Source organism: Telopea speciosissima, unplaced genomic scaffold (genome assembly GCF_018873765.1).
Source record: "Telopea speciosissima isolate NSW1024214 ecotype Mountain lineage unplaced genomic scaffold, Tspe_v1 Tspe_v1.0017, whole genome shotgun sequence".
NCBI lineage: Eukaryota > Viridiplantae > Streptophyta > Magnoliopsida > Proteales > Proteaceae > Telopea > Telopea speciosissima.
Window position 1 is genome coordinate 340,681 of NW_025317353.1, and position 144,179 is coordinate 484,859.

Here is a 144,179-nt window from a genome sequence, read left to right on the forward strand (position 1 = left end):
TTGAATTTCTTTTTTCTTCCTCTTTTATCTTCCTTATTTTTTAGTTATTCTAATTTGTGCTATTTTTAAGTGAAGATCATAATCTATTCTGTTCGCGTTTCCTTCTTCTTTTCTCTCCTTTATCTTCATTGAGCTCCAGAAGCAAGTATATTAAGGACAGGTTCCATATTCATCAGAATCCGTTTTCTCTCCCTTAATCGAAATCATCTATGCTTAGCAGTTGCAGAAGCCAACTCCAGAGCCGCCAAGAATAATCCACCTCTGTGGAGCCTTTTGTTCTCACAACGCCTCTTTATTACGTAAATGCCCCTCCCCACATGGGAAGCACCTATACTACCATTGCCGCTGCCAAGAACAATCCGCCTCTGGTTTTCATGATCTTCATCCTCATTTACTGCACCGCCGGTATCTCCGGTGGTAATCCATTTTTTTGCTTCTTTTTCTATTTTCTGTTGTTTACAATTTGATTATAAAAAATTGTGTGTGTGTACAGTGCCACTAATCCATGCTCTGATGTACATGGTGGCACAATGCTTGTGTGCAATGTGTGAAGTAGGGCTCTAGTAAAGGCCTTCCAGAAGTCTTACTATGTGCAGTATGGTGGTGGGGCAAACGAGATCGCTGATAGCTACAGCAAAGGTGTGGGCTTTGCAGCTGAAATTATTGGTACCTTCGTCTTTGTCTACAGTGTTTTCTCTGCTACTGATCCCAAGAGAAGTGCAAGAGACTCCCATGTCGCCGTAAGTTCACCTGTTTTACTTGGAAAACAGAGTATTATTAGAAGTGATATAGAAATCATTCTCAATTGTCTTGAATTTCTTCCTTCTTCCTCTTTTCTCTTCTTTATTTTTTAGTCATTCCCTCACAATGCTCATTCTAATTTGCGCTATTTTGAAGTGAAGATCGTAATCTACTGCCACTAGTATTTCTATGCTTTGCTTACTGGTCTAGAATGTTTTCTAATGTTTTGCTTGATACAGGTTGTTCCACCTCCTACAAACTCGGTTTCAGTCCTGAGGGTTTTTTTAAAAATTTTAACAGGCAAGCCCAATCCTAATTTTTAACAGGCAAGCCCAACCCTAAAGGTCCGGCTCCACCTGGTACACTTCACCTTATTCAAGCAGTCAAAGCTCAAACCTGCAGCCTTGCACTGCAAAAAAATTTCAGATGGAGATGGTGTTTTCAATTGGAATTTGGACTGGGCAGATGTAGAGGAGGAACTTTGGGAGTATTATTTGATGGCTGTATTCCGTTCAAGCCGAAGGTGAACTTTCATGGATTTAAGACCAGCATTGCTTTTCGGAGCTCAATGTTAGGAGATGAAAAAAAAACATGTGCATAATTGAGGGTTGCATGGATAATGATCTTGAGATGGTTTATTGGGCAAGATTGGGAACGATAGTGGTTCTTTATTTAGCTTAATCCAAGCTTAAACTTACCTGGCGGGCTCAAATTTGGCTGGTTCAATGTTTTACATTGGCGTTTCCTTTCTTTCTTATGTTTGGCAATGTGAATTAGATAATTCTCAACTCAGGTTAGGTGGAAACTGTTGTTACTGTGTTAGATACTATTATTATGATTGGCAATGTGAATTAGATAATTTTCAACATGCCTCAACATGCTTTACCATGGATACTATTAATTGATTAAAGTACTTGGGAGGTACCTCAAATTTCTTATTTTCTGATTTTTTTTTATTGAATTTTTAACAGGCCCAAGCCTAACCCTAAAGGTCTGGCTCCAGCTGGTGCACTGCACCTTATTCAACCAATCGAAGCTCAAACCTGCAACCCTACACTTCCAAAAAATTTTGAGACTGAGAAGCCATCATCATTGTCGTCAAAACGCTGAGGTTTTCTTGTTGAGGTTCTCTACTTCACTCGGACCTGCATCACTAGCAACTGCCATTTTCATTTCATTCAAGACTGCTTCACTGTAATTCGAACTCATCACTATTTTCTTATTTGTTTTTTTTTTTTTGGTATTCTTTAAATTTCCCTCTTGACGCTTGGCACCTCATTACCAGTGCTCAAATTTGCTCTTATCATACAAGACATAACTATGGTATCTGGTTTTGTTTCATGATGATCATCCTCGTTTACAGGAGGGCATATTAACCCAGTAGTGACATTTGGGCTTTTCTTAGTCCGTAAGTTGTCACTAATCCATGCTGTGATGTATATCGTGGCAGAATGCTTGGGTGTGTGGTGTAGGGCTAGTAAGGGCCTTCCAATAGTCTTACTGTGTGCAGTATGATGGTGGGGCGAATGAGATCGCCCATGGCTACAGGAAAGGTGTGGGTTTGGCAGCTGAAATTATTGGTACCTTCGTCCTTGTCTACACTGTTTTCTTTGCTACTGATTCCATGAGAAGTGCCAGAGACTCTCATGTCCAAGTAAGTTCACCTGTTTTACTTGGAAAATAGAGTATTAGAAGTGATATAGAAATCATTCTCAATTCTCTTGTTAACCCACATGGAAAACGTTCTAATTGAGAATTTTTGCTTGGGATTTACAGGTATTTGCACTACTTCCAATTGGGTTTGCAGTTTTGTTCCCCCCCTTGGTGGTTGGGACAACCAGGTTTTTTGATCGCCGCCACTATTGAATTTCTTCCTTCTTCTTTTCTCTTCTTTATTTTTTAGTCATTCCCTCACAAAGCTCATTCTAATGTGTGCTATTTTAAAGTAAAGATCGTAATCTACTGCCACTAGTATTTCTATGTTTTGCATACTGGTTTAGATTGTTTTCTGATGTTTTGCTTGATACAGGTTGTTCAACCTCCTACAAATTCGGTTTCGGTCCCGAGGGTTTTTTTAAAGTTTTTAACAGGCAAGCCCAACCCTAAAGGTCCGGCTCCACCTGGTACACTTCACCTTATTCAGGCAGTCAATGCTCAAACCTGCAGCCATGCACAGCAAAAAAATTTCAGATGGAGATGGTGTTTCCAATTGGAATTTGAACTGGGCAGGTGCAGAGGAGGAACTTTAGGAATATTATTTGATGGCAGTATTCCGTTCAAGCTGAAGGTGAACTTTCATGGATTTAAGACCAGCATTGCGTTTCGAAGCTCAATGTTAGGAGATGAAAAAACAACATGTGCATAATTGAGTGTAGCAGAGATAATGATCTTTAGATGGATGATTGAGCAAGAATGGGAATGATAGTGCTTAAATCCAAGCTTAAGCTTACCTGTTGTTCCCGTGTTAGATACTATTATTATGATTGGCAATGTGAATTAGATAATTTTCGACATGCTTCAACATGGTTTACCATGGATGAAATCGATTAAGTCACGGTTTGGAGAAAACGAAGGACACAATCCATTGAGCTGAAGCATCCTCAGTTCCTTTATGGGAGAAGTCCCCGGATTCAGGTGGGGAATTGATGTCTCCCGGAGCTGACTCACATCGGAATCGGTGTTATCCCAAGACCACTTTGAGGGAGAAAAACAGATTGTAATGGTGGGAACAAGTGAGTGATTCTCCATTTCTTTTATATGTGAGCTGTTTTTTTTTTTTGTTTCTCATTTCTGGAATCAAACTCTTTTTTTCTTCCTCGATCTTTCTTCCTATCTGACATGAATTTTTTTTCCCTATAGATTTTCCTGTTTGAAATTTTACAGCTAGAAGCATCGACGAACCAGGAATTAAATCAGCAAATTCTTATGTTTAATCTTCCTTCGAAGATCCTTTATCGTGTTATACACATTGACTTGCTGGCATTTCTCTTTGTAAATTCCCCTCTCTTTCTCTCTTTGGGTGTTTTGTATTTTTGTTGATTTCTACTATTTGCAGGCTGAACAAGAAACAAATGAAGTTTATGCACAAATTATCTTACAACCTGAAGCAGATGTAAGACTTACTTTTCAAATTTCAACCCTTTCAATTGTGAAGTTGCAAGTGGAGAAAATTTAATTTAAAGTTTTCTGACATAATTTGTACAGCAAAGTGAGCCCAGGAGTCCTGATCCAAGCATTCCTGAACCTCTGCGACCTACCGTTCACTCTTTCTGCAAGATTTTAACTGCATTTGATACAAGTACTCATGGCGGCTTCTCTGTTCTTCGGAAACTTGCTAACGAATGCCTTCCTCCATTGGTATTTCTCATTCTATTTTGTTGTTTCTTTGTACTTCACTTTCTTTAGTGGTTTTTTTTCTTGGAGGATATGAACCAGTCAACTCCAACCCAGGAATTGACTGCAAAGGATCTTCATGGTTATGAGTGGCGATTTAAGCACATCTTCAGAGGTACCTGCAGTTTTGTTTTTCTGTTTTCTTTTATGCAAAAATTTCATTTTGGTTGGTTGTAGTTATTGATTTCCAAGTTATTTCTGATACATTGTCAAACAAATCAAAGCTAAACTTTCCATTCCACATAGTATTAGACATGTTGGTATGCGGACATGTAAATGACTGAGGAGTCCTACCTCTTTCAAATTGAATATACCAGGTCAACCCCGCAGGCATTTGCTTACAACGGGATGGACTACGTTTGTCACTTCTAAGAGATTGGTTGGAGGGTATGCTTTTGTTTTCCTGAGGTATTTGAGCAGAGGGCTTTAATATGATCACATCTTCTCTCCGCTTTCTGATTTTCAGGATTTTGAGTAGTTATACTTCGTATTTTACTGACTGATTATGTAGGGGGAGAAGGCAGAATTAAGTACATGTTGGAGTTAGGCGTCTTGGTCGTCAACCAAGTACCATGCCATCGTCTGTGATGTCAAGCCAAAGCATGCACCTCTGGTTTTTCTGTCAAATAAACGTTAGAGGGATGTTCTGCTTACTGTTTTGTTGTTACTATATCCCTATTTGAAGATCTCTATGGCCTTCCTTTACTCTCAACATGTCATGGAGAAGAGAGGGGTTAGTTTGTTGGTTGCAGTCCTGATATGCACCACCATTCCAAGTTGCAGAGTGAGGGAGGGAAAGAAAGAATGCCAGTGAGATCTATTCGTAATAGAGGGGTGGAAGCACAGAGGGTAGAGATGGGAGTGGGTGAAATGTTAAAAAGGAAAATTTGGGAAAATATTCACTTTGGGCAAAGAACCCCAAACATCCCTTTTAAAACTTGAGGTATCTCATAGGTACTTTAATCAAATATTGGGCACCTTACATGTAATTTACCCTTACTTTTATGGATGATTTGTATACATCACTTCTAGTTGCAACAGCAGCTAAATGTTGCATATGGCCGGGAAGAAGAAAGGAGCACAGTGGGGGAAAGGGGCAGGTTAAAAAAAGGAAAAATCAGAATTGTAAAAAAAGAGAGAAAGTTTGATGTTCTCAGGTGACATAGTACATTCCTGTCAAACTTTTTCTTACAGAAACATTTCTTTTTATTAGCAGCACTTGAGGAGAGCAGCAGAGGCGGACACGGTAGTTTCAAAATCATGCTTCTCAACAGTAAAAATAAGGTCCTCCAGTATTTGTGCACTGCTGTTGAGAAGTAGGTAAAATAGTTTAAAAAAAGGGGGGTTTTTTGGGGGACTATTTTACCCCTTTTTCCGTACTGATACGTTAGTTTCAAAATCATGCTTCTCAACAATTATCACTTCGTTTTATATTTGACTAGTATAATCTGAGGTTTTCATTTGAACAACAATGTCTAATTTTGCATTTGCAGAGGATCTCTCCATTTTTGTCTAACTTTTTCCCTTTCTTGAATCTTGAGTATTAATCTTGAAGCTTATTGAATGCCACCAGTATTTTGATGCTTTGCTTACTCGTTTTGGTTGTTTTCTGATGTTTTGCTTGATACAGGTTGTTCAAGCTCCGACAAATTCGGTTACGAGCCTTAGCTGACGGAAATTACCTCGTCACTACTTGTTTGGACAAGCAGGTTGTTTGAACGCCGCCACAACTGAATTTCTTCCTCCTTTCTGTTCTTTATTTTTAGTCATTCCCTTGCAGTGCTCATTCTAATTTGTGCTAATTTGAAGTGAAGATCGTAATTTATTCTTTTCACATTTCCTTTTTATGTGTGAAAATTTACTATTTCTTAGGAATTCAGGAGTTCAGGAGTTGAGGCAGTCACTCCAGTCAGTCATACATGCCCATTTGATTCCTTTCTAAGTCAGAAATGCTCTCTCCCCCTCTCCCTCTCCTCACAAATACCTCATCTAGGTGCTTTCCATGTTGAGTTACGCTACCAGCAGAGGCCACTGTCCTAATTCTTTGAACAGGTTATGTGAAATTTTTGGTTGGGTGAAGAAGTGCACCAATAAGTAATGTTCGCCATCCAAGAACACTGGATAACTTGATTCTTCTTCATCAAGGTGCACCTCTCTCTCTCTCTCTCTAGAGAACCCATATGGGATAAATTTTCCTTGCTTTGCTTACTTGTTTAGGTTGTTTTCTGATGTTTTACTTGATGCAGGTTGTTCAACCTCATACAAGTTCAATTACAAGCCTTAGTTTCAGTCTCGAGGGAAATTTCCTCATTGCTACTTCTTGGGACAACCGGGTTTTTTGTTCGCCGCCTCAATTGAATTTCTTCTCTTCTTTTAGCTTCCTTATTATTGAAGCTATTCTAATTTATGCTATTTTTAAGTGAAGATCGTAATCTAATCTGTTCGCATTTCCTTCCTCCTCTTTTATCTCCTTTATCTTCATTGAGCTGCAGAGGCAAGCATATTAAGGACCGGTTCCATATTCGTTAGAATCAGTTTTCTTTGCCGTTGTTGAACTCATCTATGCTTTACAGTTGCAGAAGCCAACTCCAGAGCCGCCAAGAACAATCCACCTCTGCGGAGCCTTTTGTTCTCACAACGCCTCTTTATTACTTAAATGCCCCTCCCCACGTGGGAAGCGCCTATACTACCATTGCCGCCGCCATGCACAATCCGGCTCTAGTTTTGTTTCAGGATTTTCATCCTTGTTTACTGCACCGCCGGTGTCTCTGGTGGGTAATCCATTTTCTTGCTTCTTTTTCTGTTGTTTACAATTTGATTATGAACAATTGTGTGTGTGTGTACAGGATGTAATATTAACCCAGCAATGACGTTCGGGCTTTTCATAAACCGTAAAGTGTCTCTAATCCATGTTGTGATGTGCATGATGGCACAATGCTTGGGTGCCGTGTTTTAAGTAGGGCTAGTAAAGGCCTTCCAAAAGTCTTACTATGTGCAGTATGGTGGTTGGGCGAATGAGATCACCAATGGCTACAGCAAAGGTGTGGGTTTGGCAGCTGAAATTATTGGTACCTTCGTCCTTGTCTACATTGTTTTCTCTGCTACTGATCCCGAAAGAAGTGCCAGAGACTCCCTTGTCCCCGTAAGTTCACCTGTTTTACTTGTAATACAGAGTATTGTTAGAAGTGATATAGGAATCATTTTCAATTCTCTTGTTAACCCACATGGAAAACGTTCTAATTGAGAACTTTTGCTTGGGATTTGCAGGTATTGGCACCACTTCCAATTGGGTTTGCAGTTTTGTTCCCCCCTGGTGGGTAGGACAATCAGGTTTTTTTCGCCGCCACAATTGAATTTCCCCCTTCTTCCTCTTTTCTCCTCTTTATTTTTTAGTCATTCCCTCACAATGCTCATTCTAATTTGAGCTATTTTTTAGCTGATATAATCAAGAGGCTTAATTCTATTCATGTGGTAAGCTAGGTTGATTCTAACAATGTTTTAGGCTGGAGGTCATGGGTAAGAGATTCCTTGACAATATTTGACATTTTAGAGAAACTTGGGGGATAGACAGCTGCATCAATTGCATCATTCTTGGGTTTCCCAACTTGCACTAATGATTCGGTGGACTCCCTAGGCAAGGATGGGTTTTATTATTATTTTTATTTTTGTTATGATCCGAGTTTTCATCGTTATTCCTATCAGAAAAGTTGCTGTTGTCAGCCTGTTTCTCTTCTTTAATAAACTCACCAGTACTTTAAAGAAACAGCCGATCACTGGTTTACTCAGTATTTTTTTTCTTATTAAAAGAATTGTATGCCATATGTTTGCCTATTCTGCTAGGTCTCATTAGCATCTCTATGTGAAATGTTATTTTCTAATGCTCTCTATAAGCTCTGAAGCATGATGTTACTGTTTAATTCTTTCTTCTGATATTAATTCTTTGTTATAGTTCTCTTTATGTATGTCTCATTTTTTTTTTGGGTGAATAAAAGAATTCATTGAAAAAAGGGGCCCCCAATGGTGGAAGTACAAAAGCCCACGGCTAAGAACAGTTCAGCTAGAAGCTGAAGCGGAAAAAGAGACATTTGAGAGACCCCAAGAGACAACAATAAGTCTGTTCCTTGGGGTGTCCGAACAAAAGGAGGGGGGGCAGACAGTAATTTGAAAGAGATTTCAAAGGAAATGGAGTCCCAAATCTGTTGAAAGGAACGAGAGTTGGAAGTCCATTTCCTAATATTCCGCTCCATCCAAACATGGTTTAGGGCAGCACAGAAAGCCATCTTCCCCACAGTGTCACAGATAGAGGATCCACCAAAAGCCATATAACCCCAAATCCATTCTCGAAGTTGAGAATCCTTCTAGGGGAAGGCCAGCACTTGGACAGGATGCCTTTCCAGATGGCCTTGGAGGTAGGGTGATGATCCTTGTCTTCAATATTGCTCCAACAAAGACAGCAGGTATTGGAAACCTGGATCTGGCGAAGCTTGCGTAGGAAGACAATCTGTAAACAGATTTGAATTAGGTTAATACTTGGATAATCAATGTGATCACCAAGCACTTCTATTTATAATCATAATGAGTGAATAAAAAAGATTACAAAATCAATGTGGGACGAACTAAAACGAAATAATAAACACAACTAAGAAAGAAGAAAGGTCCAGAATACCCCTACAGTATTCTAGATATATAACTAATACTCCCCCTCAAGTTGGAGCATATATATCATGCGTGCCCAACTTGACTAAGATAGGATGAAACAGCTTGCTACTCAATCCCTTAGTGAACACATCAGCTAGCTGATCAGTAGACTTCACAAAGGGAACACAAACGAGGCCAGCTTCAAGCTTCTCCTTGATGAAATGTCGGTCAACCTCCACATGTTTAGTACGATCATGCTGGACAGAGTTATGAGCAATGCTAATGGCTGCTTTATTGTGACAATAAAGCATCATTGGAAGATGGACAGCAACACCAATATCCTGCAATAATCCTCTAAGCCACAGAAGTTCACAAATTCCTTGTGCCATTGCGCGGAACTCGGCTTTAGCACTAGACCTCGCCACAACATTCTGCTTTTTACTCCGCCATGTGACAAGGTTTCCACCCACAAAGGAACAGTAGCCAGAGATAGATTTCCTGTCAGGAGAACCAGCCCAATCGGCATCAGTATAGGCTTCAACCTTCAAGTGACCATTAGCAGATAGAAGAATTCCCTTTCCTGGAGCAGACTTCAAATACCTCAAAATACGACGGACCGCATCCATATGAGAGGAATATGGATCATGCATGAACTGACTCACCAAACTCACAGCAATTGCAATGTCAGGGCGTATGTGGGAAAGGTAGATTAGTTTGCCTACTAACCGCTGATAGGCACCTTTGTCAACTGGCCCACCCTCTTTCTCCCTAAGTTTTGTAGTAGCTTCCATAGGAGTATCTGAAGGATGACAGCCAAGTAGCCCTGTCTCAGTCAATAGATCAAGGACATATTTTCTTTGAGAAAGAAAGATGCCCTTTGAAGATCGAGCAACTTCTATCCCTAGAAAATATTTTAAGGGACCAAGATCTTTGACCTCAAACTCACTGCCAAGAAGAATTTTCAAATCCCTGATTGCAGCATCATCATTACCAGTGATCACAATATCATCCACATAGACTATGAGAAGAGTAACCTTGTCACCAAGTCGTTTGATAAACAAAGTGTGATCAGCATTGCTCTGCTTGTAACCTGCTGAAATCATAGCCTTATGAAATCTGCCAAACCAGGCCTTGGGTGACTGCTTCAAGCCATAAAGGGCACACTTCAATTTACAAACCTTGCCCTTAGTCCTATCATTAGAGAAACCAGGTGGAATGTCCATATATACCTCCTCCTCAAGCTCCCCATAGAGAAAGGCATTTTTGACATCTAACTGCTAAAGATCCCACCCAAGATTTGCAGCACAAGATAATAACACCCTGACAGTGTTGAGCTTTGCCACTAGTGCAAAGGTCTCCTGATAGTCAACTCCATAAGTCTGAGTGAACCCCTTTGCAACCAAACGTGCCTTATACCTGTCCACCGAACCATCAGCCTTCTGTTTAACTACGAAGACCCATCTACAGCCCACTGGTTTTTTCCCTGGAGGAAGAGCCACAAGATCCCACGTATTATTTTTTGTGTAGTGCTCTCATTTCTTCCAACATTGTTGTCTTCCACTTTCCATCTGTAGATGCTTCCTGCCAATTTCTAGGAACCGAAACAGAGGAAAGAGAAGATACAAATGCACGAAAAGAGGGAAAAAGAGAGTTATACGAAACAAAATGAGATATGGGATGTAAAGTGCAAATCCTAGTACCTTTGCGAAGTGCAATAGGTAGGTCGGAAGGAGATGGATTACCAGGAGATGTAGGATCTGTGTCTGGAGCTGGCAATTGGATGGGTACTAGTGCTATAGTGGGATGCAACTGCCCTCTTGTGGATCTTCCCCTTGTATAAGTAATCATGTTGGAGTTGTCAATTCTCTTCTGAAATTCACCAATAGTTCTCTGGACCGGAGTCTGCTCCCCCTGAGTAGGAATATTAACAACACTATTTTCTATGGTCTCCCTCTGTAAAGGATTCCCATTAGGTGAGGGAGGAACAGCCAGAGGTTGTTGGGAAGTCTCCAAAGTAGGATGGGCAGCATCCAAGGGTGGATGGGAAGCATCCAAAAGGGGCTGGACAGCAGACGTGAATGGTAAAGAGGGCTGGGCAGCCAGAGGCTCCTCAGGTAGAGGAATCTCGAAAGCCACATCTTCACCAGCACTCACCCTCTGAAGAGGTGGCGAAGAATAATAAGAAAGGGACTCATGGAAAAAACCATCCATGCTAACCATGGTACGGCGGGAAGGGGGATGGTAACATTTATAGCCTCTCTGGGTTGGAGAATAACCCAAGAAAATACAACGGAGTCCCCGAGGTTCAAGTTTGCTGGGAGATTTAGTATCTCGAGCATAACACACACAACCAAACACCTTAAGAGGCACAATAAAGGAGGAATTACCAATTAAAACATCAGAGGGGCTACGGGAGTGAAGTACCCGAGACGGCAGCCTATTGATGAGATAGGCTGCCGTGATAACCGCATCCCCTCAATATTGAGACGGGACATTCCTCGCAAACATTAATGCTCTGGCCATTTCTAACAAGTGGCGGTTTTTCCTTTCTGCCACATCATTCTAGGCAGGGGTATCAACACAACTAGTCTGATGAATAATTCCATAGTCAGCCAAATATTTTTGAAATTGTGATTCTTTATACTCTGTTCCATTATCACTTCTCAATATTTTGAGAGTAGCCTGGAACTGAGTTTGGACCATTTTATGAAAGTGTTGAAAGCATGAAAAAACTTGATTTTTTGTGTGCAAGAGATAAACCCATGTGTTCCTAGAATGACAATCAATGAAAGATACAAACCACCGATGGCCAGAAATAGAGGGTTTACGATTAGGGCCCCAAACATCAGAATGCACTAACTGAAAACAAGAAGAACTTCTTTTATTTGAAATAGGATAATTTGAACATGTCTGTTTGGCCAGAACACACGCCTCACAAAAAAAGTCATCCTTAGTATGTAGGGTGACCAAACTAGGAAATAAATGTGCTAAAATTCCTAAAGGGGGGTGACCTAACCTAGAGTGCTACTGGTAGAGTTCAGAAGAGACCATGGAGTTCTGGTGTAGTGGAGAAGGTAATGGTGGTGGAGAGAAGCGACCATCATCAAGCAGGTACAGCCCACCGTGCACTTTACCCAATCCAATCGTCTTCCCAGAGGCCAGATCCTGAAACACACAATGAGAAGGAAAGAAAGTAACTTTGCAGTTAAGATCACGAGTAATACTACTCATGGAAAGAAGGTTAGTAGTAAAATTAGGAATGTGCAAAACAGAAATTAATGGAAGAGAGGAAGTGCAGTTGATGATTCCCTTTCCAAAAATAGATGAAAGGGAACCATCAGCTACCTTGACCTTGTCCTTCCCAGAAGTAGGAGAATATCTATGAAACAAACTAGAGGAACCGGTCATATGATCTGTAGCCCCAGAATCTATGATCCAAGGATGGGAGGCTACAGAAGCACAATGACCTCCAAAAGGAATACCTGACCGGGTAAAGTGTGAACCTGAATGAGCGGAAGAATTGGCAGTAGCTGATGTAGTAGAGGCAGCAGCAACGGAAGACCTCAGCATACGTAGGAGTGCCTGTAGACCATCCTGGGATAGACCAGTGTCAGTAGTAGGGGTTGTAGTAACAGTCTCAGTCTGATGGGCCTTGGTCTTTGTCTTGGTTTTGGTCTTGGCAGCTCTTTTTGCTTCAAAGTCAGCTGGTTTCTCATGAAGTTTCCAGCACTTCTCCTTGGTGTGATATGGTTTGTGACAGTGCTCACAAACGACAGTCCCCGTAGTAGAATCACCCAAAGAAGCAGTGCCACTAGGTATAGGAATGATGGGGGTAGCAGCCTTGAGAGCAGATCTGTCTGTAATGGGAGGATGTAACATGGCAGCCCTGCGGTTCTCCTCAGAAGAAACCAATGCATAGGAGTGTTCAAGTGTGGGAAAAGGTTGATGGCCCAACACTTGAACACCAATGGGGTCATACTCCATATTTAAACCAGCCAGAAAATCATAGACCCTGATCTTGTCCATATGTTTCTTATAAGAAGCAATGTCATCAACTGTAGAAGGGTGAAAATTAGAGAATGGTCCAACTGTTGCCATAGGCTGCGGAGAGTAGCATAGTAGTCCGAAACAGAAAGGTCTCCCTGAGTAGTGTGAAGGACCTTCTTTCGAATTTCATAAACCTGGGCATCATTGCCAAGCTGCCAGTAGGTCTCCTTGCAAGCAGCCAAAATCTGGTCGGCATTATCCAGAAGAAGAAAATTATGCTGTAAAGCTGAAGTCAGAGAACCTATGAGGTAGGACATGAGAACACCATTATTAGCAAGCCACTTAGTCTGAGCAGGGCCTTTATCACTGGGCTTAACACTAGTGCCATCAAAATGGTCGGTGAGGCCACGATCAGCAATGGCAAAGGAGGCTGATCTGGACCATAGAAGGTAATTTGAGCCATCCAGTTTGATAGGGTTAGGTGGAAAGCTGTGATAATCTGTCTTGTTATTGCCATCATGAACAGAAGTAGCCGTAGAGTTGATAGAGTCACCCATACTGGCAGCAAAGAAGGTTAAACAACTTCAACTAAAGCCCCAAAAAAAAATCAGTATCGAAGTGGCTGAAAGACTGAAGTAGAGAAGTCCTTAATAATATAAACACATCTGTAGAAAAAAATCAGATCCAGAAAACAGGTGCAGCAGCCCCAATATCGATAGAATTAGGGTTTGAGAAAACCCTGTAATTATGAAATCGATCTCAAGGCTTCACACACCAAAACAGATCTGTAGGAGCTCAAATAGCCGTCGAAGGAGCCCTCATAAGTGGGGAAAACACCTGCAAAAAATCAGGTCCAGTGGGCTGCAATAACCCTAAGATCGATAGGTGTCAGGGTTTTGAAAAAAAAAACCCTAATAATGAAGGAATTGATCTCAAGGAGGTCTTCAATCTTGGGAGATAAGTTCTGAACCAGTAAAACAACAATTCTGCAGCAGCTTGTGGTCTTCAAAGAGAGGAGAGGAGCCCTTGTATCTGATGTAGAAGCAATTTCCAAGAAAAAAAAAAAAACTGAAGAGCCAATATCGCAGCAGTGTTGATATAGGGCTATCGAACAGAATTATGAGACATTAATGAGGTAATGGGGGCAGCAACTGGATCGCATGATCACCTCATCAGTGCTGCCCTATATGGGAATGAAGAACAAAGGAGAAGAAGAAGAGAACTAGAAGAGAAGAAGATCGAGAGAGAAGGAGAATCAAAAAACGAGAAAAGTGGTGTCCCTAGTTCAAAACAAGCTCTGATACCATGTAAACAGATTTGAATTAAGTTAATACTTGAATAATCAATGTGATCACCAAGCACTTCTATTTATAATCATAATGAATGAATAAAAAAGATTACAAAATCAATGTGGGACTAACTAAAACGAAATAATAAACACAACTAAGAAAGAAGAAAGGTCTAGAATACCCTTACGGTATTCTGGACATATAACTAACACAATCAGAGAAGACTCTCCAAGCAGTGAAGCAGTGCCGAGGGATGTGATGCTTGAACCAAATCAGCTTCCTCCAGATAGCAGTCGGACCTTTGTACCGGATAAGATTCCAAGCTCCCTTAGAAGAGAAACTGTGAGAGCTGTTTGCATTCCAAGAGACATAATCTCCCCTAGAAGGCAGCCTTCTGCGAATGGACTGAAGATCATTCCAAATAAGGGCTAGCGGCATGGAAAAGGTTGTGGGGGGAGCCCAGTCATCCTGGTGGATGATGTCAGCAACAAGAGCCTGCCTACAGAGGCCAAATGCATAGATCATCCTTGGAGTAACAAGGTGAAGTAAAATTCCCTTGGGGTGCCAATTATCCAACCAAAGAGAAGTGCAGAGACCATCTCCAATGTGGTTCAGAATGTTACTTTGAACAAGGTGACGAGTCTCGAGAATCTTACACCAAACCCAAGAAGCATCAGAGGAGACAGAAGCAGTCCAGATAGAATCTTTGCGAAGAAGACCCAAGTAAACCCAGTCGAGCAATCCTCCAGATGAGCTTGATAATACCAGCCAAGTTGACTTCCTTGATTCTTCTGATGCCCAGGCTACCCTCCTTTTTTGGGAGGCAAACTGAAGCCCATCTGAGGGGTGGAGAAATCTTGGAGTACCTGAGGTAAGCAACTAGCAAAGATTCCAAGGACTTGATGGTAGCTTGTGGCAGCCCATAAATACCAGACCAGTAGATGTAAGAAGCTTCTAGGAAAGATCTGATGAGGACCAGCCTGCCTGCATAGGAGAGAAGCTTGGCTTTCCATAACTGAAGTCCTTTCCTTATAAGGTCCAACATGGGAGTGCAATTAAGAGCAGAGAGCCTAGCTGGAATCAAAGGAAGCCCCAAGTACTTGACTGGCAGATGGCCCTCAAGAAAGCCTGATCGCTCTAAAAACTCAGTTTTGTCTGGATCTGGAATGCTAGCAAAGAAGATGAGGGACTTGGAAGGGTTGATGCGGAGGCCCGAAATCTGATGGAATTGCTGCAAGCAGAGTAAGATACACTCAAGGGAGGCAATGGAAGCCTTGGAGAAAATCATCAAGTCATCTGCAAAAGCAAGGTGGATAAGCTTTCAGTCCTGTACTGACCAGCAGCTTATTGCTCCAATGCCCAAGTATGTCTCATTTGACGGCAAGTTAATTGTAAATTGTTCTTTATTTTCTCAATTGACAGGTCGACACAACTGCTTCTGAAAGGGAGCAGTTATTGCTTATGAAAATCTCCAAGCTGGAAGCTAGGTAGATCATATTGTGAATCAAGTAACTAGCTTGAACCTTCATATGTGCACATTATCTCTTTCTGTTGGACTTCGTGTTTGCTTGGCCAAATGGAACAAGAATCTGAATTACAAACAAGACATAAAAGTGATTTTGACATCCTTTCACAAAAGAAAAAAGAATCTCTCTTTCATCTTATATATTTACTTTCCTTTTCCATTGATGTAGGATGATTAATCTAATTGATGAGGTAGCTAAGGCAAGGTTGAAACATCTGCAGGTAAGTGGCTGAGGAAGGTTCCTTCTGAGCTCTTCTGAATTGAAAGGTACCGCATGATTTTGTGATAGAAACATGACTTTCCCAGACAGAGTGCATTTTAAGTTGAAAAAATTTGATTGAATACCCATTTTGCTATATTGATTCAGATATAAACAAACACATGAGAAGGAGGGAGGGAGAAACATTGACTTCCCCAGATAAAGTGTATTGCTGGACTTAATACCCATTTTTCTGTAATGGTTCCATCAGTCATAAACAACATGAGTGAGAGAAGGAGAGAGAGAGATGGGTGATGGTGTTTTCAAATGGAATTTGAATTGGGCAGGAGCAGAGGAGGAACTTGGAACTTTGGGAGTATTATTTGATGGTTGTATTCTGCTCAAGCTGAAAGTGAACTTTTATGGATTTAAGATCAGCACTGTTTTTTGGATCTCAATGTTAGGAGATGAAAAAAAAACATAAGGGAGGTAGTGGACGTGGAAGAAGAACAAGCCGTTGAGGATGAGTGGGAGGAAGAAGCCTCGTCTTTAAATTCTGAACTGCTAAAACCCTGACCGGAAAAAATCAATAGAGTCATGAGATGAAATCAGTTAAGATTCGCTCCCCTCTATACTCGCTGCAATCTGCTCTCCCCTCCGAATTGCAGAAGACCAAACCCTTTTTCTTCTTCCATCATCAATGTCACTTCAACTCCTTCAAAGCTGAGGGGGTGGTTCTTCTCATCCATCAACGAAATCCCTTCTCCTGTTCCCAAGACCAGGTTAACCCAACCACAGAAGAAGAAAGAAGTTCCGCACAATTTCGAAAACATCAGAACCGAAGGTAGAAGAAATTGATTCAGGAAAATAGGCCTCTCCTATGCACCTTCTTGTACCCCCAACCCTCCTTTACTATAGCAGCCATCACAGTGGCTTCTTCTATGTGTAATTGCTTACAATTTTATAAACTCTGTTCTTTTCTATGGCGCAGAGTTCAAAATTCTTGTTTCATTCCCGAGGGAAATTACCTCGTCGCTACTTCTTAGGACAACTGGGTTTTTTGATCGCTGCCTCAATTGAATTTCTTCCTTCGTCCTCTTTTTCTCTTCCATATTTTTTAGTCATTCTAATTTGTGCTATTTCGAATTGAAGATCATAATCGACTCTGTTTGCGTTTCCTTATTCCTCGTTTCTCTCCTTTATCTTCATTGAGCTCCGAAAGCAAGCATATTAAGGACCGGTTCCATATTCATCAGAATCCATTTTCTATGCTGTTGTTGAAATCATCTATGCTTTGTAGTTGCAGAAGCCAATTCCAGAGCCGTCAAGAACAATCCACCTCTGCAAAGCCTTTTCTTCTCACAATGCCTTTTTATTACGTAAATACCCCTCCCCACATGGAAGGTGCCTATACTACCATTGTCGCCGCCACGAACAATTCACCTTTGATTTTGTTTCATGATCTTCATCCTCGTTTACTGCACCGCGGGTATCTCTGGTGGGTATTCCATTTTTTTTGCTTCTTTCTCTGTTTTCTGGTGTTTATAATTTGATTATAAACAATTGTGTGTGTGTGTGTGTGTACAGGAGGGCATATTGACCCAGCAGTGACGTTTGGGCTTTTCTTAGCCCTTAAAGTGTCACTAATCCATGCTGTGATGTACATGTGGCACAATGCTTGGGAGCAAGGTGTGGTGTAGGGCTTGTAAAGGCCTTCCAAAAGTCTTACTATGTGCAGTATGGTGGTGGGGCGAACGACATCTCCGATTGCTACAGCAAAGGTGTGGGTTTGGCAGCTGAAATTATTGGTACCTTTGTCCTTGTCTACAATGTTTTCTCTGCTACTGATCCCAAGAAAACTGCTAGAGACTCCCATGTCCCCGTAAGTTCACCTGTTTTACTTGGAAAACAGAGTATCATTAGAAGCGATGTAGAAAGCATTCTCAATTCTCTTGTTAATCCCAATGGAAAAATGTTCCTTTAGGAAAGAGAAGAAAATTATGATACAACAACAATAGAGGGGCAAGATGCTCCATCAGGCAAAACCTCGATAAAAGTCCCAGTCCAATACAGCATGGCCCACTATTATCTCCTGTTTGTGTAGAGGGCATAATAACCCAGCAGTGACGTTTGGGCTTTTCTTAGCTCATAAACTGTCACTAATCCATACTGTGATGTACATGATGGCACAATTCTTGGGTGCAATGTGTGGTGTAGGGCTAGTAATGGCCTTCCAAAAGTCTTACTATGTGCAATATGGTGGTGGGCCGAACGAGATCACCGATGGCTACAGCGAAGGTGTGGGTTTGGCAGCTGAATGTATTGATACTTTCATCCTTGTCTACACTGTTTACTTTGCTACTGATCCCAAGAGAAGTGCTAGAGACTCCCATCTCCCTGTAAGTTCATCTTGGTGGGTGGGACAACCAGGTTTTTTTATGACCGCCACAATTGAATTTCTTCCTTCATCTTTTCTCTTCTTTATTTTTTAGTCATTCCCTCACAGTGCACATTCTAAATTTGTGCTATTTTAAAGTGAAGCATTTAATCTAATCTTTATGCATTTCTTTTTATATGTGAAACTTGATAGGGTTTTTAGAGCCGATTTGAGTTTAAAATCCTTAGTTGGCCTGGAAGATGTATGTAAAATTACGCGTGGTGATTATTCAGCTTAAGCACATGAGTCGTACGAAGCTACAGCTGGCACGTATCTCTGATGCCACCTCCTCTATATAAATATTTTCCATTGACCGTTTTTGGTTTGCACATTTGACCAATATAAGTCTGGAGCTGTGTCCGTATAACAATGATTAACATCTATTTAGCTAATATAATGAAGAAGCTCAATTCTATTCATGTGGTAGGCTAGGTTGATTCTAACAATGTTTTAGGCTGGAGGTCATGGGTAAGAGATTCCTTAACAAGGATTGGTTTTTTTATTAGGGTAAATTACACGGCGACCCCCTGAGGTTTGCCCTAAATACAATACAATCCTGTGTTTCTAAAATATACACTGTCACCCCCTAAGATTAGGTTACTTGTTACACTCAACCCCAGTCCGTTAGATCATTCCCGTTAGTTGCTGACGTGTTGGTGATTGATGCCTTAAAATGACAAATATACCCCTAATGGGGTGTGAGCTTACCGGATGAAGAGCAGGCGCAGGAGGAGGAAGAAAAACTGGTGGACAAAAAGAAGGTACAGCGACGAAGCAGGGCTTTGGCACTTTCAACTTTAAGAGCTTTGGCTCTTTTTTCCCCTATAAATAATTTATTCTTCTTCTTTTTTTTTTTATCTTGATAAGTTTTAGAGATCTTTAACCCTAAATTTCATTCTAACATACGCAGGCCTTCACGGCGGCATGGAAAGCAGCATGTGGATCTTCAGGTTCTGTGAAGCTTTTCATACCAAAAGGGACTTTCTTACTCGGTCCCATTAAATTTGGTTGTCCCTGCAAGACCATTGATTCCATTACTGTTCAGATGCAGGTTATCATCTCGTTTCTTCATTTCTTTACTTTCCTTTCTTCTCATACAAATTGAATTTGTCCACTAATGTGTCTATTAATTCTTTCTGCAGGGTTTCTTAAAGGCAACCACAGATCTGAAAAGGTATGGTTCTTTGGATGATTGGATCGAGTTTGGATGGGTGGAAGGATTGACATTGACCGGATATGTGGAAAAACCTGGTTGCAAGCTTAAAGGGCCAATCAAAATTATATAATTGTTCTAATGGGATTGAAGAATCTCCATTCATCTATGAATCATTGGGGAAATTGATTCAGGAACTATAAGGAAGAAACCTTATATCTTTCAGCTCTAAGTGAGAATTAAGGGAGAAATCAGAGAAGACCCATTACCTGGTGGCTGGTTGTATCCAAGAACATCATATTGACACCGCCACCAATCGCCTTTATCGCATTTGATATCGACAGAAACATCTTTAAGGACTCCAAATCCGGGAATAGTGAGGTCTTTCTTCTCTTCTTCATTGATCAAAACTAACCTTTCGTATCCTTTACAGAACTTTGTTTGATTCTGTTGGTTGAACCGTGGGTCAGAGAGAGGGAATAAAATAATGGAATGGCTTGTATTAATGATAGAAAGGCCCCTCTATTATAAATAGAGGGGAAGTTACAAATAATAGAAGCTAGGCGATGAGGGACTAAAACCCACATAGCCGACATAAACTAATAACACTTAATAACATAAAAATACGCCCAAAAGGACCAAAATACCCCCACGGTATTCTGGGGTACATTATTCTAACACTCCCCCTCAAGCTGGATTATACAAATACTAAAGAAAGAAGATCCAACTTGGACTAAAGAAAAAAACTCTCTCCATAACAATGCTAACACTCCCCCTCAAGTTGGCGCATACAAGGTACTAATGCCCAACTTGAATAAAATGGGAAAAATAAGTTGTAGCAGAATCCAGCTCCAAAATGAATGCAGCTCCCAAATAGACCTTCAAGAACTTGAAAAAAATAGACCTTCAAACTTGGACAGACTTGATCAGCAAAAAGGCATCTCTCACCAATCTTTGTCCAATAATGAATCTCTGCATTATAATCTTGAAGATAAGTAACTAGGGTAGCCGGCAAATGAGTCAAGCAACAGTAAAGATCAAGTAGCGGAAAAAAAACAACCAAACTGTAGGATCTCATATGGGCAGGCAGTAACCAAGCATCTTCAAAACTTTAAAGCCAACCTCCCCCTTATGACAAACTTTAACCCAATAACAAAGTAGATACCCATTGGCAATGGTGAAACCTCTGACCTTCTATGTTTTGCACCAAGTGTCCCTGTATGTTCTGCTCTCTGCAATGGCTGCAGGTATACTATATATAATCCCCCCCCCACGTGTAGTGCGCATGGACATAAGAGAGATGATGTAAGAGAAAGGGCAAAACACAACATTCCAGAATTTTTCAATGGTTGGCAAGTGTAATGGAAAAAAGAAGAAATGGTAAAGAAGAGAGTACCATTAACTTCCAAGGTGGTTATGGGGAATGCCAAAGGTATGGTTTGGGAGGTGGTGAAGGAAAAAGCAGTGGGATAATGAAGTACGGAGTAAGTAATACAACATATAAATCTCCAACCATCGTCAAACGATCAAACAAACATCTTTGATGGAAATTCCTGCAGGGGAGAAACTCCTAACTTCAATATTCAAATCTGACAAGTATACAGATCTGATTTGAAGTAAGGAAAGGCTCCATTCTTTAAGGTTTGATCAATCTTCAAACAAGGAGGAACAAGTGTGCAAAAACCCCAATGTATAAACTCCCACATGCTTAAACGAACAAACGAAGATATCTGGACAGCAATGGATTGTAGAAGCTTCAACAAAAATTTGATCAGATCTGAATTAGTAACAATGCTATGATTCAAGCTCCAAGGTGAGCCAAAAATGAACTAGAAAAGCTTCACATAACTGAATAGGTTCGTAGGTGCAGTCAATAACCGTGGAACATACTGTTGTAGTCCTAAATAAGTTGATCTCCAGGATAGCAGATTCGAGTCTTTCATAACGAAAGAAATTCGATCTCCAATAATAGGAAACTCAATCACAATCATAGGGCAGCAGTATTCCACATGAAGGCAGCAGTAACTGTGAAACCCGGTCAAATTTTCGAATAAATTTAAACTTTTGGAATCTGTGTGATTTCAAGTTCTGGTTCAACTTTGGCCATACTAGCCTCTAAGTTGTGGGCCGTCTTGATTAAGAAATTCAGACCTATCTCACGACTCTCGTGCGCAAAGGCATTCCGATCACCCAACTACCGTGGCCTTAAATGAGTCCGAGGTGTCTAGCGGAAGACAACACATAAGCGTGGCATGCTGGATTGATGGCCTGCGAAGCCTCTCTCTGTCTTAGGCCGAATCCCAGGTAAGAATCCCATTTTATATGTATGTATGTTGTATTTTTAATTAATTAGTGTATTAGGGGCAGAATAGTAATTTTTACCTTGTGGGACCCCGCACTGAGCTACTCGTGTCGGGTCTGGCTGGACGGCCGCAGGACCTCCCCTATGTAAGTATAATTTAAAATATATTTATATAACGTTTTGTACAACCAAATAGAGTTAGAAGGGTATTTTAGTAAAATTGCCTCTGTGGGACCCAGTTCCCCAGTGGGGAATGTAATTCCGGACAATTACCCGTATCCGGATCATCCCTGATGTCGCATGACATCATTCTGTAGCTGGAATAAGGTAACAAATACAAAAGAATCAATTTTAGAAATAATTTATAACCAAATGACCATTCTGCCCCTTAGTGCTTAAGTTTCTATAAATATAACCCTCTTTACACTATTCATTATTCACCAACAAAGAGAAGAGGAACCAGAATCCTTCCACTTGGAGAAGGAAGAAAGAAAAGGGAAAAGAGAAAAGAGAAGAGAAGAAGAGGGATTAGAGGTGTTTTGAAGGCTTATCTCTTGCACCTAATTTCGGGCTTAAAGTTTCCATTAGAAGGCTGCAATTACAGTTTCAGGTAAGCCTTGGTGAATCCCTTGCTGTAATACCTTCTTTTCCTCTAAATTTCTTCTAAAACTGCTCTAAATCTACCTTAAGTGCATCCTAGTATAGCCTAGGTGCTGTCCAAGTAAATACCTGCCATTAAAGCTCTAATTTGAGCTTGACTTTTATAGGTTTTACTATTTATAATGCTGTCCTCGCTGCCTAGGTTCGATTATGCTGAATCTCCATGGCAAGATACCTCTAATAAACCCAATTTCTACTCCCAAGAACTCAGTCCATGAACCCTAGCTAAGAAATTTAGGTTTAATTGAAGAAATTTCTAAATTAACTAACTAATTATGAAATTGGAACCCAAAATAGACTAACCCACCTTGAAATGGTATTAAAACACCAAATTTGACCCATACATGTCAAGATCTGGCCATTTCAAGCAAAATCCCCAAATTCGGACAGACGCTGGCCAGGATCTTGTTGCGAGCTAGGGGCGGTTGACCGGCTCCCTGGAAGTCGCATCCGGGTCCCCCATTTTTGTGCCCTTATGACCTAGACCCCTTAGGACTTGACCTTGGCCCATCCCAGAACCTATTGCATAGTGTTTGGTAGGTTATTTAGGGTTGTTTCTACTGTTTTCTAGTCGGTTTGTTGGATTGTTGGTGGGTAACTGACCTAGGATTCCTTTTATAACTAATCTATAATATTCTTGTCTCATATTTAGGACTGTCTTGGTCTGTTCTTGCCTGCCTATTGGAGTTTATTCACCTAGGCTAGCTACAATTACAGGTAAGGGGATTCGACCTTAATTTCCTGCGTGTTTATCACATTAATTTCAATTTTATGCTGAATGCCATGCTCATGCATCATTACCTCTATACCTGAAGCATGTAGTTTTCGAGCTTTTATTTAATGCATTAGGTTGCACAAAGACATACTGCATTGCATTTGCATTGATTATTTATATGATGTGAATTTATGATGATGGAATTTGGTAATTTATAACTCGGATCATACTTGCCTCATCGTTAAACTGCTTGGCTAGGTTGATATTCATTACCCAAGATCTGCGCCCCTTACCAACAGGGGAAAGGTGTTGGACAACCCGTGGAAGAGACCGATGTGTTAGTTCCAGGGATGCCATCTTCGTCCCCGTTTAGCGGGTCCCTAATTCATGCGGGAATAAACAGCAGGGTTGGTCATTTGGGGGTCTGTCGGGGTCCGATGTGTTAGTTCGAATCGGCGGGTCTTCACCGTGGTAGAATGGTTTCGCTCGGGTGACCGAAGGGTTAGTTCAGGGACCGAGGTTAGCATCTACCACCTAGTAGTAGTACTTATACCCCATGAGACTTAGTATCGTGCTAGAACTGCTAGTTTAGCACATGCATCATGGATTTATTGTGTTTGTATGCTTGTACCCCCTTACCTGGGCTCGGTTGAGAGCTCACTGTGGATATCCTTATTTTTCAGTGATTTAGTTACTTCTAATGTTGGATTTGCGCGTGAGTTTGAAGTGCACGATGCGCCGTGTGCGTGATGATTGGGCAACCTCGATCTTCGCCTGATAGTCCAGGCTACCTCCCCACTCTTTTATGCTTTATAAATGCTTCATATAGTTATAGAATAGTTTCTTGTATACTTTTACTCTGTAGTACCTTTGAGAACTGTATAGTTATATCACAAGCCTTATCATTTATATAAATGAAATATCATTTAGACTTCTCTTACTAATGATGTTATCTCTATTAATTAAATTATTTCCGCTGCCTCTGATTACTGTATCTGTGAGCAATGATTGTGAATAGGGTACTGCACTTGTGATCCTTTGGGATTGGTTGGATGTCAGAGACATCCCGCCACACTTGGCCCTTAATAACCGGGCCGGGGTGTGACAGTAACACATCAACCAGTCATGCTTACAGAAGCCAATCAATAACACCAGCCAGGTAGGTATGAAAGCTCAAAATAACCAGCAAATATAAGATAAATAACCAGACAGATCCATAGGTAGTTGAAGCAGCCAGCCATATAGGAATAAGTAAGAAACATAGGTTGATTATTTGAGAAACCGAGCCATAAGAATGAACCTGAATTTTTCCAAAAATAACTAATGAATGATGCTGAAATAGGGGCTGAATACTCCTCTGATGTTTATAAAACTCTCCCAAAAAAATCAGCAATAGTGGACTGCCCTAACCCTTAGATCGATTATAGTCAGGGTTTTGTAACAAACCCTGAAAGGGAAGATTGATTGTAGGGAAGGGGGCTTCAACAAAGTGATGATGACTTGTCAAAGGTGATGTCTTCTGGTAATAGATGCTGACCACCACTGCTGGAATGGATCTCCAGTTCGAATAACCAATCTCCTTGGTAATTGAAACTTGATCTTCACGTGGGAGAATCACCAAAAAATTACAGAAAAATAGGACAGCAGCTATCATGTGCAATAGACCTTCTTCAAGCCAGGAATAGTTGAAGTAGAATGTCCTTCTTGATGGTAGAAACACCTCCAAAAAACTCCAATAGCAGCAATCAACCCTAACCCTAAAATCGATATTTGTCAAGGTTTTGAAAAAACCTTGAAAAGAAGGATCAATTTGGGTTAGGGGTCTTCAAACACTTGGAAAGAGGCTGAAACTGAGGTCGAGTGATCCTTGTAGGTGGAGTAAGCATCCCTCCAAAAGGCAGCAAAAACTGAAACCTGTAACCCTAATGTCAATTTGAGTCAGGGTTTTAACAGGTAACCAAAAATAGCAGGTTGAGAAGGTTTTGCTGTAGGTACATATCCAGCCATCAAATAGTGTCCAAATTGAGGTCGATTAGGGCTTGGATTAGTTGGGAATTATCCTTGAAATATTGGCTGCATCTGACAAGGGAAACCCCAAAATCGATTGGTCAGGGTTTTGAAAAACCCTGACAAGGTGAAATCGATTTGGGGATTTAGGTTGGAAAACAAATAATAAAAGATGGAGATAAAGAAAAAAGGAAGTTAGGTTTAGGAATAAGGTAGAATATGGCTGGAAAAAGGCTGCATAGGGTGTTCCTAAATTAGAGGATCAAGTTTATAGAGATCTGATCTCAAAGAAGGGAAACTCCAAATCGCAGATGAGGCTCCAACAGGTTTTTTTTTAATAAAAACGATAGAAGAGAAGGGGGGGCAGCAACTAAATCATCGATATTATGTTTACCTCATTAGTGCTGCCCCTTTTATTGGGCTGAAAAGAAGAACAGGAGCAGGAGAAAACCGAGAAAAGGGAGAAGAAGGGAGAAATAGGGTTTTTTTTCTCTCTAACCTAGATCAGACCAGCTTTGATACCATGTTGGTTGAACCGTGGGTCAGAGAGAGGGAATAAAATAATGGAATGGCTTGTATTAATGATAGAAAGGCCCCTCTATTTATAATAGAGGGGAAGTTACAAATAATAGAAGCTAGGCGATATGGGACTAAAACCCACATAGCCGACATAAGCTAATAACACTTAATAACATAAAAATACCCCCAAAAGGACCAGAATACCCCCACGGTATTCTGGGGTACATTATTCTAACAGATTCCTTATGTGACCTTGGATGGTTTATTTTTAATTTTTTGAGCCTAGATATAATAACTGCGATTACTTTAAGATGTTAACTTCTACTGCTTCATAAGTTCATAGTCACAATTTCACCAATTTGTGTAGAGTGAGAGATCAACAGATATGTTCTGTGATGATATTTTCAGAGAGAGACCTGCTGGAGTGTGTAAAACTGTAGATGTCGTTCTATTTCCTCCCCCCCTCTAATTGCATTAAGCTCTAGCATTCTCTCAAGTGTTGGTTTTCTTCTTTGTTTGCTGAACATTTAATGTAGATAATAGAAATCTGAACAAGGTTTCTTGAAAATCGTGTATAATCGAAAACTGATTTGAATACCCAAATGAAGTAAATGGTTTGTCCTGCCTGAGATAGCATGTTCAATTGAAGCCACTTTGGACCTGCTGATAATCCAATGTTCTCTCCTTTTTCTTGTAATTTGTACATGCACCACATGAGCAGTATGTTATGGGTTTTTAGTGATGGTCTGCTATTGCGATTAGAGAAATGTGTTTTGGCATTCATGGATGCTTTCCATGGCGATGTATTGTAATCCAGCGATTGACAAAATATTTCTTTTATATGTTATCCTCTATTTTTCTTATAAATTTGTTATTTATTTTGACTTTGTGAGATTGAAAAAGGTTTCACTGGTGAACCATATTTAGAGAGTTCTAGTACTTTATCTATAGTTGGTTCAATGTGATCACATCTTCATGAAGATATTGATAAAACACAGAATCCATCAATAAAGCAATAGTATTTTTTAGTAACTAGCGAAAGAAAATAGGTAAAGACCTCTTAGGAAGTTGCCTAGTTTGGGAGTTTTATCGTGTTAAAAAATTGAGTGGAACTCTGGATTTAGGAGTCAAAAACAACAGTTAACACTTACACAACCCAGCACTTTAACATGAATAACAAATTAAAGTAAATGAAACTAAAATCTGATTCCAAATTAACATCTGAACCATTAAACAACCCGACACTATCGCATCGAGCAAATTAAACTTGATTAAACTTAAATTTGATTGCAAATGAACATACTATGCTAATTTTAAAGGGAATTGCATACTTATGCTAAACTTCTAAAAAGTTGCTTGGTATTGCAACTTATGTAAATGAAAAAAAGCTGGGTATTATAGTACGGTGATTTTGTAGGTCAAAAGTAAACTCAATCAGGTATCTACTTCAGTTGCCCTATAAGAAAACCTCTTTGACCTGACGTAGTCTGTTGAACCTATGGAAAAGCCATGTGTACTGCCTTAAAGAAAAAATTATTTGGAATGTCCGGAAATTGACCATTCTGCCCCTTTTTTTCCCTCTTGACTCTTGCAAAATTTCATCTTCTGATCCTTAGAAGGGTGTGGGTTGGTGAAGCTGCAATGATTTACTGAACAGAAAATGGAATTAGGACTGAGATGTCTGTGGAATTGCTATTCCTTTGTGGTTTATCTTTTTTCTTTTAATTTTTTAGGGTTATTCTGCTTTGTTCTTGTTGGGTCTTTATAAAATTTCTTGTTATTTATCCCTAGGTGTGTTGTCATTTTTTTGGTTTTTGCTATAAAATGCATAATAATGTGGTAGTGGAGTTGTTTTACTCCCACTTGTATTATACTTCATCTATCAGATATAGTGGAGTTATTTTACTCCCACTTGTATTATACTTCATTTATCTGTTTTCTTCAGATTCCCTGCAACCCTCACGAGGGTGTTTAAACCCTTTATTTTTTGCATCTTTGTTTCCATGGTCATCAATATCTTTAGCTTATTATTTAAGGTTATTAAATGGAAATACTATGTTATGATTCTTATTTTTATTGCTTTTGCTGATTTCAACATCTCTTGCTTTTTCTACAGGGTGGATTTACCAATCAGCATTTTGACCAGGATTTGAATTTTCTTGCTACTGAAGAAGATCCTGTTACAAAGAAGGTTAGAAGTTACTTGTCAATGAAATCTGTAGTGATTATGTTTCAGTGACTGTTTCTATTGTTTTTCCTACTACTGCAACCACCCTCTTCCCCCCCCCCCCCCCCCGGCAAAAAAAAGAAAAAAAGGGGAAGCATCATTGCCCTCATTTTAAGTCTGCAAACTATGAAGAGGCTGCTTCTCAATATTAAGCAAAAAAGACATTGGTTCCTTAATTTTTTTGGGTGAATTAATTAGTGGAGATTTGTTTTATGGACATTGGTTCCTTAATTACAAGCTCCCCTGGTGAGGATCCGAAGGTGTTGGCAAATTTCTAAGATCTTCTAGAAAAAATATTTGTGTTTGATCCAGAGAAGAGAATGACAGTATCTCAAGCATTGAGGCATTCATTCATCACAGGCAAGTGACCAAAGATGCTGATTTTATGACCCCGGAAATGCTGTTGAGCTAGATACATGTACATTATGATCTCAATTTGTAATGGTTTTCTTTTCCCCTCTTATCTTTCTTTATTTTTTACTTTAATTTTAGTTGTGGAATACAGTTTTTTTTTTCATTAAAAAAAAAAAGAAAAAGAAAATAAGTTTATTTAGGACTTAATGTTCTTACGAAACTAGTTTCATTTCCTATTTTCTTAGAACTTCCAACTACTGTTAATTCCGTTTCTGGCTCAAGGCAACTCAAGAAGTGAATTTTATCTCATTTGCTTGACCCGGATTTGGTGTCATTTAAATATTCCCCTCATTTGGACTTATGGAGTAGTTTTCAAGATTTTTTTTTCTTTCCTTTTTGTTCTTACTACTTTATTTAGGGAAGATTTTGTCCATCAATTCTTGATACCGTATCTATTTTAGTAGCCGGAAGGTGGGTCTGTTTGCATTCTTTTGCTGCTAGGCTATAGGTGGTTGTTCTGTGACATTATCTCAAATATATTTCTCATTTATGCATTTTGTTCTATAGGGCATACTTCGCTTGCAGTCTACTGATTGTTGTAATTGAACTCTTGGACTCCACAAAGCTAGACAGTGTTCCTATTCCAGGATGCAAAACCTTGACCAGATTCATTCATAGTCGTCAGGTGATTTTGGGATGTAATTAGCATTGTTTTCTAATAAATTGCTTATATATCTTGCTACTTTTTCTTTGCATTATACAAACTGGTTAATCCCTTCAAGACTTCAATGCAAGTGTGTTGTGTTTGCTCTTAATAATCTGTTGTTGAGAAATCAGGAGATTTTTCTGCTTGATGAAACATCCATTCAGTGGAGAAACTGATCTTAAATTACATTTTTCCCCCATTGTTGGTTGACTGTGTTTACTTTTTTTTTGTTCTTATTGGTTGTGGTGGAAAACAGAGAGTTTCCTCATATTGAAGGGAAGTGCAAAAATCAAGCAATTGGAAGAAAAAGATTACACTTTGAACATTTAACAGCTTGATAAGCATTCTGCACTTATAGATGCACATATTATTTTTTTTTTTCCCCTTCCATTCTTTGAATTTTTGTAACTGGAAACTTAATCAGAAATTTAAGGCAAAAGTGTAAAGGTTGAAAGGTTATTGAGCTTATCCTCCAAAATATTGGAACTAGTGATAGGTTTTTCCTTGTCATGGACAACGTAACCTGAATGGAAAAGGAGGCTCTTGATCTGAAGGTTTACAATTATTATAGAAGGATCCTCTTCAATCACTTGATCTGAAAGTGGATCATTCATTTGAGCATCTGATTAGATTTGGGATGAAGCTTGGATTGTGGATTTGTGCCAATAGTTTGTGAAGTGCTTGCTTATTTGGACCAGATGCCATCAAGTTATGGATTTGGTTTTCGTCCTAAACATAGTTTCTGAATTTCGTTTTACATTTCTCATTTGATGTGTATTTGGCATTGCTTTCCTCTCTTTTTTCCCCAACAATGAACTTTATTTTAGTATTTTATGTCTCATTTTTTGATTGTTGATTCCACCTTTCATGCTTACTTTTTACTATTAAATAAACAATGAACAGGATTCTTTTATGATTTTACTCTCATCTTTACTTTTACAGTTACCTCTCCATATGTTTTATGCTGGTTCTGTTCTTACTGTGCATGGACAGGCAGATGGAAGTTGTGCTCACAATATTGAGAAATTGGTTCCTAGAGTATGCATGCTTGCACGTGAGCCTGGGGAAGAATATAGCAAGTGCTGTTTGAGGGCATCAAGTTTGCAATGCCTTTCAGCTATGGTAGTTGGTGGTTTTTTTTGTGGTTTGTAATTTTTTCTTGTTAGTGCAACATGGGCACAATCATTTTTGAAATTTACCTCCATCTAATTCCTCATTGAGTCAAATTGATTTTTCACATTTCAGGTGTGGTTTGTGGCAGTTTATTCACATGTTCTTCATGGTTTTGATGAGGTGAGTGGTTTTCATTGCTTTAGTATGTGTTGGCAATTGGACCCAGTGTTTTATGACTTGTTTCCTGGCACAATATGAAGAAATTGAGCTTTGGAGCTAGTAGCTGCACAAGGAAAACAGGTTAAAGTTAGAAGCAACAATGCGGAAATGTTGTAATAGAGGAATGATTAGGGGCTGTGGTAGGTACTTTCCACGACGAGAGTAGTTTCTGAAATAACTTTAGGTGTAGCTCATATCTTGTGTCTAGGGTTGGCATTCCAAGACTTCACACTCTTGTTAAATTTTTGACATGTTTACTCATATTGATGCACGTTTGACATAGTCTAGGTGTGTCTGCAGACTGCATTTAGTTCTAGAAGATCATTGAGTTTGATATGTATCCATCTAACATTATCTGCGTCTGACGCTAACACATGTAATGGTAGTTACATAGGATCAACAGTTTGTAAACCCGTAACAAGTTATGATTAAAGCATGCACATTCTTGTATATATGTGAGTCTGATAATCAAGTCTCTCTACTTGTGAATATACTTCCAATTTAAGCTTCTGTTTGTATATCTCATAAGTTTGGCTATATTAAGTTTAATTGGGTTCCTGAATCATGAATTTCTTTTGGTTTAAGGATTTATACTATACGCAGATTGTACATGCCCCACTGGATAACTATGAACCAGATCACAATTGGGTTGATGAAGTAGTTAGATGTGAAGCAAGGGGTAGTGTGGGTGTTGGTATTGATCTTAACCTGACCTACCTTAGGCCAAGACGAGAAAAAAAGGATTGCTCTCTATTGACTCAGTACTAATGAGCAACCCCACATGTTTAACTCCAAAAATGAGGTCCTTTATTATCATATTCTTGATTCATTATGCATTTTTCTAGAGGAACTTTTTTCGTTGCATTCCTCCAAAGATTAAAAAAAAATAATGTAGTGGACTGTGGTTAATGCATTGGTTTACTTGCATAACAGAGAAGAGATTGAAAATCCAAAAATATGGGGTCAAATTTGTGTCCAGAAAATAGTAGAATTGGCCAAGGAGACTACGGCAATGCACCAGGTTTTAGATCCAATGTTCGCTTTCTTTGATAATGAAAAGCACTGGGTTCCTCGGCTGGGGTTAGCTGTGGTTGTTCTGTCTGATATGTGCTACTTTGTGGACACTGCAGGTATTTTGGTGCTTTATGTATTCTCTCCCTCACTAAAACAACTGTTTATTATACTTGATGTGTGATATTGATGTTTATTTGCGAGTTGGTTGATGTAGGAGTTTTACAGATGATTTGTAATTATTTGTTTTTAATTTTTTGGTATTCTTTTTATTTCCTTCTCGACGTTTGGCACCTCATGACCGCTGCTCAAATTTTCTCTTATAATCCAGTACATAACTATGATATCTGGTTTTGTTTCATGATCTTCATCCTTGTTTACTGCACTGCCATCTCTGGTGGGTAATCCATTTTTTTGTTGCTTTCTCTGTTTTTTGTTGTTTACAATTTGATTATAAACAGTTGTGTGTGTTTGTGTTTACAGAAGGGCATATTAACCCAATAGTGACGTTTGGGCTTTTCTTAACCCCGTAAAGTGTCACTAATCCTTGGGTGCAATGTGTGGTGTAGGGCAGGTAAAGGCCTTCCAAAAGTCTTACTATGTGCAGTATGGTGATGGGGCGAACGAGATCACCAATGGTTACAGAAAAGGTATGGGTTTGGCAGCTCAAATTATTGGCATCTTTGTCCTTGTCTATTTCTCTTCTACTGATCCCAAGAGAAGTGCCAAAGACTCCCATGTCCCTGTAAGTTCACCTGTTTTACTTGGAAAACAGAGTATTATTAGAAGCGATTTAGAAATCATTCTCAATTCTCTTGTTAACCCACATGGAAAACATACTAATTGAGAACTTTTGCTTTGGATTTACAGGTATTTGCACCACTTCCAATTGGGTTTGCAGTTTTGTTCCCCCCCCCCCTTTGGTGGGTGGGACAACCAGGTTTTTTGATCGCCTCCACAATTGAATTTCTTCCTTCTTCCTCTTTTCTCTTCTTTAGTCATTCCCTCGCAGTGCACATTCTAATTTGAGCTATTTCGAAGTGAAGATCGTAATCTAATCATTACACATTTCGTTATATATGTGAAACTTGATAGGGTTTTTACCTTTTAGAACCAATTCGAGATTAAAATCCTTAGTTGGCCTGGCAAGATGTATGTAAAATTGTGCATGGTGATTATGCAGCTTACGTACACGAGTCATACGAAACTACAGTTGGCATGTATCTCTGATGTCTCCTCCTCTATATAAATATTTTCCATTGACCGTTTTTTGGTTGCTCCCTTCCAAATCAACTCTATTGTCTCTTCTCCCTCTCTTTCTTTGTTCATCAAAGCAATATAGAAAGGATCAGATTTTTGAAATATAGTTTTTAAAGGTGCCGAAAGGGCTGAAAAAAGATGAGAGTTCTTTATAGCCATTACTCTTTTCCAAAGCCAATGTGACCAAATTAAGGCTGGAGCTGTGTCCGTATAACAATGATTAACATCTATTTAGCTAAAATAATGAAGAAGCTTACTTCTGTTCATGTGGTAAGCTACGGTGAATTTAACAATGTTTTAGGCTGGAGGTCATGGGTAAGAGATTCCTTGACAAAATGTGACATTTTAGAGAAACCAAGGGTGTAGACGGCTGCATCAAGTGCATCATTCTTTGGTTTCCCAACTTCCACTAATGATTCGGTGGACACCCTATCCCTAGGCAAGGATGGATTTTTTTTGGTAAATAATTATATTACCGAACCCCAAGAGGGGGCAGGGAAGAGCGAACCAAAGAATCAATGTACAAGAAAGAGAAGAGGAAAAGAAAGAGAGGGGAGAGGAAGAAGAAAAGAGAAAAGAGAAGGGGGGGCGGTCTACCAGCCTACGCAGAGGAGGAGGACCGCAAAAGGGCAGAATCAAGGCCCCAGAAAGTCAAACACCCTATCCCTAGGCAAGGATGGATTTTTTTTGGTAAATAATTATATTACCGAACCCCAAGAGGGGGCAGGGAAGAGCGAACCAAAGAATCAATGTACAAGAAAGAGAAGAGGAAAAGAAAGAGAGGGGAGAGGAAGAAGAAAAGAGAAAAGAGAAGGGGGGGCGGTCTACCAGCCTACGCAGAGGAGGAGGACCGCAAAAGGGCAGAATCAAGGCCCCAGAAAGTCAAAATGTGCCTATTTCTATGGCTGTCCTGGCAGTGCCTCTGGCAGATACTATTGAGCTTGATGAACACATCAAAGGGGATGGCTTTCCAAATCACATCAAACGATCTAGAGTTGGAAGTCCATCTCTTGAGGTTCCTTTGCATCCAAATATGATAAATAGGGGCGTTAAAGACTAGCTTCCCAGTTGTGTCACATATGGAGTTCCCAGAAAAGGAGTTAATCGACCATTGCCATTCGCGATCAAAGCTTCTGATCCTTCTGCTACGTGGCCAGATGGAGGATGAGGCCTTATGCCAAATGGTGGAGGTAAAGGTGCAGTCAAAGAAGAGATGGGGGATATCTTCACGGCCTATCCAGCAAAGGTTGCAAGAGGGGGGAGCTGGGATATTGTGGTGAATCAAGAAGGCTTGGGTGGGCAAGCAAAGTCTTACTGTCTTAGGGCTCTCTAAACAGTTAGGCTGTGACTGGGGATGTGGCCTTTAAATCAGATTAACTTATGCCAGGGGACAGAGGGGCACGGGTCCCTAGAAAGGTTCCAGGCAGAGGAGGAAGAGAAGGTGCCGTTAGGGGAGGGGAGCTAGGTGACCTTATCCGCTAGATTGGGGGGATATTGAGGCAGCGGGGGAGGGTAGCCCATATAAGAGTGGAGATGGCAGGGTTGAGGGAAGGATTAGGGGACCAAGAGCCAGAGGAAATGAGGGAGGAGACAGTGGCAGCCTTGGGGAGGCCAGAGGGCCCAGCAAATTATAGAGGATTCCTAAAGAGTGCTAAGGATCCAACCAGAGAGAGGTGGAGGAGCCATCAGAAATGGAAGAGGAGATACTGCGGAGGGCCAGAGGACGGAGGGAGAGGATCTTGCGCCAAATCCAAGAGGAATTGGCATGGATAGGAACAGTCTAGATGGAGTCCGATTTAAGAAGGTGAGAGTGGACCCAAGAAACCTAAATAGAATCCTGGCGAGAAGAGATTCTCCAGATGAGTTTAAGAATGCCTACTCTGTTGGAGTCGTGGATATGTCGGATGCTTAGGCCACCCTCAGATTTAGAGAGGCAGATGGATTTCCAACTAACAGGGCGGAGACATCTCGAAGTGTCGTAACACTTCCAAAGGAAGGCGCAAAAGAGGAGCTCCTTGGACTGGATGGTGGAATTAGGGATATAGAAGATACCAGTCCAGTAGATGTAGGCTGCTTGGAGAACCGAACGGATACGTTCAAGTCTACCAGCATAAGACAGGAGCTTGCCTTGCTAGAGCTGGAGACACTTCCAGATGTTGTTAAGCATGGGAGTGTAGTGATGGGTAGAGAACCTGGTCGGGATCCGGGGGAGACCAAGGTAGGTGACAGGAAGAGTCCCTGAGGAGAATCCTGTCAAGAGGCGGAGGGCTTCTTTTGAGGAGTCCAAGATACCAGAGAGAAAAAATTTGGATTTAAGGAGGTTAACCCTAAGGCCAGAGAGAGACTCAAATAGATGAAGGGAGTCCATGATGGCAGAGATGGAGGAGTGGGAAGCTTTAGAGAAGGTCATCATGTCATCAGCAAAGGCCAGATGGGAGCGGTTGATCTGCTTGCATTTAGGAAGGAGGGAGATGAGATGGAGGTTGGTTTTGGTTTGGAGGCTCCTGGATAGGACTTCCAGGGCAAAGGAGAAGAGGAAAGGGGAAAGGGGGCAATCCTGGCGAATTTCAGCTTTGGAGCGGAAAAAGCCAGCAGTGGAGCCATTAACCAAGACTGAGAAGGAAGGTGTCACACCCCGGCCCGGTTATTAAGGGCCAAGTGTGGCGGGATGTCTCTGACATCCAACTAATCCCAAGGATCACAAGTGCAGCACTTATTCACAATCATTGCTCACGATCGAATCGTCAGGCGCTGAAACAATTTAATTAATAGAGATAACATCATTAGTAAGAGAAGTCTAAATGATATTTCATTTATATAAATGATAAGGCTTGTGATACAACTATACGGTTCTCAAAGGTAGCACAGAGCAAAAGTATACAAAAACTATTCTATAAATATATAAAGCATTTATAAAGCATAAAAGAGTGGGGAGGTAGCCGAGGACTATCGTGCCAAGATCGTGGAGGTCGCCCAATCATCACGTGCGCACGAAGTATCGTGCACTTCAAACTCAGCCGCAAATCCAACATTAGAAGTAACTAAATCACCGAAAAATAAGGATATCCACAGGGTGAGCTCTCAACCGAGCCCGAAGGGGGTACAAGCATACAAACACAATAAATCCATGATACGTGTGCTAAACTAACATGTTCCTAGCACGGATACTAAGTCTCATGGGGTATAAGGACTACTACTAGTGGTAGATACTAACCTCGGTCCCTGAACTAACCCTTCGGTCACCCGAGCGAAACCATTCTACAACGGTGAGGACCCGCCGGTTCGGAACTAACACATCGGACCCCGACTGCAGACCCCAAATGACCAACCCCGCCTGTTTATTCCCACAATGCGGAAATAGGGACCCGCTAACACGGGACGGAAGATGGCATCCTGGAACTAACACATCGGTCTCGCCACGGGTTGTCAACACCTTTCCCCCTATTGGTAAGGGGCGCAAGATTGGGTAATGAATATCATCCTAGCCCAGTGCAGTCTAAACATGATGAGGCAAGCATGATCCGAGTTATAAATTACCGAATTCCATCATCATAAATTCACATCATATAAATAATCAATGCAAATGCAATGCAAGATGTCTACAAGCAACCTATTTCACATGCGATCTAATGCATTAAATAAAAGCTAGAAAACTACATACTCCAGGTATAGAGGTAATGATGCACGAGTATGGCATTCAAAGATAAAGTTGAAATTAATGTGATAAACACGCAAGAAATTAAGGTCGAATCCCCCTTACCCGTATTGGAGTCTAGTTCAACTAGGGAGTTCTCCAATAGATCAGAAAGCACATAAAGACAGCAGAGAAATAGACCTAAATATCATGACAAAACAGTGTTTATGAGGTCCATGAAGTGTCAGTGGCAAACCCCAACATAACAGAGCATCAAAGGCATCAAAAATGACCAGCCGGATGCAAACTCCAAAGGAGCCGGTCGACCTCCTCCTGGGCCTCGCAACTTCATCCGGGAGTATGTCCGATTTGGGGTTTTTCCTATTTTTGGGCAGATCCTTACATGCAAGGGTAAATCTTGGTGTTTTAACACCATATTAAGGTGGGTCTACCTACATAGGGGTTCAATTTCATAAACAACTTCCTAATTTTGATAATTTCAAGAATTAAACCTAATTAACTAGATTAGGGTTTATGAAATACTATTAAAAACAGTAATACAGCCTGCAGACTTGATGAATTACTGAATTTCAGGTCTCATAGGGACAGAAATTATTCCCAATTAGTCCAAACATGCTCAATCTCTAAATCCCATGCTTGGTCTTCAAGCTTTAATGGTAGAATTTCCTAATAGATGAACTAGAGATGGAGAAGAAGTGAAATAAAGAGGGAGACAGCAAGTATTCAAGGCTTACCTTAATATAGGAGCAGGAAACAAGGTACAGCAGCCTTCTAATGGAGTCTCTAAGTTCAATTTCAGAAGTAGAAGGTAGGTTGTAGGGTTCTTCTTCTTCTTTTCCTTTCTTCTCTATTTTTCCTTCTTGCTTTCTGGTTCTTCCAAGAGAGAATTCGTTTCTCTCAGCCCCTTTAGTTTGTTGTGATTGTAATAGTAAAGAGAAGGTTATATATATATATATATATATATATATATATATATATATATGGTAATGGCATTTAAGCACTAAAGGGCATTTCAGTCTTTTTGACTGAAATTAGATTTAAATCAATTTCTATAACAGTTTATATATCTGAAATTTGTATTTAATACACTATTCTATCCATAATTCGATGCCGGGCGACATTAAAGGTCATCCAGTACGGGTAACTATCGGGGACAGCATTGCCCTCTTGGGAAGTGGGTCCCACATAGTCAATTTTACTAAGATACCTTTCTAACTCTATTTGGTCGACAAAACGTTATATAAATATATTTTAACTTATACTTATATTGAGTTTAATTAAGGGGAGGTCTGCAGCTGTCGTACCAGGAGACCCGACAGGTAGCTTTGGTGCGGGGTCCCACAAGGTAAAAATTACTATTCTGCCCCTAATACACTAATTAATTAAAAATACAACATACATACATATAAAATGGGATTCTTACCGGATTCGGCCCAAGACGAGAGAGGCTTCGCAGGCAAAGAACCCAAGATGCAAAGCTTATGTGTTGTCTTCCGCTGTAGACACCTCGGACTCATTTAAGGCCACGGTAGTTGGTCGATCGGAATGCCTTTACGATAGGTCTGAATTTCTTAATCAAGACGACCCACAAATTAGAGGCTAGTATGGGCAAAGTTGAACCGGAACTTGAAATCACACAGATTCCAAAAGTTCAAATTTATTATGAAATTTGACCGGGTTTCACATTCTCCCAACCTTATAAGAATTTCGTCCTCGAAATTGATGCACCTAGCAATCCGAACATTGAGGTTACTTCAACAAAGATCATGACTTATATCCTTAAGTCGCTTTCTGCTTTGGGTATCGCACAATCTATAAGTCGATGGCTTTTGTTGACTTGTTTCGGGTCAGACAGTATTCTAAACCGACCAAAGACATTATCTTCTTTTCCAAAACTCTCATATTCTTTCCCTAAAATCACAAGAATATACAAGAGGAGGGGTCCTAAAGTATCTAAGGTTACTTGGGAATAATTCATTACAAGGCTCAGTCACCATATCGACAAAGTACCTAAACCTAAAAATACAAGGAAAATATTATTATTATTATTATTATTGTCGTCATTATTTTTGTTCTTCTTATTCTTTAGTGTTCATTTCTGTTCTTCTTTTATCTAAATTCTATTATGTTCATTATATTTTCATATAATTCGATTATTAGATTTTATCAATATTTTTAAGGTTTAAGTCAGAGTGTATAGGTATGTATAATTCTTGCTTATAGGGTTTTCCATTACGAAGATTTTCCCTTCCTCAGTTATGCAATACCTAACTCAATTATAGGATGAATTAGAATATCGATGGAATCCCTATCGCTCACTCCCAATAACGGAGGGGACATTCGGGACCCATTACCCCACTCATACTTATTGTTGAGCAAAGTTTTGCCACATCCTTCAATTCCAACTTCTTTTTTTTTTTTGTTCAATTGTTCTTCGCTTTTATGCATTATGTTAAAAAGTGAAGGAATTAAAAATTTTAGGAAGAGCTTATTATTCTAATGCCTACAAAGTGTTTGATCGGCTGCCTAAACTAAAGCATTCCTAGGTCTTTTATTTTTGCTTACTTACCCTAGATACTCAATATATAACTCGTTATTGAGATGCAAAGGCGTAATGACAAGCTATCACGGCGAGTTCTAAAAAGAAACATTAGCATCATATAGTACTTTTATATATATTACAATTACATAACAACCAAATCATACACTAGATTCATTATTAATAATTATGATAACATAAGAATGCACATCTTGGTGTCATAATGTATTTAGTTTCTTTCTCTATTCACACTTACTACATTAATATATATACTTTTAATACATATATATATATATATACACATTTATATACAATATGCATGTTTAATCTTATTTTATTTTTTATATATTTCATTATTTTGATGTAATACAGTTCTATTTATTTATTTTATTTTTAAAACCATTCGGGTAGACGGATGCAAAGTCTAATCGGGGCGGATGCGCAGAAAATGAGCCGGATGCATCCGGAGTGGAGTCAGAGCTTAATAAGGAATTTGGGTGTCCCGGATTCGACCTAAACTGTCCGGATTCGCACACCAATCCAGCCAGATCGTCCGCTGTGCAAAACAGTTTTGTAAAACTCACTCAAAACACATCAAACTTCATTTCTTTCTCTTCACTAACACTTTCTAACTTCTCCTAAGGTTATTCTAGGGTTCTTATAACACTAATAAGAGCTTAAATCATAAGATCTACTCCTCCACATCTAAAGTAAGTGTACATTTTTTTGTTCTTCTTCTCAAAACCTAACTATGGCTCAGCATATTTCCTAAATTTTAGGTAAGTATTTACTCATTTACTCCATTAACACGTATTTCTTTTATTCTTTATTAAACTTTATGCATTTCTTATATTTTCTTCCTTTCATCTTAGGTTTTGGCTAAGGTACATTGTTGATTCTTATCGATCATTGTGAATGTGTTAGGTCTTAATATTAGGTATTATTTTTGTTCATTTTAAACATAGTACAGTGTTATCATAAGATTACCTAGTTCTTAATATTTTCTTATTAAGTTCGTGCAAATGCTATATTAATGTACTATGTAATTACCTTATCTCCTTATACTACCTTATTTTTTTTTTTGTGGTTGCATCTATTTATACTTATATTGGAATCTAAACAGATTTTATATATTCCAAATGTATTCCTACAAAATTAGTTTACCTAGACATATTGATAAGCTTCCTACCTTAGTACCTAATAGATTTAACAATCTTACCTCAAATTTTGTTGTTGTCTCTAGACTTACCTAAATACTTTTCTTAAATTTGCAGCATTTACCAAAAATGACCGCAACTCAAGCGCCGCGGAGGGAGAGGTAGAGGCGCAACTACGGCCCAGCTGAATTCAACCCAAGGATCTTCCCGAAAGTGGAAGAAGAAATGAATATAGTCTTGTCGACCATATCCCATTCAAGGTTCGGGAAAGATTTGAGAAACTAGGGTAGTTATCCATGCTACAACAGGAGAGACATTCTACCCTCGATTAGTGCGATTCTTTTTGAGCAATCAATCTTTTACGGTATGAAGGAAAAGAGTTCATCATCAACTCTTATGTGAAAGACATGCCCATCTCTTTTCAAAGACAACCCGATTAGCTAATATTCAAGATATCTTATGAAGGGGAGTGGAGGTCACGCCCCAAGTCACGATGCATCCGAGTTCCGGGTCGATGAAGAACAGGAATGGGTATATTCACTAATGGCAAGTTCTATGAGAGGATGAAATCGAGTTGGACTTACTTCCATCGGCCAAAATGTCTAACATCTAGAATTTGTAGACACAATGTAGTCCAGAAGAGTGCTCACCGGACTGAGTATAGAAATCTGTTACTGGGGAGGCTACTCACCAAGGTATTTCCCGATTTGGTGTCCACCTATGAACGAGGAGGCTTTGGGGTGAAGTCTTCAAGATCAATCTGATTACCCGGTGAAGATGGGTATAGAACTTCAACCTTTTTCTCCGTGAGCTTGGTCATCCCGATCGCACCGACACGGCATGTGACTCACTAAGGCCGAGGATGCCACGAGAGAGGAGGACACATATAGAGCACGCAAAGATCCACTTCCTCCTCCTCGACACCCTTCACGGTCACGCTGGGTGTTTCTTCCCTCTGCCTGCGGCCTTCCTGCCAGATGGTACTCCCTGGGACGCTCTTTAGCCTGCCTGAGGGCTTAAAGAGATCCACGGCATAGGATTTGATGGCATACGGAAAGACTTCACCCACGTTAGTAGCGTGCTTCAGTAGTGAGACCGGCCAAGAGAGATCCTAGACCGTCAAGGCCATGTATGGGCTCACCACCACCACAAGAGTGATGACTTATGCATCCTGCCTAGCTTTTACTTTACTTTCCTCGATTGTTCTTTTGTTGAACTCAGACTTAAAGTCTATAAAAACTTGAACTATCAGATCAAGACTCAAACTTATTTATAAAGTTTTTAATTTTCTATTTAATATCTCTTGTGTTGTACCATCAATTTTTTTTTACTTTAGTGTAGCTTTTAGTTGAAGCTTTTATTTATCCTAAGTAGACTCACCTTCGATGAATGAAGTCTAAGAGCAGCTGTACTTGGAACTTGATTGTAAATAGGAGTAGAGCACAAAGGCTCGATACCACTTAAATGTCACACCCCGGCCCGGTTATTAAGGGCGAAGAGGCGGGATGTCTCGACATCCAACCAATTCCTAAGGATCACAAGCGCACCACTTATTCACAATCATCTCATGAGATACGAATCGAGGCGCTGAAACAATTTAATTAATAGAGATAACATCATTAGTAAGAGAAGTCTAAATGATATTTCATTTATATAAATGATAAGGCTTGTGATACAACTATACGGTTCTCAAAGGTAGCACAGAGCAAAAGTATACAAAAACTATTCTATAAATATATAAAGCATTTATAAAGCATAAAAGAGTGCGGGAGGTAGCACGACTATCGTGCCAAGATCGAGGAGGTCGCCTAATCATCACGTCGCACGAAGTATCGTGCACTTCAAACTCCAGCGCCGCAAATCCAACATTTAAGTAACTAAATCACTCGAAAAATAAGGATATCCACAGGGTGAGCTCAACCGAGCCCAGTAGGGGGGGTACAAGCATACAAACACAATAAATCCATGATGCACGCTTTAAACTAACATGTTCCTAAAGACAGATACTTAAGTCTCACGGGTATAAGTACTACTATTAGTGGTAGATGCTAACCTCGGTCCCGGAACTAACCCTCTGGTCACCCGAGCGAAACCATTCTACCACGGCGAGGACCCGCCTGGCCTGCAACTAACACATCGGACCCCGATGTGCACCCCAAACGACCAACCCCGCTCGCTTATTCCCACAAATGGGAAATAGGACCCGCTAACACGGGACAGTAAGATGGCATCCCGGAACTAACACATCGGTCCTCGCCACGGGTCATTCCAACACCTTTCCCTATCGTAAGGGGCGCAGATCGGGTAATGAATATCATCCTAAATTCAAATAAAGCCTAAACACGATGAGGCAAGCATGATCCGAGTTATAAATTACCGAATTTCATCATCATAAATTCACATCATATAAATAATCAATGCAAATGCAACGCAAGATGCCTTTCAGGCAACCTATTTCACACGCAATCTAATGCATTAAATAAAAGCTAGAAAACTACACGCCCGTATAGAGGTAATGATGCACGAGTATGGCATTCAGAGCATAAAGTTGAAATTAATGTGATAAACACGCAGAAATTAAGGTCGAATCCTTACCGTATTGAGTCTAGTTCAACTAGGAGTTCTCCAATAGATCAAGAAAGCACACAAAGATAGCAGAGAAATAGACCTAAATATCACGACAAAACAGTGTTTATGAGGTCCACGGTGTCAGTGGCAAACCCCAACATAACAGAGCATCAAAGGCATCAAAATGACCAGCCGGATGCAACTCCAAAGGAGCCGGTCGACCTCCTCCGGCTCGCAACTCCATCCGGGAGTATGTCCGAATTGGGGTTTTTTCCTATTTTTGGGCAGATCCTTACATGCAAGGTAAATCTTGGTGTTTTAACACCATATTAAGGTGGGTCTACCTACATGGGGTTCAATCATAAACAACTTCCTAATTTTGATAATTTCAAGAATTAAACCTAATTAACTAGATTAGGGTTTATGAAATACTATTAAAAGCAGAATACAGCCGCAGACTTGATGAATTACTAAATTTCAGGTCTCATAGGGACAGAAATTATTCCCAATTAGTCCAAACATGCTCAATCTCTAAATCCCATGCTGGTCTTCAAGCTTTAATGGTAGAATTTCCTAATAGATGAACTAGAGATGGAGAAGAAGTGAAATAAAGAGGGAGACAGCAAGTATTCAAGGCTTACCTTAATATAGGAGCAGGAAACAAGGTACAGCAGCCTTCTAATGGAGTCTCTAAGTTCAATTTCAGAAGTGAAGGTAGGTTGTAGGTTCTTCTTCTTCTTTTCCTTTCTTCTCTATTTTTCCTTCGTTTCTCGGTTCTTCCAAGAGAGAATTCGTTCTCTCAGCCCCTTTAGTTTGTTGTGATTGTAATAGTAAAGAGAAGGTTATATATATATATATATATATATATATATATATATATATATATATATGGTAATGGCATTTAAGCACTAAAGGGCATTTCAGTCTTTTTGACTGAAATTAGATTTAAATCAATTTCTATAACAGTTTATATATCTGAAATTTGTATTTAATACACTATTCTATCCATAATTCGATGCCGGGCGACATTAAAGGTCATCCGAGTACGGGTAACTATCGGAGACAGCATTGCCTATCGGGAAAGTGGGTCCCATATGGTCAATTTTACTAAGATACCTTTCTAACTCTATTCGTCGTACAAAACGTTATATAAATATATTTTAACTTATACTTATATTGAGTTTAATTAAGGGGGAGGTCCTGACACTGGCCCAAGCCGCAGACCGACACAGTAGCTCTCAAAGGGGTCCCAAAAGGTAAAAATTACTATTCTGCCCCTAATACACTAATTAATTAAAAATACAACATACATACATATAAAATGGGATTCTTACCGGGATTCGCCCAAGACAGAGAGAGGCTTCGCAGCCAAGAACCCAAAGATGCAAAGCTTATGTGTTGTCTTCCGCTGTACACCTCTGACTCATTTAAGGCCACGGTAGTTGGTCGATCGGAATGCCTTTACGATACAGTCTGAATTTCTTAATCAAGACGACCCACAAATTAGAGGCTAGTATGGGCAAAGTTGAACGTAACTTGAAATCACACAGTATTCCAAAAGTTCAAATTTATTATGAAATTTGACCGGGTTTCACAGAAGGGGTGGAGATACAGGCATAAATCCAGCGAATGAAGACTGGAGGGCAGCCCATGAGGGACAGCACATCACAGATGGAATCAAAAGCTTTGTGGAGATCGATTTTTAAGAGAGCAGCCAGGGAATGCGATTTGCGGTCGAAGCCTTTGACGATCTCAAAGTAAAGGATGATATTGTCTACAATGCTCCAGCCGGCTATAAAGGCCGACTGATTAGGACTTACGAGGGAGGGGATGACCGCCTTGATCCGGTTGGCAAGAATTTTGGCAATGAACTTGTAAATGAGATTGCAGAGGGAGATTGGCAGAAAGTCAGTCAGGGAAGTGGCCCCGTCCTTTTTAGGGATGAGGCAGATGAAGGTTTGATTGATCTGGGCTAGCTGACCAGGCTTAAAGAAGAAATTGCGGATGGCTTTGATGATCTCTCCTCTAGTAGAGTCCCAGCATCTGAGGAAGAAGCCCATACTGAAGCCATCAGGGCCTGGAGCCTTATTGGACTTATAGGAGAGGATAGCCTGGGAGATTTCGTCATCAGTGGGGATGGCGATGAGAGAATAGGAGAGGGAGGGGGGACTGAACTTATCAATGAGAGCTGGGGGAATAGGGGAAGGGGCGGAGAGAGGGATTGAAAAGGGTGGAGAAGTAAGAGGAGGCAGCCTCTTTGATTTCAGAGGGAGAGGAGAGGGAGGACCCATCAGAAGCCAGAAGGAGGGTGATGGAATTGGAGTTGTGTCTAGCTTTAATGGAGCGGTGGAAATAGGTAGAGTTCGAGTCACCAAGTTCCAACCATTTGGAATGGGATTTCTCGCGAAGAAAGCTTTCCTCGGAGAGGGAGAGGGAGGAAAGCTTATCGGCAAGGCGCTTCTCGTCAGCGGCTAACGTCAGATCAAGAGGGTCCGACTGAAGCTTGAATTGGACTTGAGAGAGATCGGAACGGCAGGAAGACAGCCTGGAGGGGATGTTGCCAAAGGTGGAGAGGTTCCACCTTCGGAGAACAATTTTGGTATTCCGAAGTTTGCGAGCCAGGGCTACCAGGGGGAGAGAGGGAGAAGAGACCGGGATATGCCAAGCTTTCTTGATGGTGGGCGGGTAAAGGGGATGGGAGGTCCACATATCAAAGAACTTGAAAGGTTTGTGGCCAAAAGAGGAGCAAGGCTGGAGGGAAATAAGACAAGGGCAATGGTCAGAAAGGCCTTGGACTAAGAAGGAGGCATGGGAGTGGGAAAGAGGAAAGCCATATTTCGTTGACGAGAAATCGGTCAAGCTTGCAGGCGATACGATCAGGGCCCACTCAACGGTTGTGCCAGATTAAAGGGGAACCTGACCACCGGAGATCATCAAGATCGAGATCCTCAATGCAGTCATTGAAAGAGTTGACCCTCATGAGGTCGATGGGCCTGCCACCCAACTTCTCAAGGTGAGAGTGGACAACATTAAAATCTTCTCCTATTCCCCAAGGGAGAGAATCCATGCCGGGCTTGAGGAGGGAGAGTCAGCCCAAAGGGGAATACGATCAATGGCTTGGTTGTTAGCATAAACCACAGTAAGAAGAAAGGGAGAGGGGGAGCTATGAAAAGAGAGGCGAAGATGGATAAACTGAGACAAAGATTGGGTAGAAGAGATATGGAGTTTGGAGGGATCCCAAAGAACCCAGATTCGACCAGAAGGTGAGTGGATGTAATTGGAAAGGAAGGACCAGGAGGGAGCGATAGAAGCAGTGATGCGGGTGGCGTTTTCCTGGAGAACACGATTCTCAAAGAGAGCACAGAAGGAGGAAGAGGAGGATTTGATGAAAGAATGAAGCTCGAGATGCTTGGCCAAGGAATTGAGGCCACGGACATTCCAGATAAAGCCAGACAACATGGGAACTAAGTGAAGGGGAGCAACTCAAACCTAGGAGGAGAGCACTTGTGTCGCCTGCGAGCATAGGCGACCGCTGGGCTACTAACTAAAGGCCTGCGAGAGGGGAGGGGCAGCGCTACCCCAGGAAGGAAAGGGTGGAATCTAGCAGATAAGGCCAGCTGGCTAGAGGGAGGGGGACGAAGGAGAGACAGGGGGAAGCTAAGGGGACTCAAAAGGAGAAATGAGGGGTTCCAAGGTAGATCGAGAGAGGGTTGGGTGGGAGGAGAAGGGGTAGGGAAGGGGGTTGGGGTAGGATTTTTGGTAAAGGTGGGCTGGGGGTTGAAAGATGGGTAGGTTGTAGGTAAAAAAGGATTTGGGCTGGGTAGATGCAATTGGGCTGGGCTGGGAGTTGAGCCAAGGTGATGGGTTCAAAAGTGAGTGGGCCAAGGTATTGGGCTGAGGGTTGGAAATGGGCCGTGAAGAGGGATTTGGAAGAGGGTTGGCTGAGGAGGGTCCAAAAAGGGAGGGTAAGAGGGCAGCAGAGTCACGTGTGACGAGCCACGTGGGGGGGGGGGGTTTGGAAGGAGGGGGTAAAATTGTAAAAGCAGGTTATAAAAGGGGTGGGGGCTTAAATAACGACAAAGAGGGGGGGTTATACCTTATCACCGGACCCAAAACCTTTTCACGGGAATGGCAAAGATCCTGGCTCAAGGAACTCGCAGAGACAAAATCAGGTTCGCAGTCATCCAAAACGGTAAAGGGAGTTGCTTCGATGGGGATACCAAGCTCAGACAAATCCTCCGATCGCGATGGGAGTGGCGACAGCAGCAGGCTATCAGTGGCAACGTCATTTTCATGTTGACCGGAGCATCTGTCGAGAGAGGTTGCAGAGCCAATCTCAGAGGCCAGGCCATCAGGCGAATCAGAGAAGCCAGCAGCAGGACCTGAGGTTTCCAACAAGGAGGCTAAAATCGCCTCAGTCCTCGGAGAATCAGCGAGGTAAGTGGTGTAGAAGGCAAGCTCTCGATGTGCAAAAAGTCTCTGAGATCTGCAGAGTTGCAGGAAGTCATAGCTTCAACGTCGCAAGTGTTCAGTCCAGGGAAAGGGCCAGAAGTCAGAGGGACTTCTCTTCTCGGCCGAGAGACAGGAGGAGGAAAATCACGGGACGTCATCTAGGGCGGTTGCGCCCCCTCGTCCTACCTCTGCTAGGTGTTCTTGACAAGCCAACCGACAGAGAAGCAGTGGCGTGATTTTCCACGCCAGGGGGGCGACCAGAGGAGGAGGGGCCAACAGTTGAAGGTCTAGCAGGCTCCATCGGAAGAGATGCTGGGGTCGACGATGGAGCAGAGAGAGAACCTAGAGAAGCTAAATTGTTGGGTGTTCCATCGGAAGATTTGCTGAAGTCGACGATGGAACAGAGGGAGGACCCAGAGAAACTGGAGTCGTTGAGGGAGCTAGAGCCTCTTCAGGAGCGACGATAGGAGCTTTACCTGAGCAATTGATTGAGCCATGGCCAAAGACCTTGCAATGGATGTAGTGTGGGGGGAGCCAATCATACTTCACTGGCTGTTCAAAAGAGAACCTATCTTCTTCCACGATTGTAATGGAGGAAGGAGGAGGTTGATCAACAGAGGTGTCAATGCACAGCCTCGCATACGAGAGCCTGTCCAAGCGTCTGGTGCGAGCATCAGAGTAAAGGGGATAGCCCAAGACAGAACCGATTCTGCTAAGGCTATCATGGCTCCAGTACTGAAGAGGAAGACCAGGCAGGGCAATCCACAAGGGAATGGAGCTGAGGTCAACCTTGTGGAGCTGAATGTAGGGAGTCCATTGGCGGAGGAAGATGGGCTTGGTACCAACTAGCCAGGGTGCACCATCGAGAGCTCGAGCTTTCGCCTCCTCAGAGAAGAACTTGAAGATGAAGACACCATTGTCGAGGAGGTAGGAGTCCAAAGAGCCTTGGGCTTTCCACTATTTGGTTAGGGAAGCCTTGACAATGTTGAAGGAAGGCCGAGTGCCCAGGAAGTGTCCAACAAGGCAAGACTGCCATTTGGAAATTTCAGGTGACAATATGTTGTTTGGACAGAGGGCACAGGGGGAGCCATTTTCAGATGAAGAAGGCTTAACGTAGTGAAGTGCAATGCCAGAACTCGAGGAAGGTGCAGGGGGGGTTTGCGAGATGATCGAGGCCCAGATTTTGCGGCCAGCAGGATGGAAGGGGGGAGAGGTGATGGTGGAGGGGGGAATAGTGGGGGGGGAGTGGTGGTGGTGGAGGTGGTGCAGGTGGTGAGTGGGGGAATGGTGGTGGTGGAGGGGCAGGGAGTGGAGATGGGGGAGGAGCAGGGGGTGGTGATGGCAGGGGCAGATGAGGAGGAGGTGGTGGTGGGGGAGGGGTTTGGAGTTGGAGAAGGGAGAAGGGAGGGGGAGGAGCTCATGTCATTCCTTCGGTGTCCTAACAAGATTTACTTTAGCTAAAAGAGTTATTTTCCTGAAAGCAAAAGTGCTTAGATGTTTTATTTGGGGAAGTTGTATAAGAATTGTTAAGTTGACCTGGAAATCTCTTTTAGGTGATAGTGAAGCAGGCAAGGATTACAAGCCTACGATTAATGGGCCCTAAAGAAGATTGGATTTCCAGATCTGACGTGGAATTTCAGATCAATTCTCAATCAGATTGAAAAACAGATCTGTTTTGCTGATTTAGATCCAAAATGACAGAGAAAGATGAAAAATCAATAGCAAGAAATGAAAGAGAGATATGAATCTGTTCACCACCAACAGAATTGTGGTTTGGCCATCAAACCATATGGAAGAGGCCTATTCTCTACCGTAAGCATATCACCTCCCATTCTATCAAAATAAGCAGTTTACATCAATATGTAGATGATTTTGGACCCTTCCCTGACCTAATCTCAGATAGTTTGGACTAAAGGAAATATTTACACTTTTGAGGTGTCTGATTTGATTTTTTTTTATTTATTATTATTGTTATGATCCGATTTTTCATCGTTATTCCTATCAGAAAACTGCTGTTATCAGCCTGTTTCCTCTACTTTAATAAACTCACTAGTATTTTAAAGGAAACAGTCAATCACTAGTTTACTCAGTATTCTTTTTTTTATTAAAAGAATTATATGCCATATGTTTGCCTATTATATTAGGTCTCAATAGCAGCTCTATATGAAATTTTATTTTCCAATGCTCTCTATAAGCTCTGAAGCATGATGGAACTGTGCAAATCTTTCTTTCAAATATTAATTCTGTGTTATAGTTCTCTTTTTGTATGTCTTATTTTAAGACAAGTTAAGTGCAAATTGTTCTATATTTTCTCAATTGACAGGTTGAAACAGCTGCGTCTGAAAGGGAGCAGTTATTGCTTGTGAAAATTTCAGAGCTTGAAGCCAGGTAGTTCATATTGTAAATCAAGTGACTGGGTTGAACCTTCTGTAGGACTTTGTGTTTGTTTGGCCAAGTGGACCAAGAATCTGAATTAATACAAGACATAAAAGTGATTCTGACATCCTTTTACAATAGAAAAAGGAATCTTTGTTTCCTCTTATATTTTTACTTTCATTTTCCTTTGAAGTAGGATGATTAATCCAACTGATGAGGTAGCGGAGGCAAGGTTGAAATATCTGCAGGTACGTGGTTGAGGAAGGTTCCTTCTGAGCTCTTCTAAATTGAAAGGTACCACATGATTTTGTGATAGAAACTGACTTTCCCAGATAAGAGAGAGAGTACACATACAGATGTGTTTTCCTATCTAATTTGTAGGGTTGTCATGTTGGATGTCTTGTATCATTTTTTGAGATAGATGCTACCTTCTTCTTAGTTGTTACATGGTGTTATAAAAACAGAGTAGTCCTACTTGTCTTTTTAACATCTAGGATAATGATGTCCTGTTGTGTAATTTTGTAGATGGGTGCTCCAAATGAACGGAAAATTGTTAAATTGTGTGAATATGCTGCCAAGAACCCCCTCCGAATTCCAAAGGTACTCCCTTCTTTCAACATAGTTTAACCTCCTTTCGTTATTTGCTATCAATAGCTTCTACTTGGAGGTTATTTTGGTCTCATTTTCTTTGCTGTAGATTGCGAAGCATCTTGAACAAAGGTGCTCAAAAGAGTTGGGGGGGGGGGGGATGCTTGCATCATCCCTTATCCCTTTCTCAATCATTGTTGAGAAGGGCATATAAAGTATCTTTTTTAGTATGTTAATTTCACATGCTTTTTTTCATTGCATCGGCCTAACCTTCCTTTTCTTTGATGGGTGACCCAAAATAGTTGAGAAAATGGATATTCCATGGACGAAATTTATGGTATGAAATATTTTGTAGCCATTACTTATAAAAAATACTCCATTATTGGTTTTCTTTCCACCATGATTATTAGTTCATATAAGGAGGTCCTATAATGGAAGGTTCTATCAAAACTGCAGCAGCATTTTACATGGTAATATTGATGCTGTCTTGCAAACTGTGTGGTTCTGTGTCAAGTTTTTTCTTTAGCAACTATAATAAATATCTTAATGGGAATGATTATGACAGTAAAAGTCTTATGACTGGTCCTCTGACTGTTCCTAACAGTTTGCGTGATCTGATCTTTTGGGCTTGATAATCAGTTGAGTAGGCAACTGTTTTTCAAGTACTATTTCCCTTGGACTAGTACCGACCCGTCTTGGTTTGGCATCAACAGTCCAGCTCCGTAGTCTGTGAAAACATTGCATGATTCAGTAAATTAATATTCAGGTTAATGTACTTATCTACTCTTCCTAAGTTTTCTTTTTGTTTTTTGTAGATCTTCCCAGAACTACTTTTCCTCCAACTTTTGAAAACAATGATGCATCCAGATGTTGAAGCTTGTATTGGACCACACCAGATATTTGCTATGATCCTTGTTCCATCATCTAACGATCCCCGACATGACTTGGCATCTTCACGATCTGGGAGTCTGTATGAACCAAGGAAGTTGAAGTCCAAAACTGCATCGGAGTTTGCCTCCAGTGCTGCTCTACTTGAAAAGCTTCGCAAGGAAAAGGGCAATGCAATAGTAGAAAAGCATGGGAATAATACTGAAGATGATTCTAAGGATAGAGAATCTGGTGATGAGAAACAGGGCTGGGCTCGTAAAAACTCGCCTAACTTTTACTAAATAAGTTGTTCTATAATTGACAGGACAACTGGACCAGCCTGCTTAACAGAGGCAGTAAGTGCTGGAATTCATGCATTTTCTAATTATAATTTCAAGGAGTGCATAGTGATTGTTGTAATGTGGCGCACTTGTTTTCTTGCATATCAAGCAATAACCATTATATCTTTCCACTTTTCAAATATGCAGGTGCCAAAAATTGCTAAACTGAGGACCAAATATCCCAGTTGCTTTCTGCTTTATGGATAGAAGCCAACATTCCTGATAACTTGCCAATTTTGAAGCTATAGCTCGTTCTTTCAACTTAACTCTTATTGCTTCACGCTTTAAGGTGAGAGCTCAATAGAATGTAGAAGTGCGACATGTATGCTGAAATCTGTCTTGAAGTATTTAACAAGATTAATTCATTTTCTCAGTACTCATTACTGTAATGAAAACCATTGCGTTGCATTCTAATGTTTTCTAAGTATCTACAACTGAGCACTTTCCTCTATACCAGGTTTTCTTACTTAAACTTGTGGTGTTGCAGAACAACAATCAAAACATTGTTGGATTCTTTCAGCTTCAAATTTCTCTCATAAATATATCTCTGGATCCTTTTAATGGTGTTGTAATTGAAAAATCCGTAAAACACGAAAGAATGACCTCTTGAACTTGAAAGAGTTGGATTTACATGTTCTTTGACTTCTTTCTGTGATCTAATTGACTGGAACATTGCTGCCTTCATGCCAGAGGTCACTTTTTGTGTTAGCAACGGCAATGTTGATGTTTGCAACAAAGATGTATAATGTTCCGGATCCTAATGATTTGCTTATGCCAGTGGTTTCTAATCATGTAAGTTTTCTTGTCCTGGATGGCTTTACTATAATTATAACTTAACAGGGAGCATTATGTAACACATTCCTTACACACCTAAAGTAAAATTTTCTCATTGGGAATAGAAGGATTTTATTAATTAAAGCCAAAAAAGTACTAGTATAGAAAAATTTAAAAGATGTGATGGGGTGCATGTTGGCCACAGTAAAACCATGCAAGTATACCCACCACTAAATCAAGGGGTGACGACCACTATACAGGGCTGTCTATGGATAACTTTGTTTGGCTAAATCATCCACATGAGATTTTGCCTACCCACCGCCATTTTCATTTCATTCAAGACTGTTTCACTGTAACTCGAACTCATCTCTATTTTCTTATTTGTTTTTAGTTTTTTGGTATTCTTTTTATTTCCTTCTCAATGCTTGGCACCTCATAACCGCTGCTCAAATTTTCCCTTATCATCCAGGACATAACTATGATATCTGGTTTTGTTTCATGATCTTCATCCTCGTTTACTGCACCACCATCTCGGTGGGTAATCCATTTTCTTGCTTCTTTCTCCGTTTTCTGTTGTTTACAATTTGATTATAAATAGTTGTTTGTGTTTGTGTTTACAGGAAGGCATATTAACCCAGCAGTGACGTTTGGGCTTTTCTTAGTCCATAAAGTGTCACTAATCCGAGATGTGATGTACATCGTGGCAGAGTGCTTGGGTGCAATGTATGGTGTAGGGCTATTAGAGGCCCTCCAAAAGTCTTACTATGTGCAGTATGGTGGTGGGGCGAAGTCTTAATTGGGTTTGTAGTTTTGTTCCCCCCTTTGGTAGGTGGCACAACCAGGTTTTTTGATCGCCTCAACAATTGAATTTCTTCCTTCTTCCACTTTTCTCTTCTTTAATTTTTAGTCAGTTCTTCGCAGTGCGCATTATAATTTGCGCTATTTTGAAGTGAAGATCGTAATCTAATCTTTAAGCATTTCATTATATGTGTGAAACTTGATAGGTTTCTTAGAACCAATTCGAGATTAAAATCCTTAGTTGACTTGGCAAGATGTATGTAAAATTGTGCGTGGTGAGTTTATGTACACGAGTCGTACAAAACTACAGTTGGCATGTATCTCTGATGTCACCTCCTCTATAAAAATATTTTCAATTGACCATTTTTGGTTTGCTCCCTTCGAAATCAACTCTATTTCCTCTTCTCTGTCTCTTTCTTTGTTCATCAGAAGCAATATAGGAAGGATCAGATTTTTGAAATATCGTTTTTGAAGTTGTAGAAAGGGCTGAAAAAAGATGAGATTTCTTTATATCCATTACTCTTTTCCAAGGCAAATGTGACCAAAATTAGGCTGGAGCTGTGTCCTTATAACAATGATTAACATCTATTTAGTTAGAATAATGAAGAAGCTTATTTCTATTCATGTGGTAAGCTAGGGGATTCTAACATGTTTTAGGCTGGAGGTCATGGGTAAGAGTTTCCTTGACAATATGTGACATTTTAGAGAAACCAAGGGGTTAGACGACTGCATCAGGTGCATCATTTTTGGGTTTCCCAACTTCCACTAATGATTTGGTGGACTCCCTCGGCATCAATGGGTTTTTTTAGGGAAATTTACGAAACACCCCCTGAAAATGGGTCAATACTCAGATCACCCCTCATATTTGAAAATACTCAGATCAACCCCTGCATTAGAGCCCTATACTCAAATTAGACCCAACCGTTAGTTAACTGATGAAGTCAGCTAGTTAAATTTTTTGAAATCCCTAAACTACCCTTGAGAAGAGAATAATTACTATTTTACCCTTAGATCTAAAAACCCAACATGTACTCTTATTTTTTTCTTAATTAAAATAAGGAATCGGAGAGGGAATATGGACTCCTTCTTCCCCAAATTGCTAAACCGAATGGAGTTAAGGTTTTAACAACCGCCACCGTAACGACATAAGCTTCTTCCACATGGACGGCATCATCTCCGATCAATAGTTGACCAGCAAAGTCAATGTGAAAAAGAGATTTATGAAAGTTTCAAAGAACTTGAAAATAGATTTTATGTGGCAAACACTTTGTTTTATAAGAGAAAAGAAAATGATGGCCGGCGGCTGCAAACCAAACTAAACCTGGATTTCATATCAGAAGGCACCTCTCAAAAAGATCAATTCCTTATTGTTTTCATTTCATATTAAGAAACCGAGAACGAGAAATGCTTGTATTATTTAAGCTCTGCAGTATCAACACTACAAAACCAGATTTCTTCCGGTTCTTGCATTAGCCAGATCATCTGCCTGCGCCAAAGGTTATCTTTGATTGACACGGCTTCCCCTTCCCCGTCACCACTGAAACCAGCAGACCTGTTGCTTCCTTGATTAAAATCATCAAAATAAAACGTTCAAAGAGTCAGACAGTCCAATTCCCCTTCCAGTTTTTCTCTTTCACCTACCTCCATTTGAGCTGTTCCACTGGTAATAACACAGGAAATCGAAGCAGGTTTAATGGCGGAATAACCAGACTGGAATTTCTCAGTTGAAGGGAATCTGAGTATGAATGGAGGAAGAAAAGCAATACTTGTAAATGGACATTGGAGTTCGGAAACTGGGACTTGTGGAGATCAGCATTTGAGAACTGAGACGGTTGACACCACGGCCATGTTCACTCTGTTTTTGGTCCTCCTGGTCATTGTTTTTGGACCTCCTCAGGGAAGCTGAGGCAGCAGCGGCGATGCTGCCTGGGCGAAGCAGAGGCAGTGGGGTATTTTAGGTTGAAGATGAAGGAAAGGGAAGTATTGTAAATTTAATTCTAATGATTTAATACAAGGGTAAAATAGTCCTTCTACACCAATAACTAACAGCAGACTAACACCGTTAGTGAAGAGGGGGTGACCTGAGTATCCACCCATTTTCATGGGGTGTTTCATAAATTTCCCATTTTTTATTATTATTGTTATGAGCCAAGTTCTCATCGTTATTCCTATCAGAAAACTGCTGTTATCAGCCTGTTTCTTCTTCTTTAATAAACTCACGAGTACTTTAAAGCAACAGCCGATAAGGCGATAACTGGTTTACTCAGCATTCTTTTCCATATTAAAAAAATTATATGCCTTATGTTTGCCTATTATATTAGGTCTCAATAGCAGCTCTATGTGAAATTTTATTTTCCGATGCTCTCTATAAGCTCTGAAGCATGATGGAACTGTTCAATTTTTTCTTTCTAATATTAATTCTGTGTTATAGTTCTTTTTATGTATGTCTCATTTGAGGGCAAGTTAAGTGCAAATTGTTCTATATTTTCTCAATTGACAGGTTGAAACAGCTGCATCTGAACTCTGAAAGAGAGCAGTTATTGGTTGTGAAAATTTCAGAGCTTGAAGCCGGGTAGATCATATTGTGAATCAAATAACTGGGTTGAACCTTCTGTAGGACTTCGTGTTTGCTTGGCCAAATGGACCAAGAATCTTAACTAATACAAGACATACAAGTGATTCTGACATCCTTTTACAAAAGAAAAAGGAATCTCTGTTTCTTGTTATATTTTTACTTTGCTTTTCCTTTGATGTAGGATGATTAATCCTATAGAGGAGGTAGCTGAGGCGAGGTTGAAATATCTGCAGGTAAGTGGCTGAGGAAGGTTCCTTCTGAGCTCTTGTATCCTTGTTTGAGATAGACTCATCTATCTTCTTCATACATGGTGTTTATAAAAACAGCATAGTCCTACTTATCTTTTTAACATCCAGGATAATGATGTCTTGCTGTGTAATTTTTTAGAAGGGTGCTTCAAATGAACGGAAAATTGTTAAATTAGAAAATTACTTGGACACCCACTAGACTATTGCCTGTTTTCTTACTATCCCCAACTTTTCAAACAATTACGTGACGGTTAGTTTGCTATTAGTGGTTGAATGAAAAAGTCCATTATACCCTTATCACATATTCAATAGAAAACAGTGAAATTGACAGATTTACCCCACCGCCCTTACCCCCTACTGCATTGCATCTGCAAGTCTGCAACATGACTGTTCAAACAATTACTTGACACCCTAATCAATTTCAGAAAAAAATCCTCTTTTCCTAAACAAATTTCAAATCAAAATAACCCAAAACCCTTAATCGATTTTTTTATCCTTCTTTGTTAAATCCTTATACTGTGGTTAGGTATTCATCACTAGTTTTGTGTTCCTTGAATTTCAAAGTCATAGATAAACCATTATTTGGTGTCTTATTCCTCAAATTTCTGCTGCACATGATTGGCATAACTGATGAAAGATATTAACCAGAGCATTGGCTTTAAGCCTTGGTTTCTTCGTTCCTTGAATTTGAGGAGTGAACATGTGTCATGTGCAGTTCAGAAATGTTGATATAAGACGGGTAGAACATTTTGCGTGGGAGGAGCCCTTTGGGTTCAATTTTTAGGGGGGGAACGCTTCATCCATCCTAGGCCTCTCTGCTCCAACAACTCCATTGTCTTCGAAAGAAACAACAACGAAAACAATAAAAAAATGCTGCAATAAGGAATGATGATGTGTATCGTCAATTAGAGAAACTGGATTTCATGACTGCTGCTAAGATTCTTTTCACCATGCCTCTAAAGAATAAGAGTTTGCATATGATACTTTAGAAGGTTGAATCGGCTCAATTTCAGCTGATGGTTCCAATGGTTTTCTCAATGAAGCTTTGCTTCGGCCTTTCCGGCTTGACAGTGAAGAGAAGACGAGGAACCCTCAGAGACGTATGCGAGAGTACAGGCGGTGTTGGCTCCATCTCGGGCTTAATCTTTGAGGATGCCCTAATGGTTTTTGAAACAGCAGCCATGGCTGCCGGTTTATTAATAATAAAAAAAAATCTGTCCAAGTAATTGTTTGAAAAATTGGGGATAGTAAGAAAACGGGCAATAGTCTAGGAGGTGTCCAAGTAATTTTTTCTTGTTAAATTGTGTGAATATGCTGCCAAGAACCCCCTCCGAATTCCAAAGGTACTCCCTTCTTTCAACATAATTTAACCTCCTTTCGTTATTTCCGTATCAATGGTTTCTACTTGGAGGTTATTTTGGTCTCCTTTTCTTTGCTGAGATTGCCAAGTATCTTGAACAAAGGTGCTCAAAAGAATTGAGGTCTGAGCATATCATATATATCAGTATTATCACAGAGGCATACCATAAACTGCTTTGCATATGCAAGGAGCAGATGTAAGTTTAATGGTTTTCTTTTCCCCTCTTATCTTTCTTGATTTTTACTTTAATTTTAGTTGTGGAATACAGTTTTTTTTAATTAAAAAAAGAGAAAAGAAAATAATTGTATTTAGGACTTAATGTTCTTATGAAACTAGTCTCATTTCCTATTTTCTTAGAATTTCCAAGTCCAACTACTGTTAGTTCCGTTTCTGGTTCAGGGCAACTCAAGAAGTGTATTCAGTCTCATTTGCTTGACCCGGATTTGGTGTCATTTAAATATTCCCCTCATTTGGAATTACGGAGTAGTTTTCAAGATTTTTTTTTCTTTCCTTTTTGTTCTTACTACTTTATCTTGGGGAAGAATTTATCCATGAATTCTATACTGTATCTATTTTAGTTGCCGGAAGGTGGGTCTTTTTGCATTCGTTTGCTGCAAGGCCATAGGTGGTAGTTCATTGGCATTATCACAAATATATTTTTCTTGAATGCATTTTTTTCTATAGGGCATACTTCGCTCTTAGTCTACTGATTGTTGTAATTGAACTCTTGGACTTTGGGACTCCACAAAGCAAGACAGTGTTCGTATTCTAGGATGCAAAACCTTGACCAGATTCTTTCATAGTCAGGTGATTTTGGGATGTAATTGGCATCGTTTTTTAGTAAGTTACTTGTATATCTTGCTACTTTTTATTTGAATTATACAAACTGGTTAATCCCTTCAAGACTTCAATGTAAGTGTTGTGTTTGTTCTTAATAATCTGTTGTTGAGAAATCAGGAAATTTTTCTGGTTGGTGAAACATCCATTCAGTGGAGAAACTGATCGTAAATTACATTTTTCCCCCCATTGTTGGTGGACTGTGTTGACATTTTTCTTGTTCTTATTGGTTGTGGTGGAAAACATAGTTTCCTCGTATTGAAGGGAAGTGCAAAGATCAAGCAATTGGAAGAAAAAGATATAAACTGTGAACATTTAACAGCTTGATAGGCATTCTGCACTAATAAATGCACATATTTATTTTTCTTTTTCTTCCATTCTTTGAATTTTTGTAACTAGAAACTTAATCACCCATATCGCCGGATTATAACTATAATACACTTGTTAGAGAAGAAAATATGATTAGTTTTAGAAAGTCTAATCAAGAGTTATGAGATTATGTTCAATTTGGAAGCACCACGTTTGACTGCCATTTCATACATGGAAACCTCTTAACCAGCTTTACAAATTAATTCCTTAACTCCCTGTCTCCACAAGCTCACCTCCTGTTTGGCCACACGTGCATTTGCACGTGCATGTTTACTAGTATATATATATAGGGAAAAAGTTCTCTGTCCGGGAGTGTGGCCTATGACAGCACTCCCATGAGTCTATCTCTCTCCTCCCTATGTGAAAAGACACCTCTGCCCCCTTGTTTTATGGCGTAGGCCACACTCCTGGACAGAGAACTGCTTTCCATATATATATATATATTATTTATTTTTTTTTTTTTTTTGGGGGGAGTTGGATTGGTTTACAATTGTTATAAAGGGATCCTCTTCAATCACTTGATCTAAAAGTGGAGCATTCTTCTGAGCAGCTGATTGGATTTGGGATGATGCTTGGATTGCGGATTTGTGCTAACAGTTTGTGAAGTGCTTGCTTACTTGGATCAGATGCCATCAAGTTATGGATTTGGTTTTTGTCCTTAACAAAGTTTCAGAATTTTGTTTTACTTCTCTCATTTGATGTGTATTTGGCATTGCTTTCCTCTTTTTTTCTGCAACAATGAACTTTATTTTAGTATTTTATGTCTCATTTTTTGAGTGTTGATTCCACCTTTCATGCTTACTTTTTTCTAATAAATGAACAATGAACAGACTTCTTTTATGATTTTACTCTCATCTTTACTTGTACTGTTACTTCTCCATATGTTTTTTGCTGGTTCTGTTCTTACCTTTGTGCATGAACAGGCAGATGGAAGTTATGCTTACAATATTGAGAAATTGGTTCCTAGAGTATGCATGCTTGCACTTGAGCCTGGGGAGGAATATAGCAAGGGGAAAATTACTTGGACACCCCCTAGACTATTGCTCGTTTTCTTACTATCCCCTCTTTTTCAAACAATTACTTGAACACCCCCTGCATTTTACCATTTCTTTCAAGTAGGTCCTGTGCGTTAGTTTAGTGATGATGTCATCGGTTAAATTTTTGTAATGTCTAAACTGACCCTTTTACCCTCTTCATCCTGCAACCCTCTGATTTCAGATTCAAATCCTAATCGATTTCAGAAAAAATTCTTTGTTCTTAAACAAATTTCTAATTAAAATAACCCAAATCCTTCTTCTTCCTGCAACCCACCGATTTCATATTCAAAACCTAATCGATTTCAGAAAAAAATTTATTTCTTAAACAAATTTAAAATCAAAATAACCCAAAACCCTTAATCGATTTCAGATTCAAACCCTAATAAATCTCTTTCTGGCACACGGCTCATACCCCTTTCAGTTCCAGCAATTTTCTCCGATTCGGAAAATCGAACATCTCCGATAGGTTCTCACCGAGAGAGACAGCATTAATGACACTGAACGGTGCGAAAGGACCAGATCTCTCACTTGAGTTGGAACGCTTTCCACTCAGCTTCTTAATTTTCCGATTCAAAGCTGAGGATCGTTTCTTCTTCTTCGTTGGAGTCGTCTTTTACTTCGAATTATGCAGAATACTGTACAAGCTTGGTTATCGAGGGACCGAGTAATACTGATCAGAAGGAATCCTCGTCTCTGCTAATAACTTTAGGTGTGGTAGGTACTTTCCACAACAAGAGTAGTTTCTTCTGAAATAACTTTAGTTGTAGCTCATATCTTGTGTCTAGGGCTGGCATTCCAAGACTTCACACTCTTGTTAGATGTTTGACATGTTTACTCATATTGATGCACGTTTGACATAATACGGGTGTCTGCAGACTGCATTTAGTTCTAGGAGATCATTGAGTTTGATATGCGTCCATCTAACATTATCTACGTCTGACGCTAACACATGTAATAGTAGTTACATAGGATCAACAGTTTGTAAACCAGTAGCAAGATATGATTAAAGCATGCGCATTCATGTATATATGCAAGTCTGATAATCAAGTCTCTCTACTTGTGAATATGCTTTCAATTTAAGCTTCTGTTTGTACAACTCAAAATTTTGGCTATTTTAAGTTTAATTGGGTTCCTCAATCATGAATTTCTTTCGATTTAAAGATTTATACTTTGCGCAGATTGTGCTTGCCACATTGAATAACTACGAACCAGATATAAATCTTGTAGATGTGGTGAAAGGGGGGAACCAGATCACAATTGGTTTGATGAAGTAGTTCGATGTGAAGCAAGGGATCGTGTTGGTGTTGATAGTGATCTCAGCCTGAGCTACATTAGGCCAAGACAAGAAAAAAAAGATTGCACTCTATTGACTCGGTAATAATGAACAACCCCACATGTTTAACTCAAAAAATGACGTCCTTCAGTAGCATATTCTTGATACTTTATGCATTCTTCTGGTGGAACTTTTTTCTTTCCATTCCTCCAAAGATTAAAAAAAAATAATAATGTAGTGGACTGTGGTTAATACATTGGTTTACTTGCACAACAGAGAAGAGATTGAAAATCCATAAATATGTGCTCAAATTTATGTTCAGAAAATAGTAGAATTCGCCAAGGAGAGTACGACAATGCACCAGGCTTTAGATTTTATGTTCGCTTACTTTGATAATGGGAAGCACTGGGCTCCTTGGCAGGGGTTAGCTATGGTTGTGTTCTTTATGATATGTGCTACTTTATGGACACTGCAGGTATTTTGGTGCCTTTTCTATTCTCTCTCTCTCGCTAAAACTTCTTTTTCATTATACTTGATGTGTGATATTGATGTTTTCAGCCGGATAAGCCATCGTCGTCGTCGTCGAAACACTGACGTTTTCTCATTGAGGTTCTCTACTTCACTTGGTCCTGCATCTCTAGCGACCGCCATTTTCATTTATTCAAGACTGCTTCACTGTAACTTGAACTCATCCCTATTTTCTTATTTGTTTTTAATTTTTTGGTAGTCTTTTTATTTCCTTCTTGACGCTTGGCACCTCATAACTGCTGCTCAAATTTTCTCTTATAATCCAGGATATAACTATGATATCTGGTTTTGTTTCATGATCTTCATCCTCATTTACTGCACCACCATCTCTGGTGGGTAATCCATTTTTTCGGTTCTTTCTCTGTTTTCTGTTGTTTGCAATTTGATTATAAGCAGTTGTGTGTGTTTGTGTTTACAGGAGGGCATATTAACCCAGCAGTGACGTCTCTTCTTTTCTTAGCCCGTAAAGTGTCACTAATCCGTGCTGTGATGTACATCGTGGCAGAAAGCTTGGGTGTAATGTGTGGTGTAGGCCTTACAAAGTCATACTATGTGCAGTATGGTGGTGGGGCAAACAAGATCGCCGATGGCTACAGAAAAGGTGTGGGTTTGGCAGCTCAAATTATTGGCACCTTCGTCCTTGTCTACATTATTTTCTCTGCTACTGATCCCAAGAAAAGTGTTAGAGACTCCCATGTCCCTGTAAGATCACCTGTTTTACATGGAAAACAGAGTATTATTAGAAGCGACATTTCTCAATTCTCTTGTTAACCCACATGGAAAACGTTCTAATTGAGAACTTTTGCTTTGGATTGACAGGTATTTGCACTACTTCCAATTGGGTTTGCAGTTTTGTTCCCCACTTTGGTGGGTGGCACAACCAGGTTTTTTGATCGCCTCAACAATTGAATTTCTTCCTTCTTCCACTTTTCTCTTCTTTATTATTTAGTCATTTCCTCACAGTGCGCATTCTAATTTGCGCTATTTTGAAGTGAAGATCATAATCTAATCTTTAAGCATTTTGTTATGTGTGTGAAACTTGATAGGTTTTTTAGAACCAATTCGAGATTAATATCCTTTGTTGACCTGGCAAGATGTATGTAAAATTGTGCGTGGTGGATTTAACGTACACGAGTCGTAGGAAACTACTGTTGGCATGTATTTTTTATGTTACCTCCTCTATATAAATATTTTCCATTGACCATTTTTGGTTTGCTCCCTTTCAAATAAACTCTATTTTCTCTTCTCTCTCTCTTTCTTTGTTCATCAGAAGCAATATAGGAAGAATCAGATTTTTAAAATATCATTTTTGAAGTTGTAGAAGGGGCTGAAAAAAGATGAGATTTCTTTATAGCCATTACTCTTTTCCAAGGCAAATGTGACCAAAATTAGGCTGGAGCTGTGTCCGTATAACAATGATTAACATCTATTTAGTTACAATAATGAAGAAGCTTAATCCTATTCATGTGGTAAACTTGGGTGATTCTAACAGGGCTAGAGGTCATGGGTAAGAGATTCCTTGACAATATGTAACATTTTAGAGAAACAAGGGGGTTAGACAGCTGCATCAGGTGCATCATTCTTGGGTTTCCCAACTTCCACTAATGATTCAGTGGACTCCCTAGGCATGGATGGGTTTTTCTTTATTACTATTGTCATGCCCCCATCCCAACAAGGGATAAAATACATTATATAAGGGGTGACTAGACGACTTGTCATCCTACTAAGCCGCCAGGATCATCGACACACAGTGTCCCAACGCATACCATAACTAATATTAAAACAATATAATATCGAGTGCGGAAAGGGAAATATTACATTCCAAATGATCACTAGTTTATGGAAGCGTATAAAATTAATAGTTACAAGATGATCAAAGCCTAGATGATAAATACCGTAGTTAATCCATTTTTCATTACCATCTAATAATGATCAACAAGGGTATAACAAGAAATGTTTATATACGGGCTTACGCCCTAAAATAAACAAAAGGGGAACAAGTCCCTAGAATTCTCACGGCCCGTAGGCACGATTGTCACAAGGACGTGCCATGTTCCTCTAACACACCTTCGGCTCCTCCGTACCGCATCATAATCTAAAAATTTGTACACGAGGGGTTAGCTCTCCACCGAGCCGAGTGAGGGGATGGGGATAAATATATATATTATCCGGGTTTTGCACCGACACCCACCGCACCGAGACCCATCAAAGTAAAGCATCTCCAATTAACATCATAACATTCATATATAAAAGTATGCAATATCGCGAAGCATGCTTAATAATTTATAATGATGATATAATATACAATGCAATAATAATATCAAGCCCAAACAACCAAACCCACTCACAATATGTGTTATGCCCGATGTTATGAGTTGTCGCGAAATCAAGTAACACGTACAAGATGAAAACTTTAAACCTAAATAAAGAGTGAAAATAGGGTTAATTAAGTAAAGGGACGGATCCCAAAAGGTCTCCCATAAATCATTTAAGTATAAGGTTTCGAAGTAGAGTGGTCAGGAGCGTGGTTTCATGCCCAAATTCCGCAACTGACACGTAAATCCTAGAAACCAGGGGCTCAGCAGTTTCGATCAAGGTCGGTTGCGAGATGTGGTTTGAAAACTGAGCAAGGTCTAAATCCTAGAAACCAGGGGTTCGAGACGAGTTTGATCAAGGTCGGTTGCGAGATGTGGTTTCGGAAGCTGAAGCCGAGTGTAAATCCGACCTTCGCCGGGGCTCGGGGACAATTTTAGTCAAGTCGGATGCGGATGTGGTTTTAAAAGCTGAAACCAGTGTAAATCCGACCTTCGCGAGGCTTCGAGGACAATTTTAGTGAGTCGGATGCGAGATGTGGTTTGAGCTGAAGCCAGTGTAAATCCGACCTTCACAGGGCCTTCTCGGGAAGGTAATTTCGGGGTGGTTTCTTGCGAGTCTAAAACCACATGTAAGTCCTAGCTAACCAGGGGGCTTAGGAAGGTCTGCGCGAGGTGGTTGCGGTGTGGTTTCTCAGTGCGAAAACCACGTAAACCACATACCCGCAGAATCGAAAATGAAGGGTTTCTTGCTAGGGATTCATTTTCCAAGGGGTTTAAAGGTAGGGAGGCTTCAAGAAAGCTTCCTCCTGTACATTAGGGTTCTAAGACCTCATTAGGTCCATGTAATCCCATGGATTTAAGAGGGAAAACAAAGAGAACCTAAATTAAGACATAATAGGGTAGAAACCTTAAATTTCTTAAATGGAAAGAGATTACTTAGGCTTAGGGCTTGTAATGGAGTGAAATAACTCCACTATAGTCTAGGTTTAGAGGTTCCATCGATTCCTGGTCGAATCTCTCCCATTTCCCAAACCTCAAAACTCAAAATAGATGAAGAGATGTGGGTTTCAATGGCTTACCTTCCCCAATGTAGAAAAGCTCCACGTAGAGGGCTCCACAAGGCGAGATTCCAAGCCTTCAACCAAGCTTTTCCATTCCTCCTTCTCCTTTTCTCCTTCCTTCTTTCTTCTTTCCTTCTTTCTTCTTTCTTCTTTCTCCTTTCTCTCCTCTTTCTCTCCTCCACGATTTAGGTTAGATGGGAGAAGAAATGAAAATGAATGCTTCTCCCCCCCTTTGTCTTATTTATAGAAAATGGGCTTGGGTCCTTTGGGTTAAATGGGTCAGTAGTTAAATGGGTGGATCCAAGATAAATGGGTCATTAGGCCAAATGGGTAGTTTAAGTTAAATGGGTCAAGAGGGCTTAATGGGTTGACCCATGGTCTTATTTAGTACAGGAATGGGTTAACCCATCTTTGGGTCAAATAGAGTCAAATGGGCCCTCAGTTGAATGGGCCTCTTAACTAAATGGGCTCGCCCATAGGTTTCAAATAGAAAAGAACCCACTGGGATGGGTCCATCCACCTGGGATTATAAGCCCATCACACGCTCCCTTAAATAAGGGGGACCCACAAAAGAATATTCCCAACTCAACTAAAATAGCCCGGGCGGTCTAAATCTTGACCCGCACTTCAAGGGCATCGAGGAAAAAGATAAATAAATAAGCGAGGGCTAAAACTTACTTCTCCATTGCCGTGGTGTGTCAATGGTAAGCCCGTATCATGGTCAATAATTTGTAGCTGGGTTTGACCACCAGTGAAAGCAACTCACCAAGACGCCGTGGCGATGATAACCACACGTCACGCGGGGAAGAAATAATAATTAATTATGATCCGAGTGCGGGTATAACAACTATTGTTATGATCCGAGTTTTCATCGTTATTCCTATCAGAAAACTGCTGTTATCAGCCTGTTTCCTCTTCTTTAATAAACTCACTTGTACTTTAAAGCAACAGCCGATGACTGGCTTACTCAGCCTATCAGAAAACTGCTGTTATCAGCCTGTATGCCTTATGTTTGCCTATTATATTAGGTCTCAATAGCAGTTCTATGTGAAATTTTATTTTCCAATGCTCTCTATAAGCTCTGAAGCATGATGGAACTGTTCAATTCTTTCTTTCTAATATTAATTCTGTGTTATAGCTCTTTTTATGTATATCTCATTTGAGGGCAAGTTAAGTGCAAATTGTTCTATATTTTCTCAATTGACAGGTTGAAACAGCTGCATCTGAACTCTGAAAGGGAGCAGTTTTTGGTTGTGAAAATTTCAGAGCTTGAATTCAAGTAGATGATATTGTGAATCAAGTAACTGGGTTGAACCTTATGTAGGACTTAGTGTTTGCTTGGCCAAATGGATCAAGAATCTGAATTAATACAAGACATACAAGTGATTCTGACACCTTTTACAAAAGAAAAAGGAATCTCTGTTTCCTCTTATACTTTTACTTTCCTTTTCCTTTGGTGTAGGATGATTAATCCAACTGAGGAGGTAGCTGAGGCAAGGTTGAAATATCTGCAGGTAAGTGGCTGAGGAAGGTTCCTTCTGAGCTCTTGTATCCTTGTTTGAGATAGACTCATCTATCTTCTTGTTACATGGTGTTTATAAAAACAGAGTAGTCCTACTTATCTTTTTAACATCCAGGATAATGATGTCTTGCTGTGTAATTTTTTTGAAGGGTGCTCCATATGAATGGAAAATTGTTAAATGAGAAAATTACTTGGACACCCCCTAGACTATTGCCTGTTTTCTTACTATCCCCAACTTTTCAAACAATTACTTGACACCCCTTGAAATCTGACGGTCTTAGTTTGCTGTTAGTGGTTGAATGAAAAAGTTCATTTTACCCTTATCACATATTCAATAGAAAACAGTGAAATAGGCAGATTTACCCCACCGCCTCTACCCCCTACTGCATTGCATATGCAAGTCTACAGCATGACTGTTCAAACAATTACTTCACACCCTAATCGATTTTAGAAAAAAATCCTCTTTTCTTAAACAAATTTCAAATCAAAATAACCCAAAACCCTTAATCGATTTTTTTTTTTTCTTTGTTAAATCCTTCTACTGTGGTTAGGTCTCAATTTTGCCTTTTTCCTCTTCATATTCATCACGGGTATTGTGTTCCTTGAATTTCAAAGTCATAGATAAACCATTATTTGGTGTCTTATTCCTCAAATTTCTGCTGCACATGATTGGCATAATTGATGAAAGATATTAACCGGGGCGTTGGTTTAAGCCTTGGGTTCTTCGTTCCTTGAATTTGAGGAGTGAACTTTTGTCATGTGCAGTTCAAAAATGTTGATATAAGATGGGTACAACATTTTGCGTGGGAGGAGACTTTTGGGTCCAATTTTTATGGGGAACATGCCTCATCCATCCCAGGCCTCTCTGCTCCAACAACTCCATTGTCTTTGAAAGAAACGATAACAAGATGCACCAATAAGGGATGATGATGTGTATTGTCAATTAGAGAAACTGGATTTCATGACTGCTACTAAGATTGTTTTCACAATGCCTCCAAAGAAAAAGAATTTGCATATGATACTTTAGAAGATTGGATCGGCTCCATTTCAGCTGATGGTTCCAATGGTTTTCTCAACGAAGCTTTGCTTCAGCCTTTCCGGCTTGACAGTGAAGAGGAGACGAGGAACCCCCAGAGATGGATGCGAGAGTACAGGCGGTGTTGGCTCCATTTCGGGCTTAATCTTCGAGGATGCCCTAATGGTTTTTGAAACAGCAGCCATGGCTGCTGGTTTTTTTTTTTTTTTTTGGATGCAGGAAGAAGAAGAAGAAGGGGGTAGATCTGTCCAAGTAATTGTTTGAAAATTTGGGGATGGTAAGAAAACGGGCAATAGTCTAGGGGGTGTCCATGTAATTTTCTCTTGTTAAATTGTGTGAATATGCTGCCAAGATCCCCCTCCGAATTCCAAAGGTACTCCCTTCTTTCAACATAATTTAACCTCATTTCGTTATTTCCGTATCAATGGTTTCTACTTGGAGGTTATTTTGGTCTCCTTTTCTTTGCTGTAGATTGCCAAGTATCATGAACAAAGGTGCTCAAAAGAATTGAGGTCTGAGCATATCAAATATATCAGTATTATCACAGAAGCATACCATAAACTGCTTTGCATATGCAAGGAGTAGATGTAAGTTTAATGGTTTTCTTTTCCCCTCTTATCTTTCTTGATTTTTTACTTTAATTTTAGTTGTGGAATACAGTTTTTTTTAATTAAAGAAAGGAAAAAGAAAATAAGTGTATTTAGGACTTAATGTTCTTATGAAACTAGTCTCATTTCCTATTTTCTTAGAACTTCCAAGTCCAACTACTGTTAGTTCTGTTTTTGGCTTAAGGCAACTCAAGAAGTGTATTCAGTCTCATTTGCTTGACCCGGATTTGGTGTCGTTTAAATATTCCCCTCATTTGCACTTATGGGGTACTTTTCAAGAGTTTTTTGTCTTTCCTTTTTGTTCTTACTACTTTATTTAGGGAAGATTTTATCCATAAATTTTTGATACTGTATCTATTTTAGTAGCCAGAAGGTGGGTCTGTTTGCATTCTTTTGCTGCTAGGCCATAGGTGGTAGATCTTTGGCATTATCTCAAATATATTTCTCATGTATGCATTTTGTTCTATACCCCTATCTTAAAGAAATATTGGGAATAAAATAAAGGGCGACTAAAAGGTGTCAAGTTCAGTGTCATTCAGAAACTCCCTTTAAATATTGAAATCACATTGGTATCAAATTCGACAATAACGATATTGATACCTATATGGATCGGTCATATCGATTTGTATCAAACAATTTTATCCTTATTTTCCTTAAAGGATTCGATTTTTAGACTGTATGGCCGATCTAACGTGAATATTTGAAATTATGATTGTAACACTCTAACTCAATCACCATCAGGGTTTAAAAATTCGGAATCACAAGATCGGTCTCTATCAACTTCCATTCGAATGAATTGATAGAAATAGTGGAAAATCAAAACTTAAGAGTTGGGAAGAAGCACAAACTTCCACAAATACGTTTCTTTTGAAAATCTTCGTTTAAAAGATTGTAGATGGTGTGCAGAAAGTATCAGGGAACAATGGAGAATATTATCGACTCTGTGCAATTGGGGGTAGAGCACTTTTTATCCGGAATGGGTGTATTTTTCTTCACCCATGGTGGAGGAAAACTATCTTAAAATATTTACAAATTTTACTATAGATCTGTTTTTTTTTTTTTTCCTATCCTAGATTTCGTAGATTTTTAATATGGAAAAAGACATCATTACTAAAGACTTTAAGTAAGCTATGTGGCTTCATCACCCTGGCTGTAGAAGTCACAGACAAAACAGTAACTGAGGTTTGACTAGAGAAGAAAGCTTTCTATAAAAAAAAGATGGAGAAAGAAGACTGAAAACATGACATACTCACTGAATCAAGTATGAAGAGCTTTATTGATAAGAGTATTGTGGCCTTGTGGGTTGTAAGCCCCTTGTAAGCTTTTGACACTTCAGTCTTTGAAGTTTGAAAATTATAGCCTTTATTATGGGTCTGGCCTGCTTTGTTTCCAATTAATGGGACCCCTTTCTACTCAACCCCCTCAAAAACCCCTATATAAAGGCCACTCCACCTTGCCTGATTGCATCAAGTTTCCTTCTCATTCCTTTGTTGCGATCGTCTTCTTCTTCTTCTTCTTGTTACTTGTGCTGGAGTTGTTAGAGAAGATGGCCCAGGGAAGAGGCAGTGCAGCTAGAATTGTTATTGTTGGGATCACATTGCTTGCCCTGTTGCTTCACTTTGAGACTGCCCATGCAGCTACCTACACAGTTGGGGACAGTGGTGGATGGACCTTCAATGTAGTTAGTTGGACTAAAGGGAAGCACTTCAGAGCTGATGATACTCTTAGTAAGTATAAGCATATCAAAATCCAACCAAGATCTCATTATAATAACTTTCCTCTTTGTCACAACCTTGAGTTCAAAGCATTGTAGAGACTCTTTCTGTTATGGTCATTTCTTGATTCATGCACCTCTTTTGTGTTGCAGTTTTCAAGTACGATCCATCGATCCACAACGTTGTCGCTGTCAACAGGAAAGGTTACAGCAATTGCAAGACCCCAGCTGGGGCTAAAGTGTATAAATCAGGGAACAATCAGATCAAATTGTCTAAGGGGCAGAGCTACTTCATCTGCAATTTTCCTGGGCACTGTGAATCAGCTATGAAAATTGCTGCTAATGCAGTGTAAACCAAGATTAAGAGGAGTATGTGTCTCTTATAGTAGAAGATACATATAATATTGAGAAGCACTACAGTAATAGAGAGTAATGAACTTCATGTGACTGGAGAATAGAGAATGCCACTAAATAAAGCCTATATTTGAAACATGGATGTTATCTTGTCTTGTGGCCCGATAAATGACTGATCTAAACTTCACTGAAATACAACATTTAGATTAACGGTTTGGTTTCAGTTTAGCCCCTACCAGCCCGAACCAAATCGTCCGGAAGGAAACCAAATTAAGAGAGGGGGGGGGGGGAGGGGGAGGGGATAATCAGCATTAGGGTACTTATGAGTTACATATCATTGTACTAGGTTGGCTTACTGTTTAGTGATTCTATTTTCTAGGGGTAATATACCTATGTGCGATCCATTTCACATGTGAGACCTGTGGTGTATTCCCCTTTCCTTTGGTAGAGAACTTACAATATATTCCTTACCACAAAAAAAATAAAAAAAAACGTACAATATATTGACTGTGAACAGATCAACTGATTTATGATTGGTTTTTTTTGCATATCAGGTGTTTGGGTCGGACAAGAAATAGTGGTTTGTCCCTGCATATTCAGAAGAGGATCTAAGACGTATGCCAGCACTTCAGGGACTTAAATATCCTTCGAAGCCTGATCTCGATGCCCAGGAGTTCTAACAATCATTAACGGCATGAATCGTGAAATTCTTTTCTTCATGTTTGTTGTGAAGAAGGATTTCATGCCCCCACAAAACAGAGATGAGGCACGCATCAAGTGTGGACCTGTATATGTCAATCCTCACACATCTGTAGTAGCATCGTCAAGACGAAGTAACACGCCAGATTTCTGATCTCATTGTAAGGAACAGCTCACAAAGCAGGGAAATTGTGGGGAATGGGGGGAAGGGTTTTTTGTGATGATATTATTTATTATTCTTGTTGATTTTTATGGGAGTGGAATTGTAAAAGAAGGGTTGTACTGTGTCTGGAGTGACCTGAGGACATTCTAATGCAGAATGGATGGTTATGACCCAGCAATGACAAAATAATTGATGATACTCTAAATTGAGGTGCTTCAAGAGGTTTTCTGGATTAATTGCAGAAAATTTTTATTTTGCCAAAATTAAGCTAGAATCCGCTCTTCTATGGCATCAATAATCCTTTGTGGAGTGACTGTCTGCGGTGGTGGTGGACGAGGATGTCGGAGGCACTCAATCAACTTACGGACACAGTTAAAGACAGGCCGGCAACGTAAGATGATGAACCCAATCTGTCCAATCACAGCCCCAGTGACAGTAGCAGTGGCTAAAGGCTCCATATATACTTCAATCTTGGTTATGAGAGATATATCTCTAATGAGATTTGTTTTCTGCCCATAATCTTATACAGAAATTGGCTGGAAAGATGAGCACCGAGATGAGTTAGGGGGGAGGAAGCAATGGAAAAGTGATTTTATTGCATTGAGGATTTGGCAGTTTCCTTAGGATTCAAAATGTGCGATTATCTTATCAAGTCTTTACAGTTTCAGTTTTATTAGGGGACTTTAATTTGTGATAAAGTCTTTTTTTTTGTTTTTGTTTTTATGGAGATAATAAAGTCAGTGTCTGTTAGTTAGTACTACAAATCTCTCTCACTCTTGACAGGAAACAATATCAAGGGGAAAAAAAGGTGAGTTATCAAGTTGAAGTATAAAATATGGGGGAGGTTTTTTTTTTTTTTTCTTTTAATGGGAGAGGGTTTTTGTGTGCAGTTTCGGGTGAAGAAGGGGGTGGTTACGGAAATATCGTCCAATAGGAGGTATTTAGGACTCTTTAGAGGGGGAGTGCGTATGCAGTTCAGGTAAAAACTGATGTCGTGGAAATTTTTAACCCATAAATAAAAAATATGGGAGAGGTTCCTTATACTAATCAAATGCAGTTTCAGGCCAATGAGGGAATCCCTTTTGAAATCTAAAAAAAAAGAGAGGCATTTATGACATATCACCCTCTCACATGAACAAGGATAAGTGAAGGAATGTGCAATTTAATTTTTGAGTTGGAGATGCCCTTCTTGATTTTTAGAATCTGAGCTCAATCATAGATTTACTGAATAGATAACTTGTGGGAAGTGGGTTTTAAAAATTCAGGCATACGAAGTGGGATCAAAGGTATGGCAAACCAAAGGAGAAGAGTAACAAACACCGAACAAAGATTTCATAGAATGCTTGAAATAGTTGGAAGGGGAGCTTGGTGACCAGCCTTACTTTGGGGGTGGGAGAAAAAAGATTAATCAAACAATATTAAAGAGTAATGGGTTTTTTACAATTATCATCCCAAAATCTTTTATATTTACTATTACCCCCTTAAAAACTTTGAAGCAATTGTTATCCTCCCCTGTTGGCGCTGTTGCATACCAATAATTAACTGCCCCCCACCGTTACAGAACCGTAATAGAGGGGGTTAGTCGTGAGAATATGCTGTTGTCACGAATTTTTCTATGACCAAAATGCCCTTTTGAGGTGATAATTGTAAAAAACTCCCACCCCATCACCGTCCCTTCTCCTCCTCCTTCTCCTTCTTCTTTTGGCATCATTCGCAAGACCTCTATGTGTCTCTCATGTCTAGCTTCCTGAACCACCCGGTTGGTACCTACTTTTGGTATAGATAATATCTACTGTGTTAAACTGGTGTAGGAGGATCTCTTGATGTTTTGACTGCCAGCTAGAGGAACATCCAATCTTTTTGAATTGTTCTCTAATATCTCTTATCAATTATCAAATCGCGAGATGAGAATTGAGAAGCTCTAAGTAATCGATTAATAGGTAGGACCCATTCTAAAACAATCATTAGTCCCAAAACTAAAGCTGAAATTTTTAATGGAGAAAGTATTTTATACAGAAAGAATTAAGTAAAAACAATCCGAAAACCGCTCATATTAAAACCATCACGGAAGAAAACATCCCGCATCTCCCTCTTTGTTTATCTCATATTTCTGACCTTTTTTTATATATTTCTTCTTATTTTCCTGTTAAAAACAGTTTCAAAATCACAAAACTCTTCTTCTGTTACTCATAACTATTTTCATGTTTGCAGTTCTCACTCAACGTTCACTGTTTCCCAATCTGGGTTCAATCTTTTTCCTCAGTTTCTTCTCTCCTCTGTATGATTTATTTTTAGTAAGTTCCTGCGGAAACTGATTTTGAACTTAATTGGCTTCGCACAAGTCACACAGCAGCAAAACTCTGCAAGAGAAAAAAATAAAAAAAGAGCAAAAAACATTGTTCATGAGCCTGTTTCCACCTTGATAGAGTTCTAAGTAGGAAGAAGGAGAAGGGACGGTGATGGGGTGGGAGTTTTTTACAATTATCATCCCAAAATGGCATTTTAGTCTTAAAAAGTTCGTGACAATAGCACACTCTCACGACCAACCCCCTCTGTTACAGTTCTATAACGGTGGGGGCCAATTAATTATTAGTATGCAACAGGGGGTAATAGTTGTTTCAAATTTTTTGAGGGGGGTAATAGTAAATATAAAAGATTTTGGGATGATAATTGTAAAAAACCCAAGAGTAATTGAAATCTGGAATCTGGATTGCATATTTTCTTTCATATCTACATAAAATCTGATTCAAATTTGAAAAGTTAAAATTTGAGGTAAAATTTGTCATTTCATTTTTTGGTTTGACTGAAGATAACATCGTCACTGTAGAGGGGATGAATGAGTATTTTCCAATAGGAGGGGATGACTTGAGATTCGATCCGGTTTCAGAAAGGTGTTTTGTAATTTACCCAAAACTAAATAACATAAGAGGAGAAGAGAAAGATAAGGTTTACCCCCCCCCCAAAAAAAAAAAGAAGAACAAGAAGATAAGGGTAAGGGTGTCAAAACCTAGCCTGAACCGTTAAGACCAACCGAAAAAGCACAGACCTAACCGAACCGATCCTTATTGGATTGGTTTTGGATTAGGGTATGACGAGACTGGCTAAAAACCAGACCACACCTGACCGACCGATAACAAATTGAAAACGAACCGAATGAAACTGATAAAAATATCATTGAATATAAGGTTATGAATAAGTGAATTGATTATCCATTGATTTCAATATTAGTGAGTAAAAATTTCTGGTTGTAGAGAACTGTTACAAATCAATGAGTAGGAAGTTATGAAAAAACGTAAATTAATCTGTAACTATGCTTCTTCCATTGATCTCCTTGTTTACTATACAAAATTAATTGGTTATCAAGTAAATGAATTGATAGTAAGATTCATTTTGTGATTTCAATATTAATTATCTTATCAGTGACCGTTCATTGATTTCAATTTTAATTAACCCTTTACAATTAATGATAAATAATTATATGAGTTGTAACAATGATTTCTCTACAAACTCTATTTGTCCATTGATTTGAATATTAATTATCTTCCATTCTTTTCCATATAGTTTATTCTTTTTTCTTTTTTTCGGATTACAGCATTAGATATCAAATCAATTTTCTTATTTTTAGTTGTATACTTGTTTTGACTTGGGAAGGTGAATTGAAGTGTTTTTATGAAATATTTCTTCACTACAAATTATGAATTTAAGATTTTATTGTGGCTCAAATCCAAAAACGAATCGATCTAAACCGATATTAACCCGATATTGAAAAATGAAAATAAAATGAAATCGTATTAAACCGAAACCGATCGAAAACCGAAGTTTCTTAATGATTTGGTTTTGGTCTCACAATTTCAAGATCGAAACCGATTCAGTACCGATTGAAACCAAGCCGAACCAACCGTTTAACGCTTGGGGAACAATAGAAAAGCATGGTGCCAAATAATATCATGAGACCATCACGCTTAACCAAAGGAAAAAAAAAAAAAGAAGGGCAAATTATACGAAAATACAACTGGCGCCACCTCCTCTATATATAATAAAATAATTATTTTGGAGGGTAAAGTTAAAATCCGCGTGACGAGCATATTCTTAACCGCCTTACAGAGTTACAGCTTACACTAATTGACACGAAGGCACGCATGTACTTCTACAGCTGGCGCGTATCTTTGACGCCATACTTTCCTTATAGAATAATTAATATCTCCTCTCGACCGTTATCTGTTATTTCGCTCCTCTGTTTCAAATCAAGACTAATAGTTTCTATTTTCCCTCCCCCACTCGGCACTCCGCGCCTGTATAAATTCTGAATTGCTATAATCCTGTCCGGAAAACTCTCTCCCATCTATACTCGCCGCAACCTGCTTTCCCCTTAGAATTGCATAACCATCATCAATATCACTTCCACTCCTTCTTCGGAGCTGAGGAGGTGGTTTTTCTCAGTCACACGGCTCATACCCCTTTCAGTTTCAGCAATTTTTTCCGATTCGGAAAATCAAACACCTCCGATAGGCTCTCACCGAGAGAGACGCCATTAATAACACTGAACGGTGCTAAAGGACCAGATCTCTCACTCGAGTTGGAACGCTTTCCACTTAGCTTCTTAATTTTTCGATTTGAAGTTGAGGATCGCTTTCTTCTTCTTCGTTGGCGTCGTCACTTACTTCGAATTATGCAGAATACTGCACAAGCTTGGTTTATGGATGGACCGAGTAATACTGATCAGAAGGAATCCTCGTCTCTGCTTGCCGATTGGAACTCTTACGCGGCCTTGAAAGCTTCGGAAGAGACTGAATCCTCCATCTTAGGGTTTGATCTCGAAGCCGCTGTAAGTACTGCCAACGTCACCGGAACTTTTAACGTGTAAGCGCAAATCTTAAACCACCAATGATATTTTGGCATTTTACTATATATATATATATATTATTTTTTTTTTCAATTTTACTTCTCTTTCATGGTCTGTTCTAGAGATATGACTTTGTCACACTTTCCTGTTAGGGACTTTTTGAATTCCGCTGGTCTCTACTTGCTTTTGCTCTAGATTCTGGATTTGTTTTCCTGGTAGGATGTTCCTGGTTGTTTGCTTCGTTTTTCTCGGGTGTACAGCAGCAGCAAATGGTTCAACAATGAAAGGGGTGGGTTACAGCAGGAAGTGTGGTTGCAGTAAGAAGAAGAAGAAGGAGGGTAAATAGGTACTTTTAATTTCACTGTTTTATATTGAATATGTGACAAGGGTAAAATGGACTTTTCCATTCAACCACTAACAGCAGACTAACAACATCAGGTTTCAGGGGTGTCAAGTAATGTTTGAAAATTTGGGTATTTTAAGAAAAATGGCAATTGTTTAGGGGGTGTACAAGTAATTTTCCCTATAGCAAGTGCTATTTGAGGGCATCAAGTTTGCAATGCCTTTCAGCCATGGTAGTTGGTGGATTTTTTTTTTTTTGGTTGTAATGTTTTCTTGTTAGCGCAACATGAGCACAATCATTTTTGAAATTTACCTCCATCTAATTCCTCATCGAGTCAAATTGATTTCACATTTCAGGTGTGGTTTATGGCAGATTTTTCACATTTTCTTGATGGTTTTGATGAGGTGAGTGGTTTTCTAATGCTTTAGTATGTGTTGGAAATTGGACCCAGTGTTTTATGACTTGTTTCCTGGCACAATATGAAGAAATTGAGCTTTGGAGCTTGTAGCTGCACAAGGAAAACAGGTTAAAGTTAGAAGCAACAATGTGGAAATGTTTTAATAGAGGAATGATTAGGGGCTGTGGTGGGTACTTTCCACAACGAGAGTAGTTTCTTCTGAAATAACTTTAGGTGTAGCTCATTTCTTGTTTCTAGGGCTGGCATTCCAAGACTTCACACTCTTGTTAGATTTTTGACATGTTTACTCATATTGATGCAAGTTTGACATAGTATGGGTGTGTTTGCAGACTGCATTTAGTTCTAGGAGATCATTGAGTTTGATATGTAAACCTGTAGCAAGTTATGATTAAAGCATGCGCATTCATGTATATATGCGAGTCTGATAATCAAGTCTCTCTACTTGTGAATATACTTCCAATTTAACCTTCTGCTTCTACATCTCAAAATTTTGCTATTTTTAGTTTAATTGGGTTCCTCAATCATGAATTTCTTTTGATTTAAGGATTTATACTTTGCGCAGATTGTGCATGCCACACTGGATAACTACGAAGCAGATATAAATCTTGTAGATGACGGTGAAAGGGGGAGCCAGATCACAATTGGGTTGATGAAGCAGTTAGATGTGAAGCAAGGGGTGGTGTTGGTGTTGGTAGTGATCTCAGCCTGCGCTACCTTAGGCCAAGACGAGAAAAAAAAGATTGCACTCTATTGACTCGGTAATAATGATTACTTTCCTAACTGTTCATGGTGAATGGTTAATTGGTTTCTCTGCTCTATTCCTTAAAATTATATGCAACTGTCTATTATATATAAGTGTTCTGTTATAGGTATTTCTGATTTCTTCATGTATGTTTATGTTCATTCAATTGGGGTAAAATGTTTCAGAAGCATAAATTTTTGTTGTATGTGTTCACATTGTGATAGTATGTATTTGTTCACATCTTCATTTTTGTTTGGCTTGGGCATTTCCACAAGTAAAATTGTTGGTTCCAGCACTTTTTCGTGCCTCAAGTGCTTATCTTATTTTGGTTTCTCAATTTCAATTGTCTCTCTTATTTTTTTAAAACCTATCTCGTTTGCTTCTCTAGGAAATCTTGTTTATGAGTTAACCCCTTCTTTTTTGTTTTTTTTTGGGGAGTAGTGCTTTATCAAAATTTTGTCTTTGGGCTTCTTGGTACTTAACTCTATTTACTGTTTTAACTGGTAAATGAATCTATTGCATTTTGTATTTATTTGTCTCAGATTTTCACATTGTATGCCTGTAATTAATCCTGAAATTGGTCAATTGTTATGTTCCTATACAACTCCACGTCTCCCCACCTTTTTTTGGTTATTATAGAGGTTTTCTAATGGGACATGGATAGCTTTTAATTTATTCTACAATGTGAACTGATAGAGTTTTACTAAAAAAAGAACTGATAGATTGGGTGGGGGGTTTTACTAACCACACTGATATGAGGTTATCATTTTGTTTTGACATTTTGGTAACGGGGGTGTCAAAAAATAGGGGTCTAGCCCCATAGAAACAACCTAATAGGTTCACGATAGGGTACCTTTTGTCCAATTATGCCACTGTTATGGAATTCTTGATAATGGGTGTTGATATAATAGTATTAGGAGTTCATTTGCTTCTGTTATATAGGTCATCTCTTGCCCCCTCCCCACCCCCAAAATAGCTCAATAATATCGTCAAACCAATTTGATTATGATTTGTGTCACATTGTGCACAGGTGAAGCGATTGATGGTCTTTGCAATGACAAACACAAGACCTCACTGACTAAGCCAGCCGGTCTCTCCCTCTCTCTCAAGTTCCTAAGATTAATGTTTTGTGGATGCCATCCTACATAGCATGGAATGTTTATTTCCAAGGATTGGCTTCTCTTTGTTAATTTTTTTAAAAATATATCTCAAATGGTGTGCCATATTAGATACTCAATTCTTCTCTTTTTCCCTTTCCCTCACATCCCCAAAACAAAAATTCTGAAATCTCCGTATTTCTTCAGCTGATCTGCAGCCAAATGTTCTTTTGGGATACTACATCATGCCTCTGCACCTGTGTTTTCTTCCAAATGTTGGCGTTGCTTTGTCATGGGCTGTTGAAGCACAACATGAATTTTCCCATGAAATGAAGCTTGTGCTACCTACAATTTTATTCATGAAAGTATTTCAGATCAAGATGAATTCGAGCTTTATAGGTATGACGTTATATTAAGATGTTAACAGCCATGCCTCTACTTGGTCTGTTGAGCCTACCACTGTAAATTCTGGAGAACTATAATAGATGTCGGTTAGAGGGAAAAGCTTGCTTGAAGCTGTCTAGCCAAAGAGAAAATGTAGAACCGTAGGACATAAGGTTCTCTCTCTCTCTCCATAGAAGAAACAGATTAACCAGAGCTCAATTCCCTTTCAGAACTCCCTCTTAGTCAAAGAGATAATGTAGAAGTAGAACCGTAGGACATAAGGTTATATCTCTCTCTCTCCATAGAAGAAATAGATTTATCAGAGCTCAATTTTCTTTCAGATTTCCCTCTTAGTCACTGTATGTGACAGTTCCACAGCAAGTTCCCAACTGAATCTGTGGCCAAGGAAACAAAGGAGAGAGAGGCTCTTGAAAGGTGGGTCAGAAGCAACCTGTTTATAGGAAGTCCACTGACACATTTGGCTAGATAACGACTCAGTATAGATAATGTGAGCCTAGAGTAGATAAAACGGCTTTAGAACCCTAGCATCTCTGCCAAGAAAGTTGGAATGTCTAAGCATGTGGAACTGATAAAGGGACCTTCTTGGTTTATTTTTGCTGATCACATTTAGCTTTTATCTATTGTGCTTCTTTTCGGCCTTATGCAATAATCAACCAAGTTGTGTCTTCTTTAGTTACGCTATATGAATGCTTCATGGAGGGAAAGATTACAAAGTAAATTTGAAATTAGACCATTGCGAATTTTGCCTTTACCAGCTAAAATTTAATGCAAGACTGCCTCTTTGTCTGAAAGTATAGTAAGTTGTGGTTTCAATTTACATTTTCTGAATGCTATCAATGTATTATGGATGGAGGCACTCAAAAACTCTGATCAATGTTATCTGGTACATTGAAGCAGGAATGTCCATTGAAATGTGTACTTATATGGTTGTCAATTCACCTGTTTGTTGATCAAGCATATATGTCATACTAAAACATTGTCATTGTTTAAAAATGAATATAAAAAGAATGTTCTCTTTCGGATTTCTTGTGGGGTTCAAACTATTCTAGATATTTTCGAGCTTTTCTTTGTAATTCTTTAACTTTTAAATCATTTAAGCACTTTATGGTAGAATGCAAAGTAAGAGTTTTCTCCATCAGGATTATTTTCCAATTAATGCTTTGCTTTGTTCTTTTATAGTCAGACAACAATATATGCTTCTAATTTTTTGACTGGGTGTTTCAAAATCACTGATTGAGAATTCCAGAACTCTTATGTTGCCTACAAATATGCATGAAAGATTGAGATTAATTCGAAATGCTTGGAAGGGAGAGGGGTAACCCAATCAGTAGCTGTAAGTCAGCATTCTTTTGTTTCGATTTTTTTATGTGGGGGGTGGGTTGTTCTGCAATTATGTTAATGCATATGTACCTTCGCTTTTCTCTCTCTTCATCATTTCTGTCAATTATATATTACAGCTTAATTTACAAAGTACATAAATTGTATGATTGTGCTTATTTTTTACTTCTTTTCTCCTTTATTGATCTCCTCTTTGCTTTAACTCTGATGTGAGCTAGTTTAGTTTTCAGAGAATTACAGAATGCCAGAGTATGTGAAAGAAGAAAGTTAGGAATGCTACAAAGGTATAAATAAACTTTCCAAGTTTTATTTATGTTACGATATAATAATCAAGATGCGTAGAATCCGTTCATTATTTTCTTTCCTCTCCCTCTCAATTCAATCAGGTAAAGTAGAGAACCTAAGTTGAAGTATTGAACAGGAGGAAAGAAGGATATTTTCCCCTTTACCAAACTGATGTTTGGTTTGATGATGGCAGGAGCATCGAGTTCATGTTCTCAGGCATTGATGCAGATCTCACCTTAGACCTTGTTGGGCCATTGGAATGGCAATCGGTGTCTCCTGTGCTGGGTGCTGCCTGGTAATCATCCCATTTCTTTGCTTTTATCCCAGTTATTCCTTTTTCTTCGCAGATTTTATTGTGATTGTGCTTGTTTTGGTTGAATTTCTTAGACTTTTCCCTACAACAACTTCTATAATGGGATTTATATTACGGGAAGTAGTTTCATAGGTACTGCAATTAAAATTTGTTTGCTTTTGTTTCTCTGAATTTGATTGGGTTTGATAATTTATGTGACTGTTCTTTAGCCTTTAAATGCTCCTAAGTGAATAAAATTCATTCTGCTTGATGGTACAATCTTTACCAGATTTTATTCTGATTTCACTGGCTTTGATTGAATTTCTTAGACTTTTTCCTGTCTCAACAGCAATAGGGAATTTATATTAGAATAACTAGTTCGATTGGTGCTGCTATTAAAGCTCCATGCATTACTTCGAAGAATTTCTCATTAGACTTTTTTAAGAGGGATGTGATGCTTAGGTCTCTTAAAAGACTGATGCTTGTATGAGTGAAGGCGTGGTTTTAGGTATCGGTCTTGGATCAGCCGTATTAGAGGTAAATGTCCATAGGAAGCAAGTCCGACAAGAAGGCTATAGTAGATGCAGCCTCATGGATGTTCAATTTTGTCACTTTTTTCAGGATTATCATTGTCAATAAAGCATTGATTTATAGTGCTTTCTCTGTTTTATCCTTAAAACATCTAAAACATCAAGTGTCAACTTGCCTTGTCCATCTACAGCTTCATTCAACTCTCTCTCTCTTTGATTTATTTATAGTGCTTTATCCGTTTTACCCTTAATACATCAAGTATTTGGTTGATTTAGGAAATTAAATTCTTAAAATTATTGTCAAGTTCGTGTTGCACTCATTTCATAATGATATCGATCAAGTTATGTTAAATTATGGAACACGAAGAAGATGCATTTACTTGCGGAATTGAAAAGTGAAATTGTTGGCACCTTAAATCTTGGCACCACTCTTTTAAAATTTTGGATACGGGTCATAGATGTTTATGTGGGATGCAAGTAGAATTTAAAAAATCAGTGAATCGGCCGAGACAGATTCAAATTTCTTTCGTAACAAAGACATAAACTTATTGCAATTTCTTGCATTCTGAATCTGAATATTCACATCAAGGTCCCTTGATTTCTGTCTTTTCAGGCTGAATACATGGTTATTCTGACCGATTCCGATGCAATTTGAATTGGGAATAGGCATGGACTCGCTCAATTATTGGTAAACTTTTAAGTTCACAACTACTAAAATGCTGATCCAACTGCACGAAAATCACTGTCTCTAACAAAGTTTTACACGTGCATTTGCATCAATATCTATTGAAAAGAGTCAAGTACATGATACTATTTTGCACATTGAGAAAGGCTCATTACCTTATAAAACAAAATAATTTGCTCTCTACCACTTAACAAATGCTTACACGTGCGACTTGCATATTTACACTTATATATAATAATAATATAAGTGTACGAACTCATGCTTCGTGGGAAAACTTTCAATTGACAGATTTTTGAAATATCAGTTTTGAAGGTGTAGAAAGGGCCGAAAAAAGATGAGAGTTCTTTATAGCCATTACTCTTTTCCAAGGCAAATGTGACCAAAATAAGGCTGGAGCTGTGTCCGTAGAACAATGATTAACTTATATTTAGCTAGAATAATGAAGAAGCTTAATTCTATTCATGTGGTAAGCTAGGGTGATTCTAACAATGTTTTTAGGCTGGAGGCCATGGGCAAGAGATTGCTGGACAATATGTGACATTTTAGAGAATCCAGGGGGGTAGACTCCCTAGGCATGGATGGATTTTTTATTTTTTATTTTTATGATATGAGTTTTCATCGTTATTCCTATCATAAAACTGCTGTTATCAGCCTGTTTCCTCTTCTTTAATAAACTCACTACTACTTTAATGCAAAAGCCGATCACTGGTTTATCAGTATTCCTTTTCTTATTAAACGAATTATATGCCATATGTTTACCTATTATATTAGGACTCAATAGCAGCTCTATGTGAAATTTTATTTCCCAATTCTCTCTATAAGCTCTGAAGCATGATGGAACTGTTCAATTCTTTCTTTCTAATATTAATTCTGTGTTATAGTTCTTTTTATGTATGTTTCATTTGAGGGCAAGTTAAGTGCAAATTGTTCTATATTTTCTCAATTGACAGGTTGAAACAGCTGCATCTGAACTCTGAAAGAGAGCAGTTATTGGTTGTGAAAATTTCAGAGCTTGAAGCCAGGTAGATCATATTGTGAATCAAGTAACTGGGTTGAACCTTCTGTAGGACTTCGTGTTTGCTTGGCCAAATGGACCAAGAATCTGAACTAATACAAGACATACAAGTGATTCTGACATCCTTTTACAAAAGAAAAAGGAATCTCTGTTTCTTGTTATATTTTTACTTTCCTTTTCCTTTGATGTAGGATGATTAATCCAACCGAGGAGGTAGCTGAGGTGAGGTTGAAATATTCAAATATCTACAGGTAAGTGGCTGAGGAAGGTTCCTTCTGAGCTCTTGTATCCTTGTTTGAGATAGACTCATCTATCTTCTTGTTACATCGTGTTTATAAAAACAGAGTAGTCCTACTTATCTTTTTATTATCTAGGATAATGATATCTTGCTGTGTAATTTTTTAGAAGGGTGTTCCAAATGAACGGAAAATTGTTAAATGAGAAAATTACTTGGACACCCCCTAGACTATTGCCTATTTTCTTACTATCCCCAACTTTTCAAACAATTACTTAACACCCCCTGAAATCTGATGGTGTTAGTTTGCTGTTAGTGGTTGAATGAAAAAGTCCATTTTACCCTTATCTCATATTCAATAGAAAACAGTGAAATTGACAGATTTACCCCACTGCCCTTACCCCCAACTGCATTGCATCTGCAAGTCTGCAACATGACTGTTCAAACAATTGCTTGACACCCTAATTGATTTCAGAAAAAAAATCCTCTTTTCTTAAAAAAATTTCAAATCAAAATAACCCAAAACCCTTGATCGATTTTCAGATTGAAACCCTTAATTGATTTTTTTTTCTTCCTTCTTTGTTAAATCCTTATACTGTGGTTAGGTCTCAATTTTGCCTTTTTCCTCTTCACATTCAGCGCGAGTTTTGTGTTCCTTGAATTTCAAAGTCATAGATAAACCATTATTTGGTGTCTTATTCCTCAAATTTCTGCTGCACATGATTGGCATAATTGATGAAAGATATTAACCAGAGCGTTGGCTTTAAGCCTTGGTTTCTTCATTCCTTGAATTTGAGGAGTGAACATGTGTCTTGTGCAGTTCAGAACTGTGGATATAAGATGGGTAGAACATTTTGCGTGGGAGAAGACCTTTGGGTTCAAATAGGGGGAGCACGTCTCATCCATCCCAGGCCTCTCTGCTCCAACAACTCCATTGTCTTCGAAAGAAACAACAATGAAAACGATAACAAAATGCTGCAATAAGGAATCATGATGTGTATTGTCAATTAGAGAAACTGGATTTCATGATTGCTGCTAAGATTCTTTTCACCATGCCTCTAAAGAATAAGAATTTGCATATGATACTTTAGAAGGTTGAATCGGCTCCATTTCAGCTGATGGTTCCAATAGTTTTCTCAACGAAGCTTTGCTTTGGCCTTTCCAGCTTGACGGTGAAGAGAAAACAAGGAACCTCCAGGGACGGATGCGAGAGTACAGGCGCTGTCGGCTCCATTTCGGGCTTAATCTTTGAGGCTGCCCTAATGGTTTTTGAAACAGCAGCCATGGCTGCCGGTTTTTTAATAATAAGAAGAAATCTGTCCAAGTAATTGTTTGAAAAATTGGGGATAGTAAGAAAACCGGCCATAGTCTAGGGGGTGTCCAAGTAATTTTTTCTTGTTAAATTGTGTGAATATGCTGCCAAGAACCCCCTCCGAATTCCAAAGGTACTCCCTTCTTTCAACATAATTTAACCTCCTTTCGTTATTTCTGTATCAATGGTTTCTACTTGGGGGTTATTTTAGTCTCCTTTTCTTTGCTGTAGATTGCCAAGTATCTTGAACAAAGGTGCTCGAAAGAATTGAGGTCTGAGCATATCAAATATATCAGTATTATCACAGAGGCATACCATAAACTGCTTTGCATATGCAAGGAGTAGATGTAAGTTGAATGGTTTTCTTTTCCCCTCTTATCTTTCTTGATTTTTTACTTTAATTTTAGTTGTGGAATACAGTTTTTTTTAATTAAAGAAAGGAAAAAGAAAATAAGTGTATTTAGGACTTAATGTTCTTATGAAACTAGTCTCATTTCCTATTTTCTTAGAACTTCCAAGTCTAACTACTGTTAGTTCTGTTTTTGGCTTAAGGCAACTCAAGAAGTGTATTCAGTCTCATTTGCTTGACCCGGATTTGGTGTCATTTAAATATTCCCCTCATTTGGAATTATGGAGTAGTTTTCAAGATTTTTTTTTCTTTCCTTTTTTTTCTTACTACTTTATTTAGGGAAGATTTTATGCATAAATTCTTGATACTGTATCTATTTTTTTTTTTGGGTGAATAAAAATTTCATTACCAAAAGAGAGAAAAGAAGAGAAAACAAAGGCCTCAAAGAGAGAGAGCCAAGCCAGGCAGCCTAAGCGCTAGCTGGAGCAACCAAAGTTACATTAGAGAGACCCCAGGAATTAACAATGGTCCTGTTCCTAGGGGTGTCTATACAAGAAGAGTGGGGAAGAAAAGATAATTTTGCTTGAATTTCAAAGGAAATGGAATCCCTAATCTTTTGGAAAGGCCGAGAGTTGGAGGTCCATTTTCTCAAATTGCGCTCCATCCAAATATGGTGAGAGTAGCACTAAAAGCCATCTTCCGATGAGTCACAAATCGAGGAGCCAGCAAAAGTCATATCGATCCAAATCCATTCTCTAGAGAAGGGGAGAATACGTCTTCGAGCAGGCCAGCATTTGAGGAGAACACCCTTCCAGTTGCGGTATGTAACAGGACATTCAAAGAAGAGATGATTCAGGTCTTCATCGTTGTTCCAGCAGAGGCAGCAAGCACTAGGGACTAAGTTCTGGCGGCTGCGAAGAAAAGCTTGAGTAGGGAGGCATCTGTTGAAGACTCTCCAGGCTGTGAAGTAGTGCCTAGGAATGTGATGCTTGAACCAGAGAAGTCTATGCCAAGAAACCACAGGGCCTTTCAGACGAATAAAATTCCAAGCAGCCTTGGAAGAGAAGGAGCAAGAGCTGTTGGAGGACCAAGTAGTACAATCACCTCTAGAAGCAGCCCTTCTAGTGACCAAGTGGAGTTCATTCCAGATAGGAGTGAGGACAGGGCTTGATGTGGGGGGAGCCCAACCATTGTGGTCAAGAATATCCGCAACCAAAGAAAGCCTATGTAAGCCAGAGGAGTATATGGATCTGGGAGTAGCCCGATGAAGCAAAATACCCATAGGATGCTAGTTGTCAAGCCAGAGATAAGTAGACTGACCATCTCCAATGTTTGAGCGGATGACATGAAGGACTAAGTGACGGCTGGCAAGGATTTTCCTCCAAACCCAAGAAGCATCAGACACAGCGGAGGAAGTCCAGATAGAATCATGGCGAAGATAACCCGAGTAGATCCAGTCAACCCAAATGCTCTTTTTTTTTAGACTATCTTCCAAAGAAGCTTGATGATACCAGCTGAGGTCACTTCTGAAATACGGTGAATGCCCAACCCTCCTTTTTTGGGAAGGCACACAGCAGCCCAACTAAAGGGATGAAGGAACCTTGTGGAGTCAGAGCCCTTCCAAAGGAAGGAAGCCATAAGAGCTTCCAAAGCCTTGATAGTAGAGAGAGGCAGCCCATAGATACCCGACCAATAAATATAAGAGGCTTCCAGAACTGATCTAATAAGGACCAACCTGCCAGCATAAGATAGAAGCTTGCTTTTCCATAGCTGAAGTCTCTTCCGAATCATGTCCAATAAGGGGGTGCAGTGATGGGCCGAAAGCCTAGCTGAGATCAATGGAATCCCCAAGTATTTGACAGACAGTTAACCTTTAAGGAAACCAGAGATGGCAAGGAAACTCCAGCAAAGAAGATGAGAGATTTGGCGGGGTTGATGCGAAGACCCGAGAGCTCTTTGAATTGTTGGAGACAAAGCAAAATAGTCTCTAAGGAGGCAATCGATGCCTTGGAGAAAATCATCAAGTCATCCGCAAAAGCTAAGTGAGTAAGCTTTAGGCTTTTACACTTGGGCATAGGAGAGATGAACTGCTGGTCAGTACAAAGCTAAATCTGCCTAGAGAGGATTTCCATGGCAATAGTGAACAAGTAAGGGAAGAGAGGGCAGCCTTGGCGAATTCCCACCGAAGCTCCAAAGTATCCTGCCGGGTTGCCATTAACCAAAACTGAGAACTTTGGGGAAGAGATGCAGGAGCTAATCCAATGAACAAAGGGCAAAGGGAATCCCATCTGAGTCAACACTTGAGCAATGAAGTCCCATTAAAGAGAGTCAAAGGCTTTGTGGATGTCAATCTTCATGAGCAGCGACGGAGAGTGATTCTTCCTATCAAAGCCTCTGACAATGTCATTACACAGAAGGATGTTGTCAGAGATGGACCTGCTAGGGATGAAGGCTGTTTGATGATCACTCACCAAAAGATCCACCACACTCTTGAGCCTTCTAGCAAGAATTTTTGCAATGAATTTGTACAGCAGATTGCAGAGAGCAATGGGCCTAAAGTCATTCATTGCAATGGCACCTTCCTTTTTGGGGATAAGGCAGAGGAATGTGTGGTCGATCCCCTTGACTTGATTGGGATTAAGGAAGAAGCTCTCAATGGCAACAATAAGGTCAACTTTGATGATGTCCCAAGCAGCTAAGAAGAATCCCATACTAAAACCATCCAGGCCAGGCGCTCCATTGACCTTGAGAGAGTAAATAGCTTTCACAATTTCTTCTTCTTTGGGAATAGAGCTTAGGGAATCCAAGAATTCTAGAGCATGAACTTGTTGAGCAAGTGGGTAGGGATAGGAATATGCTCTGCTTGAGCCCCAGGTGAAAATTCCTTTGAAGTCTTGGACTGCCATGTCCTTAATATCCTTAAGCGTGTTGACAATGAGCCATCTTCTTGAGTGAGCTGAGCTATAGAGTTAGAATTAACTCTAGCTTTCACGGACCGATGAAAATATCTTGAGTTAGAATCCCCCAAATCTAACCATTTAATTCTTGATTTTTGTTTGAGAAAGCTTTCTTCCCTAGCTAGCAAGGAGGAGAGCTGGATAGAGACCTCTTTTTCTTCAATAGCAAGGGAGTCATTGAGCAAATCAGATTGCAGCCTTGATTGAATGGAAGCAAGTCTGTCTTTGCACTCTTTGACTTGGAGAGTAATGCTGCCAAAGATGCTTAGGTTCCAATCCTTGAGGGCAGCGTTGACATTTTTTAGCCTCTTTGAGAAGGCTATGAGAGGGGTGGAGAAGGCAATTACAGGCTTTTGCCAAGCTTCAAGCACAACCGGAAGGAAAGTTGGATGAGATGACCACATGTCGAAATATTTGAATGGTTTGGGCCCAAAAGAAGTGAAAGGCTGGATAGCAAGAGAGATGGGGGAGTGATCAGAGATGCCTGGGTTCTCAAAAGAAGCATGGGAGGAAGGGAAGGAGGTTAACCACTCTTCATTGACAAGAACCCTGTCTAATTTGCAGGCTATCCGACAGTTTCCAGCCCTCTTATTGCTCCAGGTAAGGGGGAACCCAGTCCATCTGAGATCATTAGCAGCAATATCTTCAATGCAGTCATTAAAGGCATTCATAGCATCCAGGTCACAATGGTCATTCCCCTGTTTTTCATAACTGTAATGGATAATGTTGAAGTCCCCTCCCAGATCCCAAGGTTGGGATCCAATATGGCTAGCAAAGGATTTGAGATCAGCCCAAAGAGAAGTCCTAAGAGCAGGGCAGTTTTCAGCATAAACCACGGAGAAAAAAAAGGAGAAATAGCCTAAGGAATCAGAGAATTTGGTATGCAGGTATTGAGAGGAGGAAGCAGAGAGGGAGATGGAATTTTTTTTGGGGTCCCACAGAAGCCAAATACGGCCATTGGAGTGGTGGGTGTAGTTGGAAATCAAAGACCAACCTGGAGCAATGGAAGCAAGGATTTTGGGAGAGTTGGGCTCCTTAATATGGGTTTTCAGAAGGCAACAAAAGCTCGAACGAGATTCACGAATACGCAAACAAATAACAGCCTGCTTCACGGGGGAGTTGAGCCCCTGAATGTTCCAAATAGTTTCGTGAATCATTGGGACAAAGGCTGGAGGGGCATCAAAGGCTCAAGTAGCCTGGTTAGCACAACTCTTGATTTGGTTTCACTATGGTGCCGTTTGCTATTGGAGCTGCCGGAGAGAGCAGAAGGCGTGGGGGTTGGGGGGAGAAGCTGACGAGATAAAACAGGGGAGATTAGAGAAACGGGTAAAGAAGACGGGGTTTTCGACGGGCCTGGGCTAGGTCCAAGACCCAAGAGTGAGTTAAAACCCACCCGAGAGAAAGAGAGGCTAGATTTGGTGCGACCCGACCCAGCGGTGGAATTGGGTAAAGAGGCAAAAGGGTCAGGGATTAGGGGACCCGGTTCAAAAAGTTGGTCAGTCTGGGTAGAGCCCACGTGACCATTTGGAGGAAGAAGGTCAACAGATGAGGGCCCCACAAGTTCCAAGTTAGAAGAAGTAGGGGCCACGGTTTTCGATAAAGTAGGAGAAAGAAGGGGAAGGACTTCTCCGTTAATAGGCTGGGGGAGAACACAAGAGCCAGAGCTCAAGGGAGTTGCAGGTCTTCCCAGAGGAGCAGACGAAGGCGTTGAAGCAAGCGCAACACCATTTTCGAAGGCAGAGCCAAGAATAGAAGTCTCTTCTACAGGATCTTCTGCCATTCGAGATCTACTCCGAGGAAGGACCTCAAATTGTGGTTTCTTGGGACAAGATAGAGGCTCAATGTCATCAGACGAAGCCAGGAGGCAAAATCGATTCTTCCCATCTGACCAGGGCTGCTGCAGCGACAGTGACTGGTCCTTGTTGCTATCCGGTAGCTTCTTCTTCTTCCATTTTTGATTCCGGTGCTGGAATCAAGATCTAGAACGACCTCGAGAGGCGGAATGAGCATCCTTAGAGTGGAGGTTCGACTTCTCGGCTCTACCATTAGGTAAGATCACAGCAGGACCATCGCTAGCCTCAGGAAAGGAGATGGAGCAGGGGTCAGGGGTATCAGCAGCCAAGGGCTGGGCGACAGGAGTGCAATGCTGAGAGTTGTGGCCAAAGGTTTTGCAAACCAGGCAGTGAGGGGGTAGCCGATCATGGTGTAGCACTCTTGATCAAAGGAGTAGCCCTCGCCTCATTGTGATGATGAAAGCAGGAAGTGACTCCTCAGCAGAAACCTCGACACAAATTCTCGCAAAGGCTAGCCGGTCCTTCCTGCGAGTGCGCACATAAAAAAACAGAGGTTTTCCCAAGGTAGAGCCGATCAAACTGAGGCCATCCCTGCACCAGAAATGCAAAGGCAATCCTGGTAAGGAGATCCACAAAGGAATGGATGAAAGATCTAGACGTCTGAGCTGGATTTGGCGAGTCCATTGACGCAAAAAGATTGGCCTTTTGCCCACCAGCCAAGGGCCACCTTCCAGGGCTCGAGATTTGTCAAGAGAGGAGGAGAATTTGAAGATAAAAAATCCATTGTCAAGCAGAAAAGTATCCAGAGTACCTTGGGGGCACCATTGCTTGGAAAGGGACAGTTTGACAATGTGAAAGGGAGGTCGAGGACCCAGAAAGTTACCCATAAGGCGGTCTTCCCAAAGCTTTGTCTTGAGAGAAGATCAAGAGGATGCAGACTACCTTCAAGGCCCATTAGAAGGAGGGACGAAGTGCAGGGGGAGACCATCAGAGCTAGGAGAGGAACCAGCAACAAAGATGGAACTCCAAGAAGGAGGGTGGGAACCAGGGGGATGCAGAGGGGGAGCAGGAGAAGGAGAGGAGGAAGCAGGGGCAGGTGAGGAGGAAGCCATACAGGAAGGACAGACAAATGGGAGACTCGGGGGACTGCTGGGGAGACCGGCAGGGAGAAATAGAGGAGGGGGGTGGGCATCCAAAGTTGGAGTTGGAGAAAATGAGCCATTCTGACCGAGTTCTGTGTCTATTTTAGTTGCAAGAAGGTGGGTCTGTTTGCATTTTTGGCTGCAAGGCGATAGGTGGTAGTTCTTTGGCATTATCTCAAATATATTTCTCATATATGCATTTTGTTCTATATGTTAGAGTTGTTAGAATATCTTGTATAGGGGTAGTTACTATCATTGTCTAGTTATAAGACATGACTAAGTTGTATTTTTACTTTATTGTCTTATTTCTCCTTACCTCCCTAGGGAGGCTTTGTAATTGGAAGACTTAATGAATGAAGCTAATATGTGTGTTGAGAATCACTCTCAACACACACAATCGATTCTCCCATTCTCTTCTCTTCTTCTCATCTCTTCTCTCCTTCTTCTTCTTCTTCTTGTAAACTCTTCTCTTACTAGATTCGATCTACCTTTGAGTTTCAACTTGGTATCGAGCCAACATCTCCGGTTTGAGAGTCGGCCGAGCTCGTCCTCATCTTCTCCTCTCTTTGGAACCCTATAAATGTAAAGGGGGTTCCATTGGAGGCTGTATATGTGAAACCTATACTCCTTGTCTTGGGAGTGGTATTCCTAAGTTGGAGAGAGTTTGAGCTCTGAAGGTGACTTGAAGCAATGGAGGAAGGCGGCAAGTTACTGACTTGTGAAGCTTCTTCTTGGTTCTCCTTCTCTTCTCCACATCTTGGCATGAGACCTATTGGAGTTGCATCGCCTAGGGGTGTTGTTTCGACCCCAAAGCTCTTGTTTGTTGAAAAGAAATGTTTGCTCTGCTAGATGTTTTTGAAGACTTGAAACCAGGCTCTTTTTCCGCCACCTAGGAGTGTCTCGGTTTCGATTCTGCCTTTGGCAGCTTGGATGACCTTGGAACTTGTCCCATTTGTGTCGTATGGGAGTGCTTTTTGAAGCCCTAAGAGCTGCCCTTGAAGGTGGAGGGTCGGAGGACTGCATCTTGTTTTTTCTCTTGCTGCACTGGTATCATTTGCTCTGTTTTTTGTCTTCTACGAGGTCTGCTGTATTGGATGGCTGAATGTGATAGTATTACATCTTGATACACTTATTGGGTGTTATGGACTAAAGGTTCTTGCTACTAGCAGAATTTGGTTTGAGTTATACAAGTTTTTGCTCTTCATATGCTCTTGTTTTTTAGGCAGCCTCGCCTTGTGGTTTGGTTGATTTGGGACCATATTTTGTATTGTCTGTCTCCTTGTTTTGGGTTGAGTATACTCCCCACATGAAACAATTTATATTGATTGTTGAAGTATTTGCCTATTATGTCCATGCGGACAAGATTCGAGGTCGATGGACCATTACAGCCTGGCAGCCCAGTGGTGGTTTCCCAACCATGGCTTCCTTTGATAACCCCAACACCCGGATCTCGGTTGTGAAGTTGGACAATACCAACTATTTGGATTGGTCCCGTTCCGTGAAGTTGTCTCTACGTAGTAGGGGAAGTTGGGGTACATTCTCGTCTATCATGCCTCTCTACTATCGATGCAGGCTATCTCAGTGGGAGATTGAAAACTCCACCGTCGTGACTTGGCCGATCTTTTCCATGAAACCTGAGATAGGTCGGAGATTTATGAGTAAGGAGACCGCTAAAGATATTTGGGATGATGTATCCAAAATTTTTGATAGAGTTGGAGATTCCACGAAAGTGTATCAAATTCTCCAAAAAATCATTCATATGAAACAGGGTGATAGGAGTATATCTGAGTACTACAACTTTATTATTAGCTTGTGGGAGGAGTATGATCATTATACCAATCTCCAGTTGTCCAATGCTGAGGATCAGGCAAAAGTCTACAGGAGCCAAGAAAAGGAAAGGATCCTTATTTTGCTTGGTGCTCTTAACTCTGAATATGAGCCCCTTCGCCAGCAAATCTTAGGGAGGTCTCCATTTCCATCTCTGGATGATGTGTGCAGTTATTTGCAAAGTGAGGAAACCCGGAGGACCACTATGGATATTGTACCATCAATAAAGAGGTCTGCTCTTGTTTCCAGTTCCCAAAAAGACTGGAAAAGTGGGGGGAAAGGCCGTGAGAGATACAAATGTGACCATTGTTGCAAGCTTGGACATACCAAGGACCGGTCTTGGGATCTTCAGGCAGCCCCTGGTATGCGTGGTAGTTCATCTACGCCCGTGGAGGCAAGCGAGGGGGAGCTAAGGCTCATTCCGCGACATCCGAGTCCGAGCCACCTGGACCGCAGCTCTACTCCGATTCCCTCTCACAGGATGATATCGCAGCCCTACGTCGGTTGATGTCTCACTGGAGGGTCACCATCGGTTCTAGCTCCGGAGGGTCGACTATTCGCCTCACTCTGCGTGTCTCATCTCGCTACCCCTATTGCATCCACTGGATCATTAACTCTGAGCTTCCTATCATACGACGGGTATGTCCCAGATTCTATGATTCCTATTCCATTTGTTCCGCGGACAAGGTAAGGGTTCTTGATGGTTCCCTTCTCTCTGCTTTCTGGTAAGGGTAATGTGCGGGTTACTCCTTCTATTTCCTCGAGTCCTGTCCTTCATGTTCCCGACTTTGCTACTAACCTATTATCATGAGTCACCTAACCAAATCCTTACATTGTTGTGTCACTTTCTTTCCTTCTTATTGTGTCTTTTAGGATTTGGAGACAAAGAGGGTTATTGGCAGTGGGACTGAGAAAGGAGGACTCTATCTTCTTGAGCCACAGTCACCTTCTCAATCTACTGCTGCAGCTTATGTTTGTGGTCGGCATGACCGGAGTGCTTTGGAGTCTGTTATGCTTTGGCATCAACGTTTGGGTCATCCCTCTTTTGTTGTTATGAGGAGACACTTACCCCACTTGTTTACTTCCTGTCCTGCATCTTATGTTTTTCAGTGTGAATCTTGTATTTTTGCTAAACATTGTTGCACATCTTATCCTTATCGTGGTAATAGATCTACTGCACCTTTTTCCCTTGTTCATACCGATGTTTGGGGGCCTTCTCCTACTACTTCCTTATCCGGTTTTCGTTATTTTGTTTCATTTGTGGATGACTATTCTCGGTCTACTTGGATGTTTTGTTAAAACAAAAGAGTGATGTTTGTGATGCTTTTAAGGAGTTTTATCACTTTATCGATCTCGTTTGTACTCACATCAAAATTGTTAGATCCGATAAGGGGGTGAAAGTACATGTATGGGGGCTCCAACAATTCTTTTCGATAAGGGCATCATCCATCAATCGGCTTGTGTTGGCACTTACAAAGAAAATGGGGGTGGTGAACGCAAAACCGCCATTCTTGGAAATCACTAGGGGTCTTCTCTTTGGTATGCACGTGCTAAGACCTTCCGTCCGATGCCCTTCTTACCGCTGCCTTTCTTATTAACCGGATGCAAGTCCACTCCTTGGCTCCAAATCCCCCTGGCTCTTCTTTCTCCTCAATCCTCAGTTTTTCCTTGTCTCCACGCTTCTTTGGTTGTGTTTGTTATGTACATGTCAACAAATCAGCCCGCACCAAGTTTGATCCCAAAGCTCTCAAGTGCATCTTCTTAGGCTACTCTGATTCCACTAAAGGGTATAAGTGCTACCATCCTTCTTCCCGAAGGCGATTTCTCTCCAAAGATGTCACCTTCTTTGAGTCTATTCCTTTTTTTTCTTCTTCCCCTCGCCATTCTGTTCAAGGGGAGAGTATTAGCAGTGAATAGAATGCGGATGTCATTCCCTTCCTATCTCCTTTACCTACCTCCACTTCCCCATTTCTATTTGATATTGGAAAGTACAAAGAAGTGGATGTTGTGGATGATGCTGATGTTGCTGGTATTGGTGATGGTGATGCTAGCAGACAAAAGGAATACAAGGGGATAAGATTTAACGAAGATGGTGTATTCACAAGAGGTGAAGGCTTGTTGAAGGAAAAAGGGAAGCAACCATGGTACAAGCGACCCTGCCAAAACCCCTCTTTGGATCCACATCCTCAGTCTCATCCTCTTCAGTCAGGTAATTCCTCTCCTTCTGAATTAGATCTTCCGATTGCTATTAGAAAGGGGAAGAGAACCTGTACTAATCCCATAGCCCAGTTTGTTTCCTATGACTCCATTTCTCCTACAGGTGTTGCTTTTTCCACTGCTCTTGAGTCTTCTTCTATTCCCAAAAATGTCACAGAGGCCTTATCCAATCCAAAATGGATGCAAGCAATGACTGAGGAAATGGTGGCTCTAGAGAAGAACAATACTTGGACACTTGTTGATCTTCCCAAGGGGAGAACTCCAGTTGGATGTAGATGGGTTTATACAATCAAGTATAGATCCGATGGTACGGTGGAAAGGTACAAAGCTCGGCTGGTTGCTAAAGGGTATAGTCGGGTATGGCATTGACTACCAGGAGACTTTTGCCCTCGTAGCCAAGCATAACTCCATCAGGGTTCTTCTTTCGATGTAGCAGCCAATAAAGATTGGCCTATGTACCAATTAGATGTGAAGAATGCATTTCTTCGGAGATTTAGCAGAAGTTGTGTACATGCAGCCTCCACCTGGTTTTAAGTGTCCCTCATTGAAGGGAAAGTGTGTTTGTTGAAGAAAGCTCTTTATGGCCTAAAGCAGTCTCCTAAGGCCTGGTTTGAGAGATTTAGACAAGCCATTCGAAGAATGGGTATTCCGCAGTCAGCTGACCACACCTTGTTTATCGGAGAGGTAATGGCACGATTACAGCTCTCATTGTCTATGTTGATGACATTGTGGTAACTGGGAATGATGTTCTTTGAGATAGATAGATTGAAGTCTTATTTGGCTAAACAGTTTGAGATCAAAGACCTTGGAATCTTAAAATATTTCTTGGGTATTAAGGTATCTAGATCAAGGAAAGGGATCAACATTTGCCAAAGGAAATTTGTCTTGGATCTTCTGAAAGAGACAGGGATGATGGGGTGCAAACCAGCCACTTCCCCCATTGATCCGAATCATAAACTTGGTGATGAATGTGGTTCTTCTCTTATAGATGCAAGCAAGTACCAGAGGTTAGTTGGGAAACTAATCTATCTCTCCCTAACTCGACCAGACATCTCTTATGCGGTTGGAGTGGTGAGTCGTTCATGCATGCTCCCAGGGGTGGACATCCGGATGCAATATATCGCATCATCAAATACTTGAAATCCTGTCCAGGAAAGGGCCTTTTATTTTCCAGGCATGACCATTTACAGATTGAAGGCTACACAGATGCTGATTGGGCTGGTTCAGTCTCTGACAGGAGATCTACTTCTGGGTATTGTACCTTCTTGGGTGGTAATCTAGTTACCTGGAGGAGCAAGAAACAACCAGTTGTTGCTCGATCTAGTGCTGAGGCCGAGTTTAGGGCCATGGCCCATGGAGTATGTGAGCTTATATGGCTAAAACGACTTCTTCACTATTTGAGCTTTGAAACTGAAGGGTTTATTGTGACAACAAAGCTGCCATAAGCATTGCCCATAATCCGGTTCAACATGATCGAACCAAGCATATTGAGGTCGATCGTCACTTCATCAAAGAGAAGTTGGATTCTGGGTGCATTTGTACTCCCTTTGTGAAAACAGGTGATCAAGTAGCAGATATCTTCACCAAGGGTCTCTCTTCTAGTCTATTTAGTACTCTATTGTGCAAGCTGGGAATGTATGACATTTATTCTCCAGTTTGAGGGGGAGTGTTAGAGTTGTTAGAATATCTTGTATAGGGGTAGTTCTGTCATTGTCTAGTTATAAGACATGACTAAATTGTATTTTTACTTTATTGTCTTATTTCTCCTTACCTCCCTAGGGAGGCTTGTGTAATTTGGAAGACTTAATGAATGAAGCTAATATGTGTGTTGAGAATCACTCTCAACACACACAATCGATTCTCCCATTCTCTTCTCTTCTTCTCATCTCTTCTCTCCTTCTTCTTCTTCTTGCTGTAAACTCTTCTCTTACCAGATTCGATCTACCTTTGAGTTTCAACTCTATAGGGCATACTTCGCTCTCAGTCTATTGATTGTTGTAATTGAACTCTTGGACTTTGGGACTCCACAAAGCAAGACAGTGTTCGTATTCTAGGATGCTAAACCTAGACCAGATTCATTCATAGTCAGTTGATTTTGGGATGTAGTTGGCATCGTTTTCTAATAAGTTACTTATATATCTTGCTATTTTTTCTTTGAATTATACAAACTGGTTAATCCCTTCAAGGCTTCAATGTAAATGTTGTGTTTGCTCTTAACAATCTGTTGTTGAGAAATCAGGAGATTTTTCTGCTCGGTGAAACATCCATTCAGTGGAGAAACTGATCTTAAATTACATTCCCCCCCCCCCCCCAAATTGTTGGTAGACTGTGTTCACATGTTTCTTGTTCTAATTGGTTGTGGTGGAAAACATAGAGTTTCCTCGTATTGAAGGGAAGTGCAAAGATCAAGCAATTGGAAGAAAAAGATATAAACTTTGAACATTTAACAGCTTGATAGGCATTCTGCACTTATAGATGCACATATTTATTTTTCTTTTTCTTCCATCTTCGAATTTTTGTAACTGGAAACTCAATCACCCATATCGCCAGACTATAACTATAATACACTTGTGAGAGAAGAAAATATGATTAGTTTAGAAAGTCTAATCAAGATTTATGAGATTATGTCCGATTTGGAAGCACCACGTTTGACTTGCCATTTCATACATGGAAACAGCTTAAGCATGTTTACATATTAATTCCTAAACTCCTTGTCTCCACAAGCTCCCCTCCTGTTTGGCCACACGTGCATTTGCATTTCCACGTTTACTAGTATATATAAATAATATTTTATTTGTGGGAGGGGGGGTTGGATTGGTTTACAATTGTTATAAAGGGATCCTCTTCAATCACTTGATCTAAAAGTGGAGCATTCTTTTGAGAATCTGATTGGATTTGGGATGATGCTTGGATTGTGGATTTGTGCTCACAGTTTGTGAAGTGCTTGCTTACTTGGATCAGATGCCATCAAGTTATTGACAAAGTTTCTGAATTTTGTTTAGCTTCTCTCATTTGATGTGTATTTGGCATTGCTTTCCTCATTTTTTCCCCAACAATGAACTTTATGTTAGTATTTTATGTCTCATTTTTTGAGTGTTGATACCACCTTTCATGCTTAGTTTTTTCTAATTAATGAACAATGAACAGACTTCTTTTATGATTTTACTCTCATCTTTACTTGTACGGTTACTTCTCCATATGTTTTATGCTGGTTCTGTTCTTACCTTTGTGCATGAACAGGCAGATGGAAGTTATGCTCACAATGTTGAGAAATTGGTTCCTAGAGTATGCATGCTTGCACGTGAGCCTGGGGAGAAATATAGCAAGGGGAAAATTACTTGGACACCCCCTAGACTATTGCCCGTTTTCTTACTATCCCCCCTTTTTCAAACAATTACTTGAACTCCCCTGCATTTTACCATTTCTTTCAAGTAGGTCCAGTCCGTTAGTTTAGTGATGATGTCATCGGTTAAATTTTTTGTAATGCCTAAACTGATCCTTTTACCCTCTTCCTCCTCCCGCAACCCTCGAATTTCAGATTCTAATCCTAATCGATTTCCGAAAAAAATTCTTTGTTCTTAAACAAATTTCAAATTAAACTAGCCCAAATCCTTCTTTTTCCTGCAACCCACAGATTTCATATTCAAACCCTAATCGATTTTGGAAAAAAATTCATTTCTTAAATATATTTCAAATCAAAATAACCCAAAACCCTTAATCTATTTCAGATTCAAACCCTAATAAATCTCTTTCTGCCACACGGCTCATACCCCTTCCAGTTCCAGTACTTTTTTCCGATTCGGAAAATCAAACAGCTCTGATAGGCTCTCACAGAGAGAGAGGCATTAATAACACTGAACGGTGCGAAAGGACCAGGTCTCTCACTCGAGTTGGAACGCTCTTCACTCAGCTTCTTAATTTTCCGATTCAAAGCTGAGGATCGCTTTCTTCTTCTTCGTTGGCGTCGTCTCTTACTTCGAATTATGCAGAATACTGCACAATCTTGGTTTATGGAGGGACCGAGTAATACTGATCAGAAGGAATCCTCGTCTCTGCTTGCCGATTGGAACTCTTACGCGGGCTTGGAAGCTTCAGAAGAGACTGAATCCTCCAGCTTAGTGTTTGATCTCGAAGCCGCTGTAAGAACTGCACGCTACCGGAACTTTTAACGTGTAAGCGCAAATCTTAAACCACCAATGATATTTTGGCTTTTTAGTGTCTATATATATTATTTTTTTTTTCAGTTTTACTTCTCTTTCATGGTCTGTTCTAGATATATGACTTTGTCTCACTTTGCTGTTAGGGACTTTTTGAATTCCGCTGGTCTCTACTTGCTTTTGCTCTAGATTCTGGATTTGTTTTCCTGGTAGGATGTTCCTGGTTGTTTGCTTCATTTTTCTCCGGTGTCTGCAAATCGCCACAGCAGCAGCAAATGGTTCAACAATGAAAGGGGTGGGTTACAGCAGGAGGTGTGTTGCGGTAAGAAGAAGAAAAAGAAGGGTAAATAGGTAATTTTAATTTCACTGTTTTCTTTTGAATATGTGATAAGGGTAAAATGGACTTTTCCATTCAACCATTAATAGCAGACCAACAATGTCAGGTTTCAGGGGGTGTCAAGTAATTGTTTGAAAATTTGGGTATTTTAAGAAAAATGGCAATAGTCGAGGGGGTGTATAAGTAATTTTCTCTATAGCAAGTGCTGTTTGAGGGCATCAAGTTTGCAATGCCTTTCAGCCATGGTAGTTGGCATAGTTGTCATGGCGTCGCCATGGCGCCGCCATGGCGTCCTGGCGTTGGGAGAGGGGGCATATCGAGCTACGCCATGGTGGATGTCAATATATCGCTCGATATGGCTTCCATGGCGACGCCATGGCGTCGCCATGGACGCCATACCACGATATGTTGGCATATCGGTCGATATTTGTACATATAAAAGTTAGATTAAAATTTTTTTTTAAACCATTTAATAGCTTAGATGCTTTGCTCCAAATCACATACACTAAAGAAAGACTATTGCTATCAAGCTTGATGCAAGAAAGGTTAGCCTATCATTTGATTTTTACTATTGCTTTCAATTATTTGATAGGTTAATCTATATTTTCAATTTTTCATACTTTCATATACACTAATGGATATTAGTTACACTTTCATGAATTAAACCATAGTGGCATAGTATATTAGTAGTAGTGTAGTACACTTTCATGTTGATTTTTGATGTTATAGGACATATATTATAGCATACTAAATGACATTAAAAATACAGAAAATAAAAAATTAAACATGGTCGACATGCTCGCCATGGCAACGCCATGGCGGGCGACATGTCGATATATCGACGTGACACCCTTCCACCGACTTGGATCGCCGTGACACCGTGACAACTATGGTAGTTGGTGGATTTTTTTTTTTTTGGTTGTAATGTTTTCTTGTTAGCGCAACATGAGCACAATCATTTTTGAAATTTACCTCCATCTAATTCCTCATCGAGTCAAATTGATTTTTTAAATTTCAGGTGTGGTTTATGGCAGATTTTTCACATGTTCTTGATGGTTTTGATGAGGTGAGTGGTTTTCCGATGCTTTAGTATGTGTTGGCAATTGGACACACTGTTCTATGACTTGTTTCCTGGCACAATATGAAGAAATTGAGCTTTGGAGCTAGAAGCTGCACAAGGAAAACAGGTTAAAGTTAGAAGCAACAATGTGGAAATGTTTTAATAGAAGAATGATTAGGGGCTGTGGTGGGTACTTTCCACAACGAGAGTAGTTTCTTCTGAAATAACTTTAGGTGTAGCTCATTTCTTGTTTCTAGGGCTGGCATTCCAAGACTTCACACTCTTGTTAGATTTTTGACATGTTTACTCATATTGATGCACATTTGACATAGTATGGGTGTGTCTGCAGACTGCATTTAGTTCTAGGAGATCATTGAGTTTGATATGTATCCATCTAACATTATCTGCATCTGCCGCTAACACATGCAATAGTAGTTACATAGGATCAACGGTTTATAAACCCGTAGCAAGTTATGATTAAAGCATGCGCATTCATGTATATATGCGAGTCTGATAATCAAGTCTCTCTTCTTGTGGATATACTTCCAATTTAAGCTTCTGTTTGTACTTCTCAAAATTTTGGCTATTTTAAGTTTAATTGGGTTCCTCAATCATGAATTTCTTTTAATTTAAGGATTTATACTTTGTGCAGATTGAGCATGCCACGCAGGATAACTACGAACCAGATATAAATCTTGTAGATGATGGTGACAGGGGGGAGCCAGATCACAATTGGGTTGATGAAGAAGTTAGATGTGAAGCAAGGGGTGGTGTTGGTGTTGGTAGTGATCTCAGCCTGAGCTACCTTAGGCCAAGACGAGAAAAAAAAGATTGCACTCTATTGACTCGGTAGTAATGATTAGTTTTCTAACTGTTCATGGTGAATGATTACTTGGTTTCTCTGCTCTATTCCTTAAAATTATATGCAACTTTCTAATATAGATAAGTGTTCCTTTTATAGGTATTTCTAATTTCTTCATTTATGTTTATGTTCATTCAATTGGGGTAAAATGTTTCAAAAGCATAAATTTTTGTTGTATATATTCACATTGTGATGGTATGTATTTGTTCACATCTTAATTTTTATTTGGCTTGGGCACTTTCACAAGTGAAATTGTTGGTTCCAGTACTTTTTCATGCCTTAAGTGCTTATCTTATTTTTGTTTCTCAAGTTCAATTGTCTATTTTATTTTTTTAAAATCTATCTCGTTTGCTTCTCTAGGAAATCTTGTTTATGAGTTATCCCCTTCTTTTTTGTTTTTTTTTGGAGTGGTGCTTTATCAAAATTTTGTCTTTGGGCTTCTTGGTACTTAACTCTATTTACTGTTTTAACTGGTAAAGGATTCTATTGCATTTTGTATTTATTTGTCTCAGATTTTCACATTGTATGCCTGTAATTAATCCTGAAATTGGTCAATTGTTATGTTCTCATACCACTTCTCGTCTCCCCACCTTTTTTTTGGTTCTTATAGAGGTTTTCTAACGGGACATGGATAGCTTTTAATTTATTCTACAATGTGAACTGATAGATTTTTACCAAAAAAATAACTTATATATTGGGTGGGGGGTTTTACTAACCACACTGATATGAGGTTATCATTTTGTTTTGACATTTTGGTAAGGAGGGTGTCAAAAAATAGGGGTCGAACCCCATAGAAACAACCTAATTGGTTCACGATAGGGTACCTTTAGTCCAATTATGCCACTGTTATGGAATTCTTGATAATGAGTGTTGATATAATAGTATTGGGAGTCCATTTGCTTCTGTGTTAAATAGGTCATCTCTTGCCCCCCCCCCCCCCCCCCCCAAAATAGCTCCGTAATATCGTCAAACCAATTTGATTATGATTTGTGTCACATTGTGAACAGGTAAAGCGATTGATGGTCTTTGCAATGACAAACACAAGACCTCACTGACTAAGCCCGCCAGTCTCTCCCTCTCTCTCAAGTTCCTAAGGTTAATGTTTTGTGGATGTCATCCTAAATAGCATGGAAGGTTTATTTCCAAGGATTAGCTTCTCTTTGTTAATTTTTTTAAAAATATATCTCAAATGGTGTGCCATATTAGATGCTCATTTCTTCTCTTTTCCCCTTTCCCTCACATCCCCAAAACAAAAATTCTGGAATCTCCGTATTTCTTCAGCTGATCTCTAGCCAAATGTTCATTTGGGATACTACATCATGACTCTGCACCTGTATTTTCTTTCAAATGTTGGCTTCGCTTTGTCATGAGCTGGTGTAGCGCAACATGAATTTTCCCATGAATTGAAGTTTGTGCTACCTACAATTTTATTCATGAAAGTATTTCAGATCAAGATGAATTCGAGCTTATAGGTATGACGTTATATTAAGATGTTAACAGCCATGCCTCTACTTGGTCTGTTGATCCTAACTTAACTTGTTCTTATTGGTTGTGGTGGAATACATGGAGATTCCTCGTACTTATAGATGCATATATTTATTTTTCTTTTTCTTCCATTCTTCGAGTCAAATTGATTTTTCACATTTCTGGTGTGGTTTATGGCAGATTTTTCACATGTTCTTGATGGTTTTGATGAGGTGAGTGGTTTTCGAATACTTTAGTATGTGTTGGCTATTGGACCCAGTGTTTTATGACTTGTTTCTTGGCACAATACGAAGAAATTGAGCTTTGGCGCTAGTAGCTGCACAAGGGAAACAGGTTAAAGTTAGAAGCAACAATGTGGAAATGTTTTAATAGAATGATTAGGGGCTGTGGTGGATACTTTCCACAACAAGAGTAGTTTCTTCTGAAATAACTTCAGGTGTAGCTCATATCTTGTTTCTAGGGCTGGCATTCCAAGACTTCACACTCTTGTTAGATTTTTGACATGTTTACTCATATTGATGCACGTTTGACATAGTATGGGTGTGTCTGCAGAATGCATTTAGTTCTAGGAGATCATTGAGTTTGACATGTATCCATCTAACATTATCTGCGTCTGACGCTAACACATGTAGTAGTAGTTATATAGGATCAACAGTTTATAAACCCGTAGCAAGTTATGATTAAAGCATGCGCATTCATGTATATATGCAAGTCTGATAATCGAGTCTCTCTACTTGTGAATATACTTCCAATTTAAGCTTTTGTTGGTACATCTCAAAATTTTGCTATTTTAAGTTCAATTGGGTTCCAACCTAAGCATTGTTTTTTGGTTTAACAACATCTTTATTCTCATTTGAAATTCTCACATTTCATGTTCATACATCTCTGTTCCCGACTTATTCCCCCGCCAAATATTTCTTCCTTATCTGAATCTTATCATATTTGTTTTTTTTCACTCCAATTTTGGTTGTCGCTGCATTGCTTACATACAGGAAATGAGCAGTTGATTCTAGCTGCTGTCATTCGACAACTGGATCACAAAAATGTTGCACATGATCGGCAAATTAAATCTGATATTATTCAGATTGCTAACGCTTAGGGTCGACAACTCAGAACACGAGCCGTAGTCTCTGAAATTGGGATTATCTGTGATCTAAGCAAGCATTTGAGGAAGTCTCTTCAGGCAACAGTTGAATTGGTAGGACAGCAAGAGTCAAACTAGAACATTTCACTCTAGACCTTGATTGAAGACTGCTTATTGGAAATTGCTAAAGGAGTAAGTGCTATGCATATTCGCTACAACCTGTTCTCTCCTCCAAATTGCAAACTCTGTTAAGATTCGCTTCCCTTTATACTCGCCACAACCTGCTCTTCCCTTCGAATTGCAGAAGACCAAACCCTTTTTCTGCTTCCATCAATAATGTCACTTCAACTCCTTCTTTGAAGCTGAGGAGGTGGTTCTTCTCATCCACCAACGAAAGCCCGCCTTCTGTTTTCGTGACCAGGTTAACCCAACCACAGAACAAGAAAGAAGTTCCGCTCAATTTTGAAAACATCAGAACCGAAGGTAGAAGAAATTGATTTAGGAAAGCAGGCCTGTCCTACGCATCTTCTTCTACCCCCAATCCCTCCCTTACTATACCAGCCATCATAGTGCTTTCTTCTATGTTTAACTACTTGCAATTTAATAATCTCTGTTTTTTCCTATGGCGCAGAGTTCAAAGTTCTTTTTTCAGTCCTGAAGGAAATTACTTTGTCGCTACTTCTTGGGACAACTGGGTTTTTTGATCGCTGCTTCAATTGAATTTCCTCCTTCTTCCTCTTTTCTCTTCGTTGCTTACTCGTTGAGGTTGTTTGCTGATGTTTTTTTTGTTGAATTTTTAACAGGCCCAAGACCAACCCTAAAGGTCCGGCTCCACCTGGTGCACTTCACCTAATTCAACCAATCAAAGCTCAAACCTGCAGACCTGTACTGCGACATAACTTTGATATCTGGTTTTGTTTCATGATCTTCATCCTCATTTACTACACCACCATCTCTGGTGGGTAATCCATTTTCTTGCTTCTTTCTCTGTTTTCTGTTGTTTACAATTTGATTATGAACAGTTGTGTGTGTTTGTGTTTACAGGAGGGCATATGAATCCAGCAGTGACGTTTGGGCTTTTCATAGCCCGTAAAGTGTCACTAATCATGTTGTGATGTACATTGTGGCAGAGTGCTTGGGTGGAATGTGTGGTCTAGGGCTAGTAGAGGCCTTCCAAAAGTCTTACTATAGGCAGTATGGTGGTGGGGCGAAGGAGATCGCCGATGGCTACAGAAAGGTGTGGGTTTGGCAGCTCAAATTATTGGCACTTTCTTCCTTGTCTACATTGTTTTCTCTGCTACTGATCCCTAGAGAAGTGCCAGAGACTCCCATGTCCCTGTAAGTTCACCTGTTTTACTTGGAAAACAGAGTATTATTAGAAGCGATAGAGAAATCATTCTCAATTCTCTTGTTAACCCACACGGAAAACGTTCTAATTGAGAACTTTTGCTTTGGATTTACAGGTATTGGCACCACTTCCAATTGGGTTTGCAGTTTTGTTCCCCTCCTTTGGTGGGTGGGACAACCAGGTTTTTTGATCGCCTCCACAATTGAATTTCTTCCTTCTTCCTCTTTTCTCTTCTTTATTTGTTAGTCATTCCCTTGCAGTGCACATTCTAATTTGCGCTATTTGTAAGTGAAGATCGTAAAGGTCCGGCTCCACCTGGTACACTTCACCTTATTCAAGCAGTCAAAGCGCAAACCTGCTGCCTTGCACTGCAAAAAAAATTTCAGATGGAGATGGTGTTTTCAATTGGAATTTGAACTGGGCAGATGCAGAGGAGGAACTTTGGGAGTATTATTTGATGGCTATATTCCATTCAAGCTGAAGGTGAACTTTCATGGATTTAAGACCAGCATTGCTTTTCGGAGCTCATTGTTAGGAGATGAAAAAAAACATGTGCATAATTGAGTGTAGCAGAGATACTGATCTCGTGTTAGATACTATTATTATGATTGGGAATGTGAATTAGATAATTTTCAACATGCTTCAACATGCTTTACCATGGATGAAATCGATGAAGTTACGGTTAATAGAAAACGAAGGGCACAATCCATTAAGCTGAAGCATCCTCAGTTCCTTTATAGGAGAAGTCACCGGATTCAGGTGGGGAATTGATGTCTCCCAGAGCTGACTCAAATCGGAACCGGTGTTATCCCAAGACCATTTTGAGGGAGAAAAACAGATTGTGATGGTGGGAACAAGTCTATTTCTTTTATATGTGAGCTCTTTTTTTTTTTTTTTTCTGTTTCTTGTTTCTGGAATCAAACTCTTTTTTTCTTCCTCGATCTTTCTTCCTATCTGACACGAATTTTTTTCCCTATATTTTTTCCCATTTGAAATTTTACAGCTAGAAGCATCGACGAACCAGGAATTGAATCAGCAAATTCCAATGTTTAATCATGGAGAGGAGAGGGGTTAGTATGTTGGTTGCAGTCCTGATATGCACCACCGTTCCAAGTTGGAGAGTGAGAGAGGGAAAGGAAGAAAGACAGTGAGATCTATTCATAACAGAGGGGTGGGAGCGCAGAGGGTAGAGATGGGAGTGGGTGGAATGTTTTTTTTTTGGGTGAATAAAGAATTCATTACCAAGGAAAGAAAGAAAACAGGGGCCCCCAAAGGGGGCTACAAAAGCCCACGGCTAAACCAAACTTCAGCTAGAGGCGGCTGAAGAAGAGAAAGAAACATTAGGGACACCCCAGGAGACAACAATAAGTCTGTTCCTTGGGGTGTCATTACATAAAGAATAGGAAGCTGACAATAATTTGGAGGAGATTTCAAAGGAAATGGAATCCCAAATCTGTTGATAAGAACGAGAGTTGGAGGTCCATTTCCTGATATTTCGCTCCATCCATATGTGGTTTAGAGCAGCACAGAAAGCCATCTTCCCAACAGTGTCGCAAATAGTGGACCCTCCGAAGGTCATGTCAACCCAAATCCATTCTCTAGAGAAAGGAAGAATCCTTTTTTGAGCAGGCCAGCACTTAGCCAAAATGCCTTTCCAGATGGCTCTGGAGGTAGGGCACTCAAAGAACAGGTGATCTGAGTCTTCAAGGTTGTTCCAGCAAAGGCAGCAGGCAGTTGGAACTTGGATGTGACGCCTGCAGAGGAAAGCTTGAGTAGGGAGACAGTTGTTGAAGACTCTCCAAGCAATGAAGCAGTGGCGAGGAATGTGATGCTTGAACCAAAGGAGTTTCCTCCAACTAGCCAACGAGCCTTTGCTGCGGATTAGGTTTTCAAGCAGCCTTGGAAGAGAAGCTCAGAGATCCATCTGCTGTCCAAGAGACACAGTTACCCCTGTAGGGGGGCCTTCTTTGGATGGTCTGAAGATCATCCCAAAGAAAAGAGAGGGGCTGAGAAGAGGAAGTGGGAGGGACCCAGTCATTGTGATGAATAATGTCCGCAACAAGCGCCATCCTATGAAGGCCTGAAGCATAAATCATCCTAGGCGTGACCAGATGCAGAAGAATCCCTCTAGGGTGCCAGTGGTCCAACCAAAGGGAGGTGGAGAGGCCATCTCCAATATGGGATTGGATGAAAGGAAGGATTAACTGACGGTACTCTAGGATCTTACGCCAAACCCAGGAAGCATCAGAAGAGGCAGAAGCAGTCCAGATGGAGTCTTGACGAAGAAGACCCGAATAAATCCAGTCAACCCAAATACTCTTCTGCTTTGAAGCTATCTTCCAGATCAGTTTGATAATACCAGCCTTGTTGACTTCTTTGATTCTTCTAATGCCCAACCCTCCTTCCTTTTTTGGGAGGCACACTGTAGCCCAAGAAGTGGGGTGGAGGAATCTGTTGGCTTCAGCTCCTTTCCAAAGAAAAGAAGCAAGTAAAGATTCTAAGGACTTGATGGTAGCTTGCGGGAGCCCGTAGATACCAGACCAGTAGATATAAGAAGCTTCCAAGACAGATCTGATAAGGACTAGTCTACCTGCATAGGATAGAAGCTTACCTTTCCACAACTGTAGTCTTTTCCTCATGAGATCCAACATGGGAGTACAATGGTGAGCAGTGAGCCTAGCCAGGATTAGAGGAAGGCCAAGATACTTGACAAGGAGGTGCCCCTCTTGGAAGCTTGATTTGAGAAGGAAATCCACTTTGTGAAGCTCAGAAAGACCCGCAAAGAAGATAAGGGACTTGGAGGCGTTGATGCGAAGACCCGAAAGCTCATGAAATTGCTGCAGGCAAAGCATAATGCACTCAAGGGAGTCAATGGAGGCCTTTGAGAAGATCATCAAGTCACCAGCAAAAGCAAGGTGGTTAAGCTTTAAGGCTTTGCATGTGGGTGGAATGTTAAAATAGCAAATTTGGGAAAATATTCAATTTGGGCAAAAACCCCAAACATCCCTTTTAAAACTTGAGGTATCTCATAGGTACTTTAATCAAATATTGGGCACCTTACATGTAATTTACCCTTAATTTTATGGATGATTTGTATACACCACTTCCAGTTGCAACAGCAGCTAAATGTTGCATATGGCCGGGAAGAAGAAAGGGGCACAGTTGGGGAAAGGGACAGCTTGAAAAAAGGAAAAATCAGAATTGTAAAAAAAGAGAGAAAGTTTCATGTGCTCAGGTAACACAGTACATTCCTGTCAAATTTTTTCTTAAAAAGAAACATTTCTTTCTATTGACTTGTGGCTATTGTTCATTAAAGACTGTGGAGAGCAAGCAGAGGCGACACGGTAGTTTCAAAATCAAGCTTCTCAACAATAAAAATAAGGTCCTCCAAAGATTGTCAGTTCTTGTTGAGAAGTAGGTAAAATAGTTAAAAAAAGTGTTTTTTTTTTGTGTGTGACTATTTTACCCCTTTTTTCCGTACTGATACGGTAGTTTCAAAATCATGCTTCTCAACAATTATCGCTTCGTTTTATATTTGAGTAGTATAATATAATCTGAGGTTTTCATTTGAACAACAATGTCTAATATTGCATTTTCAGAGGATCGCTCCATTTTTGTCTAACTTTTTCCCTTTCTTGAATATTGATCTTGGAGCTTATCGACTGCCACCAGTATTTCGATGCTTTGCTTACTCATTTTGGTTGTTTTCTGATGTTTTGCTTGATACAGGTTGTTCAACCTCCTACAAATTCGGTTACGAGCCTTAGTTTCGGTCCTGACGGAAATTACCTCGTCGCTACTTCTTTGGACAAGCAGGTTGTTTGAACGCCGCCACAACTGAATTTCTTCCTCTTTTCTCTTCTTTATTTTTAGTCATTCCCTTGCAGTGCTTGTGAAACCCGGTCAAATTTCCAAATAAATTTAAACTTTTGGAACCCGGGTGATTTCAGATTTTGGTTCAATATTTCCCATGCTAACCTCGAGCTATGGGCAGCATCACATCTTTTTCCTGTGCTTGGCATGCTGGTTTGATGGCCTACGAAGCCTCTCTCTGTCTTTAGGCCGAATCCCAACTTCTAATGTTGGATTTGCGGCGCTGGAGTTTGAAGTGCACGATACTTCGTGCGCATGTGATGATTGGGCAACCTCCTGATCTTGGCCTGATAGTCCAGGCTACCTCTCCACTCTTTTATGCTTTATAAATGCTTTATATATTTATAGAATAGTTTCTTGTATACTTTTACTCTGTGCTACCTTTGAGAACTGTATAGTTGTATCACAAGCCTTATCATTTATATAAATGAAATATCATTTAGACTTCTCTTACTAATGATGTTATCTCTATTAATTAAATTGTTTCCGCTGCCTCTGATTACTGTATCTGTGAGCAATGATTGTGAATAGGGTACTGCACTTGTGATCCTTGGGGATTGGTTGGATGTCAGAGACATCCCGCCACACTTGGCCCTTAATAACCGGGCCGGGGTGTGACAGTGCTCATTCTAATTTGTGCTAATTTGAAGTGAAGATCGTAATTTATTCTTTTCGCATTTCCTTTTATGTGTGAAACTTTACTATTTCTTAGGAATTCAGGAGTTGAGGCAGTCACTCCAGTCAGTCATACACACCCATTTCATTCCTTCCTAAGTCAGAAATGCTCTCTCCCCCTCTCCCTCTCCTCACAGATACCTCGTCTAGGTGCTTTCCAGGTTGAGTTATGCTACCAGCAGAGGCCACTGTCCAAATTCTTTGAACAGTTGAGGGGAAATTTTTGGTTGGCTGAAGAAGTGCACCAGTAAGTAAAACGTTCGCCATCCAAAAATACCGGATAACTTGATTGTTCTTCGTCAAGGTGCACCTCTCTCTCTCTCTCTCTCTAGAGAACCCATATGGGATAAATTTTTCATGCTTTGGTTACTCGTTTAGGTCATTTTTTGATGTTTTACTTGATGCAGGTTGTTCAACCTCCTACAAATTCGGTTACGAGCCTTAGTTTCAGTCCCGAGGGAAATTTCCTCGTTGCTACTTCTTGGGACAACCGGGTTTTTCGATCGCCACCTCAGTTGAATTTTTTCACTTTCTTTTATGTTCCTTATTCTTTAAGCTATTCTAATTTGTGCTATTTTTAAGTGAAGATCGTAATCTAATCTGTTTGCATTTCCTTCCTCCTCTTTTCTCTCCTTTATCTTCATTGAGCTCCAGAAGCAAGCATATTAAGGACCGGTTCCATATTCATCAGAATCCGTTTTCTCTGCCGTCGTTGAACTCATCTATGCTTTACTGTTGCAGAAGCCAACTCCAGAGCTGCCAAGTACAATCCACCTCTGTAGAGCCTTTTCTTCTCACAATGCCTCTTTATTACGTAAATGCCCCTACCCACAGGGGAAGCGCCTGTACTACCATTGCCGCTGCCATGAAGAATCCGCCTCTAGTTTGGTTTCAGGATTTTCATCCTCGTTTACTGCTTCGCCGGTTTCTCTGGTGGGTAATCCATTTTTTTGCTTCTTTTTCTGTTTTCTATTGTTTACAATTTGATTATGAACAATTGTGTGTGTGTGTGTGTGTACAGGACGGCATATTAACCCAGTAGTGACATTTGGGCTTTTCATAGCCCGTAAAGTATCACTAATCCGTGCTGTGATGTGCATGGTGGCACAATGCTTGGGTGCAATGTTTGAAGTAGGGCTAGTAAGGGCCTTCAAAAAGTCTTACTATGTGCAGTATGGTGGTGGGGTGAACGAGATCGCCGATGGCTACAGCAAAGGTGTGGGTTTGATAGCTGAAATTATTGGTACCTTCGTCCTTGTCTACATTGTTTTCTCTGCTACAGATCCCAAAAAAAGTGCCAGACTCCCATGTCCCAGTGAATTCACTTGTTTTACTTGGACAACAGAGTGTTATTAGAAGTAATATAGAAATCATTCTCAATTCTCTTGTTAACCCACATGGAAAACGCTTTAATTGAGAACTTTTGCTTGGGATTTACAGGTATAGGCACCACTTCCAATTGGGTTTGCAGTTTTGTTCCCCCCTCCCCTTGGTGGGTGGAACAACCAGGTTTTTTGATCGCCGCCACAATTTTGAATTTCTTCCTCTTTTCTCCTCTTTATTTTTTTGTCATTCCCTCACAATGCTCATTCTAATTTGCTCTATTTTGAAGTGAAGATCGTAATCTACTACCACTAGTATTTCTAGGCTTTGCTCACTGGTTTAGAATGTTTTCTAATGTTTTGCTTGATATAGGTTGTGCATCCTCCTACATCCTCCTACAAATTCGGTTTCAGTCCCGAGGGGTTTTTTAAACTTTTTAACAGGCCCAAACCCAACTCTAAAGGTCCGGCTCCACCTGGTAGACTTCACCTTATTCAAGCAGTCAAAGCTCAAACCTGCAGCCTTGCACTGCAAAAAAATTTCAGATGGAGATGGTGTTTTCAATTGGAATTTGAACTGGGCAGATGCAGAGGAGGAATTTTGGGAGTATTATTTGATGGCTGTATTCTGTTCAAGCTGAAGGTGAACTTTCATGGATTTAAGACCAGCATTGCTTTTCGGAGCTCATTGTTAGAAGATGAAAACAAACATGCGCATAATTGAGTTTAGCAGAGATAATGATCGTGAGATGGATGATTGGGCAAGATTGGGAATGATAGTGGTTCTTAATTTAGCTTAAATCCAAGCTTAAGCTTACCTGGCGGGCTCAAATTTGGCTGGTTCAATGTTTTACAATGGCGTTTCCTTTCTGTCTTATGATTGACAATGTGAATTAGATAATTCTCAACTCAGGTTAGGTGCAAACTCTTGTTACTGTGTTAGATACTATTATTATGATTGGCAATGTGAATTAGATAATTTTCAACATGCTGCAACATGCTTTACCATGGATACTATTAATTGCTTAAAGTACTTGGGAGGTACCTCAAATTTCTTATTTTCTGATGTTTTTTTTTGTTGAAAATTTTTAGCAGGCCCAAGCCCAACCCTAAAGGTCCGGCTCCAGCTGGTGCACTTCATCTTATTCAACCAATCGAAGCTCAAACCTGCTGCCCTACACTTCTAAAAAATTTGAGACTGAGAAGCCATCATCGTCGTCTTCGAAACGCTGAGGTTTTCTTGTTGAGGTTCTCTACTTCACTCAGATCTGCATCACTAGCCACTCCCATTTTCATTTCATTCAAGACTGCTTCACTGTAACTCGAACCCATCACTATTTTCTTATTTGTTTTTAATTTTTTGGGTATTCTTTTTATTTCCTTCTCGACGCTTGGCACCTCATTACCGCTGCTCAAATTTTCTCTTATCATACAGGACATAACTATGATATCTGGTTTTGTTTCATGATCTTCATCCTTGTTTACTGCACCGCCGGTATCTCTTGTGGGTAATCCATCTGTTTGCTTCTTTGGATCTGAAATACTTTCATGAATAAATTGTAGGTAGCACAAGCTTCATTTCATGGGAAAATTCATGTTGCGCTTCACCAGCCCATGACAAAGCAAAGCCAACATTTGGAAGAAAATACAGGTGCAGAGGCATGATGTAGTATCCCAAAGGAACATTTGGCTGCAGATCAGCTGAAGAAATACGGAGATTCCAGAATTTTTGTTTTGCGGATGTGAGGGAAAGGGAAAAAGAGAAGAATTGAGTATCTAATATGGCACACTATTTGAGATATATTTAAAAAAAAATTGACATAGAGAAGCCAATCCTTGGAAATAAACCTTCCGTGCTATGCAGGATGGCATCCACAAAACATTAACCTTAGGAACTTGAGAGAGAGGGAGAGACCAGCTGGCTTAGTCAGTGAGGTCTTGTGTTTGTCATTGCAAAGACCATCAATTGCTTCACCTGTGCACAATGTGACACAAATCATAATCAAATTGGTTTGACAATACTATGGAGCTATTTTTTTTTGGGGGGGGGGGGGGGCAAGACTGCAAGAGATGACCTATATAACACAGAAGCAAATGGACTCCCAATACTATTACCCATTGTCAAGAATTCCATAACAGTGGTATAATTGGACTAAAGGTATCCTATCGTGAACCTGTTAGGTTGTTTCTATGGGCCTTTACTTGGTCTGTTGAGCCTACCACCGTAAATTCTGGAGAACTATAGTAGATGTCGGTTAGAGGGAAAAGCTTGCTTGAAGCTGTCTAGCCAAAGAGAAAATGTAGAACTGTAAGACATAAGGTTCTCTCTCTCTCCATAGAAGAAACAGATTAACCAGAGCTCAATTCCCTTTCAGAACTCCCTCTTACTCAAAGAGATAATGTAGAAGTAGAACCGCTGGACATAAGGTTATATCTCTCTCTCTCCATAGAAGAAACAGATTTATCAGAGCTCAATTTTCTTTCAGATCTCCCTCTTAGTCAATGTATGTGACAGTTCCACAGCAAATTCCCAACTGAATCTGTGGCCATGGAAACAAAGGAGAGAGGGGCTCTTGAAAGGTGGGTCATAAGCAACCTGTTTATAGGAAATCCACTGACACATTTGGATAGATAGCCACTAAGGATAGATAAAGTGAGCTAGAGTGGATAAAACAGCTCTAGGACCCTAGCATCTCTGCCAAGAAAGTTGGAATGTCTAAGCATGTGGAACTGATAAAGGGACCTTCTTGGTTTATTTTTGCTGATCACATTTAGCTTTTATCTATTGTGCTTCTTTTCGGCCTTATGCAATAATCAACCAAGTTGTGTCTTCTTTAGTTACACTATATGAATGCTTCATGGAGGGAGGAATTACAAAGTAAATATGAAATTAGGCCATTGCGAATTTTGTCTGTACCAGCTAAAATATAATGCAAGACTACTTCTTTGTCTGAAAGTATAGTAAGTTGTGGTTTCAATTTACATTTTATGAATGCTATTGATGTATTATGGATGGTGGCAGTGTGGCACTCAAAAACTCAGATCAATGTTCTCTTTCGGATTTCTTGTGGGGTTCAAACTGTTCTGGATATTTTCGAGCTTTTCTTTGTAATTCCTTAACTTTTGAATCATTTAAGCACTTTATGGTAGAAATGCAAAGTTAGAATGTTATCCATCAGGATTATTTTGCAATTAATGCTTTGCTTTGTTCTTTTATACTCAGACAGCAATATATGCTTCTAATTTTTTGACTGGGTGTTTCAAAATCACTGATTGAGAATTCCAGAACTCTTGTGTTGCCTACAAATATGCATGAAAGATTGAGCTTAATTCGAAATGCTTGGAAGGGAGAGGGGTATCCCAATCAGTAGCTGTAAGTCAGTATTCTTCTGTTTCGATTTTTTTATGTGGGGGGTGGGTTGTTCTGCAATTATGTTATTGCATATGTACCTTCGCTTTTCTCTCTCTTCATCGTTTCTGTCAATTATATATTACAGATTAATTTACAAAGTACATAAATTGTATGATTGTGCTTATTTTTTACTTCTTTTCTCCTTTATTGATCTTCTCTTTGCTTTAACTCTGATGTGAGCTACTTTTGTTTTCAGAGAATTACAGAATGCCAGAGTATGTCAAAGAAGAAAGTTAGGAATGCTACAAAAGTATAAACTTTCCAAGTTTTATCCATGTTACGATATAATAATCAAGATGCGTAGAATCCGTTCATTATTTTCTTTTCTCTCCCTCTCAATTCAATTAGGTAAAGTAGAGAATCTAAGTTGAAGTATTGAACAGGAGGAAAGAAGGATATTTTCCCCCTTGCCAAACTGATGTTTGGTTTGATGATGGCAGGAGCATCGAGTTCATGTTCTCAGGCATTGATGCAGATCTCACCTTAGACCTTATTGGGCCATTGGAATGGTAATCGGTGTCTCCTGTGCTGGGTGCTGCCTGATAATCATCCCAACTCTTTGCTTTTATCCCAGTTATTCCTTTTTTTTCGCATATTTTATTGTGATTGTGCTTGTTTTGGTTGAATTTCTTAGACTTTTCCTTACAACTTCTATAATGGGATTTATATTACGGGAAGTAATTTCATAGGTGCTGCAATTGAAATTTGTTTGCTTTTGTTTCTCTGAATTTGATTGGGTTTGATAATTTATGTGACTGTTCTTTAGCCTATAAATGCTCCTCAGTGAATAAAATTCATTCTGCTTGATGGTACAATCTTTTCCAAATTTTATTCTGATATCACCGGCTTTGATTGAATTTCTTAAGACTTTTTCCTGTCTCAACTGCTATAGGGAATTATATTACAGGAAGTAGTTCGATTGGTGCTGCTATTAAAGCTCCATGCATTACTTCGAAGAATTTCTCATTAGACTTTTTTAAGAGGGATGTGATGCTTCAGGTCTCTTAAACAAGACTGATGCTTGTATGAGTGAAGGCATGGTTTTAGGTATCGGTCTTGGATCAGCCGTATTAGAGGTAAATGTCTGTAGGAAGCAAGTCCGACAAGAAGGCTATAGTAGATGCAGCCTCATGGATGTTCAATTTTCTCACTTTTTCAGAATTATCATTGTCAATAAAGCATTGATTTATAGTGCTTTCTCTGTTTTATCCTTAAAACATCAAGTATCAACTTGCCTTGTTCATCTACGGCTTCATTCAACTCTCTCTCTCTTTGATTTTTTTATAGTGCTTTATCTATTTTACCCTTAAAACATTAAGTATTAGGTTGATGTTGGAAATTAAATTCTTAAAATTATTGTCAAGTTCGTGTTGCACTCATTTCATAATGATGTCGATCAAGTTATGTTAGATTATGGAACATGAAGAAGATGCATTTACTTGTGTAATTGAAAAGTGAAATTGTTGGCACCTTAAATCTTGGCTCCACTCTTTTAAAATTTTGGATATGGGTCATAGATGTTTATGCGGGATGCAAGTAGAATTTAAAAAATAGGTGAATCGGTTGAGATAGATTCAAATTTCTTTCGTAACAAAGACATAAACTGATTGCAATTTCTTGCATTCTGAATCAGAATATTCACATCAAGGTCCCTTGATTTTTGCCTTTTCAGGCTGATTACATGGTTATTCTGACCGATTACGATCCAATCTGAATCGTGAATAGGCATGGACCCGTACAATTATTGGTAAACTTTTAAGTTCACTACTACCCAAATGCTGATCCAACTGCACGAAAATCACTCTCTAACAAAGGTTTACACGTGCATTTGCATCAATATCTATTGAAAAGAGTCAAGTACATGATAGTATTTTGCACATTGAGAAAGTCTCATTACCTTATAAAACAAAATAATTTGCTTTCCACCACTTAACAAATGCTTACACGTGTGACGTGCATATTTACTAGTGTATATATATATTATATAATATAAGTGTTCGAACTCATGCTTCGTGGCAAAATTTTCAATTGACAATTTTATCCTTTATTTTATTTAAGTACCATCTTTCTCTTAATAATTTTTCGTCTTATTCTTTCTTATTTTTTCCGTATTTGGTACCCTTCTATGTTCTAACTTGATTTATTTATTTTTAATTCTAAAATTCAATCTCTTTTACTGATGTGTTTTATTCCTCTTACCGTGTTTCCTTTCATCTCTTTAGGGTTTTTGCTTCTCTCCTCACTCAGTCGTGGGTTCAGATCTCTCTCTCCTCTGTTGGCGGCCTACCCTTGAGAAATCTCATCCTAATTCGTCATCAGTGTCTCACTCGCCGAGCAACCCTGACCCGGCCTCGGCCTCGGCCTCTGCTGGGCCATCAGCGTTGCCATATGTGGTGTCAGCCATTGCCGCAACCGGAACTGTCTGTGCTTCTTCAGCAAGAACCCCTGTTCTCCTTGTCTACGCATTCAGGGGATTAGCCTCTGCCTTCCCCCAAGGAGGCACTGAACAGAAGGGATGGAGAGGGGGAGAGAGCTGACCACTTGATCGGTGATGAGACAGAAGATGGGTTCTCTGGCTGCTCTTCCGTTTCCAGGTAATCTCCTTTTTCTCTTTCAGATAAATCAATGTATTTATTTTAATTATCAAATGCAGAACCTTTATTTGTGTATTTCTACCATAAATCGTTTAATTTATGGATGGGAATATACTGTCTAGACACTCGTAAAATTTGTTTCCTTTTTTTAATTTTTTTCTTTTAAAGTATGTATATAGCTTAATGAAAAGTTTTACATTCTATTCTGATTAGATCTGGGTGTTGTTATTGGTTTTTGATTTACAGATACTGGGTTCTTCTGGGTTTTTGGTATATGTCATAAATGTCGATACTATGGTTGCAGCTTTCGAGTTTTCAATCTAGTTGATTTAATTGCTGATTCTTTTCTCAGACGTGATGTCTGCATTTGGGTTTCTCGTGGTTTTTGATAATTTGAGTTATTGGGTGTGCGTAAGTCTCGGCATCTGGACATTGATCTAATTTATTTATTTTGTGTGTTCTTCTGAATTTTTTTCTTCTTCTTTATATTCTATACAAATGTCTATACCTTGTTTGCAGCTTTGGGGTTTTCAGTTTGGTTGATTGTTGGATTGATTTTGATCTACGTTAGTTCAGTTTTGTTGGTTCTTAGATTATTCTCTCAGACAGGATCTTTGTATTTGGGTTTCTTTGTTTTTGAAAATTTTAAGTTATCAGTTGATTTGGAATGATGGGGCAGTGGAAACTTCAATCACTGCCTGTTGATTGGTACTCACTATTCATTTTGAACCAATTCTGGGTTTTCAAAAGGTTGTGGTTTGCATAAATACTCTGGCTGCATCTTTGGTTTTGAATCTTATAGATTTTTTTAGATTGATTTGGTTCTCTGGGTTGGATTCATAGGCTTTCTGATTCTTCTATCACTTGAATCTCTGCAGTTTGGGTTGTCCTTTCTGAAAATGTAAAGTGTTTGGGTAATAATGATAATGAAAGATAGTGTTTTGGCAATTATCACTGCATGGGTGAAAGATAGTGTTTTGCCCGGTGATCATACAGTAGGGTTGAGCATTGGGCTTCCTGGTCCTAATTGGTCTTGTTCCATGTGAGTCTTATATTTTAATTTCTAAGCATTGATTTTTAGGTTTAACAACATCTTTATTCTTATTTGAAATTCTCACATTTCATGTTTATACATCTCTGTACCCGACTTATTCCTTCTCCAAATATTTCTTCCTTATCTAAATCTTATAATATTTGTTTAGTTTTACTCCAATTTTGGTTATCTCTTCATTGCTTACATACAAGAAATGAGCAGTTTATTATAGCTGCTGTCATTCGACATCTAGATCACAAAAATGTTGCACATGATCCGCAAGTTAAATCTGATATTGTTCAGATTGCTAATGCTTAGGCTCAACAACTCAGAACACAAGCCATAGTCTCTGAAATTGGGATTATCAGTGATCTAAACAGGCATTTGAAGAAGTCTCTTCAGGAAACTGTTGAATTGGTAGGACAGTAAGAGTCAAACTTGAACATTTCACTCCAGAACTTCATTGAAGACTGCTTATTGGAAATTGGTAAAGGAGTAAGTGCTGTGCATGTTCGCCGCAACCTGCTCTCCCCTCTGAATTGCAAACTCTGTTAAGATTCGCTTCCCTCTATACTCACAACATGCTATCCCCTTCGAATTGCAGAAGACCAAACCCTTTTTCTGCTTCCATCATCAGTGTCACTTCAACTCCTCCTTCGAAGCTGAGGAGGTGGTTCTTCTCATCCACCAACAAAAGCCCTCCTACTGTTTCTGAGACCAGATTAACCCAACCACAGCAGAAGAAAGAAGTTCCGCCCAATTTTGAAAACATCAGAATCGAAGGTAGAAGAAATTGATTCAGGAAAGCAGTTCTGTCCTGTGCATCTTCTTCTACCCCCAATCCCTCCCTTAGTATAACAGCCATCAGAGTGCTTTCTTCTATGTTTAACTTCTTGCAATTTAATAATCTCTATTCTTTCTTATGGCGCAGAGTTCAAAGTTCTTGTTTCAGTCCTGAGGGAAATTACTTCGTCGCTACTTCTTGAGACAACCGGGTTTTTTTATCGCTGCCTCAATTGAATTTCTTCCTTCTTCCTCTTTCCTCTTCGTTGCTTACTCGTTGAGGTTGTTTTCTGATGTTTTTTTGTTGAATTTTTAACAGGCCCAAGACCAACCCTAAAGGTCCGGCTCCACCTGGTGCACTTCATCTAATTCAACCAATCAAAGCTCAAACCTGCAGCCCTGCACTGCAAAAAATCTTCCAGGACATAACTATGATATCTGGTTTTGTTTCATGATCTTCATCCTCGTTTACTGCACCGCCATCTCTGGTGGGTAATCCATTTTCTTGCTTCTTTCTCTGTTTTCTGTTGTTTACAATTTGATTATAAACAGTTGTGTGTGTTTGTGTTTACAGGAGGGAATCTTAACCCAACAGTGACGTTTGGGCTTTTATCATGCTGTGATGTATATCGTGACAGAGTGCTTGGGTGCAATGTGTGGTGTAGGGCTTGTAGAGGCCTTCCATTAGTCTTAACTATGTGTAGTATGGTGGTGGGGCGAAGGAGATCGCCGATGGCTATAGAAAAGATGTGGGTTTGGCAGCTCAAATTATTGGCACCTTCGTCCTTGTCTACAATGTTTTTTCTGCTACTGATCCCTAGATAAGTGCCAGAGACTCCCATGTCCCTGTAGTTCACCTATTTTACTTGGAAAACAGAGTATTATTAGAAGCGATATAGAAATCATTCTCAATTCTCTTGTTAACCCACATGGAAAACTTTCTAATTGAGAACTTTTGCTATGGATTTATAGGTATTGGCACCACTTCCAATTGGGTTTGCAGTTTTGTGCCCCCCCTTTGGTGGGTGGGACAACCAGGTTTTTTTATCTTCTCCACAATTGAATTTCTTCCTTCTTCCTCTTTTCTCTTCTTTATTTTTTAGTCATTCCCTTGCAGTGAACATTCTAATTTGCGCTATTTTGAAGTGAAGATCGTAATCTAATCTTTACGCAATACGTTATATGTGTGAAACTTGATAGGTTTTTAGAACCAGTTCGATATTAAAATCCTTAGGTGACCTGGCAAGATGTATGTAAAATTGTGGTTGGTAATTATGCAGCTTAAGTAGTCGTACGAATTTACAGTTGGCACGTATCTTTGTTGTCACCTCCTCTATATAAATATTTTCCATTGACTGTTTTTGGTTTGCTCCCTTTCAAATCAACTCTATTTTCTCTTCTCCCTCTATTTCTTTGTTCATCAGAGGCAATATAGGATGGATCAGATTTTCAAAATATCAGTTTTGAAGGTGTAGAAAGGGCTGAAAAAATATGAGAATTCTTTATAGCCATTACTCTTTTCCAAGGCAAATGTGACCAAAATAAGGTTGGAGCTGTGTCTGTATAACAATGATTAACTTCTATTTAGCTAGAATAATGAAGAAGCTTAATTCTGTTCATGTGGTAAGCTAGGGTGATTCTAACATTGTTTTTAGGCTAGAGGCCATGGGTAAGAGATTCCTTGACAATATGTGACATTTTAGAGAAACCAAGGGGGTAGACTCCCTAGGCATGGATGGATTTTTTTTAATTATTATTGTTATGATCCGAGTTTTCATCGTTATTCCTATCAGAAAACTGCTGTTATCTGCCTGTTTCCTCTTCTTTAATAAATTCACTACTACTTTAAAGCAACAGCCGATCACTGGTTTACTCAGTATTCTTTTTCTTATTAAAAAAATTATATGCCATATGTTTGCCTATTATATTAGGTCTCAATAGTAGCTCTATGTGAAATTTTGTTTTCCAATTCTCTCTATAAGCTCTGAAGTATGATGGAACTGTTTAATTCTTTCTTTCTTATTAATTCTGTGTTATAGTACTTTTTATGTATGTCTCAATATTGGGCAAGTTAAGTGCAAATTGTTCTATATTTTCTCAATTGACAGGTTGAAACAGCTGCATCTGAACTCTAAAGGGAGCAGTTATTGGTTATGAGAATTTCAGACCTTGAAGCCAGTTAGATCATGTTGTGAATCTAGTAACTGGGTTGAACCTTTTGTAGGATTTTGTGTTTGCTTGGCCACATGGACGAAGAATCTGAATTAATAAAAGACATACAAGTGATTCTGACATCCTTTTACAAAAGAAAAAGGTTTTACTTTCCTTTTCCTTTGATGTAGAATGATTAATCCTACTGAGGAGGTAGCTGAGGCAAGGTTGAAATATCTGCAGGTAAGTGGCTGAGGAAGGTTCCTTCTGAGCTCTTCTGAATTGAAAGGTACCACATGATTTTGTGATAGAAACACTGACTTTCCCAGTTAAGAGAGAGAGAGAGAGAGAGTACATATACAAATGTGTTTTCCTATCTAGTTTGTAGGGTTGTCACCTATCCTTGATTGAGATAAACTCATCTATCTTCTTGTTACATGTTGTTTATAAAAACAGAGTAGTCCTACTTATCTTTTTAACATCGAGGATAATGATGTCTTTCTGTGTAATTTTGTAGAAGGGTGATCCAAACAACAACAACAACAACCATAACCTTATCCCAACTAAATGGGGTCAGCTACATGGATCCTATAGAGGCTAAGATAGTAGAAGAGATAAGAGAAGTAAAAGAAAGTAGAAGGAAGTAAAAAAAAGTAAAAGGAAGAAGAATGAAAAATAGGAAAGGAAAAAGTCGAAGCAGTAGTCAAAGCAACATCCCAATGAACATTCCCCTACAAGGGGTCGGCTACACGGGTCTTTGTCTTCCAAACAACTCTATCTGCGGTCATACTAGGGTCGAGCCCTACCACATGCATATCCTTTCTTTCCAATTCTCCAATAGTCATTTTAGGCCTGCCCCTACATCTTTTAGCTCCGTCAAACTGAATCTGGTCACTCTTTCTTACCGGTGCATCCCAAGGTCTCCGTTGGACGTGACCATACCACCTCAAGCGGCTCTCACGAAGCTTATCTTGGATTGGTGCAACTCCCAAAGTGGTTCTAATACAAGTATTCCTTACTCTATCTCTCCTAGTCTTGCCACACATTCTCCTCAACATCCTCATCTCCTCTACACTTATCTTATCTATGTTACTCTTCTTAACCGCCCAACATTCTGTTCCATAAGTCATGGCAGTCGTATTACTGTTCTGTAGAATTTCCCTTTAAGCTTAATAGGCATGCGTTTGTCGCATAACACTCCCCATGCACCTCTCCACTTCATCCATCCTACTTTGATTTTATGGGAAACACCATCTTCTATATCACCCTCTTTGTTAATGGTTGACCCCAGGTATCTAAAGCACTCACTTTGTGGTAGCTGTCGCTCCTCAAGTTTCACCACTTCATCACTTCTCGTGGTTTGGATCGAAGTTACACATCATATACTCGTCTTTGCTCGCTTAGCTTAAATCCTCGTGATTCCAAGCTTGATCTCCATAGCTCCAACTTTGCATTAATCCCTTCTACTGTCTCATCTATCAAAACAATATCATCTGCGAATAGCATACACCAAGGGACCTCATCTTGGATGTGTCTGGTTAAATCATCCATGATGAGTGCAAACTGCAAACAAAAAAGGGCTTAGAGCTGATCCTTGGTGTAATCCAATTGTAATAGGGAATTCACTACTTTGGCCCTCTGCAGTTTTGACACTTGTCACTACACCCTCATACATGTCCTTGATTATATCCACATAGTTAGTTGAGGTCCTTCTCTTCCCTAGGACCTGCCAAATGAGCTCTCTAGGGACTCTATCATAGGCCTTTTCTAAGTTGATAAAGATCATATGGAGATTCTTCCTGAAGGCTCTAAATATTTCCATAAGTCTTCTTAAAAGGTAAATAGCTTCTGTCGTGGATCTCCCTGGCATAAAGCCAAATTGGTTATCCGATATATCAGTTTCTCTTCTTAAGTGTGCTTCAATGATTTTTTCCCAAAGTTTCATAGTATGACTCATTAGTTTTATACCTCTATAATTATTGCAGTTCTGGATATCACCTTTATTCGTAAAAACCGGAGCTATAGTGCTTCTCCTCCATTCATCTGGCATTTTCTTTGTACACAAAATCTTGTTAAACAACTTGGTTAGCCAAGATACCCCCCGTGCTCCTAAGCTCTTCCACACTTCAATTGGGATCTCATCCGGTCCTGGTGTTTTACCTACCTTCATCTTTCGTAAGGCCTCTTTAACTTCGGCCTCGCCAACTCGTTGTAGATGTCCATGTCGTGTGTTGGTTACAAGACTATTTCTCTCCACTTCTGAATCCATCCTATCGGGCAAGGTAGCTCCATTTAGTAGGTTGTAAAAGTACTCACCCCACCTTTCCATAATGTCATCATCTCGTATTAGTACTCTACCATCCTCACTCTTTATGCATCTAACATGGTCCAAATCTCTACTCTTCCTTTCTCTTATTTTGGCAATTCGATAAATTGCATTTTCCCCTTCCTTTGTATTAAGTTTATCATAAAAGTCATCACATTTCTTCGCTCTTGCTTGCCCCATAATCTTTCGAGCTTCTTTTCTGGCCACATAATATCTCACCTTATCTTCAGCCTCGTTAGTCCTTTGCCAGGTCTTAAACCAAGCTTTCTTGGTCTTAATGGCTGCTTGTACCTCATCATTCCACCACCAAGTCTCTCTAGGGGCTAGACACATACCTTTTGAAATCCCTAGGACTTCTTTAGCAACCTTCTTAATACAAGTCGTCATCTCAGTCCACATCTCACTGGTATCTCCCTCAGAATCCCACTTTCCTTGTAAAGCTACTTTACCGGTAAATGATTCTAGAAGACCTCCATGAAGTCGCCCCCATCTTATCTTAGGGCAAGTCTGTTTCGCCTTCTTACGTTGTCTCGTACTTAGGTGCATATCCAAGACCATCAATCTATGTTGAGTGGTTAAGCTCTCTCCTGGTATAACCTTACAGTCCTTACATAAAAGTTTGTCAGACCTTCTAGTGAGGAAAAAATCTATTTGGCTTGCATGTTGCCCACTCTTGTAGGTAAGTAAATGTTCATGTCTCTTTTCAAAGAAGGTGTTTGCAATACACAGGTCAAACGCTATCGCAAAGTCTAAAACTGAGATCCCCTCCTCATTCCTTTCTCCAACTCCGTATCCTCCGTGAACCTCTTCATAGCCTCTACGATCTCTACCCACATGTCCGTTAAGGTCACCTCTGATAATAATTTTCTCTCCCAGACCAAAGCTTTGCACTATTTTGGTCTCCTTTTCTTTGCTGTAGACTGCCAAGTATCTTTAACAAAGGTGCTTGAAAGAATTGAGGTTTGAGCATATCAAATATATCAGTATTATCACAGCCGGCATACCATAAACTGCTGTGCATATGCAAGGAGCAGATGTAAGTGTAATGGTTTTCTTTTCCCCTCTTATCTTTCTTGATTTTTTACTTTAATTTAGTTGTGGGATAATTTTTTTTAATTAAAAAAAAGAAAAAGAAAATAAGTTTATTTAGGGAAGATTTTGTCCATAAGTTCTTGATACTGTATCTATTTTAGTAGTCGGAAGGTGGGTCTGTTTGCATTCTTTTGCTGCTAGGCCATTGGTGGTAGTTCTTTGGCATTATCTCAAATATATTTCTCATGTATGCATTTTGTTCTATTGGGCATACTTCGCTCTCAGTTTATTCATACAAACTGGTTAATCCCTTCAAGATTTCAATGAGTCTTGTGGTTTGCTCTTAACAATCTGTTTTTGATAAATCAAGAGATTTTTCTGCTTGGTGAAACATGCATTCAGTGGAGAAACTGATCTTAAATTACATTTTTTACCCATTGTTGGTAGACTGTTGACTTTTTTCTTGTTCTTATTCGTTGTGGTAGAATACATGGAGATTCCTCGTATTGAAGGGAAGTGCAAAGATCAAACAATTGGAAGAAAAAGATTTAAACTTTGAAAAACTAACAGCTTGATATGCATTTTGCACTTATAGATGCACTTATTTATTTTTCTTTTTCTTCCATTCTTTGAGTTAAATTGATTTTCACATTTCAGGTGTGGTTTATGGCAGATTTTTCACATGTTCTTGATGGTTTTGATGAGGTGAGTGGTTTTCTAATGCTTTAGTATGTGTTGGCAATTGGACCCAGTGTTTTATGACTTGTTTCCTGGCACAACACGAAGAAATTGAGCTTTGGAGCTAGTAGCTGCGCAAGGAAAACAGGTTAAAGTTAGAAGCAACAATGTGGAGATGTTTTAATAGAGGAACGATTAGGGGCTGTGGTGGATACTTTCCACAACAAGAGTAGTTTCTTCTGAAATAGCTTTTGGTGTAGCTCATATCTTGTTTCTAGGGCTGGCATTCCAAGACTTCACACTCTTGTTAGATTTTTGACATGTGTGCTCATATTGATGCACGTTTGACATAGTATGGGTGTGTCTGCAGACTGCATTTAGTTCTAGGAGATCATTGAGTTTGATATGTATCCATCTAACATTATCTGTGTCTGACGCTAACACATGTACTATTAGTTACATAGGATCAAATTAGTTTGATTGCACTCTATTGACTCGGTAATAATGAGCAACCCCACATGTTTAACTCCAAAAAGAGGTCCTTCAGTATCATATTCTTGATTCTTTATGCATTTTTCTGATGGAACTTTTTTCTTTTTCCTCCAAAGATAAAAAAAGATAATGTAGTGGACTGTGGTTAATATATTGGTTTACTTGCACAACAGAGAAGAGATTGAAAATCCATAAATATGTGCTCAAATTTGTATTCAGAAAATAGTAGAATTGGCCAAGAAGAGTACAACAAATTACCAGGTTTTAGATCTAATGTTCGCTTACTTTGATAAGGGGAAGCACTGGGCTCCTCGGTAGAGGTTAGCTGTGGTTGTGTTCTGTCTGATATGTGCTACTTTATGGACATTGCTGGTATTTTGGTGCCTTTTCTATTCTCTCTCTCGCTAAAACTTCTTTTTCATTATACTTGATGTGTGATATTGATGTTTTTTTGCCAGTTGGATGGTGTAGGAGTTTTATGGATGATTTGTAACTAAGCTTCTGATATGAATTCTTCATGATCTGCAGGAAGCTGCTTATTGATAAGATCAACCTTCAATTTCATGTTTTATTTCTCTCTCTCTTATGCATTCGTTTTTTTATTTTTTATAAAGAATTTTGTTTTATTAGAAGTGAGACAAGCTAAGCAGACATAAAGTAACTTTGAATCATCTCTTTAATTGCTATGGAAAATTTTTCTTTAAGTCATTAACCACTATGTAGATATATTTTGGACCTCATCACTGCCACAACTTTTTCTTTTGGCGACACCGAGGCATTCCATTTATTTGAGTTACCATTTCAGAAGCTCATGTGATACAGTTTTAACAATCCTATCCAAACTTATGTGCCATCTCTTTTATTCATTAGTTATAATTACTTACAAATAATGTGGCCCAAATATATAATTATCTACCTACTGTTCATTTCTTATGTATTTTTTACCTCATTTGTTTATTTTTTTTTATCTTTATTGTTGCCCGATGATCATACAGTGGGGTTGAGCATTTGGCTTCCTGCTTCTATTTGGTCTTGTTCCTTGTGACTTGTGAGTCTTATATTCTAATTTCTAAGCATTGATTTTTAGGTTTAACAACATCTTTCTTCATTATCTGAATCTTATAATATTTGTTATTTTTACTCCAATTTTGGTTGTCTCTGCATTGCTTACATACAGGAAATGAGCAGTTGATTCTGGCTGCTGTCATTCGACATCTGGATCACAAAAATGTTGCACATGATCCGCAAATTAAATCTGATATTGTTCAGATTGCTAACGCTTTGGCTCGACAACTCAGAACACGAGCCGTAGTCTTTGAACTTGGGATTATCAGTGATCTAAGCAGGGATTGAGGAAGCCTCTTCAGGCAACAGTTGAATTGGTAGGATAGCAAGAGTCAAACTTGAACATTTCACTCCAGACCTTCATTGAAGACTGTTTATTGGAAATTGGTACAGGAGTACGTGCTATGCATATTCGCCGCAACCTGCTCTCCCCTCCGAATTGCAGAAGACCAAACCCTTTTTCTGCTTCCATCATCAATGTCACTTCAACTCCTTCTTCAAAGGTGAGGAGGTGGTTCTTCTCATCCACCAACGAAAGCCCTCCTCCTGTTTCTGAGACCAGGTTAACCCAACCACAGAAGCAGAAAGAAGTTCCGCCCAATTTCAAAAACATCAGAACCGAAGGTAGAAGAAATTGATTCAGGAAAACAGGCCTGCCCTGCGCATCTTCTTCTACCCCCACTCCCTCCCTTAATATAGCAGCCATCACAGTGGTTTCTTCTATGTTTAATTGCTTGCAATTTACTAATCTCTGGTTTTTCCTTTGGCGCAGAGTTCAAAGTTCTTGTTTCAGTTCCGAGGGAAATTACTTCGCCGCTACTTATTTGGACAACCAGGTTTTTTGATCGCCGCCTCAATTGAATTTCTTCCTTTTTTTCTCTTTTCTCTTTGTTGGTTACTCGTTTAGGTTGTTTTCTGATTTTTTTTGTTGAATTTTTAACAGGCCCGAGCCCAACCCTAAAGGTCCGGCTCCACCTAGTACACTTCACCTTGTTAACCAATCAAAGCTCAAACCTGCAGCCCTGCACTGCAAAAAAAATTTCAGCCAGAGAAGCCATCATTGTCGACGTCGAAACATTGAGCTTTTATCATTGAGGTTCTCTACTTCACTCGGACCTGCATCTCTAACGACCGCCATTTTCGTTTCATTCAAGACTGCTTCACTGTAACACGAACTCATCCCTATTTTCTTATTTGTTTTTAATTTTTTGGTTTTCTTTTTATTTCCTTCTCGACGCTTGGCACCTCATAACTGCTGCTCAAATTTTCTCTTATAATCCAGGACATAACTATGATATCTGGTTTTGTTTCATGATCTTCATCCTCGTTTACTGCACCACCATCTCTAGTGGGTAATCCATTTTTTTGGTTCTTTCTCTGTTTTTTGTTGTTTGCGATTTGATTACAAAAAGTTGTGTGTTTATGTTTACCGGAGGGCATATTAACCCAGCAGTGACGTTTGTGCTTTTCTTGGCCCGTAAAGTGTCACTAATCCGTGCTGTGATGTACATCGTAGCAGAATGCTTGGGTGCAATGTGTGGTGTAGGCCCTACAAAACAAGTCATACTATGTGCAGTATGGTGGTGGGGCGAACAAGATCGCTGATGGCTACAGCAAAGGTGTGGGTTTGGCAGCTCAAATTATTGGCACCTTCGTCCTTGTCTACATTGTTTTCTCTGCTACTGATCCCAAGAGAAGTGCCAGAGACTCCCATGTCCCTGTAAGTTTACCTGTTTTACTTGGAAAACAGAGTACTATTAGAAGCGATATAGAAATCATTCTCAATTCTTTGCTAACCCACATGGAAAACGTTCTAATTGAGAACTTTTGCGTTGGATTTACAAGTATTTGCACTACTTCCAATTGGGTTTGCAGTTTTGTTCCCCCCTTTGGTGGGTGGCATAACTGTTGGGAAGAGATGCAGAATAACCTTTCCACCTATGTGAATCAAAGAAACAAACAAACAAAAAATGAAAACCAAACAAGCAACCACAAGCCAAAAGGAACACAAGATTTAACGTGGAAAACCCTTCAATGTGAAGGGAAAAACCACGGGGCAACTCCGAGAATAATCCACTAAATCAAATAAAGGATTACAATGATTCACTTCTCAAGTCTATGTCCAAACTTGAGATCCACCACAATATTGAGAAAAGAAATAACAAGCACTTGGAAAGATTACAAGGTTTCCTCACACTTTAAAAGAAATGCTACCAAATCACCTCTAAAAGCCACCAACAATTTCTCCCAAAGCTTGGAGAATCCAACCGAGAAAGTAAGCTGCAACTTCGGTTACCCGGCTAAACAAGAGCATGAGATGTAGCAAAACGGTCTCAAGAATTACCCAAATGTGAGAGCTAAACCTCCAAAAAAATTCTGCAATTCTTCTTCTCCAGGAGCTCCAATAACAAAAACCTTTTTTTTCTTCTTCTCAAAAGGTGAAAAACAACTTTTCCTCTCCTTAGAAAAGTCCACTCATTCTCTCTCTTCCTTTTTCTTGCAAAGAAAGAAACCTCCATCTCACATTACCTAGGAGAAATTTCAAATTCAAAATACCACAAAGAATGAGAAAGTGGATGCCAACTCACATTTGGGCTTTGACTTCTCAAATGGGTTTTGACCCAATTTAGTCCAAGTACCCAAAAAACTCCACATGGGGCTGAACCAAAATAGTCCAACACCCAATAGTAACTAGGTTTTTTGATTGCCTCAACAATTGAATTTCTTCCTTCTTCCACTTTCCTCTTCTTTATTTTGTAGTCATTTCCTTGCAGTGTGCATTCTATAAGTATTTTCCATTGACCATTTTTGGTTTGCTCTTTTTCAACTCAATTTTATTTTCTCTTGTCTCTCTCTTTCCTTGTTCATCAGAAGCAATATAGGAAGGATCAGATTTTTAAAATATCATTTTTGAAGTTGTAGAAAGGGCTGAAACAAGTTATAGCCATTACTCTATTCCAAGGCAAATGTGACCAAAATTAGGCTGGAGCTGTGTCCGTATAACAATGATTAACATCTATTTAGTTAGAATAATGAAGAAGCTTAATTCTATTCATGTGGTAAGCTAGGGTGATTCTAAAATGTTTTACGCTGGAGGTCATGGGTAAGAGATTCCTTGACAATATGTGACATTTTAGAGAAACCAGGGGGTTAGACGGCTGCATCAGGTGCATCATTCTTGGATTTGCCAACTTCCACTAATGATTCGGTGGACTCCCTAGGCATGGATGGGTTTTTCTTTATTATTATTGTTCTGATCTGAGTTTTCATTGTTATTCCTATCAGAAAACTGTTGTTATCAGCCTGTTTCCTTTTCTTTAATAAACTCACTAGTACTTTACAGCAACAGCCGATCACTGGTGTATTCAGTATTCATTTCCATATTAAAAAAATTATATGCCTTATGTTTGCCTATTATATTAGGTCTCAATAGCAGCTCTATGTGAAATTTTATTTTCCAATGCTCTCTATAAGCTCTGAAACATGATGGAACTGTTCAATTCTTTCTGTCTAATATTAATTCTGTGTTATAGTACTTTTTATGTATGTCTCAATATTGGGCAAGTTAAGTGCAAATTGTTTTATATTTTCTCAATTGACAGGTTGAAACAGCTGTGTCTGAACTCTGAAAGGGAGCAGTTATTGGTTGTGAAAATTTCAGAGCTTGAAGCCAGGTAGATCATATTGTGGATCTAGTAACTTGGTTGAACCTTCTGTAGGACTTCGTGTTTGCTTGGCCAAATGGACCAAGAATCTGTATTAATACAAGACATATAAGTGATTCTGACATCCTTTTACAAAAGAAAAAGGAATCTCTGTTTCCTCTTTTATTTTTGCTTTCCTTTTCCTTTGATGTAGGATGATTAATCCAACTGAGGAGGTAGGGAGGTGAGGTTGAAATATCTGCCGGTAAGTGGCTGAGGAAGGTTCCTTCTGAGCTCTTGTATCCTTGTTTGAGATAGACTCATCTATCTTCTTGTTACATCGTGTTTATAAAAACAGAGTAGTCCTACTTATCTTTTTATTATCTAGGATAATGATGTCTTGCTGTGTAATTTTTTAGAAGGGTGTTCCAAATGAACGGAAAATTGTTAAATGAGAAAATTACTTGGACACCCCCTAGACTATTGCCTATTTTCTTACTATCCCCAACTTTTCAAACAATTACTTAACACCCCCTGAAATCTGATGGTGTTAGTTTGCTGTTAGTGGTTGAATGAAAAAGTCCATTTTACCCTTATCTCATATTCAATAGAAAACAGTGAAATTGACAGATTTACCCCACCGCCCTTACCCCCAACTGCATTGCATCTGCAAGTCTGCAACATGACTGTTCAAACAATTGCTTGACACCCTAATTGATTTCAGAAAAAAAATCCTCTTTTCTTAAAAAAATTTCAAATCAAAATAACCCAAAACCCTTGATCGATTTTCAGATTGAAACCCTTAATTGATTTTTTTTTTCCTTCTTTGTTAAATCCTTATACTGTGGTTAGGTCTCAATTTTGCCTTTTTCCTCTTCACATTCAGCGCGAGTTTTGTGTTCCTTGAATTTCAAAGTCATAGATAAACCATTATTTGGTGTCTTATTCCTCAAATTTCTGCTGCACATGATTGGCATAATTGATGAAAGATATTAACCAGAGCGTTGGCTTTAAGCCTTGGTTTCTTCATTCCTTGAATTTGAGGAGTGAACATGTGTCTTGTGCAGTTCAGAACTGTGGATATAAGATGGGTAGAACATTTTGCGTGGGAGAAGACCTTTGGGTTCAAATAGGGGGAGCACGTCTCATCCATCCCAGGCCTCTCTGCTCCAACAACTCCATTGTCTTCGAAAGAAACAACAATGAAAACGATAACAAAATGCTGCAATAAGGAATCATGATGTGTATTGTCAATTAGAGAAACTGGATTTCATGATTGCTGCTAAGATTCTTTTCACCATGCCTCTAAAGAATAAGAATTTGCATATGATACTTCAGAAGGTTGAATCGGCTCCATTTCAGCTGATGGTTCCAATAGTTTTCTCAACGAAGCTTTGCTTTGGCCTTTCCAGCTTGACGGTGAAGAGAAAACGAGGAACCTCCAGGGACGGATGCGAGAGTACAGGCGCTGTCGGCTCCATTTCGGGCTTAATCTTTGAGGCTGCCCTAATGGTTTTTGAAACAGCAGCCATGGCTGCCGGTTTTTTAATAATAAGAAGAAATCTGTCCAAGTAATTGTTTGAAAAATTGGGGATAGTAAGAAAACCGGCCATAGTATAGGGGGTGTCCAAGTAATTTTTTCTTGTTAAATTGTGTGAATATGCTGCCAAGAACCCCCTCCGAATTCCAAAGGTACTCCCTTCTTTCAACATAATTTAACCTCCTTTCGTTATTTCTGTATCAATGGTTTCTACTTGGGGGTTATTTTAGTCTCCTTTTCTTTGCTGTAGATTGCCAAGTATCTTGAACAAAGGTGCTCGAAAGAATTGAGGTCTGAGCATATCAAATATATCAGTATTATCACAGAGGCATACCATAAACTGCTTTGCATATGCAAGGAGTAGATGTAAGTTGAATGGTTTTCTTTTCCCCTCTTATCTTTCTTGATTTTTTACTTTAATTTTAGTTGTGGAATACAGTTTTTTTTAATTAAAGAAAGGAAAAAGAAAATAAGTGTATTTAGGACTTAATGTTCTTATGAAACTAGTCTCATTTCCTATTTTCTTAGAACTTCCAAGTCTAACTACTGTTAGTTCTGTTTTTGGCTTAAGGCAACTCAAGAAGTGTATTCAGTCTCATTTGCTTGACCCGGATTTGGTGTCATTTAAATATTCCCCTCATTTGGAATTATGGAGTAGTTTTCAAGATTTTTTTTTCTTTCCTTTTTTTTCTTACTACTTTATTTAGGGAAGATTTTATGCATAAATTCTTGATACTGTATCTATTTTTTTTTTTGGGTAAATAAAAATTTCATTACCAAAAGAGAGAAAAGAAGAGAAAACAAAGGCCTCAAAGAGAGAGAGCCAAGCCAGGCAGCCTAAGCGCTAGCTGGAGCAACCAAAGTTACATTAGAGAGACCCCAGGAATTAACAATGGTCCTGTTCCTAGGGGTGTCTATACAAGAAGAGTCGGGAAGAAAAGATAATTTTGCTTGAATTTCAAAGGAAATGGAATCCCAAATCTTTTGGAAAGGCCGAGAGTTGGAGGTCCATTTTCTCAAATTGCGCTCCATCCAAATATGGCTGAGAGTAGCACTAAAAGCCATCTTCCCGACTGAGTCACAAATCGAGGAGCCAGCAAAAGTCATATCGATCCAAATCCATTCTCTAGAGAAGGGGAGAATACGTCTTCGAGCAGGCCAGCATTTGAGGAGAACACCCTTCCAGATTGCAGCTGTAACAGGACATTCAAAGAAGAGATGATTCAGGTCTTCATCGTTGTTCCAGCAGAGGCAGCAAGCACTAGGGACTAAGTTCTGGCGGCTGCGAAGAAAAGCTTGAGTAGGGAGGCATCTGTTGAAGACTCTCCAGGCTGTGAAGTAGTGCCTAGGAATGTGATGCTTGAACCAGAGAAGTCTATGCCAAGAAACCACAGGGCCTTTCAGACGAATAAAATTCCAAGCAGCCTTGGAAGAGAAGGAGCAAGAGCTGTTGGAGGACCAAGTAGTACAATCACCTCTAGAAGCAGCCCTTCTAGTGACCAAGTGGAGTTCATTCCAGATAGGAGTGAGGACAGGGCTTGATGTGGGGGGAGCCCAACCATTGTGGTCAAGAATATCCGCAACCAAAGAAAGCCTATGTAAGCCAGAGGAGTATATGGATCTGGGAGTAGCCCGATGAAGCAAAATACCCATAGGATGCTAGTTGTCAAGCCAGAGATAAGTAGACTGACCATCTCCAATGTTTGAGCGGATGACATGAAGGACTAAGTGACGGCTGGCAAGGATTTTCCTCCAAACCCAAGAAGCATCAGACACAGCGGAGGAAGCCCAGATAGAATCATGGCGAAGATAACCCGAGTAGATCCAGTCAACCCAAATGCTCTTTTTTTTTAGATTATCTTCCAAAGAAGCTTGATGATACCAGCTGAGGTCACTTCTGAAAAATGGCGAATGCCCAACCCTCCTTTTTTGGGAAGGCACACAGCAGCCCAACTAAAGGGATGAAGGAACCTTGTGGAGTCAGAGCCCTTCCAAAGGAAGGAAGCCATAAGAGCTTCCAAAGCCTTGATAGTAGAGAGAGGCAGCCCATAGCCCCGACCAATAAATATAAGAGGCTTCCAGAACTGATCTAATAAGGACCAACCTGCCAGCATAAGATAGAAGCTTGCTTTTCCATAGCTGAAGTCTCTTCCGAATCATGTCCAATAAGGGGGTGCAGTGATGGGCCGAAAGCCTAGCTGAGATCAATGGAATCCCCAAGTATTTGACAAGCAGTTAACCTTTAAGGAAACCAGAGATGGCAAGGAAACTCCAGCAAAGAAGATGAGATATTTGGCGGGGTTGATGCGAAGACCCGAGAGCTCTTTGAATTGTTGGAGACAAAGCAAAATAGTCTCTAAGGAGGCAATCGATGCCTTGGAGAAAATCATCAAGTCATCCGCAAAAGCTAAGTGAGTGAGCTTTAGGCTTTTACACTTGGGCATAGGAGAGATGAACTGCTGGTCAGTACAAAGCTAAATCTGCCTAAAGAGGATTTCCATGGCAATAGTGAACAAGTAAGGGAAGAGAGGGCAGCCTTGGCGAATTCCCACCGAAGCTCCAAAGTATCCTGCCGGGTTGCCATTAACCAAAACTGAGAACTTTGGGGAAGAGATGCAGGAGCTAATCCAATGAACAAAGGGCAAAGGGAATCCTATCTGAGTCAACACTTGAGCAATGAAGTCCCATCAAAGAGAGTCAAAGGCTTTGTGGATGTCAATCTTCATGAGCAGCGACGGAGAGTGATTCTTCCTATCAAAGCCTCTGACAATGTCATTACACAGAAGGATGTTGTCAGAGATGGACCTGCCAGGGATGAAGGCTGTTTGATGATCACTCACCAAAAGATCCACCACACTCTTGAGCCTTCTAGCAAGAATTTTAGCAATGAATTTGTACAGCAGATTGCAGAGAGCAATGGGCCTAAAGTCATTCATTGCAATGGCACCTTCCTTTTTGGGGATAAGGCAGAGGAATGTGTGGTCGATCCCCTTGACTTGATTGGGATTAAGGAAGAAGCTCTCAATGGCAACAATAAGGTCAACTTTGATGATGTCCCAAGCAGCTAAGAAGAATCCCATACTAAAACCATCCCGGCCAGGCGCTCCATTGACCTTGAGAGAGTAAATAGCTTTCACAATTTCTTCTTCTTTGGGAATAGAGCTTAGGGAATCCAAGAATTCTGGAGCAATGAACTTGTTGAGCAAGTGGGTAGGGATAGGAATATGCTCCTGCTGGGCCCCAGTGAAAATTCCTTTGAAGTGCTGGACTGCCATGTCCTTAATATCCTTAACTGTGTTGACAACAGAGCCATCTTGCTGAGTGAGCTGAGCTATAGAGTTAGAATTAACTCTAGCTTTCACGGACCGATGAAAATATGCTGAGTTAGAATCCCCCAAATCTAACCATTTAATTCTTGATTTTTGTTTGAGAAAGCTTTCTTCCCTAGCTAGCAAGGAGGAGAGCTGGATAGAGGCCTCTTTTTCTTCAATAGCAAGGGAGTCATTGAGCAAATCAGATTGCAGCCTTGATTGAATGGAAGCAAGTCTGTCTTTGCACTCTTTGACTTGGAGAGTAATGCTGCCAAAGATGCTTAGGTTCCAATCCTTGAGGGCAGCGTTGACATTTTTGAGCCTCTTTGAGAAGGCTATGAGAGGGGTGGAGAAGGCAATTACAGGCTTTTGCCAAGCTTCAAGCACAACCGGAAGGAAAGTTGGATGAGATGACCACATGTCGAAATATTTGAATGGTTTGGGCCCAAAAGAAGTGAAAGGCTGGATAGCAAGAGAGATGGGGGAGTGATCAGAGATGCCTGGGTTCTCAAAAGAAGCATGGGAGGAAGGGAAGGAGGTTAACCACTCTTCATTGACAAGAACCCTGTCTAATTTGCAGGCTATCCGACAGTTTCCAGCCCTCTTATTGCTCCAGGTAAGGGGGAACCCAGTCCATCTGAGATCATTAGCAGCAATATCTTCAATGCAGTCATTAAAGGCATTCATAGCATCCAGGTCACAATGGTCATTCCCCTGTTTTTCATAACTGTAATGGATAATGTTGAAGTCCCCTCCTAGATCCCAAGGTTGGGATCCAATATGGCTAGCAAAGGATTTGAGATCAGCCCAAAGAGAAGTCCTAAGAGCAGGGCAGTTTTCAGCATAAACCACGGAGAAAAAAAAGGAGAAATAGCCTAAGGAATCAGAGAATTTGGTATGCAGGTATTGAGAGGAGGAAGCAGAGAGGGAGATGGAATTTTTTTTGGGGTCCCACAGAAGCCAAATACGGCCATTGGAGTGGTGGGTGTAGTTGGAAATCAAAGACCAACCTGGAGCAATGGAAGCAAGGATTTTGGGAGAGTTGGGCTCCTTAATATGGGTTTTCAGAAGGCAACAAAAGCTCGAACGAGATTCACGAATACGCAAACAAACAACAGCCTGCTTCACGGGGGAGTTGAGCCCCTGAATGTTCCAAATAGTTTCGTGAATCATTGGGACAAAGGCTGGAGGGGCATCAAAGGCTCAAGTAGCCTGGTTAGCACAACTCTTGATTTGGTTTCACTATGGTGCCGTTTGCTATAGGAGCTGCCGGAGAGAGCAGAAGGCGTGGGGGTTGGGGGGAGAAGCTGACGAGATAAAACAGGGGAGATTAGAGAAACGGGTAAAGAAGACGGGGTTTTCGACGGGCCTGGGCCAGGTCCAAGACCCAAGAGTGAGTTAAAACCCACCCGAGAGAAAGAGAGGCTAGATTTGGTGCGACCCGACCCAGCGGTGGAATTGGGTAAAGAGGCAAAAGGGTCAGGGATTAGGGGACCCGGTTCAAAAAGTTGGTCAGTCTGGGTAGAGCCCACGTGACCATTTGGAGGAAGAAGGTCAACAGATGAGGGCCCCACAAGTTCCAAGTTAGAAGAAGTAGGGGCCACGGTTTTCGATAAAGTAGGAGAAAGAAGGGGAAGGACTTCTCCGTTAATAGGCTGGGGGAGAACACAAGAGCCAGAGCTCAAGGGAGTTGCAGGTCTTCCCAGAGGAGCAGACGAAGGCGTTGAAGCAAGCGCAACACCATTTTCGAAGCCAGAGCCAAGAATAGAAGTCTCTTCTACAGGATCTTCTGCCATTCGAGATCTACTCCGAGGAAGGACCTCAAATTGTGGTTTCTTGGGACAAGATAGAGGCTCAATGTCATCAGACAAAGCCAGGAGGCAAAATCGATTCTTCCCATCTGACCAGGGCTGCTGCAGCGACAGTGACTGGTCCTTGTTGCTTTCCGGTAGCTTCTTCTTCTTCCATTTTTGATTCCGGTGCTGGAATCAAGATCTAGAACGACCTCGAGAGGCGGAATGAGCATCCTTAGAGTGGAGGTTCGACTTCTCGGCTCTACCATTAGGTAAGATCACAGCAGGACCATCGCTAGCCTCAGGAAAGGAGATGGAGCAGGGGTCAGGGGTATCAGCAGCCAAGGGCTGGGCGACAGGAGTGCAATGCTGAGAGTTGTGGCCAAAGGTTTTGCAAACCAGGCAGTGAGGGGGTAGCCAGTCATAGTGCACCTCTTGATCAAAGGAGTAGCCCTCACCCTCATTGACAGTGATGAAAGCAGGAAGTGACTCCTCAGCAGAAACCTCGACACAAATTCTCGCAAAGGCTAGCCGGTCCTTCCTGCGAGTGCGCACATAAAAAAACAGAGGTTTTCCCAAGGTAGAGCCGATCAAACTGAGGCCATCCCTGCACCAGAAATGCAAAGGCAATCCTGGTAAGGAGATCCACAAAGGAATGGATGAAAGATCTAGACGCCCGAGCTGGATTTGGCGAGTCCATCGACGCAAAAAGATTGGCCTTTGCCCACTGGCCCAAGGGCCACCTTCCAGGGCTCGAGATTTGTCAAGAGAGGAGGAGAATTTGAAGATAAAAATCCATTGTCAAGCGAGAAAAGTATCCAGAGTACCTTGGGGGCACCATTGCTTGGAAAGGGACAGTTTGACAATGTGAAAGGGAGGTCGAGGACCCAGAAAGTTACCCATAAGGCAGTCTTCCCAAAGCTTTGCTTCAGCCGAGAGAAGATCAAGAGGACAGCAGACTACCTTCGAAGGCCCATTAGAAGGAGGGACGAAGTGCAGGGGGAGACCATCAGAGCTAGGAGAGGAACCAGCAACAAAGATGGAACTCCAAGAAGGAGGGTGGGAACCAGGGGGATGCAGAGGGGGAGCAGGAGAAGGAGAGGAGGAAGCAGGGGCAGGTGAGGAGGAAGCCATACAGGAAGGACAGACAAATGGGAGACTCAGGGGACCTGCTGGGGAGACCGGCAGGGAGAAATAGAGGAGGGGGTGGGCATCCAAAGTTGGAGTTGGAGAAAATGAGCCATTCTGACCGAGTTCTGTGTCTATTTTAGTTGCAAGAAGGTGGGTCTGTTTGCATTTTTGGCTGCAAGGCGATAGGTGGTAGTTCTTTGGCATTATCTCAAATATATTTCTCATATATGCATTTTGTTCTATATGTTAGAGTTGTTAGAATATCTTGTATAGGGGTAGTTCTGTCATTGTCTAGTTATAAGACATGACTAAGTTGTATTTTTACTTTATTGTCTTATTTCTCCTTACCTCCCTAGGGAGGCTTGTGTAATTTGGAAGACTTAATGAATGAAGCTAATATGTGTGTTGAGAATCACTCTCAACACACACAATCGATTCTCCCATTCTCTTCTCTTCTTCTCATCTCTTCTCTCCTTCTTCTTCTTCTTGCTGTAAACTCTTCTCTTACTAGATTCGATCTACCTTTGAGTTTCAACTTGGTATCAGAGCCAACATCTCTGGTTTGAGAGTCGGCTGAGCTCAGTCCTCATCTTCTCCTCTCTTTGGAACCCTATAAATGTAAAGGGGGTTCCATTGGAGGCTGTATATGTGAAACCTATACTCCTTACAGTCTTGGGAGTGGTATTCCCTAAGTTGGAGAGAGTTTCAGAGCTGCTGAAGGTGACTTGAAGCAATGGAGGAAGACTGGCAAGTTACCGCCAGCTTGTGAAGCTTCTTCTTGGTTCTCCTTCTCTTCTCCACATCTTGGCATGAGACCTATTGGAGTTGCATCGCCTAGGGGTGTTGTTTCAGACCCCAAAGCTCTTGTTTGTTGAAAAAGAAATGCTGCCTTGCTGCTAGATGTTTTTGAAGACTTGAAACCAGGCTCTGTTTTTCCGCCAGCCTAGGAGTGTCTCAGTTTCGATTCTGCCTTTGGCAGCTTGGATGACCTTGGAACTTGTCCCATTTGTGTCGTATGGGAGTGCTTTTTTGAAGCCCTAAGAGCCTGCCCTTGAAGGTGGAGGGTCAGAGGACTGCTACTGTTTTTTTCTACTGCTACACAGGTATCGGCTGCTCTGTTTTTTTGTCTTCTCTGAGGTCTGCTGTATTGGATGGCTGAATGTGATAGTATTACATCTTGATACACTTATTGGGTGTTATGGACTAAAGGTTCTTGGCTACTAGCAGAATTTGGTTTGAGTTATACAAGTTTTTGCTCTTCATATGCTTGCTGTTTTTTAGGCTACTGAGGAGGTAGGGAGGCGAGGTTGAAATATCTGCCGGTAAGTGGCTGAGGAAGGTTCCTTCTGAGCTCTTGTATCCTTGTTTGAGATAGACTCATCTATCTTCTTGTTACATCGTGTTTATAAAAACAGAGTAGTCCTACTTATCTTTTTATTATCTAGGATAATGATGTCTTGCTGTGTAATTTTTTAGAAGGGTGTTCCAAATGAACGGAAAATTGTTAAATGAGAAAATTACTTGGACACCCCCTAGACTATTGCCTGTTTTCTTACTATCCCCAACTTTTCAAACAATTACTTAACACCCCCTGAAATCTGATGGTGTTAGTTTGCTGTTAGTGGTTGAATGAAAAAGTCCATTTTACCCTTATCACATATTCAATAGAAAACAGTGAAATTGACAGATTTACCCCACCGCCCCTTATCCCTACTGCATTGCATCTGCAAGTCTGCAACATGACTGTTCAAACAATTACTTGACACCCTAATGGATTTCAGAAAAAAATCCTCTTTTCTTAAACAATTTTCAAATTAAAATAACCCAAAACCCTTGATCGATTTTTTTTTCCTTCTTTGTTAAATCCTTATACTGTGGTTAGGTCTCAATTTTGCCTTTTTCCTCTTCACATTCATCACAAGTTTTGTGTTCCTTGAATTTCAAAGTCATAGATAAACCATTATTTGGTGCCTTATTCCTCAAATTTTTGCTGCACATGATTGGCATTATTGATGAAAGATATTAACCGGAGCGTTGGCTTTAAGCCTTGGTTTCTTCGTCCTTGAATTTGAGGAGTGACCATGTGTCATGTGCAGTTCAGAAATGTTGATATAAGATGGGTAGAACATTTTGCGTGGGAGGAGACCTTTGGGTTCAATTTTTAGGGGAAGCACGCCTCATCCATCCCTGGCCTCTGCTCCAACAACTCCATTGTCTTCGAAAGAAACAACAATGAAAACGATAACAAGATGCTGCAATAAGGAATGATGATGTGTATCGTCAATTAGAGAAACTGGATTTTATGACTGCTGCTAAGATTCTTTTCACCATGCCTCTAAAGAATAAGAATTTGCATATGATACTTTAGAAGGTTGAATCGGCTCCATTTCAGCTGATGGTTCCAATGGTTTTCTCAATGAAGCTTTGTTGCGGCATTTCCGGCTTGACAGTGAAGAGGAGACGAGTAACCCTAGAGACGGATGCGAGAGTACAGGTGGTGTCGTCTCCATTTCAGGCTTAATCTTCAAGGATGCCCTAATGGTGTTTGAAACAGCAGCCATGGCTACCGGTTTTTTAATAATAGGAAGAAATCTGTCCAAGTAATTGTTTGAAAAATTGGGGATATTCTGTCCAAGTAATTGTTTGAAAAATTGGGGATAGTAAGAAAATGGGCAATAGTCTAGGGGGTGTCCAAGTAGTTTCTCTTGTTAAATTGTGTGAATATGATGCCAAGAACCCCCTCCGAATTTCAAAGGTACTCCCTTTTTTCAACATAATTTAACCTCCTTTCGTTATTTCCGTATCAATGGTTTCTACTTGGAGGTTATTTTGGTCTCCTTTTCTTCACTATAGATTTCCAAGTATCTTGAACAAAGGTGCTCAAAAGAATTGAGGTCTGAGCATATCAAATATATCAGTATTATCACAGAGGCATACCATAAACTGCCTTGCATATGCAAGGAGCAGATGTAAGTTTAATGGTTTTCTCTTCCCCTCTTATCTTTCTTGATTTTTTACTTTAATTTTACTTGTGGAATACATTTTTTTTTAATTAAAAAAAGAAAAAAAAAAGCTAAGTTTATTTAGGACTTAATGTTCTTATGAAACTAGTCTCATTTCCTATTTTCTTAGAACTTCCAAGTCCAACTACTATTAATTCCGTTTCTAGCTCAAGGCAACTCAAGAAGTGAATTTAGTCTCATTTGCTTGACCCGGATTTGGTGTCATTTAAATATTCCCCTCATTTGGACTTACGGAGTAGTTTCCAAGAATTATTTTTTTTCTTTCCTTTTTGTTCTTACTACTTTATTTAGGGAAGATTTTGTCCATAAATTCTTGATACTGTATCTATTTTAGTTGCCGGAAGGTGGGTCTGTTTGCATTCTTTTGCTGCTAGGCATAGATGGTAGTTCTTTGGCATTATCTCAAATATATTTCTCATGTATGCATTTTATTCTATAGGGCATACTTTGCTCTCAGTCTACTGATTGTTGTAATTGAACTCTTGGACTTTTTGACTCTACAAAGCAAGACAGTGTTCGTATTCTAGGATGCAAAACCTTGACCAGATTCATTCATAGTCAGGTGATTTTGGGATGTAGTTGGCATCGTTTTCTATAAGTTACTTATATATCTTGCTACTTTTTCTTTGAATTATACAAACTGGTTAATCCCTTCAAGGCTTCAATGTAAGTTTTGTGTTTGCTCATCACAATCTGTTGAGAAATCAGGAGATTTTTCTGCTTGGTGAAACATCCATTCAGTGGAGAAACTGATCTTAAATTACATTTTTCCCCCCATTGTTTGTGGACTGTGTTGACATTTTTCTTGTTCTTATTGGTTGTGGTAGAAAACATAGAGTTTCCTCGTATTGAAGGGAAGTGCAAAGATCAAGCAATTGGAAGAAAAAGATATAAACTTTGAACATTTAACAGCTTGATAGGCATTCTGCACTTATAGATGCACATATTTATTTTTCTTTTTCTTCCATTCTTTGAATTTTTATAACTGGAAACTTAATTACCCATATCGCCAAAGTACAACTATAATACACTTTTGAGAGAAGAAAATATGATTAGTTTTAGAAAGTCTAATCAAGAGTTATGAGATTATGTCCGATTTGGAAGCACCACGTTTGACTTGCCATTTCATACATGGAAACCTCTTAGCCATGTTTACATAATTCCTTAAGTCCTTGTCTCCACAAGCTCCTCTCCTGTTTGGCCACACGTGCATTTGCATGTGTACGTTTACTAGTATATATATATATATAAATTATTTTTTTTGGGGGGGGGGGTTGGATTGGTTTACAATTGTTATAAAGGGAAAGCGGAGCATTCTTTTGAGCATCTGATTGGATTTGGGATGATGCTTGGATTGTGGATTTGTGCTAACAGTTTGTGAAGTGCTTGCTTACTTGGATCAGATGCCATCAAGTTATGGATTTGGTTTTTGTCCGTAACAAAGTTTCTGAATTTTGTTTTACTTCTCTCATTTGATGTGTATTTGGCATTGCTTTCCTCTTTTTTTCCCCAACAATGAACTTTATTTTAGTATTTTATATCTCATTTTTTGAGCGTTGATTCCACCTTTCATACTTACTTTTTTCTAATGCATGAACAATGAACAGACTTCTTTTATGATTTTACTCTCATCTTTATTTGTGCGGTTACTTCTCCATATGTTTTATGATGGTTCTGTTCTTAACTTTGTGCATGAACAGGCAGATGGAAGTTATGCTCACAATATTGAGAAATTGGTTCCTAGAGTGTGCATGCTTGCACGGGAGCCTGGGGAGGAATATAGCAAGGGGAAAATTACTTGGACACCCCCTAGACTATTGCCCTGTTTCTCACTATCCTCCCTTTTCAAACAATTACTTGAACACCCCCGGCATTTTACCATTTCTTTCAAGTAGGTCCTGTCCTTTAGTTTAGTGATAATGTCATCGGTTAAATTTTTGTAATGCCTAAAAACTTACCCTTTTACCCTCTTCCTCCTGCAACCCTCTGATTTCAGATTCAAATCCTAATCGATTTCAGAAAAAATTCTTTGTGCTTAAACAAATTTCAAATTACAATAGCCCAAATCCTTCTTCTTCCTGCAACCCACCGATTTCATATTCAAACCCTAATCGATATCAGAAAAAATTTCACTTCTTAAACAAATTTCAAATCAAAATAATCCAAAACCATTAATCGATTTCAGATTCAAACCCTAATAAATCTCCTTCTGCCACATGGCTCATACCCCTTTCAGTTCCAGCAATTTTTTCCGATTCGGAAAATCAAACATCTCCGATAGGCTCTCACCGAGAGAGACGCCAATAATAACACTAAACGGTGCTAAAGGACCACATCTCTCACTTGAGTTGGAACGCTTTCCACTCAGCTTCTTAATTTTCCGATTCGAAGCTGAGGATCGCTTTCTTCTTCTTCGTTGGCATCGTCTCTTACTTCAAATTATGCAGAATACTACACAAGCTTGGTTTATGGAAGGATTAATACTGATCAGAAGGAATCCTCGTCTCTGCTCGCCGATTGGAACTCTTACGCGGCCTTGAAAGCTTCGGAAGAGACTAAATCCTCCAGCTTAGGGTTTGAACTCGAAGCCGCTGTAAGAACTGTTAAGAATAGTTACATTAGGGGTATATATGTACATAACCCCTACTTATGTACTCTTTGTTTCATTTGTATTAGGCCAAAGGTCACCAGTGTAATTTTACATTCTTTTCAATATAAACTTATTTGTCTCTTGTTTTAGAGAGATAACAGATTTCCCCAAGAATCGTGTTTGTTCTCTTTGCTCTCTTGGAGCTTTTTCTTCTCTTCTCCATCTACTCTAAAACCTAACATGGTATCAGAGCTGTTTGTTCCTGGAGATTGAAGGTGTTTAAAGGTTGCTTGGAAGACTAGGGCTAGCCTTCATTGCTGGACTCGAAGGTAACCTGCTGTAGCTTCACAAAGCTGGTTCTTGTTTGTTTGACATCCAAATGGAGAGCAACCAGAGGCTGTAGCTTCGTTTGGAAGTCCCCTTTCTTCTCCTTTGAACATCTCAAGCTTATTCGAAGCATCAAAGAGCAGAAGTTGAAGTTCGGCCAGACCTATTTCTGCAATTTTTCTGCCAGCTGGGGTCCTTGAAGTGACACAGCTCATCAGTAGAGCTTTGTTGGTTGTTTTTTCTGGGCTATTTGGCATCGTTTTCTGCTGGAGAAGGTTTGTCTTTGTCATTCCGCTGCAGTTTGTTGATTGGTTGAAGTTTTACAGACCTTTTTTCAGTCCTTGCCTCTGTTTTTTCTCTGTTTTTGACTGCTGAGTTTGAGGAGCTGTTGTTGGGCTTGAAGTATTGTTATTTGGACCCTTCCCATGTTTGATTTCGGGTCAATATGGGTGACAAAAATGTTGAAACAGACCTGCCATTATCTGCAAACCCTACGGCTGCATCCATCCCGGTCCTTTCATATGAGAACCCCAATGTGCAGCTTCCCATTGTCAAGTTGGACAATACCAATTACCTTGATTGGTCCCAATCCATGAAGTTGATTCTTCGTTGTAGGGGGAAGATGGAGTACATAAATGGCAACATCAAAGTTCCTCTTCCTACCGAGCCAGGGTATCCTAAATGGGACACGGAGAATTCTCTTGTGATGGCTTGGCTTCTTTTCTCCATGAAGCCTGAGATTGCCAGGAGGTTTATGGGCAAGGAGACTGCCAAGGCCATTTGGGATAGTGTGGCTCGTATCTTTGATAGAGTTGGGGATTCTACAAAGGTGTACCAACTCCTCCAACAGATTGTTAGCCTTCGTCAAGGTGATAGGAGCATTTCTGATTACTATAGTCTTGTCGTGGGCCTGTGGGAGGAGTATGATCATTATAGGGATTTGCAGTTGTGTCCTGA

The 144,179-nt window shown here is 39.9% G+C and overlaps 1 protein-coding gene, 6 long non-coding RNA genes and 1 pseudogene across 7 annotated transcripts in view; all 8 read left to right on the forward strand.

Moving 5' to 3' along the window:
• The first annotated feature begins 3,822 nt into the window (after nucleotides 1-3,822).
• Nucleotides 3,823-4,562, forward strand: LOC122647280. Its single transcript, XR_006330840.1, has 4 exons — nucleotides 3,823-3,853; nucleotides 3,946-4,098; nucleotides 4,165-4,249; nucleotides 4,452-4,562. It is a non-coding gene; the product is annotated as an uncharacterized LOC122647280 (long non-coding RNA).
• Nucleotides 4,563-17,230: 12,668 nt separating this feature from the next.
• On the forward strand, nucleotides 17,231-17,756 carry LOC122647288 (annotated as a pseudogene).
• A 32,304-nt stretch (nucleotides 17,757-50,060) lies between these two features.
• Nucleotides 50,061-69,547, forward strand: LOC122647279 (basic blue protein-like). The gene is made up of 3 exons (XM_043840705.1): nucleotides 50,061-50,070; nucleotides 68,810-69,066; nucleotides 69,207-69,547. Exons 2-3 carry the CDS (start codon nucleotides 68,886-68,888, stop codon nucleotides 69,404-69,406), a joined length of 381 nt encoding a protein of 126 aa, XP_043696640.1. The 5' UTR covers nucleotides 50,061-50,070; nucleotides 68,810-68,885; the 3' UTR covers nucleotides 69,407-69,547.
• Nucleotides 69,548-75,665: 6,118 nt separating this feature from the next.
• On the forward strand, nucleotides 75,666-76,548 carry LOC122647283. The gene is made up of 3 exons (XR_006330843.1): nucleotides 75,666-75,687; nucleotides 75,812-75,859; nucleotides 76,436-76,548. It is a non-coding gene; the product is annotated as an uncharacterized LOC122647283 (long non-coding RNA).
• A 7,341-nt stretch (nucleotides 76,549-83,889) lies between these two features.
• On the forward strand, nucleotides 83,890-96,082 carry LOC122647282. The gene is made up of 3 exons (XR_006330842.1): nucleotides 83,890-83,942; nucleotides 84,041-84,156; nucleotides 96,061-96,082. It is a non-coding gene; the product is annotated as an uncharacterized LOC122647282 (long non-coding RNA).
• Nucleotides 96,083-126,178: 30,096 nt separating this feature from the next.
• LOC122647286 overlaps nucleotides 126,179-144,179 on the forward strand; it is a 23,009-nt gene continuing 5,008 nt past the window's right edge. The window contains exons 1-2 of the long non-coding RNA XR_006330846.1: nucleotides 126,179-126,258; nucleotides 135,788-135,792. This is a non-coding gene — a long non-coding RNA (uncharacterized LOC122647286). The remainder of the gene's footprint in view (nucleotides 126,259-135,787; nucleotides 135,793-144,179) is intronic.
• Nucleotides 140,805-142,044, forward strand: LOC122647284. The gene is made up of 2 exons (XR_006330844.1): nucleotides 140,805-140,867; nucleotides 142,006-142,044. It is a non-coding gene; the product is annotated as an uncharacterized LOC122647284 (long non-coding RNA).
• LOC122647281 overlaps nucleotides 142,791-144,179 on the forward strand; it is a 5,523-nt gene continuing 4,134 nt past the window's right edge. The window contains exon 1 of the long non-coding RNA XR_006330841.1: nucleotides 142,791-142,917. This is a non-coding gene — a long non-coding RNA (uncharacterized LOC122647281). The remainder of the gene's footprint in view (nucleotides 142,918-144,179) is intronic.

What these genes read in the sequence shown, in the direction of transcription:
- LOC122647279 (XM_043840705.1), top strand. Translation starts at nt 68,886, where the DNA reads ATGGCCCAGGGAAGAGGCAGTGCAGCTAGAATTGTTATTGTTGGGATC. An exon ending in CAGAGCTGATGATACTCTTA is followed by an intron (nt 69,067 to 69,206) that starts GTAAGTATAAGC and finishes TTTGTGTTGCAG; the next exon opens with TTTTCAAGTACGATCCATCG.